The sequence below is a fragment of the Pezoporus wallicus genome, unplaced genomic scaffold (assembly GCF_028554395.1).
Source record: "Pezoporus wallicus isolate ANWC-B61680 ecotype Strahan unplaced genomic scaffold, APGP_CSIRO_Pwel_v1 contig_5767, whole genome shotgun sequence".
NCBI classification, from domain to species: Eukaryota; Metazoa; Chordata; class Aves; order Psittaciformes; family Psittacidae; genus Pezoporus; species Pezoporus wallicus.
This window is the reverse complement of record NW_026640599.1, coordinates 9,300,763-9,429,912: the sequence shown is the minus strand read 5'-3', so window position 1 is coordinate 9,429,912 and position 129,150 is coordinate 9,300,763. Positions and strand designations below refer to the sequence as shown.

The window sequence follows — 129,150 nt, the reverse complement described above, 5'->3', positions numbered from 1 at the left end:
CTGAAAGGGGCTTAAGTAAAAATGTCAAATATTGTTTCTGCTCTGAGCAGAGTAATTTAAGAAAAACATTCATACCTCTGTAAAAGGCAAAAATCTAATAGAAGCATCACAGTAAAATTAAAATAGCATTAGAAAAAGTGGCTGCAACTTATAAGGGGTTCCAAAGACTCAGGGATGGCACATTGCTGAAGACATTCACAACTTTGCCTTAGCCCTCACAGGCCAAAAGAAGAGTAAGTGAAATAATGAAAATTTAAAGGGATGCTCTGACAAAGAGAGATGTCAGCTGAGATTAGCAGCTGGGAGGCTGCAGCATATAAGAGTCAGTGGCAGTACAGTGTCAATGTCTTTATCTACCCTGAGGAAAAAGGAAAAGGGAAAACAGACATCAGAATAAGGATTGCAGTACTGAGCTCTGTGTCAAACACATACAAATTACTTGTCAGATATCAAAAGCTGGATTATTTGACTTTGCTCCCAAAAAATTTTCACTAGAACCTGAAAACAAGTGTTTGGACCAGGGACCCTCTGATGAAAGTGTCTCAGCATGGTTCTAAACTAGCCACTCTTAGACATTGTAACAACTGTGTAAGGAAATCTGCAGGACTGTTAGCAAAGCTAATAAATATGACAAAAAGAGTCACAATCAAGCATGCTTACCAGAAAATTATAATGACCAAACCTAAATCCTTTGTGAAGCTTGCAGAAAGGATTACACTCTTCTGAAAAAGTTCCCTTACTTCTTCAATATGCACTTCTCAAGCCAGGACCAGAATTTCAGTCCTTTAAAAGATGTTGATGAATTACAATTCCTTAATTTTGATGTTAATTCTGCTTTTATAGTTCTTGAAAATTACTGCAAACATGATTAGCCTTCCTTAGCTGAACTGGTTGACTGAAATGGGAGAGTCATTATCTGGTTTTACAATACTCAAGTCAAAGTGTCATGAAGATTGTGCTTTTAATACAAAGTGGTAGTCATGGTAAGTATCTTGCAATTTAAGACTATGAACAGAAGTAAGATTGGCCAGAATACATTCATAGCATCTGCTTTACCTAGGCAAAACTGCAGCCAGGAAATAAATCTTTCCTTCTCCAAGCTGAACAACCTGTCTCAGCCTGTCTTCATAGGAGAGGAGCTCCAGCCCTCAGAGCGTCTTCACAGCCCTCCTCTGTACTCGCTCCAACAGGTCCACGTCCGTCTTGTGTTTGGGAACCCAGAGCTGGATGCAGTACTCCAGATGGGGTCTCATGAGAGCAGAGGGGCAGAATCACCTCCCTTGACCTGCTGATCACACTCCTTTTGATGCAGCCCAGAATACAGTTCACTTTCTGGGCTGTGAGGATGCACAGGAAGCCAGGTCACAAGCATTATCCAGACCTAGCCCACATTCTTCTGCACTCCTGAATAACACATGCTTACTACAGAGAAGCACTCTACTAGGTGAAGGAAATCACCTTGAAGTGCTTCCAGCCGTAGCTCACTGAGCCGGTGCTTTCCTTTGTAGTAATATGTGATAGTGCTCCTGCACATGGATCTAAAACCATGTTGCTGACTTTGCTTGTAGTGAAAATAAAATTAAATAACAGGTCTTGCATTTATTTTTGAAGAAAATAGCTGTCATGGTTTAAGCCCATCTGGCAATCCAGAACCATGCAGTCTCTGTCTCACTCCCCCCCTTCCTCCCCCGTCTCCTGGAGGGATGGGGAGGATGATTGAAAGAATGTAACTCCCATGGGTTGAGATAAGAGCAGTCCAGTAACTAAGGTATAACACAAATCACTGCTGCTACCACCAATAATAATAACAATACAGGAAATAACAGGGGAAGAGAATACAACCACTCACCACCCGCCAATCGATATTCAGCCTGACCCGAGCAGTGATCTAGCCCTTCCAGGTAACTGCCCCCAGTTTATATACTGGGCATGATGTGCTGTGGTATGGAATGCCTCTTTGGCTAGTTCAGGTCACGTGTCCTGTCTCTGTTTCCTCCCGGCTTCCCCTGGCAGAGCATGGGACTCACAAAGTCCTTGGTCAGAGTAAACATTACTGAGGAACAACTAAAAACATCGGTGTTATCAGCGCTGTTCCCAGGCTGAAAGTCAAAAACCACAGCACTGCACCAGCTACTAAGAAGGACAAAAATGACTGCTGCTGCTGAACCCAGGACAGTATCCACCCCTTAGTCCTTACCATTCACATCATGCTCAGATCCCACATTTTTCAATATGCCATCACTCTTGTCTCATATACATACATATATATATATATCCACACACATGCAAAGAGAGAGAGATATCATTCCTTAGTGCATGGACGAATCTCTATAAAGCTGCTGAGTTCATCTGGTCCATGATATTGGGTTCCATCTCTTGATACAGTCTTTCAGAGCAGGAGAGACTGTGTGCAGTGTTGGATCGTTGCCTGCTGATGACACCGCAGAACTCATCTGGTTTCATCAAAGTTCATTCTTTGTTGGGATGATGGTTGGAGGGAAGTCAGGGCCAGTCGCTGGTGACCTAAAGACATCTAGTTGGTGGGCTATACAAGTATTACACAGCAGGCAACAGCATACAATTGAATTCATTGGCTGTTTTCCCCTAAAATCAAATCCCCTTGAGGTACACATAGAACTTCCCCATCTTCCCGCATTACCCACCAAGTATATCCAGGTCCCCGAGCAAAATCAATCCCATGAGTGGGTTTGCCTTTACCTGAAGCAGGAATAACCCAGACTGTCTTCCCCAGCAAATTCTTCATATGCACCACGGGAACTTTGTCCCCCTCTACAATATGTAAAAGTTCTGACTGGGCTGGGCCAGCCCTGTTGGCAGATCCTCTGGTGTTGATCAACCAGGTGGCTTTTTGTAAACGTGTATCCCAATGCGTGAAAGTTCCCCCACCCATTGCTCTCAGTGTAGTTTTTAACAGCCCATTGTACCGTTCGATTTTCCCAGAGGCTGGTGCATGGTAGGGGATGTGATATACCCACTCAATGCCATGCTCTTTGGCCCAAGTATCTATAAGGCTGTTCTGGAAATGAGTCCCACTGTCTGACTCAGCTATCCCTGGGGTGCCGTGTCACCACAAAATCTGTTTCTCAAGGCCCAGGACAGTGTTCCAGGCAGTGGCATGGGGCACAGCGTATGTTTCCAGCCACCCGGTGGTTGCTTCCACCATGGTAAGCACATGGCGCTTGCCTTGGCGGGATGTCAGCAGTGTGATATAGTCAATCTGCCAGGCCTCCCCATATTTATACTTCAACCATCGTCCTCCATACCAAAGAGGCTTTAACCGCTTGGCTTGTTTAATTGCAGCACATGTTTCACACTCATGAATAACCTGGGCAATAGTGTCCATTGTTAAGTCCACCCCTCGATCACAGGCCCATCTATATGTTGCATCTCTGCCCTGATGGCCTGGAGTGTCATGGGCCCACCAGGCCAAAAATAATTCACCTTTATGTTGCCAATCTAAGTCCATCTGAGCCACTTCAATCTTAGCCACTTTATCCACTTGTTGGTTGTTCTGGTGCTCCTCAGTGGCCCGACTCTTGGGTACATGGGCATCTACATGACGTACCTTCACCACCAGGTTCTGCACCCTGGCAGCGATATCTTTCCACAGTGCAGCAGCCCAGATGGGTTTACCTCTGCGTTGCCAGTTGCTCTGCTTCCATTGCTTCAACCACCCCCACAGGGCATTTGCCACCATCCATGAGTCAGCATAGAGGTAAAGTACTGGCCACTTTTCTCATTCAGCAATGTCCGGGGCCAGCTGGATGGCTTTCACCTCGGCAAATTGACTCGATTCACCCTCTCCTTCAGCAGTTTCTGCAACTTGTCATCCAGGACTCCATACAGCTGCCTTCCATCTCTGATGCTTTCCCACAATACGGCAAGAGCCATCAGTAAACAAGGCATACTGCTTTTCACTTTCTGACAGTTTATTATATGGTGGGGCCTCTTCAGCACGCACCACCTCCTCCTCTGGTGACATTCCAAAATCTTTGCCCTCTGGCCAGTCCATGATGACCTCTAGAATTCCTGGATGACTGGGATTTCCTATTCGAGTTCGTTGTGTAATTAGTGCAGCCCATTTACTACACATAGCATCAGTTGCATGATGTGTAGAGGAGACCCTGCCTTTGAACACTCAGCCCAGCACGGGCAACCAGGGTGCCAGGAGGAGCTGTGCTTCAGTGCCAATCACTTCCGAAGCAGCTCGAACCCCTTCACAGGCTGCCAGTATCTCTTTCTCAGTTGGGGTATAGCTGGCCTCAGATCCTTTATACCCCAGACTCCAAAAGCCGAGGGGTCGACCTCGAGTCTCCCCTGGAGCTTTCTGCCAGAGGCTCCAGGTAGGACCGTTCTCCCCAGCTGCAGTGTACAGTACATTTTTTACATCTGGTCCGGTCCGGACTGGTCCAAGGGCTACTGCGTGAACTCTCACGTTTAATTTGCTCAAAGGCTTGTTGCTGCTCAGGGCCCCATTTAAAATCATTCTTCTTCTGGGTCACATGATAGAGAGGGCTTACAATCAAACTGTAATTTGGGATGTGCATTCTCCAGAACCCCACTGCACCCAAGAAAGCTTGTGTTTCTTTCTTATTAGTTGGTGGAGACATTGCTGTTATCTTGTTGATCACATCTGTGCGGATCTATAGACATCCATCTTGCCATTTTATTCCCCAAAATTGAATCTCCTGTGCTGGTCCCTTGACCTTACTCAGTTTTATGGCAAAACCGGCTTTCATCAGGATTTGGATTATTTTCCTCCCTTTCTCAAAGACTTCTTCCGCTGTATTGCCCCACGCAATAATGTCATCAATGTATTGCAGGTGTTCTGGAGCTTGCCCCTGTTCCAGTGCAGTCTGGATCAGTCCATGGCAAATGGTAGGGCTGTGTTTCCACCCCTGGGCAGTCGGTTCCAAGTGAACTGGACACCCCTCCAAGTAAAAGCAAACTGTGGCCTGCACTCTGCTGCCAAAGGAATTGAGAAAAATGCATTGGCAATATCAATCGTGGCATACCACTTGGCTGCCTTGGACTCCAGCTCAGACTGAAGTTCTAGCATGTCCGGTACGGCAGCACTCAATGGTGGCGTGACTTTGTTCAGGCCACAGTAGAGACCATAAGACTCTGAAAGTCCTTGGTCAGAGGAAACACTACTGAGCAACAACTAAAACCACCGGTGTTATCAGCGCTGTTCCCAGGCTGAAAGTCAAAAACACAGCACTGCAGCAGGTACTAAGGAGAAAAATGACTGCTACTGCTGAACCCAGGACAATAGCAAAGAAGATCAACATCCAGGCAGTTTATATGCATGAAATGGGTGATGTCCGTGTACTCTTCAAACCAAACCCCTCATGAAAAAATGTGTTCGAAACTTGAGTGGCATTATGATAATTGTTTTTAACGTCAGAAACAAAATCCATCCATTTACCTGAAATGAACTGGAAGAGTTGAATTTCTGCCATAAATAAAATTTTGTTTAAAAGTTTTGAAGGTATGAATGGCAAAAGGCCTTCAGCAACATGGTCTACTGGGAGTTGTCCCTGCCTGTGGCAGGGTGGTTGGAACTGGATGACCTTAAGGTCCTTTCCAACCCAAACCATTCTATGATTCTATGAACAAGTAATTGAAAAACATCACACCTCTCTACAAAAGCTACATGCAGAGTATTGACATAGATAAAGCTCTTAAATTCCATTAGATCAAAGTGGCATCTGGTTTCTGCTGGTTCACCTTTTAGCTGCTCCCAAAAATTTGAACTATTTCAAACTTCTGGATAATTTATGTCATAATGTAGTAGAGTATCTCAAGCTGGAAGGGACCCATAAACGACTCAGCACATGGGATTAGGGAAGGCTCCAGCCAATAAGCCAGCTTCATTTGGAGCTTGGCTCAGATGCCTCTATACAAACATCCGTAGCATGGGGAACAAACAAGAGGAATTAGAGGTGTGTGCACGTCTACAGGGGTATGATATAACAGGCATCACAGAAACATGGTGGGATGGCTCCTATGACTGGAGTGTTGGAATGGAAGGTTACAGGCTCTTTAGAAAAGACAGGCCTGGCAGCCGGGGAAGGGGAGTAGCTATTTATGTTAGGGATAGGCTGGAGAGCATGGAACTCTGTCTGGGGACAGGTGAGCAGTCAACAGAGAGTTTGTGGGTCAGGGTTAAAGGGAGAATAGCGATGGGAGACATTACTGTGGGGATCTGTTACAGACCGCCTGATCAAGGAGAGCCTGCGGATGAAGCACTCCATAGACAGATAGGAAAAGCCTCACGTTCACAGGACCTTGCTCTCACGGATGACTTCAACCACCCTGACATCTGTTGGAAGGACGGTACGGCCCGGCACAAGCAATCCAGGAGGTTCCTCGATTGTGTAGAAGACAACTTCCTCCTGCAACTAATAGAGGAGCCGACAAGGAGAGGTGCCGTGCTTGACCTCGTGCTCACTAACAGGGAAGGGCTTGTTGGAAATGTGACGCTCCAGGGCAGCCTTGGATGCAGCGATCACAAGATGGTTGAATTTGAGATCCTCAGGACAGTGAGAAGAGCGTGCAGCAAGCTCACTGCCCTGGACTTCAAAAGAGCAGACTTTGGCCTCTTCAGGAACCTGCTTAGTAAGGTTCCATGGGATACAGCCCTAGAGGGCAGAGGGACCCAAGACTCTTGGCTGATATTCAAGGATCACCTGCTACAAGCTCAGGAGTGTTGCATCCCAACTAGAAGGAAGTGCAGCAGGAGGGCCAGGAGACCTCCTTGGATGGATAAGGAGCTGCTGAGGAAAATTCAAATGAAAAAAGAGACTTATAAAAGGTGGAAGCAAGGACAGGTGGCCTGGGAAGAATACATGGATGTTGTCTGGGAAGCTGGGGACCAGGTTAGGAAATCTAAGGCCCAGTTAGAATTAAACTTGGGTAGGGATGTGAAGGATAGCAGGAAGGGATTCTATAGGTATATTGCTAACAAAAGACAGACTAGTGACAATGTGGGCCCTCTCCAGAAGCTATCGGGAGAACTGGCTACCCTAGATTTGGAGAAGGCTGAGGTTCTGAATGACTTCTTTGCCTCGGTCTTCATCAGCAAGTACTCTGACCACACCACCCAAGCCTTGGAAGGCAGACACAAGGACTGTGAGAATGAAGACCTTGAGCCCACTGTAGGAGAGGATCTGATTCGAGACCATCTTAAGAACTTGAATGTACACAAGACCATGGGACCTGATGAAATCCATCCATGGGTCATGAAGGAGCTGGCAAATGAAGTTGCTAAGACACTGTCCATCATATTTGCAAAATCATGGCAGTCAGGTGAAGTTCCCAACTGTCCTGGGTTCAGCAGTAGCAGTCATGTTTCTCCTTCTTGGTAGCTGGCGCAGTGCAGTGTTTTGACTTTCGGCCTGGGAACTGAGCTGATAACAAGGATGTTTTGGTTTGGCCAAGGACTTTGTGAGCCCCGTGCTCTGCCAGGGAGGAGGGGAAGCTGGGAGGAAGCAGAGACAGGACACCTGACCCAAACTGACCAAAGAGGTATTCCATACCACAGCACGTCATGCCCAGGATGTAACTGGGAGTTACCCAGAAGGGCTGGGACTGCAGGGTAGAAGGAGGTATCGGTCAGTGCTTGATTGGGCTTGGGGGGGGGCAAGCTTTTGGTCGGCTGGTGGTGAGGTGTTGTATTCTCTTCCCTTGTTATTTCCTTTATCATTATTATTATTGGTGGTAGCAGCAGTGATCTGTGTCATACCTTAGTTACTAAACTGTTCTTATCTCAACCTGTGGGAGTTGCATTCTTTTGATTCTCCTCTCCGTCCCTGTGGGAGCAGGGGGGAGAAAAAGAAGGGGGGGGAAATGAGTGAATGACTTACCTGACTGGGTTTGAACCACGACACCAACAACTGGAAAAAGCAGCCCTGTGGAGAAGGACTTGGGGGTGCTGGTCAATGAGAAAATGAACATGAGCCGGCTTCAGCGTGCGCTTGCAGCCCAGAAAGCCAACCGTATCCTGGGCTGCATCAAAAGGATCGTGACCAGCAGGTCCAAGGAGGTGATCCTGTCCCTCTACTCTGCTCTTGTGAGACCTCACCTGGAGTATTGTGTGCAGTTCTGGTGTCCTCAATATAAAAAGGGCAGGGAACTGTTGGAACAAGTGTGAGGTGTGCCTGCGCATGGCAGGGGAGTTGGAACTGGATGATCTTAAGGTCCTTTCCAACCCTAACTATTCTATTATTCTATCTCCCTTTAATGTTCCTGCTTGCTCATTTTTAACCTAGTTGGTTTGCCATATGGTCTCAGAAGAAGTAACTGCAGGTCTGTCAGCAGACAAGCTAATGCAGGGTGAGAATGAAGACGTGGAAGTGTAGAAAAAAAGGCTGGGACCATATGTATGGCACAGTTACCAGAAGAATTGCCTAGAGAGCAAACCCCTCATACAAGCTGCAGGGTTGAGGGGACTGGATTGCATAGATTTTAGAAAACACTCCAGTCGATGAAGTCTGAAATATTTTTGAACTCTGAGAAGTTACTGTCAATTAATTTTTTTATACATCTCTGTATATTAATGAGTATTTGCAGCACATCTAGAAAGAAAAGTTCAGAGACACAAGAGACAAAGAGGACTATACTTTTTAGACTCAGCAAACCCAGTAGTTACGTCTGTCTTGTAAGCAAGCTCTTAAAATAGTTCTAGCATGGCCCATAGACCAAATAATCACACTGCTTAAGTCTGGAAGCAGTTCACTTCTGTAGATTTAACTCAAGGCTGGGACAGTCAAGCACAGTGACTCCCCATTCTACATGCTGATGGTTTTGGAGTGCACACAGAAGCAAGCTCTCCATATCTCACAGCCTGGGCTCTATACCAGCTCTAAGGCACCTCTGCATTACCGCAAGCTAATTGTGAGAATTGCTATCCATCATCAGATGCTGGAATGTGACAGTACCATCTGTTTTGCACTATTAGACATGCAAGTGACAGCCTGGACAGTTTTGATACAGAAGTCAGTGTATGTGATAGGATGAGCCAGTATTTTATCTGTAAGTGTGCTGGCAGTCCACCACATGCTAGTCCCATTTCCAATGTTTTAGCTTGGGTCAGCCTTCTGCTTCTGAGGTACCTTCAGCAGTTTGTAGCTCACACCACATACAGGGTCTGGGACAACAAAAAATGTGCATCATGAAAACATATAATGTATTAAGATCATCAGGTCTCCAGGAGAGGCGGAAGTCTTCTAGCACCTGCAGAGATAAACAGTCAACATAAGGCAGACTGTTAAAGCATGCCCAAAGCTTAAGGCTAGTGAATCAACTGCCAAGCTGTCAGCTGGATGCAACAGTATCTGCCGGGTGCAGTCCCCGAACAGCATGTTCATGCAGTATGTCAGGTACATGTTACTGCATGTTAAGCTACCTATACTCTGTGGCTTTGGTGTACTCCATTCATGCATCGGCATGTAGAGGGCAGAGACTTTCTCTGCTTTCCTTACCACTGCCAAGCTTCAGCTGCAGTCCTAGGCATGCTCAACCACTTCTTCATTTCATATAGCCAGAGGTCTACCTGATCCCAGCCACCACAGCAGTAAAGGCTTACAGGGCTTCACTAAGTAGGTCAAGATCTCAAAGAAGTAGACTTGAAGTCAGCAATAAAGGCAACCAGCCTGGCCGAACAGAGAGCTTTGGCTGGAATAGGCTGACCAAGTGGTTGAGTCACCATCCCTTGACTCAATGATCTTGAGTATCTTTTCCAGCCTACATAATTCTATGATTCTTTAAGTGCATCTCAATTATAACTTCTTAACACACATGGCTATCTGAAAACCAACTCCTGAAATCGTGAGCAGGTATCTCCTCTTTCCCCAGTATTTACCTGTTATCTATACAGTAAGAATGTTAAAACTGTAGAGAAACATTTTACTATGTGACACAGGTAAAACTTTCAAAAAGGATCCTACCCTTCTTAAAAACAGACATCAGTGCATGTTCCATGACAGAATACAGGGGTTTAAAAAGAACCCCATAAGGGTTTAAAAAAAGAATTGTTAAAATCTTCCTGCCTTAAAAAAAACCTTCAGTCATCCTTCCACCCCAAATAACTAACCAGTGGTCATAAAACATCAAAACACTTGAGTATTACATGGGATGGTAGTCATTAGGAAGCATTTCCCACAATGTACCACTGTGAAGCTTAAGAGCAGATTTGGACAAAACAAGGAATAAAATGTTTCTTTAAAGAAGCTAAAGCATCTGTTTCAATAACTAAATACAAGTTAAATAGGGAAGCGTTAGCACCTACCAGAACAACAACAAACAAGCTTCACATGTACTGACCTTTGTTATTCTCACCTACTAAAACTCTTATTTTAAAATTCCACTGCTGCTTGTCTTTGTATATTAAAAGACCACTCACCAAGATGTTTCCACTATGCATCAACAAAATACTTTTGCCTTTGGGTCTTTCAATGTAAATCGCACTAATAAGGCTGCACATGCAATACAGCACACTGTGTTGTGCATTCATCATCAAGGTCATAGAATTTATCCTGTCGGGTAACTTACAACAGTTACCTGTGCACTTTGAAGTCACACAAAAATAGCCTGTAATGGCTGTAGCAGTGGTTTTCATACATTTGCCAATTCTCACCAGTCTTCCCAATTCCACAAGCTGAAGACAGCAGAGATGCTACCAGTATCTGCCTTTCACACTTCCATGCTCACAGTGACAACCCCTGACAGCTAAATCCCACAGTTCCCTTTCCTTTGAGCTTCAAGAAGTTTGTATTTATTTTCCTGGGTCCACCCTAAACACTCCTTGATCTGAAGTTTCCTTTTGGTCATAATTTAATTTCCAGCATTCTTTTCCTCCTAGAACACTTAGGAGCCATCTTGCAATCAAAGCAAAAAAGAACAAAAAACAATCAAAAAAAAAATCCCTTCACAAGATAAACTAGGCAGTGTGACCGATGCTCCTTTATGTCCACAAGCAATCCCCAACATATTTGTTGTGCTGCGCTGTTTCTGGTTCCTCCTCCTGGCTCATTTGCAGATTTCCTTCCTATCTTAACTTGTTCCTGCATCTTTTATTCCCTTGACACTGTACAGAAGTATTTCTCATCATGCTTCCAGTTGCAAAATGCATTTCACCCTCCTGTTTCCTTCCTTTCTGTATTTCTACCTCTGAAGCTCAAGTTCACTAAAATATATGATCACTGTATGAACTCATTTGCATGCTTCCACTGTTCCCATTCCACATTTCTAACTCCTTGAAAACGCACTTTTATGTTGCTTGATGCTGCTACTAGTCACTCCTGCACTCGCTTTCTTTTGGTACCTCTCTCACTCGCTCGTTCAGCATCTCCCTTTAATGATTCCAACTACTCATTTTTCCTCCCTGGGCAAGGTTTGTCATTCTCCTCCTCCCATTATCCTCAGGCAACATTTGCAGTCTCCTATTCTTAAAATAAGAAATTGAGTACTCTTCTTCTCACTTGTCCCCTTGTGTTCCCTCCAGCAAGCTGTCAACACCTCAAACTCAAAACAGTAAAAATAAAGCAAATGATACCCATCTTCCCTTCTGTGCATGTAGGCAATCTTAAATTACTCTGTATTCTATACTCAAAGTTCGTATCTAAAACTTCTTCCGCCCTTAAATTAAGCCTTCCTAATTCCTTTTTCCAACTATGAAGGCCTTTGCTATCACTGTACCTAGGACAGATGTAAACACTTCCCCTTTCCAGTCAGCTGGAATTTATGTAAACCTCTCTACAATCTCTTTTAGAAGTCACATTCTTCCATTGTCTGACATGACTCATCTTTCTGAACCAGACCCCAGAGCAGCTTCCTTCAATGTCCACCCTGTCCATGTCCTTCTCCCTTTTCCTTAAACTTGTGCCAAAACTTGCATTGTTCTTAACATCTCAATGTCTCACTTATTTCTCCTAAGCCTGTCTTTTTTTGTATGCCATCAATGACTCACTGCCACCCAAAGCCAACCTGCCACTTTAGAACTAAAACTTACAGTTAAGAGACCTCCAAAGAATCTGCACCTACAGTACTCTCCAGAAAATGAGCTTTTTCTACATAGATGTCATTGAAGCCTCAAGCGATTCCCCTCCAGTGCAAACATCAGCATGCTGTTCCATACTACAAAGTATCTTATCCGAGCATATAGTATACGTAAAATAACTAAATTTATTAATCTGAGACAGAGAAAGGTACTCAATAAAAGGGCCATTATTTTTTTTGTGACAAGGTGACAAGAAATTGTCATTGTAACACTGTAACTGACTTCCCAATGTATTTAACAATTCAAACACACAAGTAATAATAGCGTACCTTTATTTTAACACATGCACTGCACTGATGCAGTAGATACAATGCCATCAGTCTTCTCTTTGCACAAACTACTATCAATCAAGCTTTGAAACAGATTACATTTCAAGGTGGAAGCAGCATTTGGTGCAAAGAATTATTACAGAAAACCCTAATGGCAACCAGATCTCATGAACTATTTGCATACACAGTGCAGCAACCATAGCTATTTCCCACTGGCCTTAAACATGGATAATCAACTGTAGCAGTTTGCATTTGAAAATTCTAATACAAAGAGTCTTTTTTTTCCTTTAGAAATCTACACTACAACAACAAATGGACTGACAGTGTATATGTATTTGCTCAAAATCAATTCAGCAACTTAAAAAATACAAAGTTCAGTGTTTACTGAATTGCTTTATACTGCATGTATCACTTAGAAAAAATCCTACATTAGAAAAGTTTACAGAAAAAAATTCCTCCAACTCTCTTTATCAATTGAAAATGAAAGATTTGCAAGCACTGCTGCCTTTCACCTATGAATATATAATTCAGGTCCCCTCATCATTCTGGGAACCGATCATAGAACATCCCTGCACACCCAGCATTTGTGTTCTGGCAGCCTTGTGCAGTGATGCTAAAGAAAGTGCTAGCATTGGTACAGCAAGCCAGCAAGCATATTAAGTCACCTTCCAGTTCACAAGTTTCTTTGCTAGACAACAACCACCCCCACCTGTGACCAATTTCAACCACCCCCACCTGTGACCAATTTCTACACCTATCAAGTTCACTCAGGAACATATATGCCATAAACCCCATCCCAGTGAATGCCCATGTGCTTAATTTCACTTACATGAGTAAACAGTAAGAATCAATGGGAATATTCATGTTTGCAAAGTTAAGGGTACATGTAAGTGTTTACAGGATTGCATTAATTTGCAGTTATACAATATACAGATTGCAGTCCGGTATCATAAATGAAGGGTCACTACTAAGTAACAGGCAATAATATCAAAGTATTTTCTGGGAGGTATACAAGAGAGCTAAAACACTCGGGGGAATGCAAGAAACTTCTCTCCTCCTGCTTAGAGGGAGGCTCTGCTCTTTGGGAGTACTGAGGGATGCATAAGGTGTAGGGCACAGAAGAACTGTGACCCATGTACATTAAGAAATTAACATTAAATGCAATAACATAGAACAGTAAAAGTGAAGAATACTTCTATTGGCTCTCCAAACTGAAAGCATTTTGATGGCACAATTATATGTCAAATGAAGAGAAAATGTTTTCAAGTTTTCCAGTATCTGGAAATCGACATATAATACTTGATTTCATGAACAGCTGATATATGTTGGACATAGTAAAATTCTTCTTTATGTATGATTTAAGAATACAGATCTTAGTAGTAGTTTGTTTTGTTTTCATTAATAGTATCTTGGGGGGTGTGGGGGTGTGTGTGAGCTTAACTCCCTCTAACAAAACAAAGAAAATGTTGATAATAGGTGTTAAAAAAAAAATCATTATGGCCCAGGATTAAAATGTTTAGGGAAATAGCGCACTTCTTTTTCTATCTTGGAAATGCACAGAAGGGTGACAGTCCTTCCCATCTCCCTTCAAGTGGGATCTTTTAAACACTGAAAGCAAAGGTTTAGTCAATACATTGGACATTCTTACAAAAATATAACTTTTCAGACAACATGAGAAAGAGAAAAATCATAGAATCGTTAGGGTTGGAAAGGACCTTAAGATCATCTAGTTCCAACCCCCGTGCCGTGGGCAGGGACACCTTACGCTATGCCTTATCTTTCAGAACAAAACTATAATGCAACCCAGCTTCCACTGATTTTTATACTGCAAGTGGACCTAATTCAGCAAGAGCCCCACACAACATTGTCAACCTGTGGCAATACAACCAGGATTTACCCTATTGAAGTACACATACTTGCCTCAAAAAATTCAGTACTGACGTACATGAATCTAAATTGTACCCACATTTCTTCACCCTCTAAAGCAAAATTTCTTTCTTCAAAAACCTAGTGCTTCCCATAAGGTTGGGGAACATATGCCCACAAGAACCCCATTACACTCAATTTCTTGCATTTTGTGTGGTGGGATGGAAAACCAGCTTTAATTTTCATGCCAACAGGGTTCAAAGTGCCTCTATAACCTACTGTTAAATCCCTATTAAAAATCTAAATTATCAATACGGCAGCAGCTAAAGAATTCCATGAGGTGAAAGGTCAAAGCTTCTCCTGCAGAAGAGATTACAGCAAATTAAACTAGAGAGAATAAACAAAATTAAAGACTAGCTTTATTCCTTTACAATGAAGGGTTTGGGGTATTCTTTCAGAAATTATTTTCCTTATTTAATTATGCCCTTCTCTGTACGGAAGCACTGCAATGTTCATTTTTAAAAATCAAAAAACCCCTCCATCCTTAAAAAGCACCATAAAAAAAATCTGGTAGAAAAAAAACAATCCACAAACTCCATGGACCCTTCAGGGGTGAAATGCTAAAGATGTCTTTTTTAATCAGCTTGTGAAGATCTACAAAAAATAAAAAGGATCACATTCTAAAGGTTCAGTGCATTCAGCAGCTATATAGGTTTGCTGCTTATTCATCTTTAAGTTGACTTTCAAAAATAACACCCTAGCTCATCAAAATATACATTTTCCATTTGCTTTTAAATTAAAATAATAATAAAAACATTTAAAGAATTCACAATCAATAGTATGACTAAGTTTCAGGATCATCTACAGCATATAATTTAAAGGTTCAAGATGACAATATGCAGCACGTGGCAGGCCTATATGCTCCATGCAGCATGTACATTTAGAATAATCTCAAATAATCTTGATGTTCACATGTCCGTTTGTTTCTTCCAAATAGTGTAGAACACCCATCTGGAGAAAATAAGAAGTTAAGGAGATAAAAAACCTCGAAGTTTGTAGTACACAGTTAAAAAGGAAGTAGTTTTTTTTCCACTTATTATTTCAATATGTCAATTCTGTTGAATTTCAGGCAACTCCCTCAGCAACTCTGGTAAACACCAGAATTTCAAGTTAACAAGTACACACAACAATTCTTTAAGTAGGCAAAACAAGTAACAATAAAGTGATAAGCCAGCTTAGTACTTTGGCTAGTCCACTAGGTACCCACGCAGGTAACTTCTGGTCAGGTTACAGAAATTAACATTTGTGTAAGTGAAAAGATTTGTTCAAACGGCTCAAGACATTTCGGGCACTTAAATGAATGCCACAAATGTGTCGGATTCTTCAGAGAGAAATAAACCCCTCATTTTTAATTACCTGTCATAATTCTACTGTAAACCATCACATCTTTCAGTCGTCTAAGAAACAGCATTTAGGTATAAACTTCCATTCAGATAAAGATTCCCAAGTGAGAATATGTAAATTTCAAGAAAAGTATAAACCTGTACCTGAAATGCACTAAAGGGCTACCAGAAGTCCAAGGCCAAATTAAGTTCGAGTACATATTCTGGGCTATTCTGAAGTCATCGAGATGACTTCTTCTTTAAGATTCCGATACCTATACCACTGTATCATTGTTAATTCATTCAGAAAAAGCAAACTTACGAAGTTTGCCCCATTTCTGCAAAAACTTTCACTTTCAAGTGCTGTTACACTTTAGTGGCCAGTTTTAACCAACCTATTTCTAAAAATATTTTGTATTTGTTATATTACTAGGAATACTTTTTTTTTAAATAAGTAACATTTTTATTTAATTAAGTTAGAAACATTTTGCATACTTCTGAAAAAAAAAAAAAGCAGTAAGTATTTAGAAGACTTTCTGAGGATGCATACTTCAAATCACATACATGTTACATTAAGGTCTGGAAGCTGTAAAGGTAAAAATAACCAGTTTCTCTGAAACCAAAAGCTACAAGGGCAAATATCTTCATATTCTCTTTCACTCTTCCATTTTCATCTTAAAAAGATTAAGATCAAATCTGAGTCTCACTGGAGAGCTGAAAATAATGAGAAACAGAAGGAGCTTGCTACAGTCAGTACGGAGTACAGAACAGCAGGCTACAGCATTAAACAGTAAGAAGATTGGAGACAGAGAAGGCAAAATGAACACACAGAAGAAAGGCTGTAGCAGTTTCACATGCATCATGTATTATGAACAAGCAGATCCTGGAAAGATCTCTCCTGTTGAGAGAGGGACAGCCACAGCAGGCACTACCCTGCAGAAACATTTCCTGGAAGATCACACAAAAGTGGTAAACACTCAAGGCAAATGCAGCCAGCAGAACCACTGTATAGCAGATCAAAATACCCCTCTAGAGCCAATGCCTTCAAGCTGAAACTTCCAGCTCCTTGTATAATTCGCCTTCCACCCACAGATTTTTAGTAATGCTAACTAGTAATTATTGTTAAGAATCACTTTTTTCTTCCATTAAAAATATGCAGGCTGAGCTATATGCATGTTCAATAGATACAAGCATATTTAAAGATCTGGGTCGTGCTAATCTGTATTAAGTGAGTTTGGGTGGGTTTTTGGGAAGGATGGGGGAAGATAGCCTTGCCAGAACTCCCAGGCAGCATTACCCTCATCCTACAGTTTATCCTACATCACATAAACAATACACTTGGAACACTCAAAAATGTTAACAAAACCATAGCCTGATCTTTGAAGGTGACAATCATTTCACCAGCTGTAAATTTATGGCACCTTTAAAAAAAAACAATTCCTGAAATTATCCTCAAAATAAAACTGCAGTAGTTCATTTACTATGAAAAAAAGAGTAATAGTGTTTAAATTAGAACTGCCTTCTTGCACTCAAGTTCATTACCTCCAAGCGATCTAGTCTTGCTTGATTTATTAATACACACTCTCCACTCTTTTTCAGTTTGTAAGGATACAATTCCATGTAAGAGGGAACACACACAGTTTCTTTTGAAAACTCCACAGGACAATAAAGCCTGCTAAGCTGTTCTTCATATAGAGTCAAGGCATCGGTCAGATTGATACAGTTTCCCTGAAGGAAAAAAAAAAAAAAAAAAAAAGAGAGAAGAGAGAAAAGTCCCAGTTACAATCAGACAAATAAGCAGAACTGCAGTTGAATATATACATTTTGACATTAATGTAATGCTCCCACGTACTTCAAAACCAGATACACGCTGTTCTCAGTAAGGCAAATTCTGAACAGCTTGTCATCATTGTGCCTACAGCAAACAACAATTTGTATCTTTTCAAGAAAGTAAGTATGGGGGGATATTATCCATCTTCTCATTAGCAGAAGCAACCATTACATTACGGCTTCCAGTTAAAACAGACCACCATGTGTTGTTTACCTATAACATCTACTCAAAACCCATTTTCTTTATGATTGCTTAAATATATCAGTAAACAGTATCACAACATCCAGATTTTCTCAATTATTTAACATTGTCTGGTTCTTACAACATTTAAATGCACTATAAAAACCACTACAACCTATTAATTCTAAACAGATTCCTCCACAGAGCAATATGACAAAATCAATCAGATTATACAGAAGTTCTGTGGCTGCAGGCTACACTGTCTTGAGTGTATCATGCTTCTAAAAGGAAGTGATTCCCAGGGTACTTTTTTCTTGGACCCCCTGTTACCTCATTTAAAAATATTACTTCTTCTGAGAAAATAAAAATCAGTGCTTATTTTTCTCTAACAGTGCAACTATGAAATACAAGACACATTGAATTCGTAACACTTCCAGAAAAATTATTACCGAAATGAATCATTCTTGGAATACAAACAAATCTCAAGGATAACAAATGGTGAGGAATTAAATCCCCCCACCAAACAAAACCCAAACCTCCTCCTAATTACAAGCACAACTTTATCCAAAGCCAAGTATTTACGAGCATAACAGTTCCTGTAACATACACCTGGGATGCCCACACAGAGAAAGCTTTAATTAGAAAGTGGCTATCCATAAGGGGTTTGAAGATTTAGTGGTAACGGTGAGCCGACAGAACACTAAACTGAACACACTACCCAAGCAAGTGTGCAAGTTTTTAATTAAAAAGCTTCTTGTCAAGTTTCTCGCGCACATAACTGAGTAAGGTAGCTGATACTTTACAAGTTATTTGGACACTAATTTAAAATGGAGTAAAGATGAAAACAGTCACCACTGCATGGTCTACAAATCACTCAGCTGTTGTTTTCCAGGTACAAAACACGGAAGACAGACCCACCAAATATGAATATACTGTTCCTGTGGCACAATACAGAGCCAAGACATTCTGGGATTCTGATCAAGGGTGACAAGATGTTAGCGGCCCTTGGCACACTGACAGTCAGATGAATTATCTGTGGTCTTCTACCCCCACCACTTGCATGAGGAACTTTCAGCTCAACCTACAGGCCCTAAACACTATTCCCAACCATGCTGCACACTACACACCAACAGCAAGTTTTATGACAATGATGAATTTACTCTGACCACACAGCATGCACATATCTGGTCATACGTGAGGCAGGATGAGACATCTTCAGGAGCTGGGTGTCCCCATCCTTCCCTAATGGTTGGGTTTACTAGTTTATACTATAAATGCCTTTTTCCTTGGTCAGGCACAAAGCTTATCTTCTTTTTCTGATTTCTAGTCAGTAGAAACAGAAGTATTAACTAGCATTTCTCCAGTTACTTTCAACTTAAAAATCCTCAGCTTTCCCACATGTTTTAGCCACTTCTAGTGGAAGAACAACACTTCCCACAGAAGACAAAAACCAGGAAGAGACTCCTAGTAACCTAGTATACAAACCAGCGTCCCACAAAATGACAGCAAGAGACCCAAGGCACAAAAGTTTGCTATTTATCTCAGATTACAAGAACATTAGTATCAATGATATAAGGAAATGCGTAAGACAGAAAGAGATCTAGTTAAAGAAAAAAAGTTAAAAAAATAAAATAAAAAAATAAAAAGGAAAACAGTCATTTACTAATACAGCCAGCTTCTTGGTTTCTAGATGACTCTGTTCGTGACAGGACAAGCCAAAAGCCTTCCACCCATAAGCACTGAGCAGAGTACTGTTTCTGATCTCTATAAGCCCTGAACTTTGCAAGAGAGAGAGACAAGAACACAAAGCCTAAAGTAACAGACTCCATCTATGGACCAGCAGTGTCTCCCCTCCGCTCTGAATGACTTCTGGAAATGTTTGCACATTCACAAAATAATTTTGTCGGGGCTTTTGCTGTTGCTATTGTTCCCTCCCTCCCCCCCCGCCTTTGAGTGAGGTTTCTTGTCCCTTTCTGCCCTTAGATGAAGTGTGTAACTGGCATCTGACTGTGAAAGAATGCAGATGGTTCAACTAAGAAAAAGGAGCTGGACCCAATTAAAAACTACAGCTCTCTTACAGTCACAGCTTCTTCAATATTTTAAGACCTCTAACTTGAAATGAAAGCCAAGTCCTATAGGACCAAAGGAACAAAGGATTTATTCAACACTTCCAAAATGTCTGCACTACCTATGTTTCACATATGAGCACTGCTCTGCTAACACGCTGTGAAGCTTTCAACTCCAAGAGAACGGTTCTTAAGAAAGCTGTGTTCTACTGCTTTTCAGTGCTCTCAGACTTGAAAAATGGCCTTAAAATAATGAAGTGCACACAACTGAAAGTTAATTTTCACAAAGCAAGGAACTAAGATGAGTCTGGCCAACAACTACTACATGTGCTCTTAAAAATAACTCTACATGTTGTACATTATCTGAAATCAGTATGTCTGAATAGCTCCACCTATACTTTCTTCACATGGTATCAGATGATAACTAGAAACAAAGCATATAATACACATTCTGACTTCAGTATTTAAACTGTATTTTTTTTCCCACCTTCTTTTTATTGATAGGATTTTTTTCCACATTGTATTTAAAACATTTCTAGAGGAAGCAAGAAGAGACTTTAGTCTATTACTGTTCCTCACAATGAATTTTTTGCATTGTGCTCAAGTTTTCACAAGTGGAAAACTCCTTTACATAGCATCTCTAAAAAAAAAAAAAAAAATTCTTATATTTTTGAAAGTTCTCAAAAGAACTTGCATAGAACATGCATTTTATTATCATTTTGGTCATTTCACAAACAAACGTGTACTTGTTTATTTGTTAAAGGAAGATGGTATGCTTTTTAATATATCATAGTTAGTTTTGGGTGTCAGAAAACAAAAGTGGTTTGTAAGAAGTTGAGAGATGAACACTAACTGAGCACAACTGCACGAAGCACAACAATGAACAGACTGCTGTAGTACTTGTTTAGTAACTTGCTATTATCCAGGGGACTATAGCAGTTATTTGGTTCAGCCACCCTTTACCAAACATATAATTTTGTTTCGACATCAGACTGAATGCAAAAGAAAACTAAAAAACAACCTGCGTGTATAATTTGAGTCAAAAATAGAAAGCACTGCTAGGTAATTTATGGTGCATACCACTATTACAGAAGAAATTTAATGGGATACACAATGAAATAAAAGTATCTACAGTTTCCCAGCTTATCACTTCAGTGTTTCATCCTTTCCCCTATTTCCAGCAACAAATCACTGCAGCATGGAAAACTAATTACAGTAACAATGAGCATGCCAATAAGCAGTTTTTATTTTTCAAACACACAAACTCCAAACTCCAAATCAAGATCTTACCTAAAGGTACCTACAGTGTTGACAAGGATGTCAATCACACACAGATGTTCCTGTATCACCAAAATATGACACGGAACCAAACCCAGAATGCAATAGTGACCAGTCAGATAACCTATGTTAACTTTAACCACCCACCTCATGAAAACAGTTACGTGATAGAGCAGCAGAATCACAGAATGGTTTGGGTTGGAAGGGACCTTAAAGATCATCTAGTCCCAACCCCCATGCTACGGGCAGGAACACCTTCAGGACTAGATCAGCTTGCTCAAAGCCCCACCCAACCTGGCCTTGAACACTGCCAGGGATGGGGCAACCACAGCTTCTCTGGACAACCTGTGACAGTGCCTCACCACCCTCATAGTGAAGAATTTCTTCCCAGTACCCAACCTGAACCTATCCTCTTTCAGTTTAAAGCCATTTCCACTTTACTTGTTACTACATGCCCTTGCAAAGGGCCCCTCTCCACATTTCTTCTAGGCCCCTTTACATACTGGAAGGCTGCTATAAGGCCTCCCTGGAGCCTTCTCTTATCCAGGCTGAATAACTCTGGTTCTTCTCAGCCTGTCTTCATAGAAAAGGTGCTCCAGCCCTCTGATCATTTTCATGGCTCTGCTCTGGACTTCCTTGAGCAGCTCCACATCTCTCTTGCGTTGGGGGCTGCAAGAGCTGGATGCAATACTCCAGGTAGGGTCTCATGAAAGAAAGGGGAGAATCACCTCTCTTGACCAATACATGTTTTGTTCTAAACAGCCACTATATACTCAAACAATGACAAATACTGAACAGTATTTAGTAAGGTTTAAAACTCATGACTTACCAATTACATTTTTTTTTCAAAGGGAAATAAACAAAAATCAGACTTTTCTCCCCCACTGTTCAGTCAATTTTCAACATAAACAAGCCACTACAAACTCCTCTGCCTGCCTCCCCTTAATCTTTGTTCCATGTCAAGAATCTTGACAGATAAGAATAATTTTATTCTCCTTAACAAGCATCTCTCTCACAAAAGTATCTGAGGTAGTTTAAAACTTTGAGATTAGTCAATTTGTATTGATAAGGCCTTGCTTATACGGTCAGTCAATTTAAAACTAAACTCTCAGTAACACAAGGAAATGAAAAGCCTGTCCCTTAGAGTCCCAAATTGGCAAGAAATCACGCAGGATCACACAGGGACCTGTATCCATTCTTCCTCCCTCCTTTTACACTGCAGTCAAGGAGAACCCTGGTCCCTCTTTGGAAGTACATGCTAATTAGAAAACCCACGCAGCAGCCAAAAAAGGGAGCATAACTATGGAACAATAGTAGTCTGGACATTCACAGGGCAGGGCCATGCTGTATTAGAGGGCAGCCAGGAAGTGACAACGTGGTGAAGGGCTGCATGTGCCCGTGGGAGACATCTGATCCCCTGCACCAGTGGTCAGTGCTGTTTACTGGAACCCAAACCCATGAATGGCCTGAGACTGTTTCTATCCTGTCTGGGCTGGATGACCCAGACTAGGAAGTAGCAAATTCCTGTTCACAGATATTTTTCAAGGTTCCGCTTCATAAACAGGCTAAAAATGATAGCCTGCTCAACCTCAAAAGATCAGATCAGCAGAGCAAAAACTGAGCATAGAAAAAGGCATTTCCCTAGCTACATACAATCCACTGACAGAGACAACATGACCACTGGACTCTGCAGCTTATAAAGCACAGTTTCACAGCTGTTGGGACAATATTCATGTGCTACTTTAAAGGTGCAGGATGGTGACAGTTCAGAAAAAAGCCACAAATGTATCACCCTAGTATAGTATCTAAGCTTACACATATTCCATTTAAGTTAAAAAAAAAAAATCACTTGAGCAATCTAAAGATCATACTGGCTTTTAGAAGGTCCAACAGAGTTTAAATAAGAAAATGGGATACATCAAGTCCTTACATCCTCACTGACTCCCTTTTCTTCCCTGCGATGGTTGGAAACCCGTAACTGCCCCCCTTGCAGAAGGCAGCACTGAGCACCTCACAGACCCAGACCTATATAACATTACTAAACACTTGAAAGCACCAGCTTCAGAAGGAGAAGGAAGAAAAGAAATATAGCAAGTCATGTGACCCTTAAGCATCAGAATAGTGGTATTATGTTCAACAGTAAGTTTTCACAAGCAAAGTAAGTCTTAAACTCATAGACTTTAAGACTCAAGTCTTAAACTTATAGACAGGGCTTAAAGTTCTGCAGGATAAGGGCCCTAAAGGTCACCCCTCTGTCCAGGTCCTGTGTAGGCTACAAGACTCAATATGGATCACATGCTAAAAAAAGCACAGGCATGAGAAGCAAGGCTGCTATTTATACAAGCAAATTGTTGCTCACTGTGATTACTATCTGTGGCTATACAGAGCAAGTATGAAGGTTTTTCCCCCACAATATATGTAAGTACAGACTCATAGCAGCAAAAAGTAAGACCCATAAAACTGCCCTTTCTATCTTTCCAGTGGTGAAACAAGCTAAAAGTCCCTCCTTCAATCCTAAAACCGGCCACATACGTTCCTGCATTCCCTAGGAATACGAATAAAGAATCTGAAGAGCCTTTCACAGGCAGAACCTCTCTAAACTGCCAGGCAATATTAGTTACCAGTCTCCACCTAGTGGTGAAAGTATATTCTGCATTAGCATTCATAGACTGAGGATCACCAGGTCATTCCGAGGAACAACTACCTGTGTCAGAGTAACATGCCAAAAAAGTAATTATTTTGCTAATTTCAGATAAATTATATCTACCTGGAGTTAGACAGCTCTAAACCCTGCCTGCTGCCAATTCGTGTGCTAAAAAGAACATTTTCCAAAACTTGTGCAGAGCTCAAAAAAGAGGTGATGAGCATTTTCATTTATTTTTCTCCAGTGGTGGCATTTAGAAAGTCAGGCAGCAATACAGCAAGTGAAAGGCTGGCATTCTGTGAACAGAAACCCACTTTTGGGTAAAGCATTTCTTGAGCACTGAAATAAATTACATTCTCACAAGATGCACAAGGTAATCCCTGCAAGCAGAACTATCAGAGGAAAGGCTATAAACTACAGACGTTTCAAACATCTACACAACATAATGCCAAGGCAGAAGCGGTAACTGTAGCTACTGGGCAGTAGCCAGCAGGACAATGACTCCTGCAGCTTCTCTCCTATGAGACAGTTCCCCATCATCACAAAGGTCAGGCTCTAACAGATTGGTGGACATTCCCCCCCCAGCTGCTTTTCTTGATGACCATGTAACACTTTACACTTCAAGAAAGCTGGGAAGGAGGAGGGGAGAGGGATGGTGAGGGTAGGAGCGATGGGACAGCTGGAACAAAAGCAACTTAAATTCCCAGTGTTAACACAGAGAAGTAAAAGCCCCTGACATTTAACAGCTAACAACATCAGAGAATTCAAAACCATTTATGAGTTTCCAGTGTGTGACTAATCTCAGCTATGAAAGTCGGTAGTGGTCATGTTTTAACCTCTGTTTCACCCAATCCTCCAGATATTCAGTTTCAACTAGTTTAATGCAAAACTTAAAGGAAGTTGTAGACAGCTGATTTTATTTAAAGCACACCTAAAAATTTATTTTTCCTATTATCAAACTCGTAAGTTCTGAGGGTTTTTCTCTTTGTTTTTGTTTTCAAATCAGGCCCAACTGGGAAGAAGCTACAAGAACCAAATGGGCTGGGTAATGTATCAGTAGATATACCAAAAAATGGTATGTTTGCCTCAATAATAATTTTGCCTTTTCAGCACAAAAAAAAAAAAGAGAGTACTTACTCCCAAATGACTAATTTTCTCATCCCATTGCACCTATTTCAAATTCTTACACCTTTATGGATGACAAATTTTCATGTCTTACACTCTACAACCAGAAATGATTGCCTAAAATCCTTGTAGCTGTTCATAAAGTACATCTGTTCTCCTTTTCCAAGAACTGCTTACAGCTAAAATATTCTGTAGTATGCCCAGCTGATTCTTGAAATTATGCTTTTCAATTCAAAGACATAAGCACTGCAAATTCAGCTGAAATGATGAAAAAAGACGAGTCAGTCAGACAAAGCCCAATGAATGGTTAAAAGTAGAAAGCCAGCTAGTAGCCTTTTTTTTTAATATATATACACACACCTGAAACATACAGATTGTAAAAAGATATTGCTGTGTATCTATTACATCCAGGTTCATACCTGTGTGAAGTATTTTCCATCTTGTTTCAGGACCTTCATTGAGAGGTCAAGAATCAACCGCAGAAATTCCCACGTGGAATCTGCAAGAGAGTATGATTTAAAACAGAACAGAACATTATGGACTTGTTCCCTATTACATATTCAAGGCTCACAATGTATCTACTGTTTAAAAAGTAGCTATCCTATATCTTAAAAACCAAACCAAACTTAAACCAACAAGAAAAAGAACAGTTAAAACCCCCACACAACGGCAATGATGGTAGAAGTATATGTTTTTCTTAACAGTAATTTTCCAGATGCTTCCAAATTTACTGGAGCATGAACTTCCCAAATACTTCTTCAAGAGTTACATGAGTTCATATATGAGTTTAAAAAAGACATAGTCACTTGCTAGTTTTTTCTTAACATTCAAGAAAAAGTCATGAAGAAGAGATGTGTTACTATCATTCTTTGCCTCTCAGATTTGCTATTAAAAAAGGCAAGAATCAAGTGTTTTTGCTGCAAGCTGCCAACTATGACACAGCAGAAGGCCAGAAACATGGAAAAGCCTCAGAGTTTAAGAAAATAAATTAGAAGATTAACCTTCTTCTGGAGATGTGGAGATTGGAACAGCTGTCAGATCATTAATTACATAATCAAACATCCTTCCTTCTTTGGCATACCTCTTCAATACGGGAATACAGTCTTCAATCAGAACCTGTAAGAATGAAATACTGTGGTCCTCAAAATACTCTAAAACTGACAAGTTAAAAGGAACAAATGTGGAGTCACAGGAATTAAGAGGAGGGCAAAAGTACATAGTTAAATAATGCATTTAATTTTAGGCACAATTTTCAACTTCTGATATAAAAAGGAATCGCAGTTGCAGGAATTACAACGACAACATTGGCAATAAAGGACTGATTTTCCTAGCCCTGTCACTGATTGCTGGGTGACCGCTGTTCTGTTTACCAAACGGTAACAACAATTAGCAGTCCCCTGACATAAAATAAGGTATTTGTATGAAGGGCCACATGTGTAGTACCATGTTACTTCTCTGTTAATCTGCTGCGTGCCTTTTCTTAGCTCACATCTGTAAATAAGTATGAGAGCAGTAATGAAAAAAAAAAAAAGATTTCCTGTGAAGATCTCAGGTTACACTCAGACTAGTTTGTAGCGTCTGTCAGATAAAGCACTTACATACAAATTCAGATATTCTCAAGAGCACAGGACAACTAACTTACACATGCATTTTTCTATCTTTTCATCAGTTTAAGGAATGATGTTTAACACTGCATCCTTACTGTTACTTCCTCTTTATTTGTAAGCACAGCAATAAACAGGCTCCCATTTCAAATTCCTTAAAAGCTATATATAATTATTTTTAAGAGAGTTTGAAAATAGAGTTACAATATTTTGACAACAATACTTATTTCCAAAGGAGGAAATCCTTCCCAGAATTAAGAAAAATCAGAAAACTTTTCCCCAAAACTTTACCATAGCAGTCTTCAAGGCTAGGTGCAACTGTATTTTAAGTATCACTTCTAATGAAGGAAAACAAAAACATTACCTGATAGCACTCTCCATTCAGATTGTCTAAGACATCTCCACATGTTTTACGCATGTATTTTTTACACCCGTCGATCACCATTTGGTCAATGTTTGAAGTTGGTTAAGGCATTCTACATTCCAGAAATAATACAGGTAGCAGTTTCTACTTCTTTGGAAATAAATTCTCAAAAAAGATGACATTCAAAGGAATAAGAGTAAGATGTGTATCCTGGTATACATATTGGAAGAGCCAACCTTATGTATTCACCTCCAGATTCAGTTACAGGCTTAGGAATGCTTATTTTTTGTTTTTAACCACTATTTCTGATGCTTTAGGCTACCATTACTGTGAAAGCTTGAAATGTGAACAACAGGATGGTGTATTTAAAAAACCCATAAAGCTAAACTAAGTTAAGACTTTAACCTATATTTGCAAACGAACTCTTTTTAGTTTCTAACAAGGGGATCCCAAAACCTAGGGTGATCATATGGCTAACAGTGGTTTATATTACAAACTATTTGAACTACAGAATGTTGAATACCTGATTCGTATCAGTATGTTTAAGACAGGGCAAGAGTAGGTCATTCTGCCACCAACACAGTTCACCGAGTCCTGACATTACTTTTTTTCTTCTAGGTTAATTTTTTTTATAGCATTCTTTAGAAAAACAGAAGAACCCAAGAAAGCAGAATTCAGTTGAAACACCAGACTTGACAGACCTGTCTTCTGTTATCAGAGAAACTATCAGTCTGATGACATAAATGCTCCTTTCCAGTTCTATGTAAATTGCTATTCCAAGAGTTATAGTATGGATTGAGAACCTGAAAGAATGGGTTACATAATGATGTACAAATATGTAGTTGCTGGGCCTCTCTAAGCTGACAAAAAGAAATTTCATTTTAAATCCTATCTCCTCATGAAAATCAGAACCTGACAGTTAACTGTGCTCAATGCTAGGGCATCAGCAGAAAATGCAGGCTGAAAATGTTGAAAACAGCGATCAGTCATTTGACAAAGGATATCTCTACCATAGTAACCATCTTTGGCTTCAGTTTGACTATCTCATATAATATACCTCCATCACCACCTCCTAGGATTAGCACTTCTTTCCCAGTGTAGTCTTCCTTTCCGCTGCCCATTATGGCTTGAGTGTATGCCAGGTCACTCTCAGCCAGATCTGGATGAAAGGAAGAGTTGGACAGAAACATTACATCTTTAATTCCCAATAATTAGTACAATAAAGACCAAAATAAGAGCACCTACAGAAACAACCTAGCTCCCAGAGACAGTTGAGGTAAGAGAGGTTGGTGATTTAGCAAAGCTAGTAAGATCCTCCTCAAAATCCCACACAGCATTAATATTTGGACAAACCCAACAAGAGCCCCTTCACATTAGGAAGTACTGAGTGGCAAGAGAAAAAGCTGTAGAGCAAAACTGTCAGCATTTCAGACATTAATCCACACTTGATACTTCAGTGAGTTTTTACCTAGGACTAGTGCTGCAAGAAACAAATCACGAGATTTTTGAAAGTACACTCTGGATGCCAACTAAAAAGAGCAACCTAGATGCACCCCAGTAGACCCCTACACAGAAGTATGACTTAACACATAACTGCTGAAAAGCCCTGAAGCCAGCTTTCTAGCCGACTTACTCTTTATTAGCTCCAAAGCAGGCAATAATGTTCCAAAGCTGTAATAACACATCTGAGCTACAAGGGCAAAGCTTTGTGCAGCAGCACATCATGGAATACTCTATCATTCTGGCTGGCAATCAGCACTTGCTTGTAAGTGTACAATAACAAAATGACACAAAGCAGCATTTTAAAATCCGATGGAAGGTAAATAAATAATGGCATACTTCCCTTTCTGTAAGGAGCACTGTGACAACATTAATAGAATCACAGAATAGTTAGGGTTGGAAAGAACCTTAAGATCATCAAGTTCCAATCCCCCTGCCACGCGCAGGCACACCTCCCACTAAACCACACCACCCAAGGCTTCGTCCAACCTGGCCTTGAACACTGCCACGGATGGAGCATTCACAACCTCCCTGGGCAACCCATTCCAGTGCCGCACCACCATGACAGGAAAGAATTTCCTCCTTATATCTAATCTAAACTTCCCCTGTTTAAGTTTGAACCTGTTACCCCTTGTCCTATCACTACAGTCCCTAATGAAGAGTCCATCCCCAGCATCCCTATAGGCCCCCTTCAGATACTAAAAGGCTGCTATGAGGTCTCCACGCAGCCTTCTCTTCTCCAGGCTGAACAGCCCCAACTTCCTCAGCCTGTCTTCATACGGGAGGTGCTCCAGTCCCCTGATCATCCTCGTGGCCCTCCTCTGGACTTGTTCCAACAGTTCCATGTCCTGTTTATGTTGAGGACACCAGAACTGCACACAGTTCTCCAAGTGAGGTCTCATGAGAGCAGAGTAGAGGGGCAGGATCACCTCCTTCGACCTGCAGGTCACGCTCCTTTTGATGCAGCCCAGGATACGGTTGGCTTTCTGGGCTGCAAGCGCACGCTGCCGGCTCATGTTCATTTTCTCATCGACCAGCACCCCCAAGTCCTTCTCTGCAGGGCTGCTCTGAATCTCTTCTCTGCCCAACCTGTAGCTGTGCCTGGGATTGCTCCGACCCAGGTGTAGGACCTTGCACTTGGCATGCTTAAACTTCATGAGGTTGGCATCAGCCCACCTCACAAGCACGAGGAGGTCCCTCTGGATGGCATTCCTTCCATCCAGGGTATCAGCCGAACCACACAGCTTGGTGTCATCGGCAAACTTGCTGAGGGCGCACTCAATCCCACTGTCCATGTCAGCGACAAAGATGTTGAACAAGACCGGTCCCAACACCGATCCCTGAGGGACACCACTCGTTACTGGTCTCCAGACGGACATTGAGCCATTGACCACAATTCTTTGCATGTGGCCATCCAGCCAGTTCTTTATCCACCGAGTGGTCCATCCATCAAATTGATGTCTCTCCAATTTAGAGAGACGGATGCTGTGTGGGACAGTGTCTAACGCTTTGCACAAGTCCAGGCAGATGACATCAACTGCTCTGCCCCTGTCCATCAGTTCTGTAGCCCCATCATAGAAGGCCATCAAATTGATCAGGCAGGATTTCCCCTTAGTGAAGCCATGCTGGCTGTCACCAACCACCTTGCTGTTTTTCATGTGCCTTAGCATGCCTTCCAGGAGAATCTGCTCCAAGATTTTGCCAGGCACAGAGGTGAGACTGACTGGTCTGTAATTCCCCGGGTCATCCATTTTCCCCTTCTTGAAAATGGGGGTTATATTTCCCTTTTTCCAGTCATTGGGAACTTTTGCAAATATGATGGACAGTGGCTTAGCAACTTCATTCACCAGCTCCTTCAGGACCCACAGATGGATTTCATCAGGTCCCATGGACTTGCGTACATTCAGGTTTTTAAGATGGTCTCAAACCAGATATTCTCCCACAGTGGGCCCAAGGTCTTCATTCTCACAGTCCCTGCATCTGCCTTCCAAGACTTGGGTGGTGCGGTCAGAGCCTTTGCCAGTGAAGACTGAGACAAAGAAGTCATTCAGAACCTCAGCCTTCTCCAAAGCCTGTGTAGCCAGTTCTCCCGATAGCTTCCAAAACCTCATCTCCATATGAAACTGATAAAAGTTTCTGGCTAGAAGTATGGAATGCCTAGTTTGGCGATTTCAAATACAATTCTAACTGGATCAGAAAACACCTTGCTAATGAAATTCAGTAATACTTTTCAACTGCCATCTGCACAGAAAGCCCCGAGAGTTGCAGAAAGTTAAATGAACAGTTAGAGGTATTTCTGATGATTTTGAAAAGCTATAGTCAAATTTCTTAATTACTCTGCCATTAGACTGAAAGTAGGTATTCTACCCCTAGACGGCAACATGCCTCATTTACATCAGTCAGTACTTTTCAATGTAAGTCCTGAGAGATTTCACAAAGCATACCCCTCCTTGATGTCTAGATTTTCTAACAAGCTGCATTCTTACTTAGTTTAAAAGAATAGCAGCTTCTCCCAAGCTCACTTTCAAACTTACAAAGCCGGGCAGACACAGAGTGCCACATATACAGACAATCTCATAAGGTTGGGTTATTCTTCTCATTAACTTAAGAGTTCAACTGAGCATTTTGAAGGAGACAAAGTCAGATGATGTTCACCTACAAAGCAGCTAAATGGTTTAAGATACAGCTGTCCTGTGCCTCACCAAGCAAGTAATTCCTCTAGAGAACCAAGGGAACAGCAGTACAGACACACCTGCCTCCCAGCTCCTACTTCTATTTCTTTAGAATTCCACTGTATTTTGAAGGCTGACAAAGTAGCTTATTTTACTGTCAAGGAGAAGCCCTCAAGAGGTTGGACGTGCAACAAACAAGTAAAAGCTCAAATGCAAGGAGTAGAGTAAGCTCTCCCAGACAACACTGACTTCTACACTCATAACAACTTCGGAAATTTTTTTTGTATTCTAGATTTTACATTGCTCAGATTTTCTAATTAAAATGCTGTATACAGAGAAACATTTTACTTTATATAGTGGAACATATATGAGGGTACATGCATGCGTCCCTGCCCACGGCAGGGGTGATCTTAAGGTCCTCTCCAACCCTAACTATTCTATGATTGTATGAATGTAGCTTCCAGCATCAGAACCATGACTGCTAGTAATCTATTAAAACTGTCCCATTGCGAGATAGAAAACAACGCTTGCTACATTTTCACACAGAAGATCCTGAAATGAGATGATACATACTGACATCCCCACTGAGGATAAGAATATTCCCAAACTGTTTTGAATGCAGGATTTTAATATTTTGAAAGGGTGAATCTTCATCATAAACAACTTCATCTATGTCGTACTCCACCAGGCGCCCATCAGCTGTGGGCCAGTATCTGTCGATGACACCTCCCCTCAAAATGGCTGGCAATCTAGACAGAAATAAGAAAAACTGTTACAAAACATTTAAGAATGTTTATTAAAAAAAAACCCTCTAAACATACTGTGGATTCACCATAATAAATACTTAAAAGAGGGATCTAAGAAAACTTGCAATATTTAACACTCAACAGATAAGCCTACCAGCCATATGTTATATATACATAACTTGTTAAGGCACTGATGAAATATTACATGGTTCTTCTTCATGTACAACTTCTATAATATGTACATGAACCTCTCTACCCTTAAGAGAGGATATTTACAAAACATGGCTAGAACTCGAAAAATACAAAAGCAGACTTCAGACAAAAAAACATGACAAAATCTCTTCCCATCTTCAGCTCAGCTAGGAACACCATTTCTTTGGGTTAGTGGACCTCACCCTTCAAAAGTTGTACTGAGATACATATTAAATACATACACAAACACAAAAAGTGAACTACTACAGTGTTTCAAACTGAGCCAGGCCACCCTGCAGTTTGTTAGCACAAACCCTGGTATCAGCTGACAGTTTGTGTTACTTTTAAAAAGCAGTTCAAGCACCTGCATAGATTGTTTTAAATTCTATATAGAGGTATCTTTTTCCAAATCACTACTTCACCTGTAAGGACAAGCTATATTTTAAGTGGCAGTGAATGATCAAAATGGTCGCATTCCATTTCAAGTAAAACGTGCAGGTACAGAGCTAATGAGATTTCCTCACACACTTCAAAGTTAAAAACCTTCTTTCCCCACCCAGGAGGGTATAGCAGAAGACCAGACAGACAAGACGGTTTTAAATTCACCAGTGATTCTCAGTGAGCATTCCAGAAATATCTTTTACCCTCACTGAGCCGCCAGATGGCAGCACATGGTGCGAACAAGACCATCTATTCACTACATCAAAACAGTTAAAAGGCAGGAACAACTTCCCCAGCAGTATTAATCCTAGGGCAGCTGCATGTGTGAAGCTAACACGAGAAGGATGCAAAGACATTTACTTTGACGGGTGTGTGACAAGATCCATACCAGATCCGTTGCTGTAGGAGGTTCATCTTCCTATACCAAGGTAACCAAATTTATATAGATCACTTCAGGCAGACCTTTTTCCTGATCCATTTTTAACAAGTTCCTATCATAGGGATTCCACAAACTCTCAATATCGTATTTCAGTATTAAAATGCTCTCAGAGAGTGTGCTTCTCCCCAATATACACATATATTTGCAGACTGTGCGCCAAGTGAGGATTTACCAGTACAAAAAAAGCAAGACAACTACCTTTCTTTTACACACAACTATATTACACCTTGAATGTTTTCTGTGTGTAATTACTTTTCAAATCACTACCACTTCACTTGTGGTCTTGTACAACCTTTAGATAACCTTCTACTGTAGTATTGCTTCGCAGTTTTCCCATTCCGTAGTTTGCTCCTTTGCTTTATAGAATATGTTGATTTTACACTGCTTTTTACTTTTCTTAAAGTACTTCCACTTCTGTGTTCTTTAAAGCACCTCCTACACCTTCCAGCAAGTGCATGCCTTCAGTAAGTGCTCTTTGGCTTTGAGTTGCCAGTCACTGCCACTCATCAGGAAGACACCAACATGAACTGTGTTCTTCCAGATACCTGGGAAACTCCAGCATGAACGAATGCTGTTTCAGCAGCAGGCAACAAATCACAATAAGCACCCGTACAGTTCAGTGTATAACCTTGTATTCAAAGTCAACCAAAATGACAGAAGGCTTGCAAAAGCCTCCCTCCCTCCTTTAGTTAAAATATTTCTATCTTCTTGGCAGGGCCCTGAAGCACAGAGGTTCCGCTGGCATTTTTGCCACAAGTGCCCAGGGCCAGCACCAAAAGCCACAGCAGGGACAGAGCTTTTCAGAGAAAGAGCTGTGGGAAACCTTAACAGGGAAGGGCCTTCTCCCTATGTTTGAGCTTTGTTTTAGCTCCTGCCCTCACTCCTGGTCCCTGCCCGAGCTACAGTGCAGCTCTGTCCATACCTGCCCAAGTATTTCACCAGTCCTTGACACCCACTACCTCAGTCTCAGAGGTGCCTCAATACTACAGCCCAGCCTGGCAGTCACAGGGCTGAGGCTGACCCTGGCCACCATCACCAGCCCTGCTCACCTTGTCCACAAGCTATGGGATGTGGCCTAACAGGTATGGTTCATGCCCTGGCCTATCCCCCTGACACCCTTGCTCTCCAGGACTTCCAGAGTAGTCTGCACGCACTTCCAGATTCCATTTTCTCCCACCATTTCATGCAACCACTGCAGCAAATTAAAGAAATACTCCTTGCCTAAAGCAACAATACTGAAGATGAAGCTTACCAATATGAAAAACCTCACATGATCTTCAATTCTTCAATAAAACAATTTTAAAGTATTGGGGGGAAAACCGCATATGCATGAATACATAATCCAGGCTATTCATCGCAGTACAAGAAAGCGTAATTTGATTATCTTTAGCAACTATGTAGACAAGCCACATACAGAAGTAGATGTCTGAACTTACCGTTTCACCCTTTTTATGTTACCATGAAACAATTCTTTCATTCTCTCTTCTACTTTGTTTAGAAGCTGAAAAAAAATACCAAACAAAAGGTGGAAATTATAGGCAATCATTTGATATAAAGTATCTGTTAAATTAGGCTACTTGGAAGGCAATAAATAGGAGCACCTATACTGAAACTTTCAAATGCAACAGTAGAAGCCTACGAATAACTAGCTGGTCACCTTAGCCTTGGTACTAGCAAGAATGTGCATACTGTAGCAGCTGTCATCACCGCTATTAGTTCCTGTCCAGGATAACATAGCCAGATCTTTCAGGCACAGCCAAACAAGGAACATGAGAACCCTGTAAGTTACATTCCTGTCAAAGCAGTGGCCTATTCCCTTGCAATGTCCAATTTCTGGAGCCTTCATATCAGGGAAGATGAAATCATTTTTCTGCATGGGGAAGAAGTTACTGTATAGAGGCTCCCAATCTGTCAGATTAGAGAGAAAAAAAAAAATTCCATTTCACCAGGTTACAGATTGAGGATCACCTCTGCTGCACTACCCTGGGTACTCAAAGAGACCTGAGCCCTAGCCAAGGCTGGTTATGTCTTTACAACTCTTACAGCAAACAACACAAGGCCTGGGACATGCAAAATAGAATGTGTGCATTCATGTGTGTATGCAACTACAAAATGGGTAGTGAGGATGAAATTCTTTACAATGAGGGTGGTAAAATACTGGGACATGTTGCCCAGAGATGTGATGGATGCTCCACCCCTGAAGACATTCAGGGCCAGGCTGGATGTGGTTCTGGGCAATCTGATCTGGTTAAAGACGTCCGTGCTCACTGCAGAGGGGTTGGACTAGATGACTTCTGAAGGTCACTCCCAACCAAAACTACGATTCTATACTCATCTGTAAGCACTAGGTTTGAACTAACCCTGATATTTAAAAATCTTTTACCAAAACATACTTTGACAAACTTGAAGGGGCTCCCCATGCAGTTTGAGAAACCTAGTAAGATAAGCATCACTCATACCTGATCAACTTCCTCTCTTCCTTTTGTATAATCACTGTAGCTCTGCAGATCCACCAACACTAATCCATGAGGGTGAATTCTCAAATTGGCAAAACTACAAAATAAAGAGAGATATTAATTTATTATTAAAACTTAGAATGAGTAAAGACAGACTGAAACTGGTTATATTAAATTCAGAATGCATGTTTCTTTTTCCAGCCATCTGTAACTGTTGGCAGGGCCAGCTCCAGTCTTCCTATGCAAGTCACTAAGCAGCAAAGCTGAAAAAGCATACCAGTCACTACATAACTAATAAAATCAGCAGGCAGCAAGGCAGCTCTTTAAATGAGGCTACTTCAGTTGTGTTGGTTTTGATTTTTAATGGAAATCAAGCCTCATAAAAACAGCTGAACATTTTCCTTCCCTCTGCCTTCCTTCTCACTCCTTGGGGTTTTGTTTGTTTTTAACTTTATAGCTACTATACACAGTGTTCACATTCAGAGCTCAACAAAAATTTCTAAGTGAGAAACAGTAAGCACTCTGGAGCAAACCATGACTTTGAGTGGCAAAAAAATTGGAGTAGCAAACTTGCACTGATGAATACAGATGCAAGATAGACAAAACTCCTACTATATATTGTATTACAGGAACATTTAAAGATCAAAGAACATGGATGGCTTCACCATGCAAGGCGCTGGCTGGACAAATAGAAGACCTTCAAGAACTTGCAACAAACAAAAACAAAAGATAAGGACTATGAGGATAGACACAAGAAAATACAAAGTAGCAAAGGTGATATTCTTTCCATACTAGGGAGGGAAGAAGACAGTAAGAAACAGAAAGGCTATGAGGGGACTACACAAATGGATGAGAGGGGAAGTATACACTAAAAGAGGAGAGCAGAGAGGATTGGAACAGCTGAGCAAAGCAAGCAGGGTATTCGGGGATGGAAATTCCTTAGTACAACACAAAGAAACTGCAGGTAAAATTGCATACAGTTCTTTGAATGCCCCTTTCTTTGCTTATCTGCTTTTATCACCCCATTCAGCCTCAAAGGCAAACCATAACCCAGCCCCTGTAGAAACAAAAAGTTTAAGTGACCTCTTATCTCCCCACCATTCCCACCTTTCTGTGTCACTTGCAGAGCTCCCTGACTAAACTGTCAGTCTCAATATGAACACCATCTTTATGTGGTGGTTGAACCTTGACAAGCAAACATGCTCAGCTGCAGTCAAACAAAATACTAAATATCCTGTTGTTATCTGAAAATCATAATTTTTAGTAACTAAAGTGGTCACACTGTGAAAGTGACTAAGTGATTCAAGAATAAAAACACTCTTGCTGGCTTTGGGCAGCAGTGATCTGTAGCTGTGATGTGTTTAGCAGCTCACAGAAGCTAGGATGTCACCCGCTTCTCTACAAAAGATGAGTCTGGGAAGTCGCGGCCTTTCTAAACGACTTAACACATGGATCTCGCCTTAAGGAGGCAAGATTCTCCTAATAAGACACCCACAGGAACATCGTGTTTTGTTTCCGCCTCCCCAGTACCTGCAGATTGCACAAAGTGACCCTCCCCACACCTACCCAGCGACTGTCCACTAGGTGTCCTCCCGACAACTATTTTTGATTAGGAACTACAAAACATCTGTGCTCCCTATGGGCATTAAGAGAAACCACAGAAAAGCCTTAAAATATGCATTCTCCCCGCACTAGGAAATTACTCCTGCACAAAACAAAACACAGTATTTTACCCTGATGAAAAGATGAACAGAGAGTAGTCAAAAAGTAAATAAAGACGATTTTTATTCCCCCCCCCCCACTTTTAAGCAATTACCACACAGAGTGGTAATTGATAAAAGAGACTTAAGAGACTGAGTTTGTCAGCTAATTAAAAGAATTCATGGCATTTCCAAGGCAGCTTTCTCTCATACAAGCTATATAAGAAAGTGTTTCGGGAGAATCAGCAAATTCATTCTACTGCACTCCTGACAAAACCAAAGTAAAGGAGGAAGCTCTTCTGAACTTCAGCAAACACTTCACCTACATCTTTTAGGATACTGCACCCCACTTGCTGCTGACTGTCACAGTTCAGTACTTTGATATATGGGCCACTTCATACTTTGCATAGCGACCACACCATCTTACAGCTTAAGGTGATGTTCCCAGCAGTACTAATAAAACACAAGTAGGACCGTTAAAAAGTAATAATAAAAAGGCATACTCCCAGTCCCCCTCCCATCAATATGGGGCTTCAGAGGTTTTAAACACATCTGTCTGAATCAAAGGGACTCAAATTGTGCACTTCTCCTAGAGCCTTTTGGCACTCAGCATAGAGGGAATGGCTACTGCACAGGACGGCTCTGGAAAAAGTCCTACTAGGATTTTGTTCGTGTGATTTTCATGTCAGGAAAGGTGTGCTGTGTACTGTGCCTAACATGAAAGGAAAATAAAATAGCCAGGCATAAGCACAGAAACAAACAGCATTATCATAAGACTTCAGGAGATATCTTTGGTTTGTTTATTAAAGAAAGACAAAAGAGCAGGGCTCATTAGATGGAAGCACTGGTCCTTCCACCAGGTTTTGGATGCAACTATTCACAGTGAAAAGGGATGTTTCTAGTGATGTCCACAGACCTACTGCAGGCCCTCAGAGCTGAGGCACTACAGACAGAAATGAGTATTCACAGCTCCTTAGAAACAACTGTGAACTTTCAAGTTCTCCAGTAACTGGCACAGTGTCAGAAATATCTGCAGTGTTAGAAAAACTTTTTATCAGTTTATTCTTGTATTCCAGGAGTTGCCGTTAACACAAATAAACAACAGGTGGTCCCATGACTGGAGCTGTTTTAAATTTCTAACAGAATCACATAGCTGTCATAAGATTTGACAGCTGACATTATTTTCACTTCCCCTGTGACTGCATGAAATACTTCCTCAGTATGGGATGTTACCTCCATTGTTTTGGGGTTGTTTTTTTTTTTTTGGATGGGAGGCAGAGAGGAGCATTGCTCTGAAAAGTACAACCCCAAAACTTCAGACTTACTGTAAGTGATATGGCAGCATTACAGTACAGAGACAGTAACACTGCAGAACTCATCTCATCAAACTGTTACCTCTACCAGAACTGCAAGGTCCTGACACCTGAGGGTAGAGATGAAAAGGAGGCACCAGCCTGGAGCACTGTAGTGGGACAAAAATTCAAGTTCTGAGTGTTGGGCCAATAGTCTCAGACAATTTATGGTGAACAACCTTGACTGAAACTCAAAATCCTTAAAGAAGGCAATAGAGGTTGGTTATACCTTGGTGAAGCCACCCAGTTGGAAATTAACACTCAAAATAACCTAAAATGCCTGTAAAGATTTAAAGACACAGCAAACAGCAGAAGTGTACATTCAAAAAAGTGACCGGTCTAGTAGCATTAACGCAGTAGCAGCAGGCCATGGCTGAACCACAAAAGACTTACTGGCTTCAATCAGCAGGGAGCAAAAGGCTGTGCTGGCTTCTGTTACTTTACATTTGTTTGCCTGGCAGTAAGCATGTGAATGTGGCTTAGCAGCAGCTCTTCAAATATCTGAATAAGGTTTTTAAGAACCACAATACTACAGTTTCCATTTATACCTAAGAAAATATAGTAAAGATTACAAATCAAAATGAGGGGGAAAAAAAGCAGTGGGAAAAAAAAAAATAAATGAAGTCTTCTTCAAAAGTCTTCCCTCCTGCCTCTTGCCTTACTGAAAAATTTAGTTCCCGATTTCAAAATAAACCACCTGCAACACCTTTGGTGTGTGCTCTCATGTACTTATCATAAAAGTATCTCTCCATTAGGAGACAAAACCCCACTTCCTGCTGCACCTGCATACCTATCTTCTAGGTTAGTACTGAGGCTTTTTGTGCTTGGAGTCTCAGCTACACATAATTCTAGTAGTGCATCTTGCCACCTGAACAACAGGTATCAAGAAATAAATATCAACTGCACAAATCAGAAAGTAACTCTGAGAAAGGTTTTGGATGAGTATCCTCTGTTCAAAAAGAGCCAGAAGCACGGAGATCAACACATTCTACGCCAAACTGTGTATTCTACCTTAATTACCTGTATTGAGTAAGAAACACTGCAATCCCACACAGCTGAAAATTATTTGGAAAATTATTTCCCCCACACCATACCCAAAGAATAAAATTGTATAGGCAGACAGGTGCCTACAAACTCCCCTTCACCTGCCAAAGCTTTTATCTGCTGACAGACTAACTTTGAATCACTACAGAATATAGTTCAAAGATTTGAAAAGTAGTTTGCCAATAAAAGCATCACCTGTCAAATTACTCAATGAGGGAGGAAATGAGAACCTGCTTATACTGGGAAAATCCCAAATATAAAAAGAATTATTGACATGGCATTATTTCAACATAGCACACTTTTTTTTTTTATAAAAAGAAAAAATTGCTCTTCATCTTCATTAGAGACGGACCTTAAGGAATTAAGCAACCCCATTTTTTCACTATACCATTATACCTGTTCTCTTTTTACAAAATAGGGAAACTAAATCAATGAAAGCTATCACAGTTCTAAACTGTTGCTGATTCCTAGCAACTGCTTCCTATTCTTCAGCCCATATTTGCACTCTAGGTAACTCCCTGAATAAACTAGTACATTTCAGCCTGAAACAAAGAGCTGAGGAATGTTCATCCTGCTCCTTTAAAATATGTTGACTAGGTTGTCGAGTGATTAGCAACAGACTAACACAGAAAAGTAAAAACACCCCTCCCTTCATGGTGTTAACATGTTCATCATCTCAGTGACATACAAGACAGCTTCAACTGGATAGATCTTGCACTGCTGTGAATGCCAGTAGGATTACACATTCTCTAAACAAGAATTCAGACACAAAACACAAGCTAAAAATGGATGCATGGATAAGGGAGGTCAAAGCTTCTCTGTAACAGTCTTCCACTGTAAAAACAGGTATTTCAGGTTTCATTTTTCTGGTGTTTTAAAGACCTTTCAAGTTGAACATGATAAAAGAGGGAGCAAGAAAAAAATCTGATAGCTGTATACAGCATGTAACAAGAGTACTTGCCCACAAGCAACGATGCCACTAGAATATATGTTAGCTGAGAAGATGCCCAACAATTTGCAAAGATTGGCTTTAACATTTTTTTCCTTACCCTAGATTTTATTCTTTTTAATCTGTTAAAATACAATGGGCCCTATGACTGCACAAAGTATACATTATATACATACACATCACATACATTAAATAAGACATTCTGAACTTTTAACTGTCCAGTTTAAGTTAGAATGACACTTCAGTGAAAGCAGGCTGCTTCAGGTGACCCTGAAAACATTCTGGAAGTTATATGAAAACACACAGCTCAAGGAAACAAGACTGATGGGGCCCTGAAACTCAAGAGACAGAGCTCCTTCTCCAACCAGGGCTGGAAAGCCAAATAAAGCATATCCATCCCCAATAGGGACATGGCCCCAGACAGGGACTTGAGTGCCTCAAGTGAGGCATTTCCTGCCCTGCTCTAGAGCCTTGGGTTGACAACCCCATTAATAAATGTTTTCAGCAGAACTTCCCTCAATTAGGTCCTTTGTCAGAGTAAATCACAAAGTAAATGGACCAGGTAGAGTTGCCACATGTGACTTTTGCTTGCTTAGCTTCAGACAAAGGAGAACAGGGAGCCGTTGCTTTGGCAATGACAACAGGAAAGCATGGATTAATCCCCAAATCAAAACCAATTCGTTTAACAGCCCAGGCCTCCACAGGGCTGTTCACCCAGTATCTTTGTCAGAGACAAAGTTTTGTTAAATTGTGGGCACTGCTGTTGATAATCTGTAGCACAGGGCACCCTGCAGGCTATAGGGGTTACCTTTGCAGACTTTCGAGTGTAGACACTCTTGAGCAACACATTACTATCTCATCTCAACCATTTTTTTCCTGGGATTAGTACCTATTTTATTACATCAGCTGCACACCTTTGTCTTGCAATGGTTCAGTCACCTGGTTAAAAAGGCATTTGTATGTGCACACTCACAAACCCCCTACTTGCATACAGGGCCAATTCACACATCTTTCATCCTGGGAAACTGCTGGTGACATACCTACTCTCCTTTATGTTTCCACCCCCACCTTCTAATACAAATTACCTCATTTCCAGAAGCACCCTGTTTTGCAAGGAAGGAAAAGTCTGCATGCCCTGGTATTTCTTCCTATGTGTGCCAGATAGGAAGTTAAGCTAATTAAAAAAAAACCTTTATATATTAGGTCTCAAAATGCAGACAAAATTGCTAGTACTAAACCAAAGCCCTTTTTAATTTTTATCAAATCCTCTGTATGTTGAAGAGTGGCAAGTAAGAATGACCTGGTAGAATGGTGCCGTTTTGTAGGGGTTAACTGTCTGGTCTATTGGACTTTTGAGTGTTCACACACTTATTCACATCAATTAACCAAAACGGCATCAACTGACAGTAGCAGGAATAGTCTAGTTATAAGGCTGCCTTAAAGTATATGCAGTTTAAATGACCTGAAAGCTCAAGAAATAAAACCTGCTGAGATCCCAAAACTCGCAGGAAGTTCTGCACATGCTACTGTTCCCAAATTCAGAGTTTAACAAGAAAGGCAAAGCACAGAAACATACTTTAATTTACAGACAGTAAGTTGTCTAGCTAACGTGAGTAATTTCCAGGGAAGATAAATCCAGTATGCACTGAAGTTCAGATGCCAATGAATATACCAAGAGAAAGTAATAACCATTCTTTATTAATTTACATTTAACACTGCACCAGAAAAAAAACAGACACTTATAAAGCAAATAATCTTCTCTTAATGTTCAGCTCTTCCACGCACTCCTGTTCTTTGTTCTTCAGTTCTTGAGGCTGTATCACAAACTGCAATTCCTTATTATATTTAGTATACTTTCCTGGATAGCTTCTATTAACAGCTCAACTATTTCCAGACCTGTATTGTATTAGAACTTTGAGAACTTATTTTGCAAGGATTCAGAGCCTCCATTAGCAAATGCAGTTTTGAACTGACACAACTTGTACACATTTTAACATTAATCTGACAACAGTAATTTGAAATTAAAACCAAGCTCATCTAAAGCTTTTCAACAGTTAACCATATTTCTGCTGGTGGAGTCTACTCACAGCTGGATTAGGGAGGCAGTGAAGCACAGTACATATAGGGTAAGAAAGAACACAAGGTTGCAGCACCTGCATGTGTATAGGAAGAAGGGGAGACCACTACACCTGCCTGCTAAAACAGGTGTCAAAAGGACAGTGACACAGCAAGTCAGTCAGCCCCCATGAATGAGGCAAGGCAAAAAACGGTGCTGAAGCCCATGTCTGCCCCAGTGTTTAGAGCATCTTTGAGTCCAATTTTTTTTCCTGAAACTCAGTATTCTCTATCATATTTCTGACTGTCAATTATAAAGATGAATGGCATGTCCAGCATATAAGGTTAAACAGATGAGAATCGGTACTTCACTAAACTTGTTGTGTTCAGCCCAGAAGGCTCAAGGAGATGAGTATTCCCCAAAAACCTACAGGCCGCATCCTTTCTCACATCACTAAGCCCCAGCTCTCCCTGTGGCCTCCACGGTATCCCTCTGGCCCCAAGACAGTAAGTGAGGTTCCTTCCTTAACCCACAAAGTGCAATATCAAAGCATCTGAAGTGATGCAAGGGCTCTGCAGCAATCACCAGGAAATTGTTTTGAAGCTGAATGTACACAGTGCATGCCCTGGAGTGTGGCATGAGGGTTTTATGTGAAAAAAGGCTACTTGATTACTTGATAAAACTGTGAATGCGTAAGCTGCCCAAACTGTGCAGCCTCAGCAACGCTGCCTTTTGGAAAGGGACTCTGGAACAATCCAACCCAAGACCCTGCCAGCTGACAAACTTCGATGTAGCCCTAAAGAAGAAATCCAAGCACCAACCTGGCTGTCTGCAGCAGTATAGATGCCTGAGTGCTTGCCCTTGCTCAGTGAACAGAGGCAAGAGGTAACCAAGACCCAGCATAACAGACCATCAATTATTTCCTTGCAGGAAGACCACTAGGCCCATCTCTTATCTTCACCTTCCCACAACAGCAAGAATACTATGAACTATCCTCTGGTGCAAAAGTTTCAGTTGCATTTAACAGTAGTGAACAGCTGAATGATTCAAAGTGTCTACCTGCTGAAAGACACAAGATCAACAAAACACACAGGAAAGAACCCATTTAAAAATCAGAATGAGTACTAAGCAATTGCTAAAGCTAATTACACATGGCTTCCTGGAAACAGAATCTCATTTTCTCTACCCCTCCCCCCATGCTATCTACTCGAGGACAGTTCTGAAAAGCATAAAAAAAAAAACAAACCCACAAACAAAAAACTGACTGGAGACTGTATAGTTCTCCCGCATGTTGAATTCCCAAGCTTATACTCAGAGCACCTAGGATATCCCCCTCCAGGGCTCTGCTTTACCGTGGGAAAACTGACTTGACCAACTTACTTCTGCCACAATGACCACAATGTACACCAGGACACAGGTTTACCTTTCCCACGAAGTCTTCCCCACCTCTGCTACACAAACACATCAACTCTTACATACTCCTCTCCCCCTTCAAACATTGTTATTATACACTAGCACTTGAGGAAGACAGTGGAATCTGGAGCAACAAGTATTTTCAACTGGCAGTGTAGTAAGAGAAATAATACTTTAAAATCCAGAGTTTTGCAAGGCCCTTAGAGATGCTTCTAGATGCCAGTTCAGTTATCTTCTGGAAAGTTTATACCACAGACATCTTTTCTAGAAAGTTCAGAACACAGGTAATTTAACTCTGGAAACTGCTCCTTTAGAGGAGACTGCTTTCCAACACAGGAATGATCAGATAAGACTGCAAAAAGGAAAGCAAATTTGAGGATTCACATCTCATGTCACTTTCAAACTCAAGGAAACACTGGAAAGCAAAATGATGTCATGTAATCAAAGAAAGCCAACCTTTAAATCTTTTAAGTCCTTTTTACTTTTAAATATTTTACCTTTTAATTGTTCAGAATTCATGTATATTTGATGTTATATTTTCAGGAGTAAATACAAGCTTAAACCAGTACAGAGGAAAGACAAAAGAGGAATAAGTTACCACCTTTTGCTATATTTTCACAGATAAAAGGTTATCCAAAACAGGAATCTTGAGCAAATTATTCAGGAAAAATGTAAAAGCACACATAAAGACAGAGAAAGAAAGACTGTACCAAAAAAAAAAAAAGGAAAAGCAGGTTTTTCTAAGCCTATCAAGCATTAAAAAAAAAAACCCCAAAACAAGCAAGTAATTTTAATCAGAAAAAGATAGTATCACATTTGAAAAGCTAACTGAAATGGCTCAAGAACTTCATTGGAGCATGACAATAAAAGATACAAACTTCGTACTAAAGGTAGCAAGTAAGCTGATACCAGTCAAGTCAGGCCCCAAGTTTACAATATTGGTGGTCTACACTACTTTAAATACAATACAGAGAGCTGTACATACAAATATGTTCACATGCAGTAAACAGACAAATTTTAGCAGGCAACACACCTGCCTATAATCTGAGCTATCCTTTCAGAGATACTGGTTCTCTCATTTAAGAAAGAACTTAAAAATCCTTGCGCAATTCTCATACGTTCGGAGTATGACCGAATGAGATACTTAACTGAAATAAATGCCAATTTGTTGGCTAACTCCAACCCTGAAGAACAAAGTATGCTGAGATTTAAAAAAAAAAAAAACACACACACCCACAAAAAAAACCCACAAACCAAAAGCAGTGACTACCACAATGGATGTCAGGAACAAATAACTGACTAAATGGAAACAAATGAAGTGCAATAAAATTACAGTACTTAATAACAAACAGGCCAAATATATGTGCCCATAATTCACTAACCCTGACACTGTAAAGCATCTTCAGGGAATAAAGCTAATGTGGCTTTGCTTACCTATTTATCCCTGCAGATTCTGCTTATGCGTCACTAATGACACTAACCACCTTTGTCATGCTGTTAGTTACTTCAATAGCTGCTTGAGAATTTCATAGATTCACAGAATTGTTAGCACTGGGAGGGACCTCTTGGAATCATCTAATCCAACCTCCCTGACAAGGCAGGGCCACCTACAGCAGGTTACACAGGAACATATCCAGGCAGGCTTTGAATGTCTCCAGATAGGGAAACTCCACAACATCACTGGGCAGCCTGTTCCAGTGCTCTGCCACTGTCAACATTAAATAAAGTTCTTCATGTCGAGGTTGAAACATCTTGTGTTTTAGTTTATGGCCACTGCTCCTTGTCCTGGGTATCACTGTAAGGAGTCTGGTACCATCCTCTTGGCACTTACCTTTGAGATAGTCATATGCATTAATAAGGTCCCTTTTTGGTAGTCGCTTCTCTAGACTAAAGAGGCCCAGCTCCTGCAATCTTTCCTTATAAAGAGATGCTCCAGATCCATGATCACCCTTGTGGCCCTCCACCAGACCCTCTCCAGTAGCTCCTTGTCTTTCTTGTACTGAGGGGTCCAGAACCGGACACAGTACTCCAGATGCAGCCTCTCCAGGGTTATGTAGAGGGGGAGGATCACCTCCCTCAATCTGCTGGCCACACTCCTCCCAATGCACTCTAGTATACTGTCGGCCCTCCTGACCACAAGGGCACACTGCTGGCTCATAGTTAACTTATCTACCAACACTCCCAGGTCCTTCCAAGCTGAATCGCTCTCTAGTAGGTCAGCCCTCAACCTGTACTGGTGCTTGTGGTTGGTTCTTCCTCCCCAGGTATAGTACCCTACACTTACCCTTGTTGAACCTCATTGGTTTCTCTTTGCCTAATTCTCCAGCCTACTGAGGTCCTGCTGAACAACAGCACAGCCTCCAGGTGCATCAGCCACTTCTCCCAGCTTCATATCAGTAAACTTGCAGCCCTTCACCCAGGTCTCTGATAAACAAGTTGAATAAGACCAGACCTGGGGAACACCACTGACTACAGGCCTCCAACTGGCTTCTAATCTGCATATTGCAATCCTCTGAACTCTGCCATTCAGAGAATTTCTGATCCACTTCAGTGTCCATTCATCTAACTCACATTTCCTAACCTTACCTACAAAGATGCAATGGGCGACAGTGCGCAAGTGAAGCATATAAAGTGTTTAAAAAGCATATTCAAAAGACAGGGACAGAAACTTTTTTATTATTCACATGCTGCGGTTAGGATTGAATTTAGACATACTCAATTAACAAAAGAATTACAAATACTTTCAACTGACTTGAGCTATCCTGCATCTGGAAGGACTGGCCCTGAGACCAAGACATCAAACAATGCTACTGCATCAGTACAGCCCAGACCAACCAATTCAACTATTCTAGTACACAAACTATAAGATGATAGAGGCTAGAGTATCAACGGCATTCTGCCTTATTTCAGTCACTTTATACACAAGGCTGGTAAAATAATAGCTTGCCCTACCTGCACCTCAGAAGGAAATCCAACACAGGGAGAAATAATTACCTGTAAATGAGGACAGAGGGGACAATCTATAGAAGAAAAAAAAAAAAAAGAAAATCCACTCACCTGCCATTTTTCTTGATGTAGGTTGCTAAATAGCCATGGTCTTCCCAGTTATGAACTGTTTCTGTCATTCCCTGCTCCTGAAAAATGGGCTGTAGAGCTTTAAGAACAGCATTGCAATCAGCTGCATGATTGAGGAAAAGAAAAAAAATATCAGTAAGGATTTTCCATTCAAGTCAGTTTTGTTTTTTGTTGTTGTTTGTTTTGTTTTTTTTAAATGTCCAGTTTTTACTGGCAGCCTGCTGTACTTTTGAGTTCCACCTGAACAATAGCTTTCATGTACCTCTCCTCCCCCATCCCTAGAGATACTCCTCAGGGAAGTTTTCTATTATTTTGATAGAACAGTACTTTTAACTATGGCTACAATTTGTCACCTACCGTATCACAGTCCAGGCATGGCCCTACTCATGTAATTATTTTTTAATCACTTGGAAACAACAATCCCAGAAGGAAACACTGCACTGATGAACGATTTGCGTTGCCATGTCCTACAGCTAGACATTTTTCTGAAAGGCACTGAAAAACTAGACAGGGCAAACTATCCTACCCACAATGAAGCCAAGTGGTTCTGGGACATCAAAAGTGTAAAAGAAATAGGGCCACAATTCTAGTTTCCAGTCTCTGCAACTTTGCACTGCTCACTTTAAACTTGCATCAGTCCCCTTTTCTGGGGGTACAATCACAAAGAAATGTCCCCCTAAACTTGCATCAGTCCCCCTTTTGGGGTCAGTACATTCACAAAGAAATTTTGTCACTTCAAGCATGTGATCCCCTCTTCCTGCTTGGCATTTGCTTTCCTTGTCACACTCCATTACCTTCTCCCTCATCTTTTATAAAACCCATATTCATTTCCTTCCCTTAATGTCACTAGCACATTAAACAAAAACCAAACAAACAAAACCAAACCAAAAACAAACAACTCAGTATAATAATGCTTACTATACTATTCCAAACCAGAAAATTAGCCCAAACCTCAAACTGAACTAGTATGCAACTAACTCCCCAATCACTTCACTTCTGCAGCTCTTACAAGATATTTAAGTAGCAAGATGGAGAACAGATCCTGAAGAACTGAAGTGCTTATACCACATTTAGCCCATCTGCTTTCAACAGCTTCAAGGATTTCTGCTAGGTATATCTTGGCAGAGACTGCAGGACAAATCATCACTGATATTTTTCTGCTCCATAACATACTAATCCCTCACAAGCTGCTCATAATTTAGCAGATTTCTTTGCTAAGCAGTCAGGCAGAAGCTTGACTGAGTTCTTCCTATTATGTGGTTAGCTTTAGGAAATTAATAAACATACTCTTCCATCATATCTCCTTTTGGTTACACCACACAAGATTTGCCTCAGAGGGATAATTAATTCCCCAAAGTTGGAGACTCCTTTTAAAAATGTTTGAGGCATCAATGGTTGCCTCAAGGCATCAGGACATTTCAACAATCTCTCACCAAAATCCACTTGCCACCACCTCACTCCAAGCTCAGATATGCATTATCAATCACTGATAAGAAAAAAATAACCAATGATGATTAGAACAGTATCAACACCTTTGAATCCACACCAAAATGTTAATTCAGACAGTGCTTAATTTTTTGTTATTCAGCAACAAACTAATCAACGCTGGTTGCCAAGCATGAAATACTGTTAGAAGGATTTGATAATTACTTGCCAGAAGGCATGAAAAGGCCCAGAGTTTCAACTTGAGAACAGAAACAAAACCACTGTGTGTAAGATTTGAGAGATACATACTTCTCAAGCGTTAATGCCCAGTAAAACCAAGCAATTTTGGAATCCCAGCACTCTTGATGAGATGATTTGCAGTGGTTGCAAATATTCCTCTAAAATTTTAGCAGTGAAGAAGCTATTATTTGACAGTCATCTGTGAACACAAATGCAGCTCAAAGTCCAGAGTTATGGTAAGCATCCAGTCCGGCTTCATGCACAACACTGGCTAGTTTTGCAGGATACTCCAACACTGAGCTCAGTAATCCGCTACTGAGCCTCACTATCTCCAAAAACATTCTAGTTTAAGACCTCCTGATACCAGAGGATTGACAAAATCTTAGTAAACTATGGGAACAGATTAGCTCTCATTTGAAAATATTCACTCAGTTTCTGACTTCAAGTTTTTCTTCCTGATTTTGAATCCTTTCCTCTAGGAACTGGGAATATAACAATAAAACACTAGAACACAAAGCACTTCTATATGCTTCTGCATTTGACAAATTCTTCCCTTTGCAGCTACACTTTCAATAGGGAAAGGTGAAGGGTAGTGTCAAGTGAACTGCTTCATTAAGAATACACTGAAAAGTTAGCATACATTAGAAGCCAAAATGCAGAATATGCTAATAGTCAACAGCAACCTGAATGACTTTTATGTTTCAGTTCAGAGCTGTTTAAATTATTTGTTTTACTATACCAAGTTATTGTGTTGTACAAATGCAAAATTTTCACACATGAACACTATCTGTCAACTCCAAATCTTCAAAAAAAAAACCTCACAGGAAAGGGAAATATACAGAGATAAGATGGGAGGGTGTCAGATACAAGCAATGAAGGGAACACACCTGAGAAGAGTTTAATTTACAGCCAGGTGAAGTCACAGGGCAGTTGAAGATGAGAGCAGCAGGAGGCTGGGCCTCCAGTCAGCTGCAACAGCACACCCAACTGCTCTGGCACCGAGCCCACCAGAGTCAAGATAGGCCATTCACAATGCCTCCCTCCATTTATTGGAAATACAGCAGCTGGGCTTATAGGTGTACAGGGGTTTTCTCATTCACAGACTAATCTGAGACTTTCTTCCAATGCCAATACTGTATCTCAATCCTTATAATGAAAAAAACCTCCAGAACTAGAATTTTCCTTCAACAGGAAAATAAACCCACACCTCAAGAATGAAAGCACACCCTGAAGCCCCTGCTTTTCTTACTCCAAGACAAAGACACTAGTTTTTGCCTAACATATTAACAGATGCAAACACAAAACTGGCTTTAGCAACACATACCTCACAGGTATTAAGTTTGGAAGACCGCTGTCAGAACCCCCCCGACATGCGAGTAGAATCCTTTGTTTTGTCCTTGTCAACTTGGAGAGCACAAAAAAAAAATCAGGAAGCAGAAATCTACACTAACATTAGTCCTTTCAATCAATTTGCACCCTCATCATCTTAACTTATACATAGAATAAATAATGCATTGGATGAGGCTTTAAAAAAAAAAAAAAAAGAGGACAGCAGGTAGAAAGTCATTACTATTCACCCATCCATGAGGAAACAGACCAAGTACCCCTGTGCACTTAGTCCATTTCATTATTCTCTATTACAGTAGGTTAAGAATAGAAGGCTGCTTTTTCCTGAGGAGTTTCTATAGAATATCCCCACTCTCCTCCTCTGAGGACTTCCAGCTAGACAGTGAACACAGGCAAATCAAATATTGTGCCACAGGAGCAAGTGCATCACCACAGTCAATATAAATCATGCAGTACATCCAAGTGTTCTTTCAGAAATTATGGGTAAACCAATCATGAATCAGGAAGAGCTCTCAAAGTATTCAAAATACACAGCTACCAACAGGAGAATTTAACCCTCAATCTTTCCCTGCACCATCGTCACCTCTCTACCAGTTCAGATTTCCAAGAATACACACAAAAGACCCATGAGAAAAATCTCTGCGACACACTACAAGTCTTTAACACAATATTTGCACCATTTCTGAACACTTAAGTTTCCCCCTTTTAGCTAGATAAATACTCTACCTTCCCTTTGCAGTAATCACCTCTTCTCTCTTCCAACATCCCGCACAAGTTAATGCAACCCACCTCTTCCTTTCCTTCCCTTCCCATACACACTCTACAGCTTCCCGCCACCCTGTCCCCAAAGGATCCAACCAACTAGGGACTGAACTCATGTTTTCCTGTATTGACTGATGCCAAGCTAAAACTGCATGGTCACCAAACAAAGCATTCCTACCTACCCTCTTTCATTCCTGCCTTTATACTCACACATCAGACTTGACAGAGGGTAGGAAGGTGGTGTGGGAAGCATTCAAACCCAACTCAGTCATGTATCATGTCAATGCTGACATGAAAAGGAGTGCTTAAGTCAATGACATGACCATACCCCCTGAGCAAACCAAACCTGTAGCTCACCTGAGGTCCGATTTTTCTACTTAAAGTCAAATCTGTGTACAGAATTGTGTACAGATTGTTCTGTGCTGGCACAGGCAGGTCAGGTAGTTACTACAGAACAGCAGATGTTAGAAGTGACCTCTGGAGATTGTCTCATCCAACCCCCTGTTCAGAACAGGATCAATGACAGCAGGTTGCTTAGGGCCACAAGCAGTCATGGTTTTGCTATCTCCATAGACAGACTCCACTACATCTGTGGGTGAGCTATTCCTGTGTTCAGCCACTCTCACAATTAAAGAGTTTTCTTATGTTCAGATCAAGTTCCATGTGTTTCAATTTCTGCCCACTACCTCTTGTCCTGTCACACAGGGCATCACTAAGAAAAGTTCAGATCCACCTTCTCTAGTCCCCCCACCAGTTATCTGTTGACTTTTTATATAATTTGACATGGCACTTAGAGACGTGGTTTAGTGGTAGACTTGCTAGCGTTAGGTTAATGGCTGGACTCAATTTTAAGAGACTTTTCTAAATTATACTGTATGAAAAAGATGCCCCCGAGTCTTCTCTACTCCACACTGATGAGTCCCAGCTAATCCAGCCTCTCATGACAGGTACTCCAGTCCTTTAATCACATTCATGGTCCTACACTGGGCATACTCAAGCAGGACCAACCCTCTCTTGCACTGAACAGACAAAGCACACCAGATATGCCTCACCTGGGCTGAGTTGAGGGGAAAGATCCCTAAACTGAAAGCAAAGCTGCCTCTATCCTGTCTGTGTATACAGGATCATTCTTCCCAGATGCAACGCCTGACATTTTCTTTGGTTGAACTTTACTGGGTTCCTGTAGGCCAGGAGTGCCCACACTGCAATCATCTTTCCCAGTTTCATGTCATCTGCATCCTTGCTGAGGATTCACTCTGTCCCAGTGCCCAGGTTATCAATGAAGATATTGAAGTGCATTGCCCACACTGTCTACCTCTCCTTCAGTAACTACCACTGACTGGCTTCCAGGTGGACTTGGTTTGCTTATCATAACCTCCTGGGCCCAGCAACTCCATTTCCAATCAACCCCACTGTGGATTTCTGGAACCTGTATTGCACCACTTTGTGCATGAAGATGTTACTGGAAACAGTGTCAAAAACCCTGCTAAAGTCTAGTAAACAGCAGCTACTGATCTTCCCTCCTCCATGACATCAACATCTGGTGGTCAAAAAACTATCAGGTGGGTCAGGCATGATCACCCCTTCATAAATCCAGATCCACTACACCCAAACACTTTCAAGACAAACACAGGTTTGGAAACAATTTCCAAGATTAGTAATAATGGTGACCTTAGTAAATAAAGTAATAATGTACTAAAGTTTGTGACTAAAGTAACAGAAAATACATAGGGTCTTTCAGATAACACTAGCAACAAACACTTTCTAAGACAGCTCATTATGGAATAAGAAATCTCTGCCCAAGTCTCCACAGTTAATGTAAAGAGAACAGACCCTACACAGCGACTTTTCCATAGCCTTTCCTATACAAGAACAAAAATTCAAATGCAGGGTACAAAACCAACACATCATTAAACACTAAGCAAGAATTCAAACAAAAGCAACTGCATGGACAGTGAACAGGAATAGCTGTGCTTCAACTTCTGCAGGCAGTGTTAAGTGCACGCGTATATAAAAGCAAAGACAATTCCAGAGATGCAGGCTCAGTAACAAAAATCACTTTTTCCTACTTCCTCCTCTGAGCTCCAATAAAGAGATTTTTTTTTTCTTTTTCAGTTCTTTCACAAAACCAGCATATGATTCTTATATCACCTTTAAGGGATAACTGTACATAAAAACCTCAAAATTTTAGCAACTATAAGCCTATCAGCTCCACCCACTTCCATAATGGCAAAAAAATACATTAAACAAGTTATTCCTTAACCCTTCCTCTATTTAATTTCTTGTATTAGGACAATCAAAAATTTATTGTACATCTAAAAGCAGAAAGTGTGTACCCCATGTTTTGTGAGTATGAAGTTTTCTGTAAACTCAGCCTCAATAGTTAAGATGTGACATCCCATTACAATTAACAACTTTTTAAATGCCTGTCTGCTGGAATGATGCACAACAGTCTATCAGAAATCCTGACAATTCCAGTAACTCTGACAGAGGACAAAGAATACCCAGAACATGTCTAGTCTTACAAAGTAAGTGGCTGGCATTCTCTAAGACACATTGCTGTTTACTAATCACAAGGAAGTTTAGTGAAAAGAGCTTTTAACTTTTCTTCTCTCCCCAATTGCTACTTGACCCTGTAAGCCTTTTAAAGGTTTTTCCATTTCACACAACTTCTCTGTTCGTTAATACAAAAGCAAACATTTGGTTCTCTAGAGGCAGATATGTGAAGTGTTTGTCGCACTGTTCTGTGCCACCCACAAACAGTAGCTTTTACCTTTCAGACATTTAAGTCTCACAGACTCTTCCTGACTTGCTGCTTGGTGAAGTTCAGTTTTGCTATGGGAAGATTTAGACGTTACCGCTTCATCCTCACACATTATCAGAGCTGAGCAGCAGGCAAATAGGTAAACTAAAGGCATTTGGCAAACCAACATTCTCATATGCAAGTTCAGCATATCACTTTTACAGAGTATTTATGCACTCAGAAAAAATATTTCATATGACATGCAGCTTGAGCCTTAATAACAAATGTGTTTTCAATGCCTTAGCGCCACAAACTTAATTTGTCTCTCCCAATAATGTATATACTGAAGTCCATCAAATGGCATATAAAGACTGTTCAAATTTTAAACATTATCACCTTTTGCAATATTTGTAGTTCTGCCAGCAACAAAAAAAAACCAACCAAACAAACAAAAAAACTGTAAAAAGAGAAAATGTACTTGGTAACAGAATTTCAGCATGCCCAAATACCACCAGCTTCCTGTGCTTTTTCATCACCTGGTACCTGACTATCTTACCTGGCAGGGGAGACACCATGATCAAGCAGGTGGTTTTCCCAGGGCGAGGCTCATCCCTTGCACTCCGGGTGTGCTGACCCCTGCGATTTCCCCAAATGCGGGAAACTCGACTGCATAATTTGTGGTAGTGGGGAACTGCGTTTTTTTTTTTTTTTATTTAGGGGGATTGGACTAGATGATCTTTCGAGGTCCCTTCCAATCTCTAACATACTGTGATACTGTGATCTTCAAGTTTATTAAGCAGCAGTGATTACTACCTGTCATACATACTTCTCTCTTTCCAAGGGTTCTGCTATTGCAATGACACAGAGATGTGTATACAAATTTGGAAATACTGATGTGTCAAAAGCAGTATTTATTTCTTGCAGGAATTTGTTCCACAGCCTCAAACTAGACCCTCATGGAAAACATCTCCCATATTCTTAACCCTCCCCTTTGCTGGTGACAATTTCTTCAAGTCTGAGCAAGCAGTCACAGAGTACCTGACATCACACTGGAGAACCAGATAATTATATTTTCAGAGTTCCATTCATAAAGCATTTCAATCTTCAAAACAGGAAATCAACCAAAACAGGGAATGAGTTCACAGCAGCCCTTACTGCTAAAAATGGAAAGCTATCAATTCCTGTATTACCCTCTCCTGACAAGCCCCATTTGTGCTCTGACGCACAGCAGGCTAGCTCCTGGGCCAGGCCTGTCAGAACTAGACTGTGGAGACCTGCAGGGCTCAGCTCAAAACAACCCAGCCAAGAGCATAGGCTGAGACCACACCACTCACAGAAGCTGCTAAGAGCACAATTTAAACAGACCCATTCTCCTGAACTGCAGCTGCAAACTCACCTTTAGCCAAGGTTTATAACAGTTGCAGGCTTTACTTGAGTAATACCAGAGACATTTACTTGAGTCTTGTTTAATCTTTATGTGGTCTTCACATACACACCATAGTCAGAGTCAGCAAATTTCAGTAACATACCATAAATCAATATAGTAAAGAAGAGATAAGCACATCAAACACGTTATCTGTGTAATCAGATGTTTCAGCACGTCAGACAATCCAATACTTGACAGAACCAGTCAAATTGAGCTACAAGGCTCAGATGCCATTCCACCCACAACACATTCAAATATACTTAATGTGTTTTTACTAACTGCAGCCAGCTCCAGTCATAGAAATACAATTTGCCTCCTCAAAACAAAGCCCTAGCACCTCTAGTACATTAGGCAACAGCCACACACTCAAAGTTTTTCTGATGAGTTTTTCATTTATAATCTTCAAAACTGTCAAGTATTTAGAATTGGCTTAAACTTTTCTCCTTCATACACAAGATTGACTTACTCACAGAAAAACTTTGCAGGGACACCAAGCTTCCAATGCCAGTCACCTGCTTTCTCCGGTCCACACATGCAGGATGAACCATGACTCAACAGCTAGAACAGCTGATTACCTGTTTATGAAACCAAACCAGAACCAACTAGACTGTCTTCACTGCAGCAGGATACAGCTCACCATACACAAGCAGCTGAACTCATGTAGAAAGCTCACAGGTAGAAATTCAGGTAGAGGCTTCAGAGATGGTAAAGAGGAAGAGCCAGCGCAGCACTCCTCCCTCATCATTTAATTCTCCTAAATACTACTGCTGGTGGGAGGCTGTCTCCTTAAGATAGGTTTTTAACTAGTTCTTAAAGTAAGGCAATTCAACTACACAGCTCCAAAGGGATGCAGAACAAAAAAACCTTGTCAACTCTTTCCCCCTGCAAAGTTTAGATCAGCACAGCCAAGAACAACCATGTAAAATTACAGTCCTGCTCTATGAAGAGCATAAAGATGTCCAGTCAAAACCAAAGACAAGAATGAAAATATTAGCTTAACTGCATGCAATTCAAATGTTTAACAATTTGATAGCCTAGGTAAAAACATCAATATGGAAAGAACATTTCTTTCTTGCAGAGCAACCCAGAACACCTTATAATCGAGATTTTGAGAACATGAGTAATTTACATCTTTGCACCCCTGCTTTACCTTACAGCACTTTGTCTGCTTGAAGCTAAACCAAAAGTCGAAGATACAGGATTGCCAGCAGAGTTAATGACACTTTCTTACCCTTTAATGAATGCTTCAGGCAAGACATTTTATGTATTTTCAATTAACTTGTAAAGCAGTTAGTACTTGAAAAAGACTCCAAAAGAAAAAAAAGAAATAGATCTGTAAATCAAGTTTGTTTCCAATAAGGGTAGTTATGCAGCAAAACACTAATCAAAGTATAGGTCAAGTCAAATCCAGTACACATGATACCAGCTAAATTCTTCTTTCACACATTAATAAAAAAATAATTTATGATCTACATCCAGCAACATTTAGACCCAAGCACTGTAGCCATTTTTTATTTACATGGATTCCTACTGATGACAGGCTTGATTTTCTCATCAAGATTTCCCCTACATGCAGTGTCAGAATTGAGCAGTGGATCCTGCAGACAGGAACAAAGCCACTGACAGAGGGCCTAAAGAGGTTCAGACCACAAAAGGTATTCCCTCTTCCATCTCCTATGTTTCATATGTTTATAAAAGCATTCATTTGAAGACACAGGTATGTGCACACACACATCCACTTCTTTTTCTCAGAAGCCCAAGCATTGCCTTACCTGCCCTACAGCCCTAGCATTCTCACTGCATGCTAACTCACACGAGAGTCCACTAAGAACTTCAGTAACTGTTTCAGCTCAGGTAATCAATACTCTCTGCTCCACCATCTCACTCATCTGAGCCAAAGCCTCAAAATGTTGTCACCACAGCAGTCTGTGCAGCTTTACTACAAACTGTGCTGCTATTGAAGGGACATGGCATACACAAAGTAAGCTAGTGGGAATGACCTACCAGAATTTACATCATTCTGCAACACAAGCACTTGCTAGCTAATGCTGCACAAGTATTAGCATGTGACAAAACCCCATCTTCCCAACTCGGAGCTGGGTCCTTCAGGTCCTCTCATTGACATTCAAAGGCAACCTCTTTATTTTCAGAAGATCAGAAGACTGAGGATAAAGACAAGCTACACACAATAGAACACATAAAGAAAGAAACAGATCCCAAGAGAACATTAACATCTCAGAAACACTATCCCATCCTTTATGGTCAAGTTCAATCTTGATGCTGGACAGTAACAGTGAAGTCTTTCTTCCCTTCAAGATTAGGAGACTATTGAATAGCTACAGTGTTAAACACGAATGCTGAGAATATTCAAGTTATTTCATCAACCATTTGCAACAACTTTCATATAAGCAGATTCCTAAAGAAAAAGACATGATAATCATATACAGTTATTGTAAAATGCACTGCAGTGAAACACAAACTACTGAACAAACTTGCCTTAATAAAGTCTTACCTTCCTAAAAGCTGGCAAGTTTAACAACTATATTAATACCTACCAAAAATAGGTATTTTTCAAAAACTGAGGACACAAGTAATGCTTTGAGAAACAGGGAATGCCCATTTACCAAGAAGTTAAAAAATTCTACATTCTCCAGAACACAAAGATGAAAACAGCTTCAGCTGAGCCATAGATAACATGTTATGCTCAGGAACCAGGGGGTCCAAAACAACATCTCATTTTACTCAGGATCATTTTATGGCATTACAGACCACTTCGAAATTTTATTGACCATGTAACTTACAGTAAAAACCTCAACTAGTTGATGATCTGCGATTCAGCATTAAACTTCAACTCCTCTACACAATCTACAAATGTACATTCACCGATTTTCCCCTCTATAGACAATTCCTTATGTTCTTTGGGTAATAAGTACTACATAAAAGACAAAATGCCACATGGAAAGTGTAAGTCAACTTCAGAGCTGCCATGGGTGGAAGAAACTTCTTCACGTCTCACTGAAGATGTCTACTGTGCTAAAACAAACTTAAGGGTAAAAGGCTTTTTCCCTCCTTTGACTTACACAGCAAGACTTCTACAGTTGGTCCATCTCCCCACCCCCAATTAGCACGTGCACCTTGACAGGAGAAAGGCCTAAACACTTCAAAACATTTCAGAAGTAAAAGAAAAGGGAACAGAAAAACTAATAAGCACAATACTTACAATCATTGCCACAGTCTCTATGTAATTAATGACATAGGGTTTATAACATAGAGCAGCTAACATAACTGCAGCTTATTTTCAGTACACATACTCTTTTCTCTGGCAATCCTGACTCTTCTGCAGAAGCCAGTTACTGATGTAATCCTTGAACCTATGATAATTCAGAGAACTAAACGGGCAAAGAGGGGGCTGGATGGTATCTATGAAAATTGCTTCTACACTGGTTTAGTTTTCCAATTCTGTTCATGCTACATGAGTCATGGATAAAGTACAAGGAAAAAGGAAGGACTATCTTGTTCGTCATCAGGTCACCATTTCAGTGGCTATTAAAAAAATTAAATCTCACTGTAAAAATGGAAACTGCAAGCCTTTCACCATGAAACACAGTAGAATATCCTAAAGCATGCTGCTTGGTAACAACTCCACTAATACCTTCCCCGTCTCTTGTTCCCAGCTCTCCTAAAAGGAAGAGCAGCAAGGCCAGGAAGGGCACAGCACTCAGCAAAGCCCCGGGAGTCAGAATCCCCTCTCTTAAACCAAGCCATCGGCAGATTTTATCCGTAGACGGGATGAACCACCCCCTTCTCTTCAAGAAGGGAAATAAAGAGAAATGGGGTCGACGCATAAGGTCAGACCCCTGGCCGCACTCGGGCTCCGGGAAGGACCTGCCCCAGCGAAGGGCAGCCCCGGCTGGCGGCCTTGCTCGGCACACACCTACCCCTTTGGCTCCCATCGCGGCTTCCCCTCACCCCACGCCCCCCTTGAACCTTTTCACCCATCTCGGCTGTCGAGAAACGTTGCTCCATCCGTTTCTGGCTCGAACATGCCCCCTACAGATAACTACGGAGTAAAGCTCTGAAATAGCCGATGGCTCATCCAATGCCGAATCTCATCGCTGATCACTTCCTTCACGCTTCTGCGACGAGGTTAGAGAAGTACCCGAATGACAGACACTCTTGCGCTGCACCCGCACCTCCCTCTGCGGGAAGCACGGGCCCGTTTCAACACCCCGTCCTGAAGGGCGCTGCCAGGGCTGCACTACCTGGAGGACCGAGCCAAGGCGGGCTGCCTTTTCGGGGACCCCCGGCCCGGCCACTCGGAAATGGCCAGGCCTTCTCCCTCCCCGCGGGCCCACAGCGCGGCACCTCCACCAGCCCGCTCACTCTGCCGCCGCCGGGAAAAGCCCGCCCTGACGACTCCGCAGCTGCGATCAGCCGGGGCGGGGGCACCTGCACGGCAGCCTGACCCCAGGCCGGGCTGCCCCCAGCGAGGGGCTGCAGCACGGCGGACACGGGGCAGGAGGCCGCAGCGGGCCGCACGCCTGCCCAGGCCGGGTGCGGCGGCATGGCGGCCTCTGAGAGCCCGGGGGGGCACCTGCCCGCCGGCGGAAGAGGACACTGAGGGGACACGCAGAGCACACAGCTGGGCAGCGGCGCCAGAGGAAGGCCCAGGGGAGGGGGCGCCCGCACGGGGCCTGGCGGGCGGGCAGGCAGGCAGCCACGCCGCTTCCTCGGCGGTGGCGAGGTAGGACACACCGCCGAGAGACCGGCGAGTAAAAGACACATGCCCCCCCCACTCCCCGCCTGCTCTCTCTGCTCCACGGCCGCGGCGGTTACCTGTGGCGCCGAGCAGGAAGTCCAGGGTGCTGTGCTGCGCTGCTGCCATAGTGAGGTACAGCCCTGTGCCATGCCTGGAGGAGGCGGCAGCGGCGGCAACGCGGGCAGTGCGGCGGAGGAGCCTATATGTGCGTGGGGGCTGCAGCCGCGCAGCACGGGGGTGGGCGCAAGCCGCGCGGGGCGGGGACCCAGCCTGAGGGGCGGGGCAATGGCTGCGGGGGTGGCGACGCAGGGGGCGGAGGGGCAGTGGCCGTTGGAGGCCTCGCTGTCCAGCGGGAGGGAGGTGAAGTGAGGCTGGAGTGAGGCAGGAGCTAGAGCCTGTGCGGGGAGCTGTTGGGGTGTTTGGTACCGCTGTTCGGTGCTGGCCTGGTGCGGTGGGTTCCGGAGAGCCGCCGCTGCGGTACTTAAGTTTCCCTCCCCCTCCGCGATGGATGCGGTGGTCAGTACCCGCGCCGCAAACTCCCGGCTCGGGCCCCCGGCATGGGGCTGGTCTGTACGTCCGCAAAACACGCTGAGAGCCCAAGCGTTTAAGAGTCAGCTCACACCCGCGCTCTCCGAGTGAAATCCCGCCCCAGCGCTGAGGGCACGGGTCGCCTTCCCGCAACAATGGTGGCCTCGGCCCAGAGCTGCTCCTCGGGACCCGGTGCCCTTGCTGGGCAGGGCGAGTGCTCTGCTCCCGCGGCAGCAGAGCGACCGGAGAATCACCAGAGAATCTTCAAAGCCTTTTGTTTGAAGTCATTTTCATCTTGTGTAAGGGATAACTGTAAAGCATCGTGCGGAAGCCACGAGTGACTTAAGCCACGTGTCGTTACAAACCCAGAAAAACACCATCTAAAAGTAGTTAATGATAGGACTGATGTTTAACTTCAGCGGTTGCTACACGTTTTGCCAGCTCTTGATTTGTTTAATTACTTTGCAGGGTTGAGATCACATTTTCACAATACTATGGCATGAGTGATTTCATGTGATCCCACACTTAAGACGCTTACAAGCAACCATTGTACAATGTGCTACCATGATTATTTCTGTAGGTTGCAATAATATTTCTCAGTGCAAGCTTACAATACTAGTTTTGGGCAGTACAGTTCCACACATGCATCCTGAGCAAAGCAAACACGTTCACTGGAGATGTGCATCAAAAGTGGCACAAACGTCTGCAGGCCTGTAATAACTACATTTTCATCATCTGGTGTTCATTTGCACAGCCGATCCATGAGAAGCTCCTTTTTTTTATGATTAATTACCTAAAATATAGGGCTTTGCAGATTCTCATGAACATCTTTGATCTGATCCTGGGTGTTGCAGGGATTGCATGATCCTGTTTGGGTGGATTTGTTGTACTTCTGCTTTTTCTTAGTGCCATGTTATTGGTTGGTTCTTTGTTTTTTTGGTTTGGGGGTGTTTTTTTTTTTTTTAACCAAAATCAATGCTTCATTGCTGCTCTCTCTGATCTCTGCTGTTTTATTTCAGACACACAGCTGCCACAAGATAGCCAGGAAAATCCCTGTATTTTATGATCTCTTACATCTGTCACCTTTGCTTGTGGCAGCTGCAGTTGTTTTAGTTACCTCATTACATAAAGCAATTTAATGGATTGTTTTTTGCCATCTTAAACTTCAATGGCAGCGAGGAACTAACCAATGCTTTTTGTACAGTTCAGCCTATTACATTATTTTTCCATTGTGGAATAGTTGGAAGAAGGTAATAGTGATGTTGCCACCTAAGTACCTTCTTATGTATATGTTCATATGTGCCAGATGCTTAAATTATGCCCTTACATACACATGAGAAGCTTTGCTGGGTTTACAGGGAAAAAGAAGAACACCAATTTGTCACGCACACCTTTTCCTGGCATTAATTTTGCTGTTTAAGGCTGACCATTCTGAACTGACACTTGAAGAGGGTTGGAGCATCATCTTTTTAATTAAATTTGCTAAAGGAAAAAAGAGAACAGTTGTCTTACCATGTCCTTTTTTATATGGATGGGGATTTTATGGATTAGAAGTGGACTTCAACTGAAAAGCTGAAAAGGCTAATGAATTATTTCATAGAACAGTGTGAAATATTTCTTAAACTTTGACTTAAAGGATAGTAACTAGCCATAAATGGCTTTCATAGCTGTTCATCAGGTCAGGTGGAGCTGGGAAGGCTGGCAAAATAGCATGAACATAATCTAAAAAGGAATATGGGTGGAGGAGGTTCACCTCGGTAATATCTCGGTAGAGCTGTAGGAAAACATTCAACAAGGAAGAAGTTTGCAATATCAACATAAAGGAGTGAAAGGGGACAGTAAATTCCATACAGTCTTATGGATCAGCATGATAACAAAGCCTGCAGAATTTAAGCCTCTGTGTGAAGGATCCATCGCTGAGGAAGAACCTAACAGACCTTCTCTTCCGCTTCTTTGGCACGACTACCCTGTGCATGCTACTTAACTAGGTCATGCCTGGGATATTTTTGGGACTCTTCCTGTTAGAAAATTACACTGAATGGAATTTAAAGAAGAGCAATTAAAATAATTAAAGAGATGGAGGGATTAATTTACGAGATGAGATCAAAAGATCTGGAATATTAAAACATCTTTCACAAATGCTGTGGAGTTTGGATGACATCATATTGTTAAGATTAGCACAGGCTGTATGGAAAGAGTTTATTAGCGTAAGATTACATGCATATTTTGAAACCAGTAGAGTCTGCAACAGTGGGTGCAACAGGGAAAAAAGGGTTGAGACACCAATGTTTGCAGAGTTGTGGAAAGTTCTGGGCTGAAAAGTGAGGGCAGAGGCCCTACCCTCTACAGGTAGATTGGACAGATTAGATAAAAGAGACAGGCTGACAGGAACAACCTTGCATTGGAAAATAGTTGGGACAAAGGCCTTGCGTGGTGTGCAGTAACTCACAGTAGAGGTGCGTTTCAGCCTGCATCACCTCTGTTCTCCATGTAATACTACTGTGAGCTGAAGTACCAAGTGTATCAAGTCTCAAGGTTTTTTAAACAGTGCAATAGCACTTCTAACCATAGCCTCCCTATTCATCTTCCCTGGCTACATCTGCCTGTGTTCATTGGTCTGGAAATATTTCACCTAGAGCTGCCACAATACAAAGGTCACTTCAGGAATTAAAGTTAAACCCAATGTTTTTTTTCACAGACAGCTAAGAAGTAGCCTGTAACAAAAAGATTTTTTCCTCGTGTTTATTACCTGTTCAGAAGTTCATTAACTTCGGGTCTTTCTGAGGCCTACCTGGGATGCACTAGGATTGCTTGACTTTAGCAGACTTTTTTCCTCCTGAATGGCTAAACAAGTTTCTGAAGTAATGACACATTTGAGACAGGAGTTCGCAAAGGTTGTGTTAGCCCTTGTTCCGGGATACCTGTGTATCTCATGGCTTTGTCACTAATGAATAATGTGGTCATTCACAATGTTAATTAAAACCTTGAAATCAAATATACCTATTTCAAATACACATACACAGAGAGGTTCTCTACCCACATCTGATTCTCTATATTCAGATTATTGTGAAACATAATCAATTTGTGCTAAGTGGAGGCATTTATACAGTACAGCTAAATAAGCAGCATAACATGTGCAAACATGTAACCCCATGCTAAAGTGACTGCTAGAAGATAGTACCAAAATGGTAAAAGCAGGAGCTGCAGACAAAAGAGGACCAGAGCATGGTGCAAAAAAGTGCCTGGAGGAAATTATTTGAAGCAAATGGTACCACAATTATGACCAAAGGTGAAGTTCACCATTTTGCAAAACAGTGTTATCTTATTATACAATACAGATTAATGTTTTCTAGAGGTTAATATCTGTTTAATACAGGTAAGAAAAACTGAAACTCAGTATTCAAACGAATTTACTTCTTTCATTCTTATTTCTAATTTTATGTCTGAGCATGTTACTGTTTACTAAAACAAATACAATTTATCTCCCCCTTCTTGGATGCTCACAATCAAGTATGTAGGCTTGCTGGGGCATTGCTCTGGAAAATTAAAAAAAAAAACAGATAGCAAACTCTCTCTCTCAAATTAAATTTAGGCACTGTGGTGTCAAAATCTTGTTGGAAACCATGAAAAAAATCTCAAACTTTGGAAACAAGCCTATTGCATTGAATAAGGAAGCACATTCAATTACATTGCAAGATGACTAAAGATTTCTTTTTTTTTTTTGAAGTTCTGCAAAAAGGGACCCTGGAGAGTCGAATTATATCATAGGATGTAAGACTTCTCACAGAACAAGTGAACAATTTCAGGAAGTTTTAGCAAACTCAGATAAGAGTTAATTGCTTAAATAAGTGCTACCATAAATTACAGCAGCTATTACACTCTCTGCTTTCTGGGAGCCCTCTGCTGGCTTTCAGCCAGAGTGCTGCTTTTGAACCCTTACGATGGGATTTCCTTTGATCCAAATAGATTTCAACTTGTCCCTTTTGGGCAGACCAAAATTTTTTTACCAAAATTATTTACCAGAGAAGTGAATAATACGGTGGCCTGAGGTCGAGTGAGTCCAGCAGCCCCAGGATCCTGGTCATCCTGCATACCTTGTTCAGGGACAACCGTTACCATTAGCACTTTCACTAATCAGGTTTGAAGCTTGACAGAAATCAGCAGGTTATTTTGATAACATTGAGAAGTAGCCAAGGAAAGCACTGACAGACCACTCCTTATCTTTGTCTCCCCACCAGCACCCTCTAAGCTTAGGCTGGCGTGATACATCTAACCTGTACATTGTGTGGGATTTGGGGATTGGTTAGGGGCTATTTTCCCTAATTGCTAAAATGCCACAGGCCTGACAAAGTTTCATTCTATGTTTCTTTATAGATGTTTGACTATATAACAGAATTTCCCAGAACCCCAATTAATATTTCCTCTTCCCCAAACCAAATATAAGGAAAGGTTAGATGAACAGAACTTTTCCACCCCAACCACAGTTCTGCCTGTGAACCCATCACATGATGCAGCAAAACAGGGCCAAGCTTCGCCTTAACATCTGTGTCATCTCAGAACAATTACATCCTATAACCAGTCCCTTCTGGTGTTTGAAAATAGCCCTAAGAGACTTTTTTTATAACTTCTATCATATGACTTCCCCCACTCTTTCTTCATCCCCAGTCATCATCTGATCTCATGGGCAGCTTATCAGGTGATTCCAGTCTGACATCAGATGATCATTATCTTGGATAGCAACCAAAGGGCTTGCCTGGTTTGTCCACCTTTTGTATCGTGCTTATCACGTAGCCTGGATATACCTCTTCAGACATCAGTAGGGCCTGCTAGTACTAGTCTTCCTTTATGAGCTAAGCTATAGGTTACATTTGATACTGCATCAGCTTGTTGGAATATCATAACCACTCCTAAGTGGTGTCTTGCTTACAGACCCAGCTACAGGATAGGACCTGTAGTTCACGATCAAAAGAACATAACACAAAAAAAATTGGATTCTGATGCCTTGTTTCTTTGCATACAAAGCAGAAAGATGGCAACCTCAGATGAGGTCTGGGGTCATAGTCAGGGGGTGGCTATGCGCTATGTGGTTGGGACTTTAGGATAGCCCTCTCATCACTTCCATCAGCAATAGAACAAAGTCATTTTGCTATTACCATAATCTAGGTTTTTTGTCTGTTCTGCCATCTGTTTCCTAATAATTACAATCATAACTCTAGTAATGCACATCTTTTCCCAATCCAATCAAATGACAACATTTTTCCTATCGATCAATCATTTCCAATGTTATGCAAATGACTTCAGGAAGAGCTTAGCCCCTGGGTATTAAAAAAAATACACTAAACAGGTAAATCCCTTGTGGTTTTCATCACAGCATTCTGTATCAAGTGGACAGCATTCTCCTTTCTTTTGATCAATATTAGCAGTTACAGTTGTAAAAATTACTGTAAAAATTAGACCAATTAAATCTCTAAAACAAAAAACCCACCCCAAAGTGGTCAGGGAGAGAGGATTTCTTTTTATACTTTTTTAATTTCTACACATTATGGGAAAATATACATGGGTTGATAATTTTTAACCCTAGTGTGACATAGCATGAAGGAAATGCTATTCTTTGCAATTAAACTGTTTTTAGGGAGGGAGGGAGGGAAGTCCTGTACAAGGAGAATGGATGGTAAATTGATTAAAACTAGAATTATTAATTCATCCAGGCAGCATTAGGAGGCCGTAAAATAGATGACCAAAAGAGAGACAGTGTAAAAAAGGTGGTGGAAAAGATGTTTTACCTGAAGTAGAGACAAGTGACACTTACCTTACTTTGTATACATGTTCTACAATACTGTTTTTCATACTGTTGTTCCTTTTAGTTATCTTTTCTAATTCTTTTTTGAGTTATGATGCTTCAATGTATGCTCTGTGAGAAATGCTGGTAAATGATAATGCGATGATTTTTTTCTTTTATCATATCTCTATTTATGCACTAGATTTAGGGCTTGTTATGTGAAATGCTGTTGGCATCAAAGTCAAAGACAGACTTACTGCTGACTTCAAGGGAGCCAGAATTCTGTCTGGTCTGCTGCAGGCCAGATTTGACTAATACTCTTTTTGTTACATGGTCATTTGACTTTCCAGGCAGACTTGTATGTAACTGCATTCAAAATATAAAACCAAGGAAAATGAACAAAATGTTTATATACATGCCGATAAATCATACTAGCTACAATTAAGTCATAAATATGCTGTTGAACTGTATAAAGGGTATTAGTTTATGTTCACTAGATCAGCTTTTCTGTTACGAGATACTACCATGTTGTCTGTCATGAGTGAACTTTCTGGTTGCAAGTGCAATACAAATTCCAAGTAAAAAGATGGTCTCTTCCTCAAAGGGATTTCCAAATTAAATACAGGTGCCAGTCTAAAAGGCCAAAATGTCAGTGCAGAACAGCTGTTCTACATTGGCTTTTGTGTGAGTCCTGTGCATGAAGCTTGTCTCATCTAATTTCAGTTGTCGACAATCCAGAGGCCTATATTTGATCTGGTTGTCTTGACTGCATTCACAACCAGCAGAGAGCCATTTTTAAGATGCTATTGATCTCACCCTGCAGTAGATGTCTAAAACAGATCAGATAAAATGTGTTCTGCTTCTATCTGTTGACTATGAACTGTACAGGTGAATTCCACATCAATGGAGTGCTTTGCACATATTAAATTAATTTCCTTCTAGTCAGAGATACTCTCAACATGAAGAGTTGCCATGTGGGCAGCTGGAACCATGATTACTTTTAAAAAGTTTTCTCCTTGGCAGAAACTTTTGCACTAACTTCTCCATTCATTTTCTATTGTAAATAAGAAAGAATGTGTGCTTAGGAAAGAGAGATGAGTTTTCCAAGGGGAAAAACAATACAGTAACATAATACTGATCAACCCAGCAGGCCATGATTTCATTTTATTGGCTGCCAGACCATTTTTGAGTTTATTAAAGGCATCACAGAAAAAAAGTTGGAAGGACTATGTGGTTATTCACAGGCAGTTACTCTAGAAGCTGTCAGGTAACATCTAATTATACATCTGTGGTTTTAAATGCAAGATAATTAAATATAAATGTAGGGTCAAGAATGGAATGCAAAGTGATTGATCTATAGCTCACCTACATACTTTCACAATTAGAGCTATAATGAATGGACCAAACTTGGATAAACAGACAAAAAATATAGTTAATGCTTCAAAGCTTATATAAGAATACTAACCATATTAATAATGTAAAATATTACTGTATTGTAGTCTGATAGCACAACTTCACCAGAACCCGATAAAGTAATATCTGGCACTAATTACAGCAAAGTGACTCTTGGAATTGACATAAAAAATTTCAGTCTAAACCAGCCAGTTGTTGTAAATAACCAAAAACTTACATGTTATTGCAACACAGAGGTTTGTCAAATAACGTATGCTCAGTTGTGGAGTTTGGTCCTCACTGGTGTCAGCTCAGTCTTTACTAAAATGTGTCAGCTGATACTTTAAGAGAAATTAATGTCTTCTAGTTAAAACAGTAGGTTATGAGTCAAGAGATCAGTGTTTTACTTCTTAAACTGCTACTGATTATTCTACCTCGAATAAATTAGAACCACCAAGAGTGGTGGTAACAGGACTTCCTTCTCTATTAGTTTATAAACGTGTAAAGACAGAAATTGTTTCAGCTGTGATGTTTTTAAAACTACAAATTCAATCGGTAACTGTAATTTTCTCTTGTGAACAATGTATGTGATATTCAACATAAATTTTCCATAATTATTCTTTATTACTTGCCTTACATTAACTGAATAATTCCTCAGACAGTCTTTATTATATTCTTCAGTTATTTAACCATTAGGTTAAGAAATTATGGGGTTGTGGTTTTTTTTTTAATTTTTCTTCATTACACTGATAATTTTGAACTGAAAGCATCTCTGATGAATACAAAATTGTATGTATAGCTATTGTTGATGATCAGGCAGTTGCTCAGAAGATAACAAGTAGCTTGATAAGAGGTTTTGGCTGCAATGCTTATAGAATGACTAATGTTGGCAGCAACATTAACCTAGAATAGAAGAAAATCAGAAAATTCATCAGATAGGAGTTCTTACCATGCAAATGCAACTTTTTTTCTTCCCAGCATCAGTATTCTGGAAGGTTTTCTTCAAAGAGGTGAGAGGTGAAAATCTTGAGAGGTGAGATTTTCAGATTCTGAAAGGGATTTCTGATAGAAACTGCAGATACATCGTCCTGGTAACATCTGAGCGTAGTTTTCAAAGGCAGGACTTTTGAGTACCATTTCTGTTTTGACTTTCAGGTTGAAAGTGGTGAGAGAAATGCAGACTTCCAAAAAGAATGAGAGCAAAATAATTTCTTATCCAAAAATCACAGCAACATTCATTTCCTCTGTCCAGACTAAATTAGAAGAAAAAGCTCCTCCTTTGATGAGAGTTATGTCAAAGCATGGGCAATGAAGAATGCCAGTTGCTTTGATAAGCAAAGGTTTGTTTGGCTGCATAAAGGAAGGCTATTCATACAGCGTTCTGTAATTTAAGGACTTAAAATATCTTATGCAATAACATGCAATTGTATTTTCTTTCTTAAAGTTTATTATTTCAGAGTCTTACTTCTGTGGAAAAATTTTATTTTTTTTTAATTAAATTTGATAGAAAGATTGCTGTTACAACCTAAAGCAAATACTGGGTAGTATAGTTTTGTCTGGCTTCTCTGCTTTCAGTGTTTTGTTGGAATTGTCACCATGGAGGGGTTCAGTTGTAAGAAGAAAGAATGTATTGCCATACCTTCAGGGCATTAGAAATCATGGCTAGATTTCTCCTCTGATCTAGGAAGTGGTACAGTGTTATTGAGTTTGTACTCTGATGAATTCAAGCAACAAGCTGCTCTGTTCTGAGTGCTCACTTCCTCCTTACTTCTTTTTCTGTTTTGCCCTGTTTTCACATCTATCGTAGTCTACAGTACTGTGTCTCATTGTGCCAAATGAGCTCAAGTTGGTGTCTTGCCAGTGCCAAAAGGCATTGACTCAAAAAGACCTATGAGAATGCTGAAATGAAACTTCTGGATTATATTTTCTTCTTGATTCCTGTTTTAAAGTATATGCTATTGTATTTTTCTTCATCACATACTCAAACTAACACAGCCCCATGTAACAATAAACAATACTGAACTGCCAGTCTTCAATTTTTACTGTTTGCTTAGGAAGCGTGCAAGAGCTAATGTGAAAGCATATTAATTCATTCTATTACCAATGCATGATAAATAACAGATGTTGCAATAACAATGGTTCAGGAAGAGGCAAGATACATTTTCTGTGTGGCAGCCACTTTTGAGTATGTCAAACAAAGCCATAAGACGTAGCTTTAGCCAATATGTCATGCAGGCTTCTTAGAACAAGATTATGCAGCTGCCCGAGCCCATTCTTTCAGAAATCTTTTCCACAGATTTTATTACACTCTGATGTAGTTACACTGAGAGCCACTGACACAAGGAGCCTGGGGATGTCCTTTGTGTTATGGGGAGTTACGTGCAGCCAGACTTACTGCAGAACCTTTGCTGGCTCCAGCACTGTAAGCATAGAAGCAGTGTAAAACTCTGCTTTCCCACACACTATCCTGCATTGAAACTATTCAGCTGGATCCAAAGACCTGACCCTAAGAGATAAAGCTTATCCTATAATAAGCCAGACATGAGTAATGATGTTGGAGCTCCTCACGCCTGTCTGATCTGCAGAAACATTATTTGCTGCAGTGCTTTCTAATGGTATTGAAACAAGCTCCATAGGATGACACTGGGAGGACCTGCAGTATAGTTGCAGGAGGAAGCCAAGATGGTCATATGAAATACAGTAAGCACCTTATTCTGTAAGTATACAGCTTCCCTGAAAATATGTGCTTGTCAGCATTCCTACTATTGGATCCTTCCTTACAGTTACGAAGCCACATGATTATGATTTTGCAGGGTAAACCGAAGGTAACCTTTTAAAAGTTTCTTAAGTTTCTTAACAAGAAGAGCGAGTCTATTATTACAGTGTATATAGGACTGGTTTAGCTACTGACCACTTGGCAATAAATTTGCTTTACTTTCAATGAGTTTTATTTCCCTATTGTTTTTCTTTCTCGTTCATGGGTAATATCAAACTAAAAATACTTCTTTTTTTCCCCATATGTTTTGTTCAAAAGAAAAATGGCATTTTTTGATGGGAAAGAGACCATAGTTTTCTGCTTGTAGGTAATATTTCTAGTCAAATTGTATGTTGTCAGTAGCATTAGCTTTAGGCATGCTTCTGTTAGTGAGCCTCACTTCTACCTTTATAATAATTCATGGAGCCTAAGAGATAGTGCATGTGTTTTTGGCAGACTAGCCCTATTTGTATGACATACATCATGCATGGCATATTTCATTGCCTGGATTTTATGCTGCCTGTCTGAACGGTGACCACAAGTAATGCATTTACAGTATATCCTTTTGTAGAACACAACTGTTCAGAGCTCTATGTACAAACTGTTTAGGAGTTAAGTGTCTTGTAAATGTTCTTGTCCACTCTTGGAAGAGTTCCCACTTCCAATGTATTAGTGAAATGCACACATTTATTCGCAGATCAGTCTCTGGACTGGTTTTATCAATTCTAAAATCCAGCTGAATCAATGAATTTTTTTCAGCTGGATTTCTCTCAAGCCTACAATCACTTTCCCTGTGTGCCTTGAATGTTTAATCAGTAAACACTGAGAGAAAATATTTAACTACAAACAAAAATCTATCATCGCTGCTATGTCATAAACACATAGGGAAATTCCTATTTAATTTTCTGAAATTGCTTGCTTACAGCACTAAATATGTGGGATTAAATTGGCTTTAAGAAAATGCAAACTGAGAAGCAATAAGATGCTTTTGGCCCCATGCTGCCTCTGTAGGCTTTGTAAAGATGCTATCATACAGCATTTCAGTCATGGCAGGAATGAACTGGAAGTTGCTTGAGAAAAGGTGGTGGGTAGGTAAAAGGTTGCTATAAAACCTTAAACCACCCCTAAGGTCATATTGCTTGAAAGCAGCTTGAAAGCTGCCTGAAATAAGAAATGTTAAAAGCAAGTAATGCAACTGTGGAGTAAATACAAAAGTGCTGTCTAACAAGACAAGGAGATAAAAAGACAAAAAAGATGAGGTACCTCTGAATGAAAGAGAAGCAATGTCTATCTATATGGCCTTTCCTTAATCCTTACATCCCTTCTGCAGCTTCAAGCCCCAGTCATCTCTCACAGTCCCCCTCTGAACATCCCATTGTCTCAGTTCCATTTTCTTTCTTCTGTGTGATCATCATTTAACATCTTCACTGACTGGAGGCCTCCTTCTTTAATGCTCTCCCAACTATCTCCCCTCTGACAGCTTGATTTTCCATTTGCCACATGTTACTCCAGCCCTGATTCTGTCTATAGCACCTTTATTCACCTTATGATCTTTCATTCATCTTGCATTATCTGTTATTTAGAAATCAGTGTAGCTTTCTCTCTTTCCATTCAAGCTGCACAGTCAATTGCCCAACCTGTTCTGAGTGAAGCACTGTTTGTTCTCAGATCTTTTTCCTTTCCTCTTCTTTTTTAATCCATACTGTTTGATACTAGTAATTTCCATCCCTTCCTGCTGTGAGTCCTTTGTATGATGTTCATTCTATCAATTTCTGATTTTTCTGCTGTTTACAACCTCTTTCTCTTGCTCTGCCTACACTTTTGCTGACTTCTTGACTGAATTTGTTTTCAATATGCAAACTGCTGTTTGGGTTTGAACTGTGCGACAGAGATCATGTTTAAGAGCTAGCATCTCTTTTTTTGAAACCAGTCTTTCCAGTGCATGCTACTTTCAAACCATCTTTGTATCAGTATCTGGGGGCCCACCTCTCCAAAGTGAGTTACAGCCTCACATCACTGCACTCAAAAAAGGGAGTTTCTACCTAGAGAATTTGATTCAAATACTGAAAATAAAAGGGAGCAGCTACACATCAACAGTGTTGCTCCTCTTTTACAGTGGCTGAGCTGAAAGTTTAATTCAGAACTTGTAAAACCTATTCCAGTTTATTAATCATGGAAATACTGTGATTCAGACTGTCATCACCCTGGTCCTCCTAGAAGCCAAACCAAGCCTGGGCTGATGTGGAGATTTCCTCAGCTCCTGCCCTAGTTACCGGGTGCCACAATTAGGGTGCTACCAATTCTGATGGCAGTTGTATTGCAGGCTTTACTGTGAAGTGCAAGCAACCAGTAGAAACTGGTTCAAGGGCACTAAACCAGGCTGCTATTATTTCAGCTGTCCAGGAAGCTAGTGTGATTGTATGTAACAATACGGTCAGTGCCCTTAGTGGCTACTGTCTTCAGTTTCCCCAACTTTTTTCCATTTTTTCTCTCAATGAGAAGTACATCACAAACACACAAAGGTATGAACACAAATGCTAACGTGTGGTAAGCAGTGCTTCTGGAATGCAAGTTGGCTCAGTTTAAAAGACTTGATTTTCTGTTCTGTTGCATTGGAGAAGTAAATCCTTGAGAACGTAAATCTTAAAAACGTACCCAGACTTAGTAGTCACTTTCTAGAATCTTGGCCACATCTTTATATGATGCATGCAATGCCTATTCACTGTAAAAAGCTCTTTTTTCCTAAAACAGACTACCCTTCAGCATGAATCCAGGTTTTACACTAAAATCTTTAATGCCCTCAAGGGAGATAATGCATTAACAATGGATTGTATGAAAGTATATAACCTGGTATTTATAAGCTGCTAATAATCCCCAGCTTTCAAATAGATGCCACAGCTGGCAAATTGAACATAATTAAGTAGGGAGTCATAATTCTATAAACGGTCTTTCTCAGTCATATCACCACAGTCATTTCTGTTCATGAGATGTAACGAACAGAAAGGTTAACAAATATATTTGCTAATTAAGTCCTCAGCTAAATCAAAATTAAAACACAGATGCTTTCTTCTTCCTTTCCTTCCTTCTGACTGCGTAGGAATGCCTTGCTAAGAAATTGTCATATTTTTTCACTTAAATAACATGTTTTTACTGACAAAACAAAGGCAGCCAGATACTAATAACTCTGCAAAGTGGTTCTGCATTTGTTAGCGAGGGTGAAGTCAAGATGAGGAGGTGAGAGAGGTGCTGGGAAAGGCAGGAGGTAGGAGAAATACAGGTTGTGAATTCAGTGTCAAACTGGTAATGAATGTGGTAATCGGCTCTGACAGGGAAAACGTATTTCTGACTGGCTTTCCAAGCTTCACTCTTGATCTTGGCAGACAGACAGAGAAAAGGCTAGTGAACAATCCTGTAGGCAAAACCATAACTATTTAGAACCTGAGCAGAGATGTTCATTGTGGAAGGTGGAAAGAGGCCATTTGAGGCCATGCTTTTAACTGAGAATCCCTGTCTTTAAGCATACGTTTGGCTTATTTCTAAATCTATCCTAGCAAGGTTGATTTCTAAACTACTATGCTCACTGTCAATATTTTTAAGCACTATTTTCTACTTTTCTGACTCCTTTTATTGTAATTTTTACTTTAAAAATAAGAAGCGATTGATAATGCGATACCTAGATACATCATCATGTTTCAGTGATCTTAGTGACACATGAATATGTAAGAAGTGCTGTTCTGTTACTAGAATAAAATATTTTCAAATCTGGAATGATTCAGACCAATACTTACAATTTTTAGAACCTGTTCTAAAACATTATTTAGAAGAATGTGGTGTGCATGAATAAAGACCTTTCAGAGTAAGTTAATCATCAGCCACAAAGCAGTGTTATTCATTCAAAGCTTTTTTTATTCATTAACATGCTATGGACCAAAGAAAGAGAAGAAATAAGGCAGCATAATACTCATAGGTTTCAAGTTACTTATATAGTTTTTGTGGTGTCTATTTTATCCTGTTACACTCTATACACTGCCTGTCCAGGTGCTCTGAGCAATCCTGTTTATTAATACATTCCTTCTTCAACATGGCTGTGGAGCAAGCAGGCTGTACCTAGGCTGCGTCCCTATGCTGCATATATAGTATGTTGGGTTATGTTAGGCAAGAAGCAGCCCCACAGCGTGATTGCTCCTCAGGTGGCTATCTGTATGTGGTGGTATCTTTTTCTTTATGGACTGTGGAGAGAGGAAGAGATGACTATCCAAATGCCTAAAGCAAGTGACTCAAGCTAGGTGGGGTTGAATTCCTGAATTCCTCCCCTCATAGCAGCACCTAGTTCAATGGATGAGCAGCCCTGAAAGCTTGTTACAGCCCAAATCAGAGAAAACTTCCAAATTCCATTTGATTGCTACATCCTGATGCTTCAAGACAAAATAACTTTTACAAGATGCACTATGTCTTACACCATGCAAGTATGGAAAAATTGCAAAATGCCTTAACAAGGGAAACCTCTTGCGTCATTCTATGGATAAGAAACTGGGGCAAAGAAACTGTTTTCCTACCTTGGCAGATCCAGTTCTGTCACTGTTCTTTAGGCTATGTCACCTTATTCTGCTATTACTTTAACACTTGATATGCCACACCATATAGGGGTAGGATGTTTCCCACTGACATCAGTGTAGCCAGGTCGTGTCTGTGATGAATGAGGATGGAATAAAGGAGTCCTTTATATTTTCATACTGATAACAGCCTTATTACTCATGCATAATTTGGCTCTGTTTCCATGTGAACATCAGATTCAGGGCTTACTGTATGGACTGCATTTCATTTGGACCTACGATTTTCTGGTATCGGGTCTAACTGTCTCACTGCAGTGTTAGATTTCATAGGATGGCATTCCAAAGCCTGGGATGCATCAGCAGAAATTTTTAATTTCGGATGCCCAACTGACATCTGTTGTAAGCTGTTCTTAAGACAGATGACTTTCCTTATGGCTGGAGAACAGCACGCTTTTATCAGCAATAAGCTTGCCACAGTTTCTTGTCAATGATACATCAAGGTCAAACATTTGGAGCAGTTGAAGAGGAGACAGCCCATTTCAAAGCTCCTTTGTTCATAAGCACCCATGGCCAAGTTCTTACATGGTTTGTATGCAGCTGTAGAGGAAGCATCCCCACACCGTCTGCTGCATGATATTAATGGCCCTGGAAACCAAACACCTTAGGCTGCAGAACAAATACAGCAAAGATTATAAAAACCCAAACAACCAAAAGACACAATTTAGAACATTCCTGGAAACATCGTGGATCTGTCCTGGAGACTGTAAGTAGGTCCTGGTCAAGACTTGGTATGCAACCTATAGTGCTATATAAACACTCCGGTTAGTGGTTCGCTAAACAGACATTGGATTGTATCCAGGCCATTTCCCATCTGCTGTATCCTGCTCCCACTCATGCACACAGCATTTTCAAAGACAGAGCTAACCCCTGCTGTTTTTCCTGGGATGCCTAATTTAAAACTTCCACACTGGGCTCAACTGTTTGACTGAGCCTCTGAGGTGAGAGGAATGGCATGTGTTATTGCCAGATGCCAGCCTGGACATTGTGCGTGAGCCTTTCTGCTGTGGCAGTGCTGGGCATGTGCAGAGAAAGACTCCAAGGCTGTTTTGTGTAAAAATTGGAGCTAGTTCTGGAGTCTGTTTGACCCCACCCTAAGTAAAGTCCTAATTGTGAGCTCCACTGGCCTGAGCATCTCCTTAGGGCTGTAGGTCCCTTTCTGAGGCCAGCTGTAAGGTCACACAGGCAAGGTGCAGCACAGCTGGCTATCCATCCCTGTGGCCTCACATCCTAGGCCCATATGGAACTGCCAAACCACTTGTTTTCACTGAAAGCTCTGATTTATGCATCTGACGATGCCATTTAAGTGTCCTTTGCTGCAGCTACAGCCTATATATTTAACAGCTTTCTACAGCCACTAAGAATCATTATTTTTATCTAAATTGATGATAGTTCAGGTCAGCGGAAGTTAACCAAATACTTATCAAATCAGTGTGTCTACAGAAACCTATGGCAGAAGAAAAGAGGTTTATTTTGCATTTCAAAGCACCCTTTTGATCTAGATGAGTGCCTTCAATTAAGGGTCATTTTTTCAAGTTATTTACTTATTTATAATTAATAATGTATTTTTTAAACCCTCATGACCATTCATTTTTTTTATTCTTTATGCTCTTTTACATCAGAGTATGATAAGTTTGGGTTCATGACTCCTTAATCAGCTACATTCACTATCTAGATTTTTTTCCCCTGTTTCTGTGATAAACTAGGCTCACCACCTGGACTCCTGGTTTGGCTGCAACCTTAACACCTTCAGGTGCACTGCACAGCTATAATAGCTCATGCAAATAATCTGCCTTGCACTTGCATTTGACTTAGTATTGATCATGAGAAATGAACTGGAGAATCACATATATGAGAACAGAGTGATTTATCACATTCAGTATCACATTTAATATCACTTCGTTAAATGATGCGGTTTAATTTTTACACACTCATTCACACATGCTAAAAGTGAGCCACTCTAAGGAACCCTGTAAGTGAAAGCTGTGATGTTTTCTTTCACAATTGCTTTTGGCGTTTTCATGTCAAGGTAAAAAATAAAGGGTAAAAAAATAGTGCAGTTTCCAGTTAGGTAAAGTCACGAGTGAACAATAGGTTTCTGCACATTTATGAAAATATACTGCTTGGTAATATGTTGAAGTTTTCACAACTATTACAGCAGTATTTTAACTTCTGGTTCAGTTACATATAGTTGCAGTTAAAGCAGTATGCAGAGGCCAGTTAGGTTAACTACTGAAGTGCTCTCCTTAGGAGTAACTTTCCATGGTTTGAAGATGAATCATGCAAAAATAACCAAAGCCTTCATAGATGACAAAATAATAACTTATCTGCACCGGTCTTGTAAATGAAACAGTGAATTTTGTCTAGTTGTGAAAAGCATACTATACAAGCTGTGTTTTGCCCATTTTTCCCTTCAGTGCTGCAGCACGTTGAGCTTTGCAAACACCTCACAGAGCATTTCCAGGGAATTACTTCTATCATCTAATAGAGTGGTAAACAGCCACAGTGGAGGAAAAAAAAAAAAGGAGCTTGTCGGTATAACCAGTGGTAAGTACCCAGGAATTTGTGGTTTATAATGAACGTTCATAATCTGTCTTTGTTGATTTTGCAGCGATGATAGAGACACAGGTGGTTTGGCCTAGTTCCTGCTAGTTATTCAAATAGCTGCAGGAATGAAAACAAAGCCAATGGGCAAAACACTGTAAAAATGGATTGATTAATTTTTCTTAGTAATTGCATCTGTGGAATCAACTTGTGCTGAAGGCGGAATGTGGAAACAGGGAGAAAGTTCTGACTTCACATCCAGACTAACTGAAAGTAAGATCAGGCCTGATCCTTAAACAGGGAGAAGGGACATGACTCCAAGGCCTGAATGCCCTGAACTGCCATCTAGAAGTACAAGCTCTTATTGCATCTCTGATCTTACTACATTGGATGTTTCCACCCATGATGGAACATTATTAGCTTTATTTGTAGGTCAGCTCTATAAATATGTCAAGATAGAAAAATAGATTTTGTAAATGAACAAACCACCTCTCTCCATCATGCTCCTTCCCTGATTTTGTCCCCTTTCTAACTGTCTCGGCATTTCTTTGCAAGGAGAAAAAGAGAACAATCGTACACAGCTGTGGCAGCTGGCCAAGATAACTACAGTCCTCTCACCTGGTGCCTCTTCATCACTTCCTGAACATCTATACACTGCTGCTACCACCATTCCACATCCAGACGCAGATAGCATTTTCCTTGTAAAATAAACCCTCCTTTTTCTTGCTGTACGTAAGGCAGCAATGCTCATTTCTGCTGCTTCCAGACCTAAGGCCCAGTGCAGGAGGAGATTACATGTATTCTGCTAGCCTTTTATAAAACAGCTTGCATAGCACTTGTATAGCTCAGACAAGCTTAGATTTATTTTTATGTCAAATAAAACTCACTCGAAAAAGCCTCATATTCCACTTTAATTCTTAAGTCAAAAAGAAAATAAATGCAAGGAAAGGAGTCAGTCTGGCTTGATTTGTTGCCCATATATAAGCATCCGGTGTGATAGAAAATGCCCTCAGGTACCTTGCCTAGTATCCAGCTGCTGGTCCAGAATGTCTTTGATCTCCTACAGGGACTTACTCACATCTGCCAACCCCATGTGCAGGTCTTAGAAACCCTAAGACCTAAACCAACATGAGATGAGCTTCAAAATGTCGTTCCAAGTTAGTTTATTAACTGAAGAACACCTTAGGATATCTCAGACCACACCAGATGCTTATCTGGGTAACTGAATCAAATTCAGTAGGCTTAGAGGAATTTACACTTAAAAAAAGATATCTGGTAATACATTAATAGAGATCCTCACTGAGTTGTGAAAAAGATACAGAGACTTTTGTAATACAATAGCAAGTAGAAAGGATGACATTTAACAAAAAAAAGGAAAAAAAAATTCTTTTCTGGTTGAAATATTCCTTTCAAGGGAAAGGAAAAAGGATGTACTACCGTGTGTTTTCACGACTGTTAGAAGTGGCAGTAACAGAGTATTCAGCCACTACTATATCTGGAAAGAACTAAAAAGAGGTAGCTTTAATCAGAAATTTAGAGAATAAGATACATAATTGGTTAAAACATCCAGTTCTATTTCAACAATACTGGAGCCTTAAACATCAAAGTAAACCCCAGACCCACATCTGTCTGAGTGACTGCTGCTTAGACTTCATGAATATTGTGGATTCTCCCAGCTTACCACTGTAAGATTAAAATCAAACCTTAAATTGTGTTTCGTTGGGTAGTTCACATCAAAAGCTCATAAAAATCTTAAATATTTAAGTGAGTTGAATGCATCTACTAAAGATGTTGAGCTTTTTCCTTTTTTTTTTTTTCCCCAGCTTCCTGATTCAAACTGGTATGATCAGAGGAAGAATTATATTAAGCCTTGTTTATAAAGTTACCAGCGGTAAGATTCATAGATACAGCATTTCTCTTCAAATCTTACCCTGAAATTATATTAGTGATTAAGGCAGCATCTCTCAAAATGCCTTTAAGACATCCCTGATTTTAGTCTAGACTACAGAACATACTTAATTGGAATAAGGGATAATATTTTCAAAATTAACCGAAAAGCCTCGGGACCCTCCTACAAGCTTTAATGCTTCATTAAAAACAAGAACCAAAACCGAACCCCAAACTGTTGTCTCTGCCTTTAACATGAGTAAGAGGGGAAAAAGGAAAAAAAAAGTGCCATCTCAGGCAAGTATTTGGAAAATTGCACTGCTGCCTCTCTCAGAAATGCTGCCAGTGTGCCCGATCTGTGCTTTGTGCCTTTTTCTCATGGTAATCTTTTATCTGGGAACAAAGCCATGCTTGCTGAAACAGCGCTGCTTGTATAAAATAACAGCTTGTTCAATAAGCCACAAAGGACAATTTAGTTCTCAGCACAAATAACCTGGCTGACTCTAGATGAGCCTCCTCAAGGAACAGAGCAATAAGGCTTCATTCTCAAATGAAGCTAAACAACCTGGTTACACCATGCTAACACTGTGACAGGTAGCATCTGGATACCAAAGTAAACTCACACCGAATATGTGTATATAGTCAGAATATGTGCCCAGCTCTGGGCTGGCCTGTGTATACACATCAAAGGTTGTTACACATAACATCACCTTAATGTCATTCAAAGATCTGCCTAAGTTCTTCACACAGGGCTGGCCTTAACACCCAGAGAGGTGGTTCTACTTATCTTGACTATGGTATCCCATGTCAAATATTCCACTACAAACCAAGCTAACGTAAGTCCATAGCTCTGTAAGAGAAGAATTACATAGGAACTAAGACCAGAGAAAGGCATTTGCTCCTCTAAAAAAGGCAGTCATTGTGTACCTCAGTCACATTAAAACAAATTTAGCCTAAACCAAACTTACTTCAGAATAGTGTATAGGTGTCTGTCTGGATGTATTTCTACTGTAACTCAAACTATTACTGTGATAAATTGGTAATAAGGGGACGTAAAGTGATAGTTATTATTAATTTGAGGGGGTAGTCAGATCCTGAAAGGATAATGGTACCTTGGGGTATCTTGTCAGTACCCGGAGAGAATATGAATTACACATGAAGGGTATAAGAATATTTGAGAGAATATAGTAATTGCCACAAATAAGGAATTATGTCACCCTTACCTTATTTTTAAAAACAGATTCAAGCACATTAACAATCAAACAATGAATTTATTTGCAGGACACATTTATCACACATCGAAAACAATACTTATTGTTTGGTTGATTAAATAGAGAAAAAAAACAAAACCACAATACATTATTCAAAGTGTTCTATATATTCGTTAGCTGACATTTTCAAAATGAAGCTTTCCTTTTTTTCTCTTTTTTTTTTTCTTTAAAAAAAATCCAAAACCCCACGATCATGAACAATGCATAGTGGGAACAAAGGGTCTAGAAATCTAACATTCCACAGCTGTGAGTCACTGAGAAAAATAAGGCTATGTAGAGGAAAAAAACCCCACAGTGAATTTCAAAACAATACATATTCCACTGACAGGCTTCAGATAAGATCATCTGACCATATGAAATATAAAAGCAAAGTTATGTAGGGAAAAGAGGAATTTAAAATATTAACAAACAACTTGGGAAGGAAGAAACTAGATTATTTCTCTAGTGATACCTTAGAAATAGCATCCAAACTTTCAAACTAATATCAAATGAAGGTCAACTACACTATGGTGCTGTAAAAACCAACATGAACATGTAGAGGTGGGAAATATCAAAGTCCATTTTTCTAAATAAGCTACAGCTACCCATACCACTTATTCAGCACGTATTTATGAGTGGAACAAAGTGTGACAAAACCCAAAAGTTTGACCACCACTCACTGAATGATTCAGTGAAGGGCTGGAAAACATATCTGCATGCTCTGAAATGTTAATTACAAGTTCTTTTCACACTTCATGCCAATGTAAATGGAATGAATGGAACTGCAGTGTCATATCCTGCTCTTTGTTCCTGTCCTTTCACGCTAGGTCAGCACTGTGAAGGCTTCATAAAGCTGCCATAAACAGGTTCTTCACTGCCCTTAGTCACTGCCATCTGCTCTTCACATGATCGTAGTGGATGAGTCCAAGGAATACGAAAGAGTCACAGAGCTGCTGTTTTCTGGCAGTCCCTAGTACAATGCTTCCCATATGCTGCATTAGTACAAGATACGTATTGCAGATAACTCTGCCACATTGAATAACTAATCTATAGGTATTGTTCAGAATCAAGAGAGTATAAAATAATTGCTAATGTTGGGTCTTACCCGAGTTAGATTCAGCTTCCTTACTCACAAGGTCACAAGAACAAAGCTGAGGCAAGACTGGTTGTAGAAACTGGTCTGAATGCAGGTGTATAGAATATGTAAATAACTATTTCTAGAGTTTAATTTACATCTTTTTAAAGGAGCTGAATACAGATGATGCTACAAAAACCTTTATAACCCTTCTTCATCTGCCACAAATGATATCCAGATACAAATTAAGATCTTACAGAGAGAAGACATAGAATTTATTTAGAAAAATATTTGCTACAGGTCATCCTTTGCCACTGTGTAAAATATATAAGAAACTATTGGGAGAACTTTAATTGTTGATATTCTAAACTGAACAAAAATATATCCTTATTTCAAGAAAGCTGAAATGCCCTGATTGCCATGGGGACATCTGTCCTGAAAACATTACTTTTCAGTATACTCTGACTAGTCTCACTCATCCCAGTTATCATTCAGAACAGCACAAACAGCAGCATTTAGAGAGTGATGGATTCTAAGGTTGACCTCTTTTAGCTGCCCTGGAAAATCTGTGTTTATTATACTTGTGGCTGAGGCCTCACAGAAAGCAAGAAACATATTTTAAACACCAGCTGAACAAAACTCATGCAGCTGTGGTTACATTATGTCCATCACTTAATAAATAAGTTAGAGCAGTTATGGGAGAAAAACATAGATGCCATTTTAACATCCAAAGAAAGCCATGGAATTTATAGAGAGAAGGAAAAGAAAATAAAACCCTACACTGCACATTATAGAGGACTGCTGTTGAGTTATGCCTGAAAAAAGCAGCAATACAGACTGTAGTTGTGTACATATCTATTATATGCATGTGTGCATGTGTACACACATATATACACAAACACAGAATCATCATCGCTGAAAAAAATGACTCAATACAGTTTTCTGTTTCATTCTAGATAAAAAAGATAATAAGTTAATAGACTTTCCACCATGGCTCATAAATTTGGACTGACAAATCTACAAGTTCACCTATACTTTTTCTAGCGAAGTCTCTTCATTTCACTTGTACAGAAGCAAGATGGTTTTAATTTCCTAAGTTAGCAAAGAGTGTGCAACACCACACATGCTAAGAATTTTGCCATTTTCATCTCATATCATGCATTATCAAAACATGCTGCAGAAGTCTTTGCTGATATAAAAAATATCTCATAAAAAAACAAGTCAGAACAATGACTGCTTATAATCATGAAATTCTGGCAATTTTCAAGTAAAAGCTACATATAACAGTTCCCAATGTTAGACATTATTTTTTCCATCTGATACAGATTTAAAATGCATAGTATATACATAAATAGTAGTATCCATCCAATCTTTAAGAGTGTTCTGTTTTATACTCAGTCAATATGCCCTATAATTATATTGATGGATTCTGTATTAAAGAATACAGAATCTTTCTGAAGGGCTAATTACAACGAGATGTGGAAAGATTTCATTTTAATGAAAGGCTTCATTTTTTACAAAAACATAAATAGAAGAAACATTGCAAATACTCCAAGTAAAAATCCAACACACAAAACCCATTGTGTCCTTCTGTGTTCTCTCTTGCTACACAAACAGGAACCCAACAAAACTGCTCCCAGTAGCTGTATGTATGGTACGTGCTTATCAGAATGTAATCCATATGTTAGGCTTACAAGAGAATGAAATGCATCCACTCAACAACTGTTTCTTCAGACTGGTCCAACTTAACTATTACCTTTGCCCAGACGTAATCTAAAGTGTGCTGGGTCACCATTCATACCCAGTTTGCTTAAAGTCTTGATTCAAAGCACCTGTATATATGTAAATCAACCCTTATTTAGTAGAACTCCAGCACATGGAGAAATGGACTCAGGAATTATTTTTAAAAACTTCTAGTACTCTCTCTCACACAGAAGATAACCAGGGTCATTACAGTGTATTAGTGTGTTTTACTAAAACCATGACCAATGCCTTCTCTACCCATTTTGATTATGAGGTGAAAACACAGTCTGAAGTTCTACTTAGTAGAACTGTGGCTTTCAGTGATTGTGTAAATTAAAATAGACTGGATTTAGTTCCCTTTAATAAAACATCCGGTTTTGGCAGCACTTTAAATAACCAGGAACAACCTGCCAGCCTCATTGTAGCAGATGTAACTCCTGTAAGTTAATTCAGAAACTTTGTTTTTTAAATCCCTTGCCTGCATCTCCAGGTGGGGTTCTATGCCAAAGGATTCTCCTAGGCAGTTGTAGCCATCATGAATAAAGATATAAAGCATCAAATCTGAAATGTTTTCCACAGAATATTTTAGAAATCACCACAGACGCATTTGTGGTTGTTTTAGATAGTAAGACAGCACTGATACATAAATAGTAGCCGTTTTGAAAAGTAAATACCCTGTCTTACTAAATTGCATTAAAACTCCTAAGTACGAATTAATTTTGTGCACTGTAGACTGGACAAGACACTGAGATAGAGAAAAGTGGCACAGAGCCATGCAAAAAAAAGAGCTCAGGTTAGTAAACAGCCACTTAGGTGAGTGAGCAGGCTTCTGGAACATAGCCTCAGAGCCAGGTGCTCCTATTCCTCCTGTCCATACAGATATAGCAGAGTGGCCCATCAGAACTGCTACCCTGAAACCCCTGTATGTTTCTGGACTGATGACGAGTTAAACTTTCAGGGTGTCTCTGAAAGAAAGAGAAGCCCGCTGGCAGTTTCTGATAGTTTGTGTTTCCTTTCTTGCACTTTGTGCGACTTTTGTCACCAAAGGGACCAACTCATGCTGGATTGGCTGGAGAATTTACCCTAACTGGGATTTGTGCTGACATGCCTGGGTTGAAATGACTGAAAATGAGAGGCATGGGGCTGCCACCTCACAGAGGTGAACTCCAAGAGGACCACCTGGCCTGTGACAGCACTGGACAGGTAAGTAAAGTAACACAACAACAAACAAACTTGCTCTCTCACTACTGCTTGCATCATCTCGAGAAAAGAATACATCTTCAGTGTGAAGGCTACTGTGCAAAAATACAATAGCACATCAGCAGGCAAATGCAAACATTATAGTTACGTATCCATGCTGTAGCACCAAGAACTGGGCTCAGCCCCACTTTTAGAATTATCCAAGCTTTTACCTCTGGTGGCAAGAGCATCTATATAAGCTGGTCATGAATGCTCCAGTAGTCCCTGCAGGCCAATATTCATGAGCTTAGTTTCCACTTCAGTTCCTGACGGAAAGGCCATTTCTGTAAAGAACTCTGAGCTGCAGTGGCTTCTATAAGGAGCACTGTACAAGGCAGAAGTTGCAGGGTATTTTTAAAAATTTTCCTATTTCAGATATTTAGGCTCCCACACTAAGGCTTTTTTGCCTTTTTATTTTTTTCTTTTTAATATTTGAATATATTGAGGCAAGCTCTGATTGCACCTGATTTATACAAGACAATATATCACAGGAGGACACAACAGTCAATATATAATTCTATTGGGTACAAAATATTTCAGACTTGAGAGCTTCAAAGTATGCCAGACACTTCAGTCAGCAAAATACTGTCTGTTCTACTACTGTTCATTTAAGAAGGGTATGGTCAGTATTCATTTCAAAAACAAAGCTAAACATTTAAGTAGTTCAATTCACAATCATGTTCTTCCTCTAAAAAACTGTAGTCCGAGACCAGCTTCAGCTAGACATCTTTGTTAGCTATCTTTGAACAGAATGAATCCTAACAAAGTAAAACAACCGTTTGAAAGACAGAAAACCATCAGTGAGTTACTGTACATATTACATGCATAGCATCAGGAGACAAACACCATAAAAACAACAGGTTTCACTTTTAACTGTAAACAGGTCTAGTTTAATAATAACAATATTATTTTTCTGAGTAAACAACACATCACTTAACGAATAACTGTGCACAGAATACTTCAGCACTCAGAAACTAAATTCCAATTATTTTGTAGCTATTGCTGACAAATATTGCCTTTAAAAAGTCTTCAGCTGCATATGATATTATACAACTGAATTTGTAAGAAACACAGTCATGTGGGCTTTGTTACCCTCCCACCTGCTTCATTCTTAACAGATGCTGACACTTCTCATCTACATCCTGAGGACAACATGCTTCCAGTCATTTTGGCCAGCTGAAAAGGAAAGATACTAACCCATATGGACTTTCTCTCCTCATTACCACATGGTAAGCAACTACTGAGCTTTTCACCATTTTGAGACCAGACTTTGGGGCTTCTCAGAGTCCAGTCTGGTAAAATACCAGATTAAAAAAACCCAAAACAAGACACTCAAGACTATGCTGACTGAGAAGTGATCAGAGCTCACACTGATTTTCTGACAATTATTCAGCTTGTAAAGTAAAACCTAAGTGTTTTTTAATCCCACTTTACAAATGTTTGAGGCCAAATAATTCCCTCACTTTGAGATCTGAATTAATTCTCAGGCTTTTTCCTGTGGATCTTTACAATGCAATCTAAGATTAGCACAGTGCTTAAAACGGTATATAAAAAGGATCATACTTCTTTCTATTAGATTTCCCATAACCACAGGCACAAGATTGTATAGCTTTACATTAAAACAGCAGCCACCACTCGTTGTTTCAGTGTCATTTTAAGGGAATTATTTCAATCTCAGCACTGAACAAGTTTTAAAAGGCCAATGGATTCATTATTTCTGTGTACTTTGAGAACTGATGGAAAGGTATCCAATGTTCTATCGTGCTGTCACCATCCAAAGTCCCAGTGCAACATTGGCAGCCAAAAGTGCACTACCAGCAAGCAAAATTAAAAATCCAATAAGCTCTCTGTTTTGTTTCTCTACAATCAGGGAGCTCAGAGTGGCTTCCAGGAATGAATTTAATATCCACTGACCATCCAAAGCAAAGCAGGGTACAGCATTGATAACTGCCAGTGCTCCAGACAATGAAATGAGGCACCTGTTTGACATTAGTTAAGGTTCACAAATAATTTTCAATAAAAAGTTAAAAAAAAATAAAAATACAAAACATAGTTTATCTTTGTAATATGCAGAAACATCTCAGAGTTATATTTCTTAGCTGCCATTCTGTTTCACAGAAATTATATAATGAGTTTTACCCCATAATACACCTAGCTCAGAGAATTGCCTTTATAGATTCATCTATTTTTAAGCACTAGGTTTGGATACTTAAAACAACCTGCAGTCTTTACGACTCAGATGAAAGCAGGAGACAACAAAGCCACACTTAACATTGCCCATCTTCCTCTCTTGTTTTGTGTGGTTTTGGAGGAAGGTTATAGCTCTGACACCACGCCTGAAGTAAGAAGGTATTCTAAACCTATGACCTAAGTATGACATAATGATTAGAGATATTTTCCAAAACACTCCCTCGCTGGAGTAAGTAAACGCCTAGAATATAACTGGAAATCTGGCCTCTCTCTTCTACTTACCTCTTAGCCAGAAAAGTTGAGTGGATTTCTGTGCATGCATGTGCATGTGACAGTAAGGAAAGGGTAGAATATTTCTATTTATTGGTAAAAGCTTGCTAAGTGTAATACTCACCTCCATCCTGTTACAGCCGGAGAAGAAGACATAAGACTCAGAAAACAGCTGGGTCAGCATGAACCTTGGTGTGTTTCTAGAAAAGGGGAGCATCTATAGCATCTTAACTCCAGTTTTTATGGACTACATTGAACTACACTGTTCAATTGTTCTATAGCCACTCATAAACATTTCCATTTCTAAAGCTAAGGGTTCTTAGATTAGCCATATTCAAGCCTACTGATCTTTATGCATATATGTATCATATTGTTCACTAATAAGCATGTTTTAACTGAATTATGATCCTGATTTTTTCTTTTCTGTTGAATAAAACAAAACCAAAATAACCATACACTGTTATTTAGTTCAGTATAATGACTCAAAAAAATTATAAAAATCCAACATACCAAAGCTAGCAATAACATCTCATTTATCCTGCTGTAAATTCAGGCTTACTTTGACTTTCTTGTCAGAGCTGTAAAGACTCACCCTCAAGAAAAGAGTCAAAGACAGTACTGACCAAAAATATCCTACTAAGCACAAGAAAGTGAGACATTTCATATTGAGCTTGGCACACAGACAATAATCAATGCAGAAAAGGGATAAAGATGTCAAAACTCTACAGAAATGTTTCAGACATCCTGTCTAAAATGATATCCAACTGAAATTTTGCTGGTTCACCAAATTCTAAACAGTGCTCTTCTTGCCTTAAAAGAACAAACATACTTCAAAGGATACTTGCAAAATGTCTCTATCACCACAGGCAGATCGATGCTTAGAAAGTTTTGTCGTGGTACAAAACTGCTGAGACTTACTGAAATGGAAAAACAAAGATACACAAAACATGAACAGTCATTCCAGGATTATAAATTATGAATTTTAGATTATAATTTTGCAGAAAAATCAGATCTGAAATGACATTTCTTCAAGGATGAATAACCAACCTAAGTATATTTCTTAAACATGGTCACTATCATAGTAAAGTCCCTCCACAAAACACAATTAGCATGATTTCAGTGAAAGCAGATCTAAGATATGCATTTTCAGAGGCAACCAGACATCTGCAGTCATAAAGACCACACTGTGTAATTCAAGTCCTTTTCAAAGAAAAACATATAAAGATTATAGCTACCAGACTTTTCCCAACATATGCAGCCCACATGTATACATTCATACTGTGGGTGCACACATGTACTTTCTCGGAAGGCCAGAAAATTTTCTTGCAATACCTGCAAAAGACCCCTTGACGTGAGGCTGAGCTCATGGTGTAGAAGAGTGGGGGCAGACAGGGTGCAGAATTCTGCAGTCACTCTCAGAAAGTGACAGCTAGGAGATCATGTGGCTGCCCCATCCCCGGCAGTGTTCAAGGCCAGGCTGAATGGGGCTTGAAGCAACCTGGTCTACTGAAAGGTGTCCCAGCCCATGGCAAGGGGGTTGAAACTAGATGATCTTTAAGGTCCCTTCCAGCCCAAACCATTCTATGTGCACAGCTGCACTACACAACACCAGTTAGCCAGCACATAAGTTGCTTCTTTTTCTGTCTTCAGGTGAGTGACTGTGACTCCAAGATAGAACTTAGTAATAAAAAGCTGTGAGGCAGGACTCAGCATCTTTCATATAAATTCTAACTGGAAAATTGCAGTGTCAAGCACCATATGACCTTGAAACACTTATTTAGTACTGTAACTTCTTTGAAGCTTCAGCTGACTGTATGTCAAATGTTTAAGAGAGACTCCTCAAAGAAAACTGAGGTAGCTTGAGGCCTCATGGAGTGCACTCTCTTAGTACGGGGATGCTCCATCTGTGTTGTCTCATAAAAAGTCTTGACACAGTCTTTCAACGTAAACAGCAGTCTCCGTTTGCCAGCCTCAGGGACCATTTGAAAACCTTAGTTCCGTGACAGCTGTAAGAAAGACATCTTTCCTTCTAGAAGGCTCCACTCATAGTATAGCAGAGTCTTATCCCCAAAAGGAAGAGGTACCAGTAAATTAAGGCAGAATTAGAAAATCACCTTAAGGATGATCTTGCACAGTATCAACAATAGTCACTCTGTCCCTAAAGAAAAGCTCTGGATGTGAATTGAGGCCAGGAGCAATGGCCTGAATTTTCCCTAATAGCCTGGGGAAAAGTTTTAGGAAAAGAAATACCATCTCCACGGATATATGTGAAAGGGAGAGTTCAAATCCCACTCAATACAAACATCCCTTGGAAAAGGAACAATTTAATCCACTCCTTGAGAAATTGTAAAACCATAGGCTAAGAGAATACTGGGAAACTCAGAGCACTAGTAACATACCGAAAGTGCTCTTAAATATATCTTAGCTAAGAGCGAGAACCAGATTTCTTCAGGTTCAATAAGTAATTCAAAGACATTGGAACAAAGATGAGGAGAAAGTAGTTCCAAAGGTTCTACTGGCAGAGAACTGGTCCATTCAGTCAAATAAACACATTTTCTTCTGATAATAAAGCCCCTTGTGATGAGTCCAACCAGCAAGCACACCATAGGATGGAGATATTTGGAAAGGAGTCTCAAAAAAAGAATGGTTTGGTGTGGCAACAAGCAGAGAACTTTCCAACACCAAACTTGCCACAGCTATGCCAAGACAACTTGAAAATCATGTTCCCTCATTTACCTTAGCTTAAGAAAGACCTTTGATTTAGGGGAACTGAGAGAAAATAAGTCTGTTGGACTACTAAGTGAAGAACATAATAGACAGAAATTCTGGACACCTTCCAGTTCAGAAAGTCAGAGGCATCCAAGTCAAGTGACATCCAAAGAAAACAACTCATCAAGCTGAAGGCTGGCATCAGAACATCTGATCAGACCTCTTGTTCAAGAGCCAAAATAGCAAAATGGCTGAGGCAGCCACTGTATTCAAAGGCTTCAAAAGGCAGTATACTGTAATTTCAAAGCTTGACTGCCTCTTGACAAACACCTAATGGCCACTTACAAGTTACCATCCTGAACCTGAATGGATTGAAATTCCTACATTGAGAATGGATCACTCATCTCTTTCCCTTCTTGTTGTCACTGACAGCTGCTAGACATGGATCTAAACTCCAAACCTTGCTGCCGAAGCAATACCCAAAACTCAAAAAAACTCTTCAGGAAGATACTGGACTGAGCTCTAGACATTGTAATATGAGCCAATGAATGAATTTAGTGGCTGTAATGGATCAAACCTAGTGACAGCAGGCAAATCTGCCCTTCAACAAATAACGCAAGGATTACAGAAATTATATTCTCCAGCCTTGTCTTCAAAAGACATTGCTGGGAAGAGGTGAACAGCAATGAGGCTGCGTGAAACAAAATAGTCATTGTTTTCCCACTCCAATTAAGCAATTCTTTGACCTGGAATTAACATTTCTTTTGTCAGCTAATACTAGATAGTGTTCACAAATATTGAGAAGAATGCACAAGGGACACAACTTTAATTAGAAGTGATTTGGAGACTAGGTTGACCAAAGAGCTTTTAAAAAAAAAGCATGGATGCTATGGAGGAGAGGGACAGTATGGCATGAGATTATTTCTGTGTAGTCTCCAGAACATGCAATCCCTTAAATACAGGTTGAAAGCAAAGCAGGATCATCTTCAGCAATAAGGGAAAACAAGCATGGAAATACTGAGAAACCACACTGCAGCAGACAGACCCTCCATCAGGGTTAAGGCTGTTATTGATCAAAAAAACTCCCCAAAGCTAGGAAGTGTTTTTTGGTTTTTTTTAGAAGATTTGGATAGAACAGAAGTAGGAGACTTGTCCAGTTTGGGGAAATTATCTTCTAAGTAAGTTCCATCTTCTTTTCCTGAAGGAAATGCAGGTTTTGATCCTTGATGGGCAATGCAGATACAGGAACATTCAGGGTATGATCTTCCCTCAAACAGTGTAAATTCCAAGTGCGAATGTTAGTCACCGTATTCTTCTTAACCAACAAGGCCCAGAGAAGGATGCCATGATTTTGTAACAGCAGAAGTTACATGAAGGAATAAAAACCCTCACAAAATAAAGAAGAAACACTGCAGTGTTGAATGGCAATAATGACAGGGCTCTCCATTTCAATCTTACATGTCACCTGTCCAACACAGGGAAAGGCTCTAGAACATAACTGGCCTGCAGTAAAAGTCTAAAAGTATTGAGTAATTCCACAAATTAAACATACAGTATGAGTTTACATTTAATTACATTGGTACTATGAGAGAAGGCTATTAGAATGGATTAATTAATGTGTCCGTCCTAAACAATATGTATTCCTAATCATTTCTTCTGTTTTAGTTTTGGCCAAATCTCCAGCAGTGTAAGTTCGTTTCTTTACAGGATTGTTTTATTGTTTTTTTTTTTTTTTTTTGTTTGGGTTTTGTTTTTTTTTTGTGGTTGTGTTTCGTTTTGCTTTTTTGAAACACTATGTCTGGAAGCTAGTTTCAAATGAAAAAATATGAAATAATTACTTCTTCTCCATATAGCAGGACTATCATGACAACAGTACAAACCTAAGTAGAAAATAATACATGCAGTAATCTTAGAATGTTTTTCAAACATTACTGTAGTGACATTTCTAGAGAAAGTAAAGTCATAGTACACACTAGTGCAATTCCCATATTAGGCTGTGTGTTAAATGTAGCATCACTCTAAAAGGTAATGTTTCCTGCAGGTAGAAAGATCGCATTAAAGCATAAAACATTTCACTAAAACATATTCCTGTTTCAAAATTCACGCAGTAAAGGAAGAAATTATTTTCCTTTCACTAAAATGCATTCACTGTTTCAAAAATCACACACACAATAGAGGAAGAAATTATTTTCCTTTCTTAACTGTAATAAAAATGGTTACCACATTCTGATTAGTCATATTTGGGGGAAAAAGAAAAAAAAAACAACAACAAACCTGTTGGTCCAAAGCCAGTGTTGTACAGTGCAAAGTTAAGTCTGAAATATTTAGAAGCTGTTTCATTGGAATACATGGGACTTTATGATAGTACAGTAGACTACCTGCTGCCCAAGCCAGGATCCTATAATTTTAGCTCTGTTTCTTTTCTAAGACGAACACAGTGCATAGGTTGCATTCACAGCAAAGTCTGCAATGAAGTCAAGCTTCTAGCCTTGAAATTAACACATCCAATATGCAATTCCCAGGGTACAGTAAATCACTTTAGAATTATATTCCTGTAAATATACCGTAAATTGCATTTTCACACAGTAACTTCTTAAAGTAAAACTACCTATTCAGATCAAATAACATTCTTTTCTGAGTTCTCAAAGACTTACAGGTTCAACTGTTTTGCAGGTTCAATAGGAAACAGTGACTAAAACTCCATCACTCCAACATATTGGAAAAGAGAACAATATCAGTTGCTCCAGAGCACCTAAAGTTTGTATTGTTAGAGACCAAGGAAGGGAACTTACAATAATTATCAAACTCTATTCTTAAAATTTGCTGCTGCATTTGGAATAGATGCCACCAAATATATAACTGTGTGCTAATGATACACAGGTGAACAACATTTTCCTCCTAAATGGCAAGAGAGCAGAAATAACAAGTGAAGTGATCATATTTTGGGCTTAAAAATATGACCAGCACAGAAAGATGACTGACAGAATAACTGAACATATGTTTATGCAATAATGCTAATGGATTTACACTACCAGATTTCATTACTGTTTCAAAAGCACTTTTGTACTTAAGTCAGAAAAATACCATGCTTTGTTAAGGAAGTACTTCAAGATGTCTGAAGCAAAATCTCCCCCTGCGAGGTATAGCTGTCTGTGAGGAACAGACAGGTTCCACACAGGAACAGACAACAGTTTAATGCTTCATGCTTTTTTAAGCCCATCTAAAGCTAATTTTCAACACGCCACTCAAGCTATGAAGTAGGGATGTTGATGTGTTTGTTCTTTCTTCCCATGCTTGCTCAAAGAGCAGAATTACTTTTTACTCTACCTGGCTCAAGAATATAAACTTGCCTAAAGGAGAGACAGTCCATTTCAAAGTCAGTCAGAAACTAAACTGTAACATGTTACTTAATTTAGAGTACTCAAAAAAATAATCAGGAAAAAAATATGTTGTGACTGTACTTGTGAATTGGTAGTTATGGGAATCTGTCACAGACATTTGGGATATTAGGTGTGATGTAAGCAGTCATGCCAATATTCCAGGCAAAGTCTTAAGAGTAAGATGCCCTAGAGATTTTACAGTATCATTCTGAGAAGTTTATGTGTTAGGAAAATGTAGGTGACTGGTTCCCATGACTAACCTGAGTGAGATCTGTTATAGAAATAGCCCTTTCAGACTCTTCTGAAAAAAAAAACACCCTAAACAGACCAACCATCTCACATACGGTTTCTATTACCTTTGTAACTCATTGCACTGTGCACATTTCATTTTAGGCCTGAGCAGTCCATGTCTCTCAACTGGCTGACAAGAAATGGATTCTGCATTAAACAAGTTAACTGACAAGCGCCCCAAAACCTTGTACAAGCAGCCAGACAAAATAAACCACAATATAAATCTTTTTTTGTTGAACCATTTTAATAAATAATACCAACCTGTATACTGAAGATGCATGGGGTGTCCTACATACAGCATGTCAATATGGGGTGGATGTTTTACCCTGATTAGCCTTGTTTGGTTCTCTAAAGAAGGAGTCACACAAAAACTAGGAACAAAGTCTTTCTGGCAGTCCACATTGGTTCGACAAACTTTGCTGGATTCGATAACTTTTCGTGCTGGCAGACAGGAATACTGCAAAGGGAATTTTAAAAGTTTATAAAATGTAAAGGCATTTTCCAACAGATCAAAATAAAAAGTACCACATACTCCTTTTTAAAGCAAAGGAAGTGCCTCACTGATACACTACCAGCCCATGAACAGCTGAAATCTTATTTTTTTTGGGTTTTGTCAAATCCATCAGAACCTCTACGTGACACATACTCAACCTGTCATTCCATTTTTGGTGGAATGTGAAAAAGAGGCTGTGCACATGTACCAGAGTAAAAGCTGTTTTAAAAAATGTACACACATGCACTACAAAAAAAATCAAGGCATCTAAACACAAGTCAGTGATTTTTAATGAACAGAACCTGCATCAACATACGAGTAACTAACTGTTCAAAAAGTTTTAGTCTTCATTGATTTAAAACCTTATTTGGCTGACAAAAACCTTATGAAACCTTATTTGGCTGACAAAAACCTTATGTTCAGCAAACAAACCTACCAGCTGTGGGGCAGCTAAGAAACCATTCTCAGCTGTTTCACTCTGCAGGCTGAAAGACCAGATCTTTCTTGCTCCCCACAGGCCAAAAGAGAGTATAGCAGAAAGGAACAGGAAATTGTTTTCCTCCCTCATGTCTCTCGTTAAAGCTCAGTGACAGTTTTCCTTTTGTTCTTAAACACAAGCAAGGAAAGTTCTTCATCTACTGCTTGCCTTAGGGAAAAAAAAAAAAAAAAAAGGATTTTCTGCCTTTTTAGCCCGATAGTTACACTCCCTATAGATGCATGAGTGTCAGACACTCTCCATTAACTTTAATACAAGCTCTGTCTATTCTAATAAGCAGAAGAGGGCACACTTTCAAATACTGCTGTATAGCACTGCAAAGACTGTTTAAAATAATTGTTCAAAACCCCACAGCCTGTCTAAGGACACTTGAAAGTCATAGGCTTCTGGATGCTTTTATTTCTTTTCTGCTCCTAAGAAGTCGTCATGAGCTTAAGGATGTCAAAACTCAGTGGGGTAGTGATTTATCAAATTTTGCTGAACTGCAGGATGTTACCAGCCATGGATATATTTCAAATGAACTGCTGCTCTAGGCTCAATTCTTAGTGGCTAAACACAACAAAACCACCCTGGAGTTGGAAGTTTACCACTGTAGAAACTGTAAACATAGCAGATGTAGGAACTGATTTATTTCCCTTTCTTTAGGTATTTATCACAAATCTTCAGAACAATGATGAACTGGTATGTGTAGAAAAGTTTACACAGTTGATCCTTGTGCTTTTTCTTGTAAAGAGAACTGTTAGAAAGATTCCATCACTGTCAATCTGGATCATGTACTTTAATAAACTTTTCTGCGTCTTGAAGAGAGTAAGTCAAAATCCTGCTGACAAACTTTATAGGGTTCCACATGTCACAAGAAAATCAATATGGTGAAAAAGGAATCAAATAGAGGCTCTGATTTGAGAAACTGGGCAATCCCTAGGACCTTCTCTTCCATGTTTTTAGTTTTATCCCAGTGACCAGACCTGCTGGCTTCAGATAACTGAACACATAATCCAGTGCTTTGCTTAGCCTGTAGTGCTCAGTACCTTTAAGACTGAAGCACCAAAATAAGCAATTTCACGTTCTCAAAAGTTGTTTATCTCACTAATACTCCGCATTCAGTGGTGAAAATAGGAGAGAGGTCTTTCTGCCTAAAGGAATGAGGGATATAAGATCTTTTCTGATTCTTCCAGAGAATTCCTGAATGGTCATGGGAAAAATAATTTCTACTATTTTGGCTTTTTAAAGCTCTAGATGGGGAGAATAACATACACTTACACACACACCCCCTTACTACAAAACTGTAGATACTCTTAAACACTGAAGTATGCTGCATAAATGTTGGTAAATATTAGTAATTTAATTTAAGTAATTTCATATTAAAAAAAAATAAAAATTAGCAGTTTACATAACTTACCAGTTGGCTGTCCAAGTTATTGCTATAGGAAAAGCAAATGTCTGTGAGGCTGTTGTTACTACAACATTCAACTGTGCCATCGAGTCTTCTATAGACTAAAGAACACAGACAAAGAGCAAATGATGAACATTCTAGCAACTTCCTGAAAACAAATCAGTCTGCATCAAGTAAAACAATCATTCTGTGGCACTGAAGAATCATAGCAATTCACACAGCCTAGCTGTGGTTCAGTCATAACTAAGAGTAAGCTTCACGACTTACATGTATGAATGTCACCTGATTTCACCATGTCACATACTGATTTTTTCATCTTAATAAATTCCCTTGAGATATTGGGGATCTACCACTGCAGTGTTCTAAGCATGACAAGTTACAAAATACTTCTATCTGTTGCCCTCAACTTGCATTAAGGTTGCATTAAGACAATCTGTTAGCTGCTACTGTACCAATTTCACTGGCTGGCTGTGGAAAAAACCAACACTCAAAATATCCTTATTAAAAACATTAAAGCCTTTACAAGATTCAAATTTTGAAAGCTTTCTAAGCCTTGAATGCTGGAGCAGTGAATAGAATAGTTAGGGTTGGAAAGGACCTTAAGATCAAGTTCCACCCCCCCTGACATGGGCAGGGACACCTCATACTAAACCATCTCACCCAAGGCCTCGTCCAACCTGGCCTTGAACACTGCCACGGATGGAACGTTCACAACCTCCTTGGGCAACCCATTCAAGTGCCTCACCACCCTAACAGGAAAGAACTTCTTCCTTATATCCAGTCTAAACTACCCCTGTTTAAGTTTGAACCCATTACCCCTTGTCCTGTAACTACAGTCCCTAATGCAGAGTCCCTCCCCAGCATCCCCATAAACTCCCTTCGGTCTCCAGGCAGCCTTCTCTTCTCCAGGCTGAACAGCCCCAACTTCCTCAGCCTATCTTTATACGGGAGGTGCTCCAGTCCCCTGATCATCCTCCTGGCCCTCCTCTGGACTTGTTCCAACAGTTCCATGTCCTTTTTATGTTGAGGACACCAGAACTGTACACAATACTCCAAGTGAGGTCTCACAAGAGCAGAGTAGAGGGGCAGGATCACCTCCTTCGACCTGCTGGTCATGATCCTTTTGATGCAGCCCAGGATACGGTTGGTTTTCTGGGCTGCGAGTGCACACTGAAGCCGGCTCATGTTCATTTTCTCATCAACCAACACCCCCAAGTCCTTCTCCTCAGGGCTGCTCTGAATCTCTTCTCTGCCCAACCTGTAGCTGTGCCTGGGGTTGCTCCCACCCAGGTGTAGGACCTTGCACTTGGCATGGTTAAACTTCATGAGCTTGGCATCAGCCCACCTCACAAGCATGTCAAGGTCCCTCTGGATGGCATTCCTTCCCTCCAGCATATCAACCGAACCACACAGCTTGGTGTCATCGGCAAACTTGCTGAGGGCGCACTCAATCCCACTGTCCATGTCAGCAACAAAGACGTTGAACAAGACCGGTCCCAACACCGATCCCTGAGGGACACCACTCGTTACTGGTCTCCAGACGGACATTGAGCCATTGACCACAACTATTTGTGTGCGGCCATCCAGCCAGTTCTTTATCCACCGAGTGGTCCACCCATCAAATTGATGTCTCTCCAATTTAGAGACGAGGATGCTCTGTGGGACAGTGTTGAACACTTTACACAAGTCCAGGTAGATGACATCAACTGCTCTACCCCTGTCCATCAGTTCCGTAGCCCCATCATAGAAGGCCACCAAATTGGTCAGTCAGGATTTCCCATTCGTGAAGCCATGCTGGCTGTCACCAAGCACCTTGTTGTTTTTCATGTGCCTTAGCATGCCTTCCAGGAGAATCTGCTCCAAGATTTTGCCAGGCACAGAGGTGAGACTGACTGGTCTGTAATTCCCTGGGTCATCCATTTTCCCCTTCTTGAAAATGGGGGTTATATTTCCCTTTTTCCAGTTGTTGGGAACTTCACCTGACTGCCATGATTTTTCAAATATGATGGACAGTGGCTTAGCAATTTCATTCTCCAGCTCCTTCAGGACCCCAGGTCCCATGCACTTGTGTACCTTCAGGTTCTTAAGATGGTATCAAACCAGATCCTCTCCTACAGTGGGCTCAAGGTCTTAATTCTCACAGTCCCTGCATCTGCCTTCCAAGACTTGGGTGGTTTGGTCAGAGCCTTTGCCAGTGAAGACCGAGGCAAAGAAGTCATTCAGAACCTCAGCCTTCTCCAAATTCTGTGTAGCCAGTTCTCCTGATAGCTTCTGGAGAGGGCCCACATCATCCCGAGTCTTTTATTTGCAATGTAGCTATAGAATCCCTTCCTGTTATCTTTCACATCCTTAGCCAAGTTTAATTCTAACCGGGCCTTAGATTTCCTAACCTGGTCCCCATCTTCCCAGACAACATCCATGTATTCTTCCCAGGCTGCCTATCCTTGCTTCCACCTTTTATAAGTCTCTTTTTTCATTTCAATTTTCCTCAGGAGCTCCTTATCCATCCAAGGAGGTCTCCTGGCCCTCCTGCTGCACTTCCTTCTAGTTGGGATGCAACACTCCTGAGCTTGCAGCAGGTGATCCTTGAATATCAACCAAGAGTCTTGGGCCCCTCTGCCCTCTAGAGCTATATCCCATGGAACCTTACTAAGCAGGTTCCTGAAGAGGCCAAAGTCTGCTCTCTTGAAGTTCAGGGCAGTGAGCTTGCTGCACACTCTTCTCACTGTCCTGAAGATCTCAAATTCGAGCATCTCATGATCGCTGCAACCAAGGCTGCCCTGGAGCGTCACGTTTCCAATAAGCCCTTCCCTGTTGGTGAGCACGAGGTCAAGCATGGCACCTCTCCTTGTTGGCTCCTCTATTACTTGCAGAAGGAAGTTGTCTTCTACACAATCGAGGAACCTCCTGGATTGCTTGTGCTGGGCTGCGCTGTCCCTCCAACAGATATCAGGGTGGTTGAAGTCCCCCATGAGAACAAGGTCCTGTGAACGTGAGGCTTTTCCTATCTGTCTGTTGAGTGCTTCATCTGCAGGTTCTCCTTGATCAGGCGGTCTGTAACAGATCCCCACAGTAATGTCCCCCATCGCTGTTCTCCCTTTAACTCTGAACTCTGATCTACAAACTCTCTGTTAACTGCTCACCTGTCCCCAGACAGAGTTCCATGCTCTCCAGCCTATCCTTAACATAAATAGCAACTCTACCTTCCTGTCTGCCGGGCCTGTCTTTCCTAAAGAGCCTGTAACCTTCCATTCCAGCACTCCACTCATAGGAGCCATCCCACCATGTTTCTGTGATGCCTGTTATATCATACCCCCGTAGATGTGCACACATCTCTAATTCCTCTTGTTTGTTCCCCATGCTACAGGCATTTGTATAGAGGCATCTGAGCCGAGCTCCAAATGAAGCCAGCTCATTGGCTGGAGTGGCTGAAATATCCGTACATCGCTCTGAATATTTATTATAGGTGCTGGCAACTGACTGGGTGTGTTGGGATGGAATGATGCCCCCCTCCCCCAACACATCTAGTTTAAAGCTGCCTTGACCAGCCTGGCAAGCTTCCTACCAAAACTGCTCTTCTTAGACCAGCTCCACAACTGCGCTCAGACCAGCTCCACCAGCTTCCAGTAGACCTGGGCTCCCATATAGAGTCCCGTGTTCTAAATACCCAAACCCTTGACTATGGCACCACTGTTCTAACCATTTACTAACCTTGCCAATCCTCCTAGCCTTTTTAAGGTCCTCCCCTTTATCCTGGAGAATTGATGAAAAGACTATCTGAGCTCCAGAGCCCCTTACCACCTCTCCCAGGGCTCTGTAGTCCTTCTTACTGTTCTCCAGGCTACTGTCTATATCACTACCACCCACATGGATGATTAGAAGTGGGTAATAGTCAGTGGGGCTTACTAGAGAAGGCAGCCTCTCTGCAGCATCCCTGATCTGAGCCTCTGGTAGGCAACACACCTCCCTTGAGAAAATACGTATTTTTGAACAGTGAATTACCATGAAACTAGTTTCCTTATGAACTACATTGAAAACATTTTTTTTAATTTCAAGAAGGACCTTGGGGCACTGTTTTCGGTCTAGCTGCATACTCAAATAGTTTACTCTCCATTTGTTTTATGGTCAAGTAGATAGGGTCCATTTGCTAGATACATTTTCACTAATATTCAGTATTTATGTCAAGTTGTGAACTGTCAAGATTTTGACAAATGACAGCTCCTAGAGATTGAACAGAGTTCACTTAATTTAGGAGGAATATTTCTCACTGCTGGAGGCTTTATGACTCTGAAAATGCAGACAGACTGGTCTGATTAGAATGCAGCAGTGGGACAGTGGGCTGCTAACACAGTACAGCAACCAAGCTTGCAAGCAATATTGAGTTTCCAGTATTAAGTTTCTAGTATTTCAACCTAACAAGACTATTTCAGTTGCAGAATATGCAATTTTATTATTCATAACTTTGAAATTGCATTTCAGAGAACAGCAGAATCAGAGCATCTACAGTTGCCTACAGCATCTAAGAATTGATTCTTCCTTGCCATCCCTGCCCAGCTGAAAGCATGTGTCAAAGTTGCCCTCCTCTTGAGAAGGATAATCCAAACTGCTAGCTCTCCAAAAGCAGGATCTTACCCATACTTCACTAGTTTCCTGTTTAAATACTTATTTTTATCTTGTTTAAATATTCCAGTTGTAAGATTACTTTCCTTACATACTAGAAAGATAAATTACCTTTTTGGTCTCACAATGTAACCATAATGCATTAAAAAACATGGGTAGTCGAGCTGCCTTACCCCCTATTTACTTCAGCATGATGAAACAAACGCAGTGATAGTTTTAAAGCTCTGAAGAGCATCATATAGATTTTGTTTAGTACAAACCAGACCTTACTATTTTCCTGAGCAATGCAAAAGTTTGAAGCCTAGGCCAGCCATCAGCCACTTAAGACTCCCGAAAATTTCGCCCTATTTTCTCAGTAGCCCCTTGTCTTTGTAATTCAGTTTCCATGGATGCTTGCGTGAAACAAACTTTAGAGAGCTTTAGGGCATGTCACAAGACATTCAGCCAATTTAACTTGACTGCTCTTTTTTGTTCTACTAAATTTTTGTTTATAGTTCTGGTTTAGTTCAGTTCAGGGTTTTTTTGTTTCTAAGGGGTGAACTGTTACAGCAACAAGCACTCCAATGTATAAACGAAAACAGAAGGAAACAGACTGACTTGCAGAAGCAATATGTGCAATCCAGACAAAACTAAGTTTATGGGCAAAGACACTGTTAGACTGAAGAAGCACATGAAACTTAAAACCCTCATAGTGAGACAGATCAGACTAAGTGACCATAATAAAGCACATCATTGGGTTAAGCCATACAATTTGTAATGTCATGCTGATCAAAGCAGTAAGGTAATACGTGGAATTTACATCTGTAAAAAATCACTGAGTTGATCCACATAACTGAACTAAAAATAGAGGAGATAAATCTATTACTGCTAATAACCAAGTTATGCAGTATCTCAAAGAGGCAAATTTCATTATTCATGTCATAAAGGATGTTTGTATAGGGTGACTGGAAGACTAGAGAAATTCTTCTGTCTTCTACCTACTTCTTCCTCACTTTCAGGTTTCACAAAATAGAATGGCATATTGGTAAATGCTGAAGACAGGATAGCAGACTCAACTTAGGAGAAAACTGTCCTCACCAACATATCCTACATTCAAAACAGTCATCAAGACATGATAAAATTACAATATAAAATAATGAAGAGAGCACCTAAAGTCATACCTCTAGCTGGAAAACTTAATTGCTGTAGGGTGGCTGCACTTACACAGTAGCCAATCTGTGACTTCTCTGAAATGTCTCCCAGACAGGAATTCCAGTCTTCCACATTATAAACTGGGCAGTCTTGCAGATTAGTGACAAGGTCTCCCACAAAAAGACCTCTTGGTCCATTGGCAGGAGAATCCTGAGAAGAATGTCAAGTCGGTCATATTATTACAATTAAAACAACAAGGATTTTTTTACAGTTCTGCCAAATAGCCATGAAATCTTTAGGTTAAGACACTATTTCCAGAGAAAGAGAGTGTCTCAGGCTCCACTAGAACTGATTATTTCAACTTATGATAGAGCATTTCAAAACCAATATTACAACTAAATTACATATTATTACAATTAAATTATTGCAATTAAAACAACAAGGATTTTTTTACAGTTCTGCCAAATAGCCATGAAATCTTCAGGTTAAGACACTATTTCCAGAGAAAGAGAGTATCTCAGGCTCCACTAGAACTGATTATTTCAACTTATGATAGAGCATTTCAAAACCAATATCCTCTACAAATAATAACTTTTTTAGTCCAAAGAAAAAGAAAAGGGCTAGTCTCCATGTGTTCCAGGAACCGATTGAAACTTGAGAAATTATTTTCATACAAGTTAATACACTGTGGTTTTTCCTACCATTTTAAGTTCAAGTAGCTTAAATTAATACACTGAATCTTTCAACACAGCAGGTTGAACCTATACTTTCAAGGGTATAAAGCATAATAAATGTCACTCTATCCTGAGTCATAGCAGTTCATTTTGAGATCCAAGGAAGACTGAATACTTTCAGCTGTGCTGTTCAACTGTGCTATGTTTGATTTAGTCAGAAAAAAATCAGTCCTTTCCAGAGTCGCAGCAGTCTCTCTCTACTTTGCTTTCAGCTGACCAAACAAGCAAGTAAATCGGGTCAAAATAATCTTTAACATTAAAACCAGATAGCAATAATTAGAGTGATAATGTAGTTTCCAGTAAATTTACTTGGTGCCAATACTGAAAAGAAGTTAAAATAAAACAAGCAAAACCAAAATAAGCCTGCAAACTCATCTCAAATGTCTAAACAGATTTTTAGTATGACGAACAGCCTATAATTATTCACGCCATGTTCCTTCATTTATTAATACTAAAACACATGTGACTGAGAAGGAAACGTCAAGCAGACAAAGAGCGCAATATATTAGACTCTGCAGAGTGCTGCACTGACCAAATCTGATTGTGATAATAAGAGACAGATACTCTCAGGTCACAAAGCACGCAATATGAAAACAGTAAAGATCTTTTCTTACCTCTGCAACCTCAGTGACAAGTGCCCCAACACCCGTGTAATAGAAAGGGAAAAGAATGGCTGGCAGCAGAAACAGAACCATGAAACTTGTAACACCAAGAACAAAATTATGCCACACTCCTGAAAAGAAGGAAAAAAAAATTTTTTAAGTAAACAATAATAACAGAAAGGTGTCTTTGAAACACAAGTTTCTACAGTCACCTGCTAATCAACCTTCCTGAAATGATTACTGTAAGAATGGGTGAAAAGTTAATTTTTGAACAGAGACATGAAAGAATACGTATGTTACTTTACAAACTTAAGTTTCTATGATGTCACTTTGTAGGGAATTTTTAGAGAAGCCTCTGAGCCCCTGAGAATTATACTGTCAGAAAAGAGGTTAAGTTTATTTTTAAGGTGTCATTCTACCATATTGGTATTTCAACATTTCACTACTTTTCTAAGTATGTAGTAGGTAGAGTATCCAGAAGAAAAACTGGGCTTCTGAATCAGTACTTAAACTATAGTTTCTATCTACAGTTTCTATCTACAGTTCTATCATAGATATTAAAACATTAGTAGAATGAAATGTATTACTTGTCACCTCTTACCACAACAAACTGTTACATTTCAGAATCTTAATAACTGGTCATACATGCGAATAAATACTGTTTGTCCTGGTCTGCAAGATGTCTGAAATTTAGATGCAATTCAGTACTTTTCATGGTTATCTCCACTGCACCAATGAAAATAATTACATGTATATGCCAAACAAGTTTAGAAAATTATTTGAAAAAAGGCTTCTTCTACAAGAAAATCTGGACCTAAAACCACATCAAGAAACAGCTGTGCAATCAGCATTTCCCAACACATTATTCTGGGCAACATATTTGCAACTGCAATTTTTAAAGGACACTGCTCTCCATAGGAAGAAATGAACCAGTATCATAAGACGTGATTGGCTTCCTTCAACATCCAGTACTATATGGATTTTCTCATTTATTTTGTGTTCTTGGTCAAACAATTCGTACGACCACTGCAGGAAAACTTTTCAGTGTTGAAGACTCCTTATTTCCTTTTTATAATGCTTCATCTTGTTAAGAGGGGTTTGAGTCAGTTCTATATTTACAGTGCAGTTACAAGACAGGAACTAAAGTAAATATAACATATCTTTCTTGCACTGCATATAACACAGGATCATAACATATGGCAGACTCTTATTTCCCCTGGTTATCTCTACCTGTCACCTGGTTGTCTTTTACATTTCTAATGCTGCAGAAACGAGAGACATTTCTGGAGTACTTTAAATACAGGGTTTTTGCCATTTGCCACAGTAGATGCTTCTTAATGTGATATCCCTTTCTATAGTTTTTAATCATATCTCACTGAAAGGTAATCAGATAGATGAAAAGTTTCAGAAATCAGTTCTGTTTATCTTGCACACATATGTATATGCGTGCACCCACACAAGTGCAACAAACCCAGAAGTATTAAGTAAATGTGTTACCTTCTTTTTTTCAGCTCAACAGCTTAACAAAGGATAAAAATCAAAGACCAAACCAAAATTCATTTGTAACAGTGTGGCCGCTATAGAGAGTAAACTGGAAAAAAAACCTTAAATAATAAAAAAATGAGGTGATGGAACTGCTAGGGGGTGACATGAATACTTTCAAACTGCTAGGAAAACATGGGCTTTAACACCATAATCTACACAGTTTGCTGTGTGGAATACAGGCGAAAAGTCTAATATAGAAAGGCTTCAAATTCAACCCAGGTGATCCACAGAAAATAAACAGGCTTAAAATGAGAATAACTGTAGAGGCACACTGCTGTGTATACAAGCAATTTCATTTTGCTAAAACAGCCTCATCCTTGGATACCTAATTCCTCATATTTAAAAAGCGATACTTTACCCAGCTGTCGTGGTTTAAACCCAGTCAGGTAATTCGTTCGCTCACTTCCCCCCCTTTCTTGCCCTCCCCCTGCTCTCGGAGGGACGGAGAGGAGAATCGAAAAGAATGCAACTCCCACGGGTTGAGATAAGAACAGTTTAGTAACTAAGGTAGAACACAAATCACTACTGCTACCACCAATGATAATAATGATAAAGGAAATAACAAGGGAAGAGAATACAACACCTCACCACCAGCCGACCGATAACTTGCCCCCCCAGCCCCGACCAGGCACCGACCGATACCTCCTCCAACCCTGCAGTCTCCCAGCCCTTCCGGCTAACTCCCAGTTACATCCTGGGCATGACGTGCTGTGGTATGGAATAGCTCTTTGGTCAGTTTGGGTCAGGTGTCCTGTCTCTGCTTCCTCCTGGCTTCCACTCCCCCCTGGCAGAGCATGAGGCTCACAAAGTCCTTGGCCAAACCAAAACATCCTTGTTATCAGCTCTGTTCCCGAGCTGAAAGTCAAAACACTGCACTACACCAGCTACCAAGAAGGAGAAAAATGACTGCTACTGCTGAACCCAGGACATTATCCACCCCTTATTCCATACCATTCACGTCATGCTCAGATCCCACATTTTCAATATACCATCACTCTTATCTCGGTGCACTCTTATCTTAGTGCATGGACCAGTCCCTATAAAGCTGCTGTGTCCATCTGGTCCATGATGCCAGGCTCCACCTCTTGTAACAGTCTTCCAGAGCAGGAGAGACTGTGTGCAGTGTTCACATTCATGAATAACCTGGGCAATAGTGTCCATTGCTAAGTCCACCCCTTGATCATGAGTCCATCTCTTTTGCATCTCTGCTCTGATGGCCTGAAGTGCCATGGGCCCACCAGGCTCAAAATAATTCACTGTCCCCTTGAGCAGTTTCTGTGGCTTGTTGCTGGGGACTCCACACAGCTGCCTTCCATCTCCGATGCTTCCAAAGCACTGGAGGGGCCCAGTGGACTAGATACTTGCCCATACTGTCCCATACACCCTGCCACTCATGGCTGTCCAGCCTCTGGGAAAATCTCTCGGTCCTCCTACATCGTCGTTTGACCCCAGACAAGACCCAAACCTGAATCTGCTTAACTCTTGAAATCAGTAGTGGGCAAAACACACTCTGTATGCGTGTTAGCATGGTGATTCCCATCACCATCAGCAAACAAGTCTCAAGAGCATTAAAAGGCCATTTAAAAAATTCAAAACTCTCAAATGTAAATGGTCTGGGGGGACGACTAGGAGGGTAAAAGGATGTCTCCTTCACAGGTTGAGCACCTGAGAAGGAGAAAAAAGATGTGTAATTGCTAAGCACCTCCATCATATACCTCCCAAAGTATAAAGGTGGTGACCACACTGGGAACATAAACCAGATCAGTTTCATGATCAATGATTCTATTGTATTACAAGTCATTACCATAAGGCACAGTGAGACAAGAACCTTAGCCCAGGCCCCACACTTGAAAAACACTAATACAGCCAATACCGGATGGACGTAAGATATGGTATACTGAAACTGTGAGATCAAGAGGAAAAACCTTGAGAGCCAATAAATCAGCATTGTGACGAGTGACTATCAATCCAGTCAGATCTGTTCTTATCTCAACCCCTCGAGCCCCACGTTGGGCGCCAAAAAAGAACTGTCGTGGTTTAAACCCAGTCAGGTAATTCGTTCGCTCACTTCCCCCCCTTTCTTGCCCTCCCCCTGCTCTCGGAGGGACGGAGAGGAGAATCGAAAAGAATGCAACTCCCACGGGTTGAGATAAGAACAGTTTAGTAACTAAGGTAGAACACAAATCACTACTGCTACCACCAATGATAATAATGATAAAGGAAATAACAAGGGAAGAGAATACAACACCTCACCACCAGCCGACCGATAACTTGCCCCCCCAGCCCCGACCAGGCACCGACCGATACCTCCTCCAACCCTGCAGTCTCCCAGCCCTTCCGGCTAACTCCCAGTTACATCCTGGGCATGACGTGCTGTGGTATGGAATAGCTCTTTGGTCAGTTTGGGTCAGGTGTCCTGTCTCTGCTTCCTCCTGGCTTCCACTCCCCCCTGGCAGAGCATGAGGCTCACAAAGTCCTTGGCCAAACCAAAACATCCTTGTTATCAGCTCTGTTCCCGAGCTGAAAGTCAAAACACTGCACTACACCAGCTACCAAGAAGGAGAAAAATGACTGCTACTGCTGAACCCAGGACACCAGCCCTTAAAACAACTTAAAATAATGACTTTATTAATTATTAATAATTTTTTAAAAATTAAGTTTAAAAAATCTTTTAACTTTTTCCTGTTAAAGACAACACAAAATACATTACAAAGGATCTCAAAAATAGTACAAATGTTTGAATTATAAGAAAGTGCAGCACAGAAGCACTTTTTATCTACTGGTCATGGAATTAGCGCTAAAAATATCACAAGTCTTACAAGAACACTCATTCACTATTCTTGAACTCACGATGCCATCTGCTGTACAACAAATATACTCTTTAATCTCCAGAGTATAAATGGATTACAAAGGGAATATTCTGTGTCATTCTCCACTCTGTTTCTTTTACTTCGCTGCCATACAAAAGTCTGAAAGCAAGCCTCTGGAAACTCAGATCTTCAGAAGAGTGAGAACACGTTCATTCAACTGCTCTGACAATCAAAAAAAACTGTGTCAAGTTTACCAAAGATCACATTTTATGATTATCAAGCATCCTAGTTATGAAACATATTTATCATTAGCTGTAAAAAAAAAAAAACAAAACATATATGTGCTATACCTAACTGGTAACAAGCCACTGATGCCAAACCAGTATTGCAACATACTTGTTCCTACCTTGTATTCCCCTATATGGTTCCCCAAAAAACCTGAAAAATTATAGGTGTTCACTTGTCATCAAAAATATGCAAGCAATTATTTTGTTACACCTTATAATCTAATTTTTCTAGATGATTTCACAGCAATGTAGGTGAACAACCCATTTTGAAAAATGGTATGTCTTCTCTTGCAGTTCTGCTCACAGTAGCTGGAAATGGAAATTGACACAGGGCATCATGGAAGTTACCCTATTGCAGTGAATGATTTTGGTTCATTAGGGTATTTGGAATATAGATATATTTACTTACCTAACTTTTATCATCATTTACTTGATTTACGAAAGCTTGAAAATATGCTTTCCTAATGGCTTCTGTATGCCCAGCCTAAACCCTTTTATATAATGTTTTAGTTACAATATTCAAGAAACAATGTTAATGTCTAAACATTACAACAGGCTGGCTGCTACCCTACTTCTCCAAGAACTAAACCAAGATGCTAATTTTTCTGTCTGTCTTTCAGTAATCTTGGAACCACATTTGTCTCTAGAAATCAGTAACATGTGGTTCAGGTAGGATAATACAGTCTCAGTCTAACTTTCCACAGCAACAGGGCTCTACTTCCCAGTAGCCAGAGACTTCAAAAACATCAAACCAAAACCACTTGGTGCTTATTTGGAGCTGTAAGCTGTGATTCTCTTTGGATGCTGGTGTTTTAGCCTTTATTTCCTCTTGATGGCAACACCAAAACACAGTGACCTGTATAATAACATAATTCAAATGTCACTAAAAATCACTCACAATACTACTGAAAAAAAACACATAATACATTGCTTCTATTGCAGAAAGTGGTAGTGTATTGCTCAAAGTTGTTCACCTGTGACAGCAAGTCATGTTCTCATACCACCAGTCTCCTGGCTGAGTATTTTCCAGCTTGCATGCTCCAAGATCTGCTACTTAGACCGTACAACACACAACTGGAATTTCTTATGCACAGCTAATCTGAATTAGATCTAGGATATATAGTAACATTTTTCATGACAGGAAACTGGTACTCATTTAAACTAGAAACTGACATCTTTCTCCTTCAGAAAACAGCACAGTATGGACAGTAATGATCAAATGATTTTCTATAATTACAATGTAAGTTCAGAGCAGAAGGATCACCTTTAGGTAAATGCAAGCTTTTGTACTTCTTCATTTCAAACCTTCAATTGTCCATCAAGAATTCACAAATAATGCCTTCAGAGTAAGTAACAGTGCTAAGCAAAGGTTTAGTAAAAAGGCACAAACTATTACCTGCACAAAATATCCTTAGTTGCTGGACTGGAGATATCAGTTGCAAGTGGGTTGTGAAGAGCTCAACAAATGCTCCAGGATAGACAACAAAGATAAAAATCCCAAATCCATTAAATCGTACTTGTTCTCTTAAGAAAAAAAAAAAACAATGAAGTGGTGTTACTGCAAACAAAATCAAAACTGAGAGATTCTACACAGCATGTATTTTTGATAATGAGAACAACTAAAATTATAACTAGAAAACTTTTTTTCCGCAATACCAACAATTGAAAGATAATTAAACTACAGGATGTTTTCCACAGTAGTTGCCACTTTAAAGCAGCACACATTTGTGAGCCTAGTAAAAGATAAAGGATAAGTTCAACTTCTTTTCTGCCTCCTGGTAACAACACCACATAAAATACTTTAAAAAACCCCAAACAAACAACAACAAAAAACCCACCCAAAACCCTGAAACAAACTATTTTCACTTTAACGTTTGGGGGATTTTTCTTTACTTGTAAAGAAATCGCAGCTTGCAGGATGCAGTTTCAAACTAATCAATGAAAAAGTATCTGGAAGAAGCAATTGCTTTCCTCTTAAAGGAACACTTGTTGATTTCTGGCATTTATAATTTCTGTTTCTCCTGAATGAAGTCAGAGTAAATTGTAAACTATAAAAAAATGAGGGAAATTGTCACTTGATAAAATGAAAACAAGTCAGGAGGTTAAAAGGACAAATGCTATTTAAATATAAGCTGTATGGTTCGGTTCATATGCTGGAGGGAAGGAATGCCATCCAGAGGGACCTTGACACGCTTCTGAGGTGGGCTGATGCCAACCTCATGAAGTTTAACCATGCCAAGTGCAAGGTCCTACACCTGGGTTGGAGCAATCCCAGGCACAGCTAGAGGTTGGGCAGAGAAGAGACTCAGAGCAGCCCTGTGGAGAAGGACTTGGGGGTGCTGGTCGATGAGAAAATGAACATGGGCCGGCTTCAGTGTGCGCTTGCAGCCCAGAAAGCTAGCCGTGTCCTGGGCTGCATCAAAAGGAGCGTGACCAGCAGGTCAAAGGAGGTGATCCTGCCCCTCTACTCTGCTCTTGTGAGACCTCACTTGGAGTATTGTGTGCAGTTCTGGTGTCCTCAACATAAAAAGGACATGGAACTGTTGGAACAAGTCCAGAGGAGGGCCACGAGGATGATCAGGGGACTGGAGCACCTCCCATATGAAGATAGGCTGAGAAAATTGGGGCTGTTCAGCCTGGAGAAGAGAAGGCTGCGTGGAGACCATATAGCAGCCTTCCAGTATCTGAAGGGGGCATATAGGGATGCTGGGGATGGACTCTTCATTAGAGACTGTAGTGATAGGACAAGGGGTAATGGGTTCAAACTTAAACAGGGAAGTTTAGATTAGATATAAGGAGGAAATTCTTTCCTGTTATGGTGGTGAGGCACTGGAATGGGTTGCCCAGGGAGGTTGTGAATGCTCCATCCCTGGCAGTGTTGAAAGGCCAGGTTGGATGAGGCCTTGGGTGAGATTGTTTAGTGTGAGGTGTCCCTGCCCATGGCAGGGGGCGTGGAACTTGATCTTAAGGTCCTTTCCAACCCTAACTATTCTATGATTCTATATTAGTAGCTGACACTATCATACAGATAATATAAACATTTTTCAGAGGTTTTACAATTGCATTTAAATGGCACTTTTTGAAATAACTATATAAAGGTTTTATGAAGCTAGAAATTTCATAAGGCACCAATAGAGGCATGACAACCATATTCCAAGACAATTACATTCCAATTATTATTCCAAGACAATCACGTTCCAAGACAAAACAAGCACAGATCAGCTAATCGTGTATCTTTACAGGGACACTACACTGGGCATAGCATTTTATTTATTTACATTTATTTATTATGCATATACAATAAAAGAAGACAAAGAATTATACAAATTCATCAGAATGAAGTAATACATTAATTCCCTGGAGTTAACTCATCAGAGCTACCCATGCTACCAATTAATGCAGCCTAATGCCTATACATAATTTCATGACTTGGATAGGAAGTACAGAGGGAAGAAGAAAAAGGCTTTTTTGGCACAAGCCTTGACAAAGCTAAGGCTCAAATATTCTAAGCTCTTTAGTTCACAGCCAATACTACTGTGAACTAAGTTGGCAAAACTGTATTCAATTTCAGGGAGCCAAAGTGATTTGCCAGAATAATGGTATCTGCCCACAGCATAGCTGTTTAGTAAAGCCTAAACCCTGAGGACTGACCGTAACAGCAACACAGAGCCAGTGTGTGGTAGGATTGAAGAAAAAAAAACAACAGTCAAGCACAAAACAGCAGCGGCAATGTGCATTGAACAAACAAATTTTTTTCTCCTGGAAATAACTGGGAATAATTTTTTTGACAAAAACTTAACCCAAATGTGAACATCAATAGCCTTTGCTCAGGGTCTTGAATGAAGATATCACACCACTAAGGTATAAAAATTATTCATTCTACTTAAAAAGAGCTTTATAGTTACTCCTGGCTTATCTGCAGTTAGCCAGCAGCATGTGAAGGTACTCTGAAAGAAAGGAAATGTTGTTGCTTCTTCCTGTGATGGGATGAGCAAGAGCAAAAGCTTCATCCTCTACAGAAAAATCCTTGTATCAGGGGAAAAAAAGCTGAAAGACAAATAGAGCATGAAAAAACACAGAGGGTCCAAAACCACCCCCTTAACTGAAAACTTTTGGGGTTATAAAAACATAGTAATGTGTTAAAATGCAGTCATGACTCCCTACACTCAAGAAGATTACAGAAACAACTTAGGGCTTTGTGCTCCTAATTATGTCCACGAGAAATGCGGAGAATATCTGAATACCAGTCTCGGCAACCACCACTTAACCTTCTAAAGTGTCATCTGACAGCAATGACTAACCATGTCAAATAACTTTTTTGTGAAGTAATCATCATAGTGAAGTAACACTAAAAATATCATCTTTGATCAAAATTAACACATCACTGAGATTAACAGGCAAATGACATTCAACTGAATTACTGCTTCAGCCTCTTCATATGCTACTCCAAAAGCTATGTTTAAACAAATAAATTTAAAACCTATTTTAAAGTACCATTGTGTAATAACACATGGGTCCACTTCAAGGGCTACAGCTGCAGAAATGTAATTGCTGTGTGAAAAACAACACTTAAAAGAAGTAATCTTTTAAACCTGATGCAGTGTGGTATAACTGCAATGTAGAAGTCCTTTCATATCTGTAGAATAGACACTGTATCAAAACTCTATCCTTACTAAACACCCAAACTTAAAATCTAAGAAAGATATGAAATACAGAATAAACAGACTCTTTAGATAAACCGAAGCAGTGCTAACAACATTCACCTGCAAGTAAATGCTCTGGAATACTAAGCTTTGTTAGCACATAGCAAGAAAAAAGTAATTTGTATTACCGAATAGCTGCCACCCCATGGCCGACTTCATGTATCACACCACTGATGAGGGTTGCAGAGAAGAAATAGGTCAGCTGGCTGACAGGCAAATTTACACCAGGCACCTGTTGATGTGGGCATGACAACAAAACAAAACACAGGAGGAAACTAAGAAGTACAAAGACAAATCATTCTGCCCCTAAACCTGCTGCTCTGAGCTTCTTCAGACCCGCAACGCAACAGGAGCTGTTTTCACAGAGCACTGTCAGTTTGCACCACTTCTCCCAATTTATTCAACATATTTTAAAATACATTAAATACATATTCTTTTGTTGAAGGTTGAAAAGCTCTCCAGGCACAAAAGCTTTCTCTCTGCATTACTTATTCCCAACAGTCCTGACCGAATGTGTTCTATTCTATATTAAGCTCACAAAGTTTATAGAAATGTACACAGACTTCTACACAAATGAAACAGGCTTGGCAACTGTGAGCTTTAGTTTACAATTTTCTGTGGGCAGTCACGTAGCTATAGAGCAGATCCACCCTTCAAAAAGTAATAAAAATTTTATGTCACTTAAAACACTATGAGCCCTAAAAGTTAAAAAAATGAGCCTACAACTGGAGCTGTTGGTTTCTCTTCTCTCTCCCTATCCAAATCACACAACTATCTCAAATTTATAATGTTAAAAAAGGGCAAACTTGTCTACTGTTCAAGTTTTGGCAGTTACAAATTTGGCTAAAATTTGGCAATTTACCTTTTTTTTTTTTTTAAGTCCTTCAGTGCACTCACTAGTCATGAGACATCAACTGCTTCCAGACAGGTTTCAAAGCAGCCACGAGTCAAAGAATGAGGAGCCATACCCTCTTTCCTTCTTACAGACATTCCTCTTGCACAGTTCCCATTCCCACTCAGCTGCCATGCTGCAGTGGCATGGTAAGGCCACTTCTACTTCTTGCTCTGGAACAGTTATGTCTGCTTCACAGCAGTCCCTGCTTGTGGCAGAGCACACTCTACCAGAACCACTAAGAGCTGTTATGAACACAACCTGAATTGCAGTCCAGTGGCAGAAAAGAGATGCTATGTGCAAAAATTCTACCCTGTCAATAGGAGTCTCTAAAAACTACCCTTGTGGACAGAAAAGGCTCCAGATCCTGTTTGATTCTACCTTCATTCAGTCCTGCACATTCCACAATTATATGCGTTCACCTACCCATGCAGCAGGACTCTACAATAGGTTGGTGAGACAATCTAGCTAAAAGAAATTCTTTAAAAGACTGCTTTCAATACAATTAAACAGAATCATTTCACAAATTCTGTCCAGAGTGCGATCATGACCAAGATACTTAACTGGCACAACTATCATACCTCACTGTATGAAGACAGCTGCTCTTTGTTCATTAAGCATCCACTTAAATTACAGCATCAGCTGGTGGCACTAATGCTTCAGTTAACTTGCGTTGCTGTTCTGAGTACACAGGAGGACAGACAGCAATAGCAAGAGTTGCCATTTTAATACTACCAAGACTGTAGCCTGTCAGAACACAGCACCAGCTGCCTTCAGACTTGCTAACTTGCTTTCAGACATGCTAACTCTCATGAAGGTTTCTGAAATCAACAGTGGTATAACTCAACACTGTCATCTTAGAGTTTACAGTCTTCTGAAAATTACTTTTAGTAAAAGAAGATCCTTTGCTAGTAACTGATCTGTGTTTTTTCCACTTCTGTCAATAGCCAACCAACACAGGAGGGGGGCAGCTGAAGAAAAAGAGCCCTGTTACCTACAGATGGGTATTTTAACTAAAATACAGGACTGAACAAAAGAGGAAGGGTACAAAAATCTTAATCAATAAAACATAAGCAGAATTGTATCCCTCTCTCTCCATAGCTAAAGGCTAAACATATTTATGTCACAGGCAAAAGCTGAGTTAAAAAAAAAATAACACTTGTTTCAGGTTTTGTGGTGGTTTTTTTTTGGGGGGGGTGTGGGTTGGTTTGGGGTATTTGGGCTTGTTTGGGTATTTTTTTTGTTTGGTTTGGTTCTTTTTTGTTTGTTTGTTTTTAATGAGGGGGAGGGTCTGTTTGGTTGTTTTTAAGTAACTCGCTCTCCTCTAGGAAGTCAAATACACCTAACTAATTTAAATGAGGAGAAGACCCTCCTGATTTGTTCTTCACCTCTTTGCAATCACACATGGATCCCTTTATCGTGTCAATTTATGGTGGCATATTCCCTTCAAAAAGAATACTAAAACACTTTAAAGGCAGAATTATACAACTGTGACCATTCAGAAATCAAAGAATGAGGCAGGAAAGAAAGAGAACCACAATTCAAATTAGAAGTTACCTTATCCCTGTACATGACATTAAATTATCCCTATACATTACATCTTTTTCAGTGCCTGTCTGTCCTTGGTTTGAATGCAATGATATTGCTAGTAAGCAGTAACTGAGGAATCAATTCCATATTGAAACTGTGAGCATTATCCTATATTTTTGCTTTCATAGTTCCAGTTCACCCCAGGTTAATTCCAAAGGCTCATCTTTACTTTGGTGGCCTCTAGGTTATTTTCTTCTAAGAGCAATATATTGCAACTGACCACTTCAGTGTCAGAAAAGTGGATAGATCTATGATCTCAGAAAATGAAGATGTAAGGGAGGTTTGTCTTACTCCAGAGTGTAATAGACTTACTGCTTAGGATAGACCCTGTTGGCATGTAAATTAAAAATTTTCTGTCTCATGTTCAACTTGTGTTCTACTGGACGCACAGACTGCCCACTCCTGTCTGCTTCTGGAGATAATGCAGAAGCAGGCTGCGGGCTAGGTAACTGCAGTGGCACTACCAGCACCAGCAATTCTCTCCCAGATCTTGTTACCTGCTTTTGGCAACACATAACTGCATTTGCTATATTCACCCTCCATATGTGAAACAGACCCAAACCACTCCAAAGGTACTGAGTTTATGGCATAATGATCAGGCTTCCTGCACTCATGTAACTTTTTAAGTCTAGCTGCCCACATTAAGTTTAGCACTTATGGGAAAGTCTATCATGGCAGCACACAATAACCAACTTTTGTTCACTAGAAAAGCTGAGTACTTAGAATAAAATGGCTGGGTATGTCTGCTTTAAGCCATGCAACAGAACACAGAAGGCACAGAAATCTCACAGGACTGTGTTTTTGATAATGACCATACATTCTGGCCAGATAGCACTCCTGGGGAAATGAGGGTGACTAGGATTACTTCTAAAAGGTTAAAACTGCTGTAGGACAATGTCAGTTCTTCCTTTACTGCCTTGTGCACAGATAAAAAAGGCAGTATTTGCAATCTCTTCCATTCTGTGAAATACTTTCCTTTCTGAAATGATACAATATATTGTCAAGCATCAGAAATCCATTAAAAAATTAAATACACTATTATTAGGCCTTTGCCTAGATACTGCCAGCACTTGAATTTTACACTGCAAACTAGGGCATAACTCCTTGAAGAATCAAAAAATATGCCATCTCCTCACTAATAAATATTTGCTTCCATTCTCACATAAAGCTCTTTATACTTCTTTCCTTTTCCACTGATGTTTTGTATTGTAACAGAGGAAATAGAAAACCTCTCTTCTTGTGGAATAGGGCTGTGCTCTGCAAACTTTACGGCCACCAGTGCCTCTACATTGCACAACCCAGAGGAGGTAAATTCGTAGCTCTGTTTTGTATTCTTAGTACTATGATAATTTAGGGGTTTTCAAAATTACTAGCCCATTCTCACTCTTGAGAATTTTTAATATAAACTCTTAAACATGTTTGCCTTCATTCCTCTTCCCGTCTTTTCCGACCTCCACTCCCCATTCTCAAGGCTGGTTACAAACCAACAAACTTTTGCGTAAATGACTATCATGAGTTAGGTTATTCTTGTATGGGAGGATTTAAGCATCACACACCCCTTAAGAAGCTGGTTAAAATCAGTTCACAACACTCAAATAAAGACCTGAGGCAAGAACACTTACCACAACTTGCAGCATACGATCATTCTGGGCTTTCGGTGCCTCCGTGAGCATCTGTGTCAGTGTTTGCATCAGTGTCTTTCCAAGAAGAACAACAGAGCCAAACATGGCAACTATGCCAAACACCATTCCTATGCTGAACCTACAGAGACAAGCAAATAGTTTAGCAATGTACAGCCATAAGAAGATAGGGTATATTCTCTGGATATGTAACTGCTTTAGCACAACTCAGCACACCAAACTTACAGGGCAATACTTTTCTGATGCTACTACCATTCATGTTATCAACAATCCAGTACAAAAATATTTGCTAGTAACATTAACAACATATACTATTTTTCTTGTTTAACAAATGTTTTGCATCCAAACCATATCCTGATTGTCAAATATTTTTATGTTGGCTTTACGCATTCTAAATTTTTAAGTTACCCAATACATGTAACTTGCCGTTAGCTACTAATACAGAAACATAAGCAAAAATCTGTTGTTTACCAGTTTGCACCACCATCACATATTTAGAGACCTTGATGAAATGATGGGGTAGCATACATATTTATTTATGTAAGCGTTTCCAATAAATTTTGCATCTTCTTCACAAACGATAAAAATGATGAAGAACAATAAATGAGACTTAATGTTTTTTAAAGAACAACAACTGAAAGGTACGATTCCAAGACCAGATTAAAATCAACTACTTAAAACACATTTTTCTTCTCACCAATTTATTTTTCATTACAATCAGCTTGAAAACCATTTCAATTTACAGCAGCCCACCTAGCAGTTAATTTTTATTCAGCAGTATTATTTTAGCTGTCCAATAGTTGAAAAATCTGATAGCAATTATTTTCTAGGTAAAACACTTCAATTACCTACCAGTCCTTCTTCCTCTCACAATAACTGTTTTCTTATAATCCTTAATGAAGCTCACTGGGAATTAGTAGATTTATTTCAAGCAAAATGTAGTTGTAATGTTAATCAACAAGAGTGGTGCAAACATTATACTGTAATAAATTGCACACATTAAAAAATTGTGATTGATATAGAACTATTTCAGACTGAAATAGTAAAATCATTATGAGAGAAACCAGTATGAAGTAGACCTCTCTTTTTGTACTATGTCACTGAGGGTAGCAGTAGCAATACAGAAAATGGAAAGAAATTCAGACTTCGCTCATTTTGTATTTTCAGAGCACATATAAACTAATGCTGGAAGGCAACTGAGCAGTAGTTTTTAAAACAGTCCAGGAGAACATATACTGACCACCCTGCTTATTTACCCATACCCAGCAGTTTGTGCAATCTTAGCCGGGTTAGGTGCTGGTAGATAAAAGACAGAAGGTGAGCAATGTGCTTCTGAACAGATATATTGCTGAATGTCTGGACAATGACTGACAACAGGGACATAACTGTCTCTGAATACTTAGTATGCAACTCTACTGATGAGGGAAGAGTTCAGTGTTCAGTGATGGACAGATCTAGGATATGAGAAGCCGTTCTCAGACCTACTTCTCTATGCAGTATTACATGTAATAGCTGTACTCTTAAGAACTATGTATAGTTCAAACCATAGGTAAAAATAGTTTACAGGTTTCTAGTTTTATAAAATCTCAAATTGCAACCTACATTACAGCTATGTATTTTTTAGCAGAGGAGAAAGACTTATATTGGCACAGTACAATTATGGCAACGATGCTATTTTGGTTTTACCATTAGCATAGTGAAATATCAATGTCTATCCATTCAACATTTAAGGCTCAGAAGTAAAGGCATGGTAAAGTTGCTAACGCTGTATTTGACCAAAAAAAAAAAAAAAAAAATCCTGAATTTATACCACAAATACAGAAATCTGGGTTTCCATCTTCCCCAGCTGTAAAACTGGCGGTTGAAGAGAGCTGTTTGCCATCGCATGCGAAAAGGAGAGATGCTCAAGCCGTATGTCAGCAGCCAGTCCTCATAAGATGCCTTCAGAGTGTTGGATGACTGCAAAACAACAGAAAATTAGTTTGACCAAAAGCTTCTAGAAAGATTTTTTTTTTTTTACGTGACTAAGCAGTCACATTTATTTATATAAAAACAGATTTATAACTTCAGGTAAATGTCCTGCACATTATTTATATTTTGACATATAGGTAGGTGTAACATGAAATATGAAAAAAATGTAAATCACAACAGCTGGATTGAGAGAGAGATCAGTTATCTAGCATTATTTGACAAACAAGGTCTTCGATCATCTTTCCTAGTGGTAAATCACTTTAACTGTCTGGTTACAAAGCTAAAGACTAAACTGTTTACGGCTTCAGCTAAAAAAAACTGGTTCCAATATTGGTGAGATATGGATCAGTATTGTGGATACCCTTTAGTAACGGTAAATAGGAGGTCTATTTTTCAAACCCAAACACTATGCCTAAAGAGCCTGAAACATTTCATCATGCTAACAAAAAGCCAGAAAGAATTTAAAATTATCAACCTGTACTACAACAGAGATTTCACCGTGGTAACTTCCCAGCATTTCAAGATACTGCTAGAATGCCTTCCTACCTGTTCCAAAGATTTCTCTTTATGAGAAATATGACCTATAAACTATATGATTAATACTTATCTGCAGTATTATCTCATAGACCAACAGACATACTTTCACAATTGTTACTTTGCATTATGTGGCGCTTGCATTCTCAATAGGCTTTCCTCAGCCTGCTTCATGGAAGTTAGTATCAGAAACCCAGCTGGAGGAATGCTTTCCTTGGAGGTGGAAGAGAAACTCATAGCTCAGGAAAAGCTCAAAGCTCAAGAGGCTATGAGCCTTCTGACTTTGGGCAGTTCCCAAGGCAGGAGTGTCTCTGACATAATCCAGACAAGTCTTTGGAGCTGTCTGAACTGGAACACTGTTCCCAAACTTCCCTGTGAGCAGCAGCACCTACTGAAGACATCAGGAATGTGTAGTTCACATCAGGCTCCCCTCTCCTCCCCCAAGAGTTACTTCACAAGTTTCTGGCTGTCATCTGTGGTTCTTAAAACAAATTTAGAACCTGCCAAGTTCCTTGCATTCCTCCTGTCCTGCCATGGTGGTGGTGAGGAGTCAGGATCTCATCCTCCACAACTATATTCATAGCTTTTCTCATTTTGTTGAATTAATTAAAATGTAAACACTAAAAAATTATTTCAAGTAACAATTTTCCTAGGACACAACACCCATTTACTCAGGTCATTGTTCATGTATCACCTATTATACCATTTAATCCCTCTGCCTATGTATTTTTGTTATCATTTCCTTCTTCACCCTACTGATTTCAGCCACATTTTTGTTCAGTCAGCTGAGGGCACCGACAGAAATTTTCATTGTCATGTATTCTCTAGTCAACACTCCCCATGACACTAGTAAGTTTAGTGTTCACAATCAGATCAGCATTTGCTAATCCAGCATTTGCTAACTTTAACAGAAGAGATCACAAAGATGATTAGATATGTACAATTAATAATATATAAGCCAAAGAAACAAAGAAAAAGACCTCCTCATATCATCTACCAGGTAACTATGAACAAAAATATGTATGACATTGGGTACGTATGTAGGACATTAGGTATGAAAACCTGTCTTTGGGAATTAAGTAAACACACCCTATTCATTCACACAGAGTCCAAGAAGAACCCCAAACAATCACATATTATTATAATAAAGCTAATCTGAAATATTGATGTGGCACTTTCAAAATGTGCTCCTTACCGCATGCAAAAACCACTTTTTCCCCTAGAAGAGCCACAAATTCATCCTTTCAAATTCATTCCAACCACATCGCATCCACACTGTGTTAGCATAAATAAATTTGAAGTTTTCCATGAGAAATATTAGATTGACCATACATTTGCCAAACGGGGGAAAAAAAAAAAGGTACCAAAATTCATTTTCCGTTTTCCTCACAAGTTGTATAAATGGTATTCGTGATCAATATATGACTGCACACATTTGCAAAGTATATTTAAAATCTCTATGCAAGCTTTTGCTCCTTCTGTCCCGAGGACATTAGGATCACCACATTACCTCATACACTCTCACACCATGGTATGAGGTATGTTAGTATTTCATGTTTCATTTCAAACTTCCTTCACACAGGCCTTGGTTCTGCTTCTTTAAGTTGAATTTTAAGTGTCTGTCTTACATTTATTTTACTATAAAACTAATACTCTTTTTATTTATGCCAGCCTTCAAAATAACAAACATCTGCTAAATACTCCAGGAGCTCCATAAATATCTGCCAGCAAACAGGAGTCCTTAACATTCTTCTTTGCTGACAAACTCTGTTCAAGAGCTCTGAACCATTGCAGCTTCCTGACCTTAAAAGCTGAAGGCTAACCTTGACTGAATGCGTCTAATGCATCCTTTATTTCTCATAGCAGAAAGAGGGACAACCTTCTACCCTTTGCTCATTCCTGATCCTTCAGGCAGAATGAAACAGGATGATTTAGGATGCTGGAGAGCAAGAATTTAGGAGTCTGCCTGACTGACTCCCTTTTATAGAATCTAAGCTTCAGTGGAAACTTTCATAGCAGTGTTTCAATGAAGAGCAACGAGACTGACTTAAAATTACAAGTCCCAGCTTGTTTTGGCAGAATTTTAGTTTGCTAACACAAAAGTATCTTGTAATGTAACTCTAGCAATATTATGTGAGTTTGTGCAAAAATGCATTTCTGGACACAGCTATGCCTTCTATGTTTTACACTTTCTGAAAGTCTGACTTCCTAACAAAATGTCTGAAGTCTGAACAAAATCAGTAAGGGTACAAACTAAGCAAGAGACATTGCACATTGAACAAGTTTACAGAATAAACATCAACTGTAAAGTTACAGCATGCATCCTTCCCTCGCCAAAAAAATCAGTGGGATCACACATGGAAAAGTACTTCTGTATTATTCTTCACTCACACTCTGGACATCCTTTTGCTGTAATTAAATTGTAAGTGATTTAAGGTTTAACAGGGACTGCCTTTTGCTATGGTTGCTAGCAGCCTCGGGATATGAATGTGGTGGAAGATTTACAGTACCAGCAATAAAACAAGTAACTCCAAGCTCCCTAATTACGTAAATCTGGTTATTTAATTCAAATTCTACTTTGACTGTGGTGCTCACAGTGAAACCTATCAAGATGCACACACATGAGATCTACCTGTAAGTAGCCTAAGACTCAGCAGCTCCCACATATTTCCTGATGATTAACCTTTGTCAACTTTACTTATAAGATCAAAAATTTTAACTCCTGGACAATCTTACTTGCTATAGCATTCCAGTCATTACCTCTGCTTTATCAACAAAAATCAGACACTAAGTTTTCTCCCCTGCTGCTGCTAAGTTCTATCAGAGGTTGTAACAAGAAAACCAGTGGCTGTTCTTACTTTAATGTCTAATGCTGAAAGATATCTTCAGAATCTCAGAGATACAAATGGGTTTCAGCATTGTGGCACAACAGGTCTGCTACTGGAGTTCAGCTCTTGCTTCCCACTTCATCAGACAAAGAGTTAACATCAAAAGAAAAACAGCCTGGTGTCTGACCTTTGTGGTGGTTTTCTTGTGTCTCACTACAGTCAGGAGCATGTTTTTCTGGTATCCGGTCAATCTTCTACTGTGTTTTGAAACGTCACATTTGTTTCCAAATAGCTAGTATAGGCTTGATGTAGCAAAATTTGAAAAATCTTCAGATAAATTACTGTATTTTTTTTTATTGTCATCTACAGACTAATATTTGGCAATTAATTGCTCACATTATCTACTGAGCTACATTTGCTCACTAACAATTAGCAGCAGGGGGAGCCATGTATTTTTCCAAGTTCTCTCATCACCTAAAATTTCTTGCTTCTTCCTATAATTTAGAGGAGTGACAAAATAAAATGGTTTTTGCTTTGAAAACGCAAGGCCCTACCTGCACTTGGCAGAAACACATGCACCTTCTGGACTGTAATGTTACAGAAAAGAATTATAAATCAAACCTTTAATTTCGTCTCCTCACATTTAACCAGCATGCACGCTATTTTGCATACATACTTTGCAATTTCAAGATAAGATTAGAAATCTTATCTGTCAGGCTAAAAAAACCCAAACCAACCAATAAAAACCCCCACTCAATAAAATGTGTGCAATGCACCTATGCACCCCTAGATATAACGAATGATGTCCTGTTGGTGTATTTTCTTTTCAAACCTTACCCTCCCCATCAGGAGGAAAAAGATGAGTCACACACAATTCTCTGAAGATTAAAGTTTATTTCTTAAAAAAAAAAAAAAAATTGTATTGATCTCTGTCCCAAGTTGTTTGTTTTGGAGAGGATTTTTTGTTTTCAGTAGAACTAAGGAAATTAAAAAGAAAAAAAAAAGTGCCTTAGTTACGCACAGGAATTTTAGAAAAGTAATAATTAATAATTATAAAACACATACTCTCGTAAATTAAGGGGTGCATATCCAGTAACACGTTAAATTCCAGAAAGCACGTTAAAATGCCACAGAACTGTTTAAGCAGGAGACCAAACGCTGTCCTCCCTAGCGTTTCTCAGCTGTGGTCCTTTAACACTGGCCTGAAGGCCCCGCAGGCGGCTGGGAGGCGTTTTCGACCCCAGCGATGGGCGGAAGCAAAACACTACCTCTCCGGGGCGCCGCTACCAAGGCTACTCGCAGGGCCGAAGGGCCCCGTTCTTAGGGCAAGGGATGGCCCCAGGAGCCGGAGGAAGGACAGCAAGGCGTGGAGGTGTGAGCACAACCCTCTTGCCGACCGCAGCCTCCCCGGAGCTGCCCGGGGACCAGCCCGGCACCGGGCCAGAGCTGAGCGGGACGAGCAGGGGAGGCCCCCACCCACCTTCTCTCCCCTTAGATTTGACCTGCAAGGAGACCGTGCACCGCCAGCTCGGGCCTGCAGGGTTGAGCTGGGGAGCGGCAACTCCGCCTGGGTGTGAGGGTGAGAAGTGAGGGCCATGGCCAACCCTTGTGTTTCGGAGGGTGGGCGAGGCGAGGATGCCTCTCCCCGGTGGTGACTCTAGGCCTCGCCCGCGCGAAAGCAGAGGGGAGAGAGATGGGGCTACCGGTGCCTCTTTCTGGCCCCGGAGAGGGGTGAAGCGGTGCTCTTGCCCGGCGTGCCCGGGACCAAAGGCTCCCGTCCGGCCGTGGGTCCGCAGGCCTCACCTTGAGCAGCGTATCCACCAGGTAGATGGCGCACCAGCCCCCCAGCACGCACACCACCACCGGGATCGGGATCATCGTTGCAGCCTAAGCGGTAGCGGCGGCCGCCGTTCATGCGGAGCAGTCCCCGGAACTAAACCTCTCCCGGAACCTTTCTCTATCAGCTACACTGCCCGGTCGGACACTTCCGGGCACAGTCTCGTTCGAGGGCAGCTGCGGGGTGACGTCACGGCGCAGGGGAACAGAGCGCCTGCTCAGGGAGCCGGCCTACCCATGCGCTGCCAGACTCGGGGCGGACTGCGCAGGTGTGGGTGGTTGGCTGCCGTGGGGCAGCCGTGGGGCCGGGGCGGGGGGCCCTCCGCCTGTCGGTGAATGAATGTGAGACACTGAGGTGTGCGTCAGTCGAGGTGTAATGGTGTAAACGTGGTGTTTTTATGTGGCTTGTTGAATGGCAGAGGCGTTCGCAGGCGATGGAGCTCCCTGTGGCACTGCGAGCGGAGGACCTGGAGCTCTGTGGGAGAGCTGTACTGAACGTGATGATTTACTCACCGCGGCAATAAAAGGGGGATTTAGGTGGTTGTCAGCTAAACGGGGGAATAAAGGTCGTTTACGGTGGGAAGGTTAAAGGGGATTGTGGGAGCGCTTGAGTGATGAGGGAGTAATGGGATTCCTTGGGACCATAGACATTCTTTCGGAAGTTTAACATCGACTTCGTAGCAGAATAAAATGAGGTGTGTTGTAACTAGGAGTGGGACACTAATCTCCAGAGTTGATTTCTCAGGGCATTTCTTAGTTTAAAAGCTTTTAAGAGCTTGAAAGCTAAAAGCAAACAAGTAGAAGATTTGCCAAAAGTTAAGGAGCAGTATTTATTTCCCTACATGAGCTTTACAAATTGAACTGTCCTCTTCCCCTCCCTTCCTTCTGTTTCCTTCCACTCCCTCCTGTGAAAAATAGGCAGTGTTGCGTATTCAGTTTTCTCATTTCTGTAGACTGTCAGGAATCAAGACAGCAGCAGAGGGAGAGCCCTTCGAAGTTTGTGTCTTCTAGTCTACCTTTTCCTGTGTGCTCCAGAAGAGTTTTCCTTGCTCCTGGCTTGTGATAAATTACTCAGAAGAGCATCTCCTGCAAATGCGTGTTGCATTCATCCTTCAGCTCTAATGCATTAGTTTGTAGGTTCGTAGACCATTCTGTGGACAAGCTAGGACTGCCATTAGGAGAAGGCTTCGTAAAAACAACAGCCTGTCTTTTCTACACAAAAAGTTTTGTAGAAATTGTGGGGTTTTATTTGATTTAAATATACAAGTGTCTGTCATTTGAATAAAAAAATACGCCCTCCCTTTGCTAGACTTTTAAGTGATTTTAATGCTGTTTTGAAGTCACATTTTCCGATTATTTTTTTTTTTTAGCTCTTTGCTCCATATGTGTATTTGTTCTGTCCTTCATGAAAGGAGTGCTGCGAGCTTTCCTTATGCTACCAGCAGGAAAAACATCTCAGAACTCCTTGGTTCTTTTCAGCTCTGTTTCATTGATAGCATGGTATTGCTGAGGGGGAATAAGGGGCTGTACCCCAGGAGATGGTCAGCAGGCAGGTAAGCGGAGACAGCCCTGGACAATCTCATCATTGACCATTGTGGGAGCGGACTGGAGAGTGAGAACTGGTAATGCCTACCTGCTTTCATGTGTTCACTCGTGAATGTCTTTCATGGAATCACAGAATAATTTGGGTGGGAAGGGACCTTAAAGATCATCTAGTTCCAACCCCCCATTACTGCATTAATAATACATTAATTATGATATTATCAAATTCAGCAGCTTTTAATGGGCATATTTCCCAGACATAGTAAATATATCTTAAAATTAATTTTCATGTCTAATGATTAATCTCTTCAACTTTGATCTATTATGTAAGTAGGTATGTGATTATTCAGCTATTACCATAGAACACACATTGCAAAATAAAAGTAAAACCAGTTTTATCAACACTTTCAAAAGCATTGGTGTTTAGAGGGGTTTGCAGGGCTTCAGGGAAATTGTACCTGATCACAGTTCATTGCAGGGTCAGACCCAAAATCAGCTAAGACGTGCATTTTGATGGATGGAGAAGTAAATTTTGCCGCTTCAAAGACAATAGAATCAGAACATTGATTCTGCTTGGGTAAGTGTTTGAGCATCAAGGACAGAAAATGTTTTTTACCTATGTTCTGAGTAGTATTCGTCAACAGATTGTTGGGCACAATCTGTTGAAAAGGAAGGCTGGAATAAAACATGATTCTGCAGACACTATGTGCCAGCATAGCCTGAAATGAAGGGCTGCTTTCATGGAGTACGTGAATGTTTGCAGAATAAGTACCTAAGTCTAGCTAAGAATATAAAAGCATGGATGGTCAAGGATGCATGAAAGAAGAAACGGGTAAAGATGAAATACACGGTCCATTAAGCACTTATGCAGGTGAGGTGGTTGCTTCTGGAGGGGATATAAAGATCAGAGTAAAGAAGGAATCTGAGGCTCAAGAGAAGATACACTACAGAGATGTGTATGGCATTGGTTGTAAATGTCTGAAGGACAAATATGTTTTCATTTACTTTAAGAATCACTGTGGTTTAACCCCAGCTGGCAACTAAATACCACACAGTTGCTCACTTATTTCACGCACCCCCTGGTGGGGTGGGAGGAGAAATGGAAAAAGGTAAAACCAGGGCACTAATATCATCATGTAAAAATCCCAGTATATAGCAGAAATATGGTAATACAGGTGATCTTTTAAACTGAAACCCAAACGAGAAAAGAAAAAAAAAATCATCCTTGCTGTGCCTAGATAAGAGCTGAATGTTAGACAATTTTGTTCAGTTTTTTTATGTTCCACTTACAGTACATACCAGTCTTGCTTTATTTAAATAGAAATTGGGTCAAAAATATTCTGTTAAGGTTAGGATTTGTTTGTAGCATTTAACCTGGTTACCAAAAGTACATGCTGGAAAGGTGGTATTTTAACTCTTAAGAAAAATTAAATTTGTTCTTAAGTCCCTGTTCATATGAACAATGTAAGTAATGTAAAAGCACAAGCATTCACAGAAACATTCCTTTACTAGGTTAATTTGCTACAGAGAGTAGTTGTACGTGATTTTTCACCATTTGTTAATTACTAGTACTGATCTATAACATTTTGAAAGCCAGGTTTTTCTTATTTGCAGCAAGATTTAAAAAAAAAATAAATAAAAATTAAAAATTGCAGCATTTACCCATCTGGCATACTTCTGTTAGGCACATCATGACTGGAATTACATCTTAAAGAAGGTCGTCCAAACCTGTTTCCCCCCAAGGAGAAATGAGTGTCAGGAAAATGAAGGATAAGGAAAAACTTGAGGAATGTGGCTCAAACATTATTCTAGACTACAGTTCTGTGAGAGTATTAGTTTGGGGCTTCAGCTGCTTCTTTCAGCCAGTAGTGCTTTACTTTTACCTGTTGGGCTTTGTGTCCTCTGCAGTCATTTAGAAATTATATGTGAGAAAAACTATGGAATATCTACCACAGAGTAGTTATTCTTCACTGTTATGTTGGGAGCCCATTACAGCTTTAAAAGTCTGTCCTTGGAATTGGGTTTACCTAAACTGTAGGAAGAAAGTGATTCAGTCACTGAAGGAGGATAACACACATGGGAAGAAAATGGCAAGCTGTGACTTTTTGCTGTGAAGTCCCTACGTACACGATTCCCTATTCTACTGTAGGATGCAAACTAAATATGGAATGGTTTTAGTCTAACAGGTATTATTTCATGCTTACTGTAACCTGAAATTAACACACATGATAGTATTAGACCTATCAAGTTTGAAGCCCAAAACTTGTAGGGCAGCCTTGAACCCTAGGGAAAGAAGTGCAGTAAGCTTGAGTAAGTCAAAGTGAGATAATGAAGAAGATAAATTAGTTTGTAGTTCATCCTTTAACAAACAGACTGTTAAAGCCTGTAGCATTTCTATTTGCCTATACATACATACGGTATTTAGCTGTTCTGAATAATAGGAATGTCTTGCAGAGGCTGAGCTGATGAAGAGATCACCATTACTGTCCACCTGGACTGTACAGATGGTTGAACTAGCTCCAGAATTGCTTCATTATACAGCATAGCACTCTTAAACCAGCACTGATTTTGTTCTGCCTCAAGGACAACAGGGAGCTGCTTCCTGATCACATAGCTCTGCACACAGTTGAAAACTATAATCTGGACTGGTGTCCCAGAGCTACAAATCCCTCTGCTCCTGGTCAGCAAGAGCACATGTGAACTATCCATTACAAAACGGCAGTTTTGCCTTACATAGATCAGTTTATGTCAGGAACCTGAGCTAAGAATTTTTCTTTTTTTTTTCTAATAAAAATAAATAATCAATTTGAAAGCTGTGAACATCTTAATGGATACTCGGAATACAAAGATTGTGGCACCTCACTGATAGTTGGTAAGCACAGGAAACACAGAGCAGCCTGCAGTTCTCCAAAGTTATTTTCAGGACAGTTGAGTTTTAAGCACCACTTTTAGCTCCAGATCTTAGGTACTTCAAAGGGCTACCCACTGTGTTGCACAGCCTGATGTGACTGAATGAAGCAGCTTAATATTTATAGTTTTCTTTTTTTAGGTTTGTTATTATCTTTGGATAGAAGATACTGCCAGTCCTCAACCTTCCTTCATATGGATGTATAGTAAGATGTGAAGATTTTAGAAGCTACTTTATATAATTTCCTAAAACAATTTATTTATATTCTTTTTTAATACTTGGGATTTGATGCTGTATTTGGAAACATCATTTAGAAATTAGCAGTTGGAGGACCTTACTGGTCTTTCTGTGCCAACACTAATTTCTTTCAGCAATTTCTCTCTGTAGAGGTATACTATTTGTATGGCAGGAGACCACAGATGATTGAAAAATGTTCCTGTAGCAGATATGATTCAATAAAAGTAAGGTTTGATATAGATCATGTTTGACTACTTGATAGGTAGGTATGACTAGTAGATTTATTCATAGCTTCACCATGGAAAGCAGTCATTCTTAATTGTCTTCTTTTTCAGAATGTTTGAAGTATGAGAAGCTAGGGATTTTTTTTTCTGTATGACTCATGGAAACTAAGAGAAGTGTCCTGATATTGATTCGAACTTTAAAATTCTTCACACCCACAGTTTATCAATCTTCATTTTACATTTTATGTTCAACCAAGGCAAACCAAAGATAGGAACAGATCAATCATGTATGATTCAGCAGTTTGGTGTAGTTGAATTTGGTCATTTTTTATCTAAGAGCATTCCTTTCTTTATAATATCCTTGATATTCTGCTTCCTCCAGTGCATTCCCTCATCTCCTTTGTTCTGGGTGCATTTTTCTACCAAGCAGATTTTCCATGTCCCAACCATGTCTTTATTCCTGTTAATATGCCATTTAGATGAGGAATCATCAGGTATTAGTCTTTGTATTCTTTGTCAGGCTTCAGATGATTATTCTTAGAGCAGGGTCATAGCTGTGTGCGAGCTGATTACCTGCATAGCTGCAATTTTGTTTCATGCTTTATTGCAAGAGATAAGCACGTTGCTTTGTGTGGTGCTGAGTCCCCAAGTCCTCTGGTATATCTGTACCTAGTTCTCATACATCTTTGGCTCAGATGGGTATAGCAGCAAAATTCCTTACAAATCCATCAGCTGAGTTCTCAATCTGACCATTGAAGGCAAGAGTTAATAGTGTTCAGCAGATGTGATCAACTGACATCAAAAGAAGTCATGGGATTGAAAAAGATAATAGATGCCTGTTTGAATTGTCCTGGTCTGTGAAAATGATGAGTAGTCTTCTGTTGAAAATTTGGCCAATGATTCAGTCAGATTCTATTTTGTCAAATATCTCCGTCCAGAACAATACCTGATGGTGCAGTGTCATGTGTTTTGTTTCTTTTCCAAGTGATGCTGAATCACTATAACAGACAGGATGCTTGCAAAATCAGCACATCATTTAAAATTCATATTCACTTCAAAATCTA

The 129,150-nt window shown here is 40.3% G+C and overlaps 2 protein-coding genes and 1 non-coding gene across 6 annotated transcripts; 1 reads left to right on the top strand and 2 right to left on the bottom strand.

The window, feature by feature from the left end:
- Nucleotides 1–14,822: 14,822 nt before the first annotated feature.
- SMS (spermine synthase) lies at nt 14,823–59,697 on the bottom strand. Of its 2 annotated transcripts, XM_057419560.1 has the most exons (11): nt 59,506–59,694; nt 46,709–46,829; nt 35,141–35,234; nt 34,118–34,182; nt 31,437–31,612; nt 27,696–27,850; nt 26,692–26,781; nt 25,725–25,839; nt 25,143–25,222; nt 17,212–17,327; nt 14,823–15,228 (listed from the first exon to the last, which is right to left on the bottom strand). In XM_057419560.1, the coding sequence occupies exons 1-11, from the start codon at nt 59,552–59,554 to the stop codon at nt 15,186–15,188; spliced, it is 1,104 nt and encodes a 367-aa protein (XP_057275543.1). In that variant the 5' UTR covers nt 59,555–59,694; the 3' UTR covers nt 14,823–15,185. The 2 variants fall into 2 exon arrangements, with proteins under 2 accessions (XP_057275543.1, XP_057275542.1); XM_057419559.1 differs by lacking the exons at nt 14,823–15,228; nt 17,212–17,327 and adding an exon at nt 23,317–23,499 and having other exon boundaries at nt 59,506–59,697.
- LOC130604812 (U1 spliceosomal RNA) lies at nt 53,792–53,955 on the top strand. The gene has a single exon (XR_008973537.1). It is a non-coding gene; the product is annotated as a U1 spliceosomal RNA (small nuclear RNA).
- Nucleotides 59,698–80,174: 20,477 nt separating the features above from the next.
- On the bottom strand, nt 80,175–123,311 carry MBTPS2 (membrane bound transcription factor peptidase, site 2). Of its 3 annotated transcripts, XM_057419595.1 has the most exons (12): nt 123,143–123,311; nt 117,817–117,965; nt 115,989–116,127; nt 112,013–112,116; nt 108,578–108,705; nt 102,552–102,670; nt 101,233–101,413; nt 95,459–95,553; nt 93,332–93,527; nt 87,532–87,607; nt 86,145–86,209; nt 80,175–81,165 (listed from the first exon to the last, which is right to left on the bottom strand). In XM_057419595.1, the coding sequence occupies exons 1-12, from the start codon at nt 123,215–123,217 to the stop codon at nt 81,116–81,118; spliced, it is 1,377 nt and encodes a 458-aa protein (XP_057275578.1). In that variant the 5' UTR covers nt 123,218–123,311; the 3' UTR covers nt 80,175–81,115. The 3 variants fall into 3 exon arrangements, with proteins under 3 accessions (XP_057275578.1, XP_057275579.1, XP_057275577.1); XM_057419594.1 differs by lacking the exon at nt 80,175–81,165 and having other exon boundaries at nt 85,175–86,209; nt 123,143–123,308; XM_057419596.1 differs by lacking the exons at nt 86,145–86,209; nt 87,532–87,607 and having other exon boundaries at nt 123,143–123,309.
- Nucleotides 123,312–129,150: the final 5,839 nt, after the last annotated feature.

What these genes read in the sequence shown, in the direction of transcription:
- SMS (XM_057419559.1), bottom strand. Translation starts at nt 59,554, where the DNA reads ATGGCAGCAGCGCAGCACAGCACCCTGGACTTCCTGCTCGGCGCCACA. An exon ending in AGATGGTTACTATGGTAGAG is followed by an intron (nt 26,782 to 27,695) that starts ATATCCTTTGTC and finishes CCAACTTCAAAC; the next exon opens with ATTGACCAAATGGTGATCGA. An exon ending in CTCCACATCTCCAGAAGAAG is followed by an intron (nt 25,223 to 25,724) that starts GTTAATCTTCTA and finishes ACTCTCTTGCAG; the next exon opens with ATTCCACGTGGGAATTTCTG.
- MBTPS2 (XM_057419594.1), bottom strand. Translation starts at nt 123,217, where the DNA reads ATGATCCCGATCCCGGTGGTGGTGTGCGTGCTGGGGGGCTGGTGCGCC. An exon ending in TTGTCACTGAGGTTGCAGAG is followed by an intron (nt 101,414 to 102,551) that starts GTAAGAAAAGAT and finishes CATTCTTCTCAG; the next exon opens with GATTCTCCTGCCAATGGACC. An exon ending in CATGCATCTTCAGTATACAG is followed by an intron (nt 87,608 to 93,331) that starts GTTGGTATTATT and finishes TTTCCATTTCAG; the next exon opens with TAAGTCTCAGCAGTTTTGTA.